Source organism: Fistularia commersonii, chromosome 3 (assembly GCF_037954325.1).
Source record: "Fistularia commersonii isolate RoL2024-O1a breed Wild chromosome 3, RoL_Fcom_v1.0, whole genome shotgun sequence".
Classification (NCBI taxonomy): domain Eukaryota; kingdom Metazoa; phylum Chordata; class Actinopteri; order Syngnathiformes; family Fistulariidae; genus Fistularia; species Fistularia commersonii.
The window spans coordinates 22,583,582-22,689,866 of record NC_141286.1 but is presented as its reverse complement, the minus strand read 5'-3'; the positions used below and the strand labels follow the sequence as shown (position 1 = coordinate 22,689,866).

The window sequence follows — 106,285 nt, the reverse complement described above, 5'->3', positions numbered from 1 at the left end:
TCAATAATGACAAAAATCTTTCTCATAAGAATTATATATATATATATATATATATATACACACATATATATATATACACACACACACATATATATATATATATATACATATATATATATGAAATAAATTTTCTTGAACCTGAAAATTCACTCAGAATCCAACATCCATATAAGCAACTCTCGAAGCACTATATTCACCTTGATCAGAAGTTGTAGTAATAAATTTGGTCCACTAAGTGTCAGCATTGGCACACGTTGAAAACTACACTGCACAATTGCCTGAAAGTCAGCAGGGGATTCTACTGGAAGGAAGTCGTCTGTAATTAGAAGCCGTAACGCCTCTCTGCCGACTGATTTTACAGTGCAACAGTCTTATAATGAGGCATAATACATGAGTCCACAGTTCAACCTAACTGTAAGATTTTTCAAAAATCCGATTATTTTCTTTGCAAGCCTTGCAAATAAAGGGATCAGGTAATTGCCCCATTCCCCTGTGTTCAGGATGCCACTTTGATTGACTGGTGCTGAGCAGCTGGGAGAACAACAAGAAATGAAGAACCGATTGGCCCTGATATGTCTGATGGTTTCCAGTTAAATTCAAGATTCCCCCTCAAAAAAAAACCTGCATTGTCATTAAAATGTTAAATTGTTATGTTAAATTTTGTCATTAAACCAAAATGAAAATGTTTTCACCCTCATCCCTATTCGCGTTCTTGACACCATTGTTATTCACCAGACACACAAACAGAGTTTATTGTGACAGAAAACTGGGTTACATTCCTTTGCATCCCAACACTACCATGCGTCTGGCCCACCCCCACCACTTCACATAAAGCTCTAATTTTATACTCACTACTACAGCAGGGAAATTCAGTCGAAAACCAATATGACTTGTTTAGCCCCCGCTAAGAGCAGAAACTGCACCACAGTGTGGCTGAAGAGGGATCTGGACTCAGGATGATGGTCAAGCTGTTGAAAGTCAACAGATGCAGGGAAAAACCACAGTTTGAATATAGTTTTAAGTACATCTACTTTGGTTTTTGTTTGACATTTTTCGGTGCATGTTTATATACATCGCCATCACATATAGATTATTTCAACACTTGTTTTTCTCCATCTGTCTGAAACTGGGTCAGTGAAATGTGAGGGGAAAAGTTATGCTGTGTCATGAAAACGTTCAACACACTCGTGTCAAACCCCAGGCCCGTGGACCGAATCCAACCTCGTGCCTCTTTTCATGCAGACCCCCGGAGACGGCAAAGAATACAACTTCTTCCAAAACAATTAAATGGGATGCCCCTGAATGCATCCCCATTACATTTATATTTTACACATAAAAGTTAATTAACAGGTTCCTCCAATTCTGCTTTCAGAGCTTGTTAATTATTTATGACCCCCCCCAAAAAACAATACTCAACAAGATTAACAAAGTATTATATTAACCGGTGGCAGTCTGAGAGAATAGAAAAGGTAAACTTGATGCAGCCTGGTGTTAAATCCTGTCTGACATCCCGATTCCAGCAGGAATCCCATCCCTCAGAGGAACAAAAACACATCATCTAGTCAGTTGTTTTTTGGTTTCAATTATTTTTCAAATGTTACTTTCTGCCTTATACAGGGCACTAACTACAGTTGGTTAAAAAGACGTGCAACTTATTGTAAATCTACTTATTTTCCTTTTATTATCTAATTTCCATGGATACAGAGATAGACTGCTTCATCAACAGGGAAATCAATTTGTTGAGGCAGCCAGATACATTTACAGATTATAAGGGAAGCGATACCTTAAAAATGAAATATACAGAATGATATCAACACATGAATCATATATTACATATGTATATATCTATATATGTATATATATATATATATATAAAGAATAAGATGGATCTAAAAATAATGTACATACATTTCAAAATTCTGTGGAAATGATGCTGATGGAATTATTGAATTTAATGAATTCAGTGTCATGATGTTGGACCAAACAGAGAACATTTTTTGTCCCATGCTTTTCTAGATGGTTACATTTTGCTATATATATCCATTAGGGTGTGTCCCTCATTACTCATTGGAGCCGGTTTTTGAGGAGGGGACGATAGAAGGTTGCTTCAGAGTTAAAGAGCACAGAGAAGCAGTGGTTTCGGCGGGCAGGGATTTTACTCCTTCAAGCGTTTGTTTTTCACTTGCATCTGCTTTTAGAAACTCTGCTGTCAGAGAAAACGCAGATCCCCCGTCCCCCCACCCTGTTCCCCGAAGCCGCAAGCGAGTAACAGGCATGGCGCGAGAGCAGATGATGATGTTGTAGCAGGCGGCCTTCCTGTTTAAGTAAACAGTGATTCAGACGGGTGAGGAGGTAGAGGAGGAAGCTGTGGTCCGGGTCAGACAGGCAGCACCAAGCCTCTCCCAGCTCCACCAAAATAGGATACGTTCCTCAGCCCTCACAAATGATGCTTGATTCATGTTATTATTTCCTTGGGGTTTTATCGTTTGGTCAGTAAGGTACTTTTCATGCATGGGGGTGCAACATGAGGACTGATGGTTCTATAAACCGCTTCTCTTCATATGGGTGGTTTTTGCCCAAAAGTCGCTAATTTTCCTGTCTTTAACAGGCCTTACATAACCATACCGGGCAGAGTCTGGATAAATTGACAAGCAGAACCTTAGAAATGATTCACTATTCAGTATATGAGTCATATTATTTCATCTTTACTACAGATTGAAGGATCTTCAACTTACAAGACAATTTTAATCTGATCAAATTGGATGGGAAAAGCAATCAAATATTACGTTACAAGAGGCACTCAATCACCTATGGCAATTACCTTTATATGCTTTTATCAAAGTTATTTACTCAACGTTGTCATTTGTTACACCATTAAAGTGTTATTTCTCATTTTGTTCTTTTCAGGTAGATTAAAAGATTATATTAAAGGTGACCATTGAATGTAAAGAAAACTATCAGCTAATTAAATTTCTCAAGTTAAAAAATGTATAAGCCATTTTAATAAGTGGGTCTACATCCACATGTGAAATAAAACACTGACGCAAATTGCGCCACATTGTGTGTCTATCCAAATACCTCTCTCTTGTGCTGCAGCACTGGCTGTAAAATATTTAAAGCGTTACGTGTCAAATCCCATCAATAGTCTCGTTTGGTCTGCCTGGAGGTGCAATTTCTCCCAGCCCCAGGTCTGAGAAGTGTAAACACAGACATTGTGGGTGAACCACAGTAGGTGAGAGGATGTTTTCCAACAAGTCCTGAAGGCCCAGTATTAACCCTACCCATGCCAGGCTGGCATCTGAAAAACAACCCCATCCGTCAGAAAAAGTTGTTAATGCACAAAATTTTGGTCTCTTCGGTTTCTTGTCCATAATAGTAAAATATATAAACACAGAAAGTTGTGTGCTAAGAAGCAGACACACTTCAAGTGTAAGGAAAGGTTGAGCTGGTCAGATAAACGTGGCTTGTTGTTTTCTTTGGCCGGAAAAGAGAAGAAAACAAGAAGTAAGAAAGCGCACCGTGGACGTGCTGAAAAGATGCCAGCGAGACAAGGAAATAAGTTTTCAGACACGCAACCACAAAGGGGCAGTCATCTCTGCTGCCACTACGGTTGGTGGTTCCGTCCACGCATCTGACCTGTGCAGGGTGTAGATGTGATAATCTGAGCATAAAGTGCAAGCAGTCTAAGGAAGAACACATGGTGTTTATATCCTCCGTTTGGGTCAGCCGCAGCGGACTGTTGTTGTGTAGGGAGACGTAATTAAATTTATGCAGCAAAGGAAACACACACAGTGTTTCTAACTTATATAAAGATCCTATATTTCGCCCTTCACACTCAAAATAAATTGTTGTGGTTTAAGAAAACTGCAAGGTCTGTTGTCACACAGAGACATCACAAGTGCCAAGATGAATGGTGTCTGACGATGTCCGTCACTTCGATTCAAGCCGTCCTCGGAGATCTGGAGGACAATGTGTTCCAATGGGTCACCCGAAGCAAGATTGGACCCACTTTGTTCCCTTTGTATAGTTTAAAAGGTTAATGTTTCACTCAGCTTTTGAAGTCATAAAAAGAAAAGATATGTTTGTTCCAGTGCAGATATGAGAGACCGTTTTTCCCCTAAATTTCATCCTTTTTTTAATGTGATTTTAAAAAGAGAGGGCTATCACCACCAGTCAGCATTATATAAGTGCTAATCTCACACAGTCGAGTCTGGGCTGACAAGTCTCAGTGCTTGTTAAAAGTCACACTCATTTTAATATTAGCTGTCGGCCCAATGAGGAATTCAGCGATGTTTTCCAAATAATGTTGATCAGCTATGTTGAGCCTGAAACTAGTCAGTTAAACTTCTGAGACGAGGGAAGATGCGAAGACTCAGAATTCTCACCTACACTTCTATCACTGGTAAATCACCACTGATAGAAGTGGTGATGTATAAGTTGTCAGAATTAACCTCCATGTATTGCATAAGATAAAGAGCTTAAATAGTAAACAACAGGGATCAGGGCTTGTGACGCTCCTTAAAACCGGAGTAGGTTGCAGGGAATTCCCAGAGATACATAGGATTGTAATATGATCAGATTCTCTCTCCCCTTTTCTCTCACTCAGTCCATCTCTCTAGAACATAGTGTGTTGAAATGGACTAAACTGTTCTAAAGTTATCCAAAGGGTCTCCATAATTCAGTCTAACATTTACTGGCTTCAAAGTTATTTTACTCTGTATATTTGCAAACTTTTGGTTGATTGTGTTTGGTTGATACACACACACACACACACACACACACACACACACACACACACACACACACACACACACACACACACACACACACACTACTGGAGGGGGTGGGAATTTGGAATAGTACAGAATGTTACAATGTACTAGGAGCGGATCTGGGTGGAGTGAGTAGTGGGGATTTTAGGGGGGCTACTGACATTCTTTATTATAACCAAATGTCTGATGATATAAAATGCAAACAAAACAAAAACAAAAAACAACAACACTATAATAACAACAATAATAAAAATAATAATGATGATAGTAATAGTAACAACAACAACCATAATAATAATAATAATAATAATAATAATAATAATAATAATAATGCAAAGATGCTAATGCTCTCGACTCCATTTCCCAGAGTCTCCTCGATGCTAATGTGGGACTCGGTAATGTATAGCGTATTCATAAATACGTCGACTGGCGCTTTTTAATTTTTTATAAATCATTATTTATTAATTTTATCACGCTCATTCGTTTGCTTTCGTGCGTACAAATCGATTTATGTTCACTCACGCATAGAATAATACAATTTTAGTGGCGAAAAGAGGGTGAAATGGTGCTACTCACACAGGCGTTTTCGGGGCACCTCTGGGGGTCCTGCGGTCATCGGAGCGCGTGTGCTCGACATGAATAAAAATGTGATTTTTCCGATTTATGATCTTTACAAAAGAACCGAGTGAACATGATTCGAAGGAAAGAAATTATTTTTTTTGCCTTGTTCACCTCCTTGGGACTGTCATGACTGCAAATCGGACTCTCTTGTTCGGAAATCCTGTCATTTTTCACAATAGCTCAACATTACCCGGCACACGTGTAAGCTGTTGCAGCTTCAATGTAATTGCACCTCCCTCTGGATTTTTGCCTATTTTTATTATTATTTTTCAAATTTAAACTAACTACTGCTATACCACTCTGGCAGGACATACACATATTCTGCTCGCTGTACAATGAGGACTTTTTTTTCTTCAATATTATGTGGCATTTATTTTAATAATATCCTAGAAAACACAAAAAACAAGACTGGTCTTTTAATTTTGGTAACAGCATTTCATTAGTAAATAACAAATAGAACATTTGTAAGGATTATTTGTATGCCTGTGCTGTTGCAGAAACACTGATCCGGCTGTTACCACGAGACCTGTTGGAAATCCGAGAAACACACTGTGCCCTGCACAATGTATACAATGTATACTTTGTAACTCTAGCCTTGTATGTAGTATGTCAACATGAAGAGACAGTATTATTTCAATATGACACAATCAGCAAAAGGAAGAGTGACGACCGGATAACATCTGAGCAATTGATCGACACATCTACAGCAGGTCTTAAAAAATTGACTTTTACAGCCAAGAGAAAATATGTGTGGAATCAGTTTTTTTTTTCGGACAAGAATTTAGGTCAGATTACTTCCACGTCTATTTGACCTACTTCCATTCTGTAACATTACATAATAAGCCTGTCTTTCTGTTTAAGGGGGAAAGAACCCTGTGAAACCAATTTCATGGCCTTGGTTGTGCTTGGCAGAAAGAGGTTGTGCATGTTCCAGGCGTCTATTAAACTTTGATTTAGTTTGAATCAACACTGCCTTCTGCTTCACAACATGGAAGAAACATTTTGTCCTGACCTACACAACTGAATTAGATTTTATCCGAATCTTCATGAGCTGCTCTAAATTAAAATAATTTTAAGGCATGGCAAAAATGTTCAGTTAAGAGTTCTGAACATTATTAAATCAATCACTTAAAATGCAAGACATTGAGGCCATGCGATTTGTACTTATCACCGTGGTTGATGTGAAAGTAAGTGGCTTCATGTATTTGCAGACACTTAAGCTCAGCACAAATGATTGAAATAGATAGCAATGAGTACAGGGGCAGTAGTTCAGTAGGGATCTTGGTCACAAGGACTGTCAAATCCTAACAATAAAAAACGGGAACTGGTTTCCCTTTTTCAGCAGGTCGCTCCAAATTGTAACAGAAAGCATGTGGCTCCTCTGTATCAAACCCATTTTGACAGTGAACACTCAAAAGTACCATGAAGGTAATTAATTTCCTTTTATTCTGTCAAAAGCAGGTGGAGAAACCTTGTGACTTGTACTGAACTTCAAAGTATATTTTAAGTAAACAGGCCAAATATAGATAAGGTTAGTGCTCACTAACAGAGGTCAAAAGAAAGTAACCTTGTGACTATCAGCCACCAACTGCTGCTAGAATCCAAGGTGGCTGTTATTTGTGCCCTATTTCAACCACACTCTGAACAGAAGAACATGTTACCCGTGTGTCCATTTAATGAAGTATGTTGCCTTATGGTGAGAGAAGGATTAAAAAAAAAAAAATTCAGAGTTGGAGAGTTGGATGAGGATCATTTATTGACATAAGCAACCATCCTCTGAATAAATCCATCCACTCCATTTGGAGTGGAGGCTGTAACAAAGTAATAAATATGGTGGATATAAAATCATGCCAGCATTTGATGCCATTTAACATTTACAAGTGAAATTCATAGCAGTCAGGTGAATGAGCTGCCAGGCACAAACTTAGGGCAAGTGTCTTCTAGCAGGTTGAAAATTCCTTAAAGCTGATCAAATGACCTGCGAGAGAGAAGAATATTGTAACCAACAAGATTACAGATCACAAAGTCATAAGCTAGCCAGATTTTGTGTTTATACCTTTGTTAAAGAGTCTTCTGGATGTTATTCAGGATGTCACCGAAGACAACGTTGAATAGCTGCTCCTTTGTCTTGGTTCCATCTAGCTGCACTGTAATAAACAATATCTCAACTTTTAGTATTCAAGTAAACTGCGGGGGAACACAGAATATCAAATTAAGACACTTACAGACGTCAACACCTGATTCCTCCATGATGTTCTTGTGTTTCAAGTACATGGGCCAGACATGACCATCAAACAGACCAGGGGGGTCTGGCACAGTGTAGTTCCTTGAGCTGCAAGAGGAAAAACATTCCCATGAAAATAATGTAAGTTGACCAAGTGGCAGGAGCAACGTATCGGCATCGAGGCACTTACCACCTCCTCTTTTTGCATTCTTCATATGGGATGGACAAAAAGTACCGTTGGTTCAGCACGTCGATCAAAGGTCTGTACATAAAGTGATACCAAATTAATGTTTGATTCCATAGGGCAATTTGAATGGAATTTTCACAGGTAAAACAGTAACTGTGGACACTTACTGGTAGGTGTAAAGCAGAAAGCCCTCCACGATGAGGATGTGGGTCTTCTCCTGGTCGGGCTTTGAAAGAATCTCAGTATCCAGGGTGTTATTGACGCCATGAGATTTCTCAAACTTCACCGGATTCTCCAGCCATGCATAGATGGTACTCATCATGGCATCCATGTCCAGAGCAGTGATGACTGAAGACAAAAACAATGAGGAGGGGGGGAAAGGTAGAATGTGGACAACGTTGCAGGGAGCAAGTGAGAAACTTGTGGTATATTCCAGTAAAGCTGTGCAGCATGCAGAATACAAATTAATAAAACCAACAACACACTTCCATAAAAACCCAGGCTTACCATCGTACTGCTTAAAGCCATCTTCGACTTCAATCTGATCTTGGGGCTGAAACATACACGATAAGATGTACCCATGTACATACTAGTGCTACATGCTGCTTAAGACCACATGGTCCACGTCTAACTAGCAACAGAGGCAGCAAACCAACGCTCCGACGACTCTGACTGGCTACCCAGGTTTGTATGCCTTACTTAACTATTCCAGTCTCTGTGAAGCTCACCTTGAAGAAGTCATCTTGGTGGACAACACAACAGTTTGGCAGGTTCTTGATCAGTCGGTTGGTGAGGGTGGTTTTCCCTCCGTTGGTGACGCTGTGTGGACCCAAGCGACAAAAGGAAGTCAAGTGATTATTTAAGCCATATATTTAATTATTAGAAGTCACTTTAAAAGTTAAAGTAATCGATATAATCCCTTGCGGTGGGGTTTGTTATCTTAAAAAGTGTGAATTAGAAATGGACTGTAGTATGTTGTCAATTATTTACTTTTTTAACACGAGCTTAAGCATAGCTACGTTATTTACGGCTGTTGGAAAAGAGATGACGGTTATGAAATTCATCCTGAGATTACGTATTTTTTACTCTTTTTTTGTAAAGCAAAAATTGGGTTTTGAAAACCAATTTATTTCTCCTTTTTTACACACTTTATAAATTGTTTTTTATTTGGCCCATCGGCTAAATTAGCCGGCTAGCTGCGCCCCATTCATTCATTTAATCACTCACCCGCCGATGCCGATAATGTACTTCATGATTTCAGATGGCTGCTACCAAAAGTCGCGGGGAGCTGAGAACGTCGATAAACCGGAACGCAGTGATCAGACGGAAGAAAGTTCAAAAAGTGAAGGTTGCAAAAAAGGAAACGTCAACTACTTGACTCCTCCATGGCACTTGAGTGAGTGTGTAAACGAGGGGGAGGCGAGGTGTCGCTCGGACGTGGTCTTCCACCGAGAGAGGACTGGTCGTTCCGGGAGCTCGCTACACATACTGAACAACGGGACGTGATTGGATATTTAAACACTTCGCGCTGCGACGTAATCCCCCGAACAGCCAATCAGAAGCCAGTGTCGCCGCAGCACCGCCCGCGCATGCTCCCCCAGCATCGGCCTCACCACGCCTGTGTTTTTCTCGCTCGGCTGGAGGAAAGAAACTAGTCGCGGTTGCGGGGTTTGCGGCGGGGAAATCTAGACAGTAGACACCTACAGGTGCGGTTTGTTTTGTTTCGAATCACTCGATTCGATGTTACATTAATTTGGAGACTCTAACAAACGAATCGCACGGAAATTAAAGGCACTATCATGTCAATACTCTTCACCTGTTGGATCAACTGAGCTCAAATGGTGACATGTAAATAAACGAATGAAATTCTCATCGTCACTGAACGAACTTGAGATAATGGTGAAAATCCAGATTTCGTAAAAAGAAAAAAAAATGCTTTTAACTTGTACATTGACGTAATTCCAGGATGTCACCTTTTCTTCAATATTTTCATTTTTTTTTTTTACATTTTTATTTTATTTTATTATTTTATTTTATCAAAGTTACAGCATAAACATGACGAATACAGTAAAAATGTCGTCAAAAAATGCAATGTATATCAGAAATCTTTCACCTGTTGTGTCTTCCGAGCTCCAATGGTATTTCTGAACATTTATTGCATCTATAATGGACCGTGGAATATAAATAAACGAATTCAATTCTCACGGTCACTGAAGGAACTTGAGTTTTTGGTGAAATGCCGGATTTCTCAAAAAAGTAAAAAAATGTAATGGAGGTGGTCATTTGGAAAAGAATTATAGGATATAATGATTACTTGAATATTTTGATTTTTTTTGTTTGTTTGTTTGTTGTCTATCACTGTTTCTAGATAAACATGACAAATCCAGTAAGAAAATGTAGCAAACCTGCTATATTATATCAAATACCTTTGGGGTCTACTGAGGCAAAATTATTTTTTTAAATATTTATTGCATCTGTAACAGACCATGGAAGAGGTACATGTAAATGTAAATATACAAATTCAATACTCCGAACTCCTCAACTTGAGTTTATTCTAGAAAGCTCGAATTCTCAAAAAGGGAAAAAAACCAAGTAAGTGCTTTCAAATTGTACATTGATAACGTCATTTGAAAATAGATTTCTGGAAGTGGCTATTTCTCCATATTTTGAATTCAATTTTTTTACCCTATTTTTATTTTATCATATTCATGTTTTTTTTTCTTTTCTCTGACATAGACCTTTTCTGGACATTCAGTAATGCATTGGATGGGATACTGAATATTTAGTATATTGCCTGTTCCCAGTGTAAGTCATTCATGTGATTTCCCTCTTCCTGCTCGTCCACAAGGCTGAACATTTAGGAGGCAGTTTTGAAATTGGATCGATCAAAATGGGAAACTGAAAGTCCAGCTGTTGAATAAATGCTGTGTGAATGTTTGGTGAAAATCAGAAAATACAAGACCGGATGAGTTTTCTTAAAGGTGTAATTTGTGCAATTTAAAACACACATGTGCCAAACCAGTGGGTGAAAGCAGTTCTTGTCCATTTAATAAAAGATCTATTCACTTACAGATCACACCATTTTCACATGCTTTCAAATGCTCTTCTAACAATGTTGAAAAATACCAAGCTAAAAGAATTGGTAGTAGAATGAAGCTGTTAGCTTTTTGGGAAGATCGTTCCACATCCATCCAGAGAACAAATATATGAATAAAGTATTTGATTATCATACTGCACAATGATGTCAGAGAAGGATTTTTTGGGGGGTAATAATATTATGAAGTTGTTTGAATGTGTATTTGATGAGCCAAGCGTATGAGATCAGAATCAGAATTACTTGATTGATCCCTGAGGGGAAATTGTTAGCGTATTACATTACGATTATTTCTGGTTTATTACTGATAGACAGGACATCTATCCTAAGGTAATCGCATTAAATCGACAATGCGGAAAAGGCAAATCCTTTCATATCACTATCTGACGGATAAGAAATGGGCAGATTCTCCAAAACAGTGGCATGTTCCTCCGTGCAAAAACATCTGTTCTCCAATTACAACTTTATACTTCACACAGGCTGCGTGGGTGTGTTAGTCACCGGCCTTCATCTGACGTATCCTTGCTTTATTTTGAACTTTCCTTACCAACTCCATGACGTAGTTTGCTAAGGTTACACCAAAATCTCAAGGTTTTCACTCATCTTGGAAGAGAATTTGTCCCAGTGTGTAGTCAGACTTCTATTTGTAGCTTGACTCTGTTTTGACTTCTGTCTTTACTCCGGTCTGGTACCAGAGGCTTCGAAATTGAAACTGGAAATTATTTCCTGCAAAAAGCCTGTAATCGGAGCAGAATCAATCTTTCTTAATTTTTTATGTTGAAAATGATAAACCTCAAGTCCATGACGAGGCCAAAAAACAGTTAAAGAAATCTCTGTTTCTCATTTGACTTCCATGTGATTTATTGAAAAAAGCGTTAAAATGTAACTGATTATATCCCTAAAGCGCAGCACGGTGGTCTCATCATGTTTTTCATGCAATTAGTGGAATCGGAGAAAGATGACCTTTTTGAGAATCATTCTGTGTTTGTTCAGGAGCGTGAGTTGATGGTTGATTTTTTTTAACAATTGGGCTCTGCAGTCATAAAAACTGTGAATTAGATATAGAATCGAATCATCCCACAGTGAATCACTATGATATAAAAACATAAATAAAGAAAAGAAAACAAAATAAAAAACTATTTATGATCAGCATAAATATGTGGAAAAGTGGCAACTAACAGTGGACAACAATGCTTACAGCACCAATACCTATGGGTGTCTGGGTGGGAGATTGAAAGAAAGTCTTCTTTCACTTTTTAAACAGACTCAGTATCTTTTAATCTTTAATTTTGAACAAAAAATGTTTTTGCTTTTCTACATTTGAAGAATGGGAGCATAAGGACAATGTCAGATAATCATTTTGTAATTCCTGTATTCATGTATGATGATTCACTGGGTTCTTCCCATGTGGAGTTTGCAGGCAATCGGTGGCTGATTTGGTGCCAAATACAAAAATAGAATAACCAAAAAAAAAACTGAGGAGATCAAACTGGCACAGAATTTCAATATGAATAAAAACAATTTAAATTTAAGAATTATTTGCATTTGTCTTTTTGTATTTCTTCTGTCTCAGTATCACTGTCCTAAGAAGTTTTTTCCTCATCCAGTCTTCTTCCTGTTTGACAGTCACATCTGACCTCAGATTCTTGGCAATCACACCAACGTCATCCTTCACTTTCACAAATTGTATTTCCATGAATTTCTGATTTTCTGCGTGACTGCAGTTCGTGGAAAGTAACCTATTGCTAGCAGATTCATTTGTATTGTACAGCGTAAATACAAACTAAATTATTTACATTTATGTAACCAAGCAAGTATGCACTGCGCTTTATTTTCTGCTCTTATCATTAAGCTTCCTGTGAATAATTCATTACTTAAAACAATCATTTCAGCATCAAAGACAAAATAAGGTAAAATTATGAACAATAAAACGTATTACCATTGTAAAGCCATGCATCAATTTACAGGTTTGCACTTCTGTTTTTGTTCTTTTAATGGAGTTCAATGTGGTTGCAATTCTAACATCTTCAACCTCAACTTTCTCATGCTCCAAATGTGGTTTCAAATTCATCTTTCTAATGAATGGAAAATGATTTTATTTCCTTGGCACTGTCTCCATACAAGTCCACCCTGTTCATCGCAGCGGTAACATCGTTGACTTTCTTTGACACACGAGTTTCCTGAAATGTGATAAGAATGCGCTCCACTGTCTCAGCCTCGGTACGGCGATCACACATCTCAAATTTAAGAGTCTCAGGAAATTCCCTTTGTTTTTGTCCTTTTTCTGTGCATTTTCAGTACATGAATAAATATAATTATGCTAGCCAGTGAACAACAATTTCCACATTTAGGATCAATTCAAACTGGCTGTTGACCAGAACTCAAATCTGCAGCTTACCAGCAACTTCTCAGAAGAAATGAAAGGGCAGGACAAGAAGCTCATTGCTCACTTTGTTTAAATATATGTTTCCTATTCAAAAATAATGCAGACAATAAAGCAGATTTTACTCCAGGGTTGATTATGCCAGTCACATCTTTGTGCTCATTTGAATAAAAGTTCTAAATCCATGTCCATTTTAAGGTGTCTGTTTTAAATTACTTGTATGAATTGTTGTGCATATCAGGGATGATGTTCAATGATCCAGAAACTAATGCTGAACGTCAACTAATCTCTGGAATTTCTTCTCTAACCAGACAGTTAAGAATAAGAATAAGAATAAGAATAAGAATAAGAATAAGAATAAGAATAATAAGAAGAACAACTTTATTTATCCCGAAGGAAATTGTTGTGCCAGAGTTACAAGAAAAATATAACAATAAAGATATTCTATTAAGATCCAAATTTTATTAACATGGTTATTTTTTTGCCAAGCAGTAATTAAAACTGGGGTGTATGATTTACATCATGGATAAATGAATAGTTGTGTACATCTGACTGGAGACTGGGTCTAAATATTAATGGAATTATCATTATTGTCACGTTATTCTCACATTCAGGCTTGCAATGTGTAATTCACAGCCTCTTGTTGCTTGTGATTGAATGTACCTGTGGTGAAACAGTTTTGCTCTTTTCAATTTTCAGAGGGTATCAAATAGCCTGAGGAACAAAAATTCTGTTGTTACTTGTTGTCAAGCTATAAAAGTTAAGTCACAATTGTCACTTTACAAGGGAAACACTGCCACCTAGTGGCAATGCAAAGCAACAGTTCGATTTGACAAACTGCAGAAAAAACACACATTCGCCATATTGGCTCAATAATTTTTCATGTTTGTTTTCACAAGGTTCTACCTTTTTGTATTTATTTATTGATATATATTTTGAGTCCTGTTGTTTTTTTTATGTGAAAGTAATTATTCAGTGTTTATCATGTTTTTTCGGCAGTGCCGCAGAGCTGAGGGTAGCAGAGATGAAGATGTCGAGGTTCTCTTTGGCAGTGATGAGGGTGGGTAGGACTAGGATGGAGTCGATCAGAGAGACAGCACGTGTTAGATGTTTTGGAGATAAGGTCAGAGAAGCCAGACTGAGATGGTTTGGTCAGATATAGAGGATGATAATGAAGATATTGATAGAAGGATGCTGAGGCTGGAACTGGTAGAGAGGAGCCCTAAGGGGAGGGCAAAGTGCAAAAAGTATATTTATGGATGTAGCGAAAGAGAGAACATGAAGTGAGCTAATGTGAGAGAAAAGCCTACAGATAATATGGTTAAATAACTGTGGTGACCCCTGAAAGAAAAATAAGTAGTTTATGATGTGTTGCATTCATATCAGATTTCATAATGTAAAGACAACTCCCAAGATGTTCATTCATTCATTCATTCATTCATTATCTACCACTTATTCTGCATTTAGGGGTGTGTGGGACCGCAAGCGCTTGAACAAATATGCAATATTTTTGAAAGAGAATTCAAAGGTCTTTTTTTCCCAACTGCTGTTCAACTGTTTACCACCCAGCTCCACTCCCAATTGACTTTTGGGAGCATACATCTACTACTTATCCATACTTCTTCTTGTGTAGCTCGCACAAGAGTGTTTATATTGTAGCGAGTAACGAATGTTGGGGTTTATGTTGATGCTTGTTTTCTGTGTGATTGGAATTGGAGTGTGGAATTGAGCGGGAACAGTTTGTTATATTGCAGGCTCGTGTGGCGTGGCTGTGGTCAACAACAGCTATTGCTCATTTAACAGACATTTTCCCATCAACCGATTGTTTCCCTGACTAAAACGTCACACTATCCGATACTTTGTATGCTATTGTTTAACACCCTCTTCTACACTGTCCACCTTCTGCTGTGCGAACTGAAAATTTTCCATCGTAAGACAATTAAATATGCATTCTATTCTATTTCATTTTAACTATTGCCTCTTTCAGAGGTCTTTTTGCTACAAGTTTCACCAAGTTCAGAGGTCTTTTTGCTACAAGTTTCATCGAGTTTAGAATAGGTTTAACCGAGTACAGAATAGGGCAGAAAAAATGGTGTAACATGAATATTGTATGAGTTGAAGATGCTATAATATCGCTGGCGCTGAGAAAGTTGCAAGATAAGACATTTACTCCCTTGTGTTTTTACCTTAATCCCCCAGGGTGTAAAGGTTCCGGGCGGAACTTCCCCCGCTGGAAACGTCGGACACCATTAGACGTTACACCGCTCTCCCTGTGATCTGACCTTCAGCAAACCCAACGTCGGTTGTCCGGGTGTGTGAGTGTGCGGGGTCTATTTTAAACGTTTAAATGACAGCAGAGACCTGCGTTCCTTCTTGCGGGTTCACGGTTCCTCTTAAAAAGTGCTTGTAGCAAGCTCAGCTAGCAGGTCCACCCAAACCGGAAGTTCCGGAAACAGCGCGCCTGACGGAACCACGGTTTGTTTTGTGCAAGGCTACCTGTCACGCACGCCGGTGTTTGGCTAGCAATTCCCGCCACCGCACATGTCCTTTAACCCACATGGGCCGTCGGTTCACCCCCGCGTCGTGTCCCCGGAAGCCGTCATGACTTCCAGGAAAACCGGCATCGTCTGCGCGGCGCGGGGTTGCCACAACAACTGGTACAAGCGGAAGGGTCACCTGGAACAGGAGTGCTTCGACCACCGGCCGCGCACCAGAGCCGAGTGTGGCTGCGGGGCGCCGTACGATCTCCACCCTCCGCCGAAAAACAAGGAACACCTCAGACTGTGGCTGAAAGCCCTGAATTTGAAGAAGCCGCCGAAGAGACCCTATGTTTGCTCTTTCCACTTCGTCAACCGGGGACCCACGGAGGACCACCCATTGCCAGAGAAGTGGCTGGGATATGAAGTTCCAGCAAATAGTCACGACCAGGGTAAACGGAACCCCGTCTGGGAGGACGATTTTGCATACTTTAATGTTTATCTCATACTACAATGTGTTGTTAAAATAATCGATTTCTTTAAAAACGTAATTTATAACACGTGTTCTAACCTTCGAGCGCAGCCATCGTTTTACTAGCCCAAATGCATGTTGGGTTGATGACGTACATTGGGTGCGTGGCTTTAAGCTAGCGTTAGCACTCGCAATACAGTATACCGTCATAATGCCACATTGTGCTGCTCTTGGGTGCAATTTCCAGTCCAAGGGAAACAAAGGGAGTGATATAAGCATACACAGCTTTCCAAAGGACGAGAAAGGAAGACGGGAGTGGGAAAATGCTTGTGGACGAGCGCAGCTTCCAAAGGACCCGAGGTTATGCTCTCGCCACTTCTCTCAGGATGCATTTGATGCATTTAACCGACCTCAGCTGGTGAAGGAGCTAACGGGTGCTGCGGGTTTTAGACGGAGACTGAAGCCTAACGCCGTGCCTACGCTTTTCTTTCACGACCAAACAATATGCACGCGGAAAAAGAGTGGCGGCCGCCCGAAGAAACGCCGGACACTCGGTGACATCCTGCGAGGATGTGAACAACCCGCTCCTGCAGAAGTAGAATGCGGTGGCGAAAGACCGGGAACCAGCGCGATCACGGAGGAAGCGGTCGAATTATTCGGTCAGTCAGCACAGCAGACGCCTTCCCTCTCTTTGTTTGCATAGCAGCATAGTTGCAGGACCCGCAAAAGTGACTTTTGGCCGACCCTTTGCCTCCTCGCGTCTTTGTTCGGCTTCCTTCTTCAAGCTTATTTTGACTTTTGTCTTAAGCGTTGCATCATCTGGGTTCAAATTGGAGGTAGTAGCACAGATGACTTGGTTTTGCACCGCAAGGTAAAATTCCTTAGGCCGAGCCGAGTGCAGCCATGTGACGGCACTACCCAGGCCGCATTGCGACGTAAACAACAATGGCGGACAAAGTGTCCAAATTATAATAATAATAATAGTATTCGCCAGAAGCCAAGGATTTCTATGTCAGAAGAAAGCGTAAAAGTCCAAAAAGTCAATGATGTGTCATTTACATCTATGATCTGTTTATGCTCAATATTAAAACATCAATGACATAAATAGCAATACTGATTAGGTTATCTCCCATAACTTCCTTCTGCTGTGTCTTATCTAGGCTTTTATTGTCAGTGAAATGTTGCTGTTACATTTTTGCTTTTGTTGTAATGTGCACATATGCATACACTCTAGCAAGGCTTGCAGTCGGTGAATATTCGAGGATTTTGCTCAGGCATAGCACTTTATCAGAGTCATTGTGGGCAAATAGGAGGGAAAACCAATGGGGGTAATTCAAAATGCCATCCATTGTGTCAAATTACAGCACGTATTAGTGCATCACAAGTGTAAATACTGGACACATACACAAACAATTTTTTTTTTGCATTAAGCTATAGTAGGCTCACAAAGTTTGAATTGGTACAGCAAATGATGCCATGAAAGTTCCTCTGGCCAGTTTTCCATTCACATTACAATACGAAAAATGTAAAGGAAAAGAAAGGATAAAAGCATTCTTGTCAAAATCTCCTGGACTTGTTTTTTTTTTTTTTTCTCCGTAAGACTTTTCACCACTCATCCAAGAGGCTTTTTCACTTTGAATGGACTGTGGCGGGTTTCCCAGTATAAGCACAATGGTTTGGGTCTAAGTTGCAATTCCCCTCAGTCCATTCGAACTAAAGAACCTTCTCGGAGTAGAAATGCCTACAAGAGTCGAAAATCATGTCCAGTTGGCACAAGATTTTGACAATTAACCATGACCTGGGTGACTGAGGACCTTTTCAGAGATTTAAGAATATAAAAAAATATAAAGTAAAAGAAAGTGTAAACTTATCTAGGTGGTAAATAATGTGGTGTTTGTATTTGCACCTAAGAGAGATGTTGCATATCCCATCATCATTTTATTATCCCATTATCCCACTAGTATTTACAGTATTTATCGAGATTGTTGTTGAGTCCCAGAAGCTGTTTAGAAATCTTGAACTATGGTTCTTTAATGGTAAATTTGCTGGGTGTGATGAGTCTTTTATTATGTTGTGTTGGTACATTGTACGGATTGGGCACCTGTAGATGCCTTCAAGGGATGGCTGGTGTGTGTTGGGGATGTTCTGTGCTGTATTGATCACTCCGCAGTGCCTTCTACTCAGCCTTGGTGCAGCTCACAAACCAAAACAGGATGCCACGGCTGAGGACGCTTTCCACTGAGCATCTGTAGAAAAGTAGCAGCGCCCGAGAGAGGTTGACTTTCCCGAGTGACTTCAGGCGTAGCTGTGCCTTCTTTTACTATGGCAATCGAGATGTGGTCCATGAGAGGTCCTTGGACATGTAGGCTATGTGCTCAGGAAGCAAAATTCTTTACCCTGTCGACCTCCACTCCTTTTATACACAGAGGAACGGGTTCCAAGCTCCTCCTGGAGGCCACTATCAATTCTTTTGTTTTGTTTGAGTTCAATGCCTAGTTGTTTTTGGAGCACCAAACTGAGATTGTGCACTTCGTCCCAGTATGCCAACTCATCATCATCATCCTGGATCAGTCCCATAACTGTTGTATGATCTGCAAACTTAATTACCTTGTGTTGTATGTTGCTGTCAAAAGTGTACAGTGTGTACAGTGCTGTGTTTGCAGTGTTTAGACTCGAGAGTATGGAGACCCTAATCTTACAATCTGGTTGCGGTCTAGTCGGAGGTTCTTGATCCATCTGCTCATGCTCCCAGCAGTTCCTCATTTGAGTAGCTTGTCTGCTAGTCTGTTAGGGATAAATGTATTGAATGCACAGCTGGAGTCTAACGTCTTGGTAACCAGGGAGCCTTTTAATGAATCAAATGTTGCAGGTTAAAAGCTTCTTGTAATATATGTCTACAAGTCAATTTTTTTCTCTTGAAAATCTGTATAAATTTATTCGATTAACCAGGTTGCAGACCTAAAGGTAATGAAACAACAAAAAAAGTTCAGTATGAAAGTGCAGCGAACTAATATCTTATTTGATTGACCACTATTTTGTAGTGGTCAATCAAATAAACATACTGCATTATCATTACCAAGAGGCTTTGTCAGTTCGAATGATGAAACCTCTCAGATTGAGGTGAAACATGGTCAAGGGAGGAAATTCAATCTATGACTAAGATAAGAATAAGCAGTTTCAATATTGGCTGGATTATTTATTTGGTCTTATTTTTGGCAGATGGGGGTCACTGTGATGCTACCTCAATGATGGATCCAGGCCAGGGAGAAAGGATGGACAGCCATCACCTGCCAAAAGTAAGCAATGAAGTGATTCTTGAGGTCATTTTTAAGCCATTTTCAGGTGAAAATGTCTTCTTGTACTTTTGCTCGGTTTTCTTCTATTTAAAGACAGATTGAAACTAGAAATAGAGAGATACTGCTGGTTTCCAGTGACCTTGCTTTTGAAATGATACTGCCCATTTGGCAATAAAATCATTTGATTTTCGAAATGTACCATCTTGAGCATTTATTCACTCAAGTGAGGCTTTCAGTGGCAGGAGTAGTTTTTGACCATGGAGTAGCTTTGGATCATGTCTTCAAAATAAACCAAATATAAACTATAACGTTTAAAACTTCTGCACTAGGACATTTCTGGAAGAACTGACATGATCTCTCTGTTTGATATCACAGGACAACGCAGGCACCAAGGCTTGTTCTGACTCCGTCACAGGGGAGTCTTTCGGGAAGGCCTTGTCTGGCATGCGAAAGAGGAAAGCTGCAATGCAATCCCTGTATGCTTGGAAAAGCATGGTGAAGCCTGCAAGGAGGAGTATCAGCAGGGGACCTCCCAGGTACTAAAAGTAGCCCACTTTTGAGATTCTTTTTATGACTATTTCCATGTTCCATGTGACAATGTAAAATGTTAGGTAATTTCCAGACTATAAGCCGCTACTTTTTCCAAATGCGTTGTACACTGCAGCTTAAACCAGTTTCCCGACCACGGTGCCGCAGCATGAGTATGCCATCGGAGATCATCAGGTGTGCCGTGGAAACATGCCCACTTTCACCTGATTGATCCAAAAATTCTTTATTCAACGCAAATAATGTGTCTTCGTAAGTCCATGTGGCAGCATGCAGTGACAGGCAGAATAATTACATGCCTTTTCTACTGATGCAGGGTTTTTTGTAGCAGGGATGAGTTTTATGCATTAAAATGCTTCGATGGACCGGTTAGACGCGGAGGGGTTCAAATAATAAAAACTTTTGTCAGTTCATAGAATTTAATGTGAACACAACGATTACACTTTATATTAGAAAATTGCAATAATATCAATTCACCATGATGTAGAATCAGTGGGGGGAAAAAGGTGCTCAAGACAATACAGTGAAGGTGATTGTGTTTCCTCAGTTCCCGCAAGAACCTTGTATTCAACCAAACAGGGCCCATTTTTCACACAAAGTAAATTGAGACAACAGTTTCATTGTATTTAATTTAAAACTTTGACATATTTATTTGGTAATGTGACATGTGATTTTTCTAATGTAAAATATGTGCCATGGCTCGAAAAAGGTTGGGAAACACTGGCTTAAAGAATGATGCTACTAATTTATGGATTGTTTTGGGCTAAAGAGATTCACGCCGCCAAAGCATTTAGCCTCGTCACATCGGACCAATGAAATTACAGTGAAATTCTGTGGCCGTTCAGTTGCGACATTGAAGAGGACAACTTTCATGGTTTTAGTGCGCTGGAGGAAGACCAAGATAGTGATCAGCTGGGGTCGGACAAAGCAGGGATAGAAAGTGGATGGACTTTTCCTTGTGTTATTTATTATTCATCTCTTTATCAGCCGTGTTACAGGCACTGTTTGAAAAAAAAAAAAAAGCATTTCAAGAATGTATTTGTGGATGTTATCGGCATGTATTTAATTAAAAGTAAAAAAAAAGTTTCTGTGTAAATATCTCATGTTACAACGTGGACACTTGCGGCCTATATATGTGCACATATATTTATTTGTTTATGTTTAGCCGGTGCGCCTTATACTCGGGTATTCTAACTAGTCCGGAAAATACACAGCCTTTTGCTCAATTAGCAAGTTCTCTTCAAATGTAAAGTGAAAGGTCTAGATTTGGCAGATGTCTTCCCTGTTTTCTTATTTCTCTCTTTAGTTGTGATCTCTGCACCACGTGTTCCTGAATGTTTGCTCTTCCCTTTACCTCCAGTCTCTGGAAGCCGCCTCCGCACCCCGATCATGACTATTCTGAGCTCATCCTGCCTTTGGAGGAGAAACTCAAGCATTTCCGGAAGATGGTCAGTCAAAAAGACGAACTGATGGCCCAGATCAAGGCAGAGCGGTTCCTCATCGCAAGGTTCCAGGGGGATCACAGGAACATCATGTTTTACACAGGCTTTCCGGATTACTACACATTCATCGCGGGGTTTATGGCCCTGCAGCCTACCGCCGAAAGCATTGTCCGATGGAGCCAAGCCCAGCGGTTGAAGCAAGCTGACATGGAGGTGCTAAGGCAGGGTTTTAGTATTTCTAAGCTGGCCATCATTGACCAGTTTTTCCTTTTTCTTTGTCGAGTGAGGCAAGGTCTCCCTGAACAGGATCTCGCCATACACTTCAACGTATCCCAGTCCACCGTAAGCAGGATCTGCGCAACTTGGACAAGCTTCCTACATTTCATGTTAGGGTCATTTGCGATTTGGCCCTCGAGGGCCAACGTCTGGAAGGTTATGCCTTCGTTTTTCCGAGACACATACCCACACACCAGAGTCATCTTGGACTGCATGGAAATAAACGTGCAGAAGCCAAGCTCCAAAGTTGTCAACTCCGAAATGTTCCCTCACTACAAGGATGATACGACGCTGAAGAGCCTCATAGGCATCGCCCCATCAGGCGAGTTGATATTTGTCAGTCAGCTGTATGCGGGTTCACTATCTGAGAAGGAACTAACAAAGTCGTCAGGGATCCTCCCGTTGCTGGAGGGGGGCGACGAGGTCATGGCTGTGAAAGGTTTTCCCATCCAAGACCTTCTTTCCGGGATCGACGTCTCCCTTGTGATCCCTCCCAGTTTCAGCCCGAATGGGAATCGCCTCAGGGTGGAGGCGAAACATGTACACTCGATAACCAGACTCCGTGCTCACGTGGAGAGAGCCTTCAAGAGGATCAAGGAGTATCACATCTTCGACAGGGTCTTACCTGTGACGCTTTTTGGCTCTGTGAACCAACTGTGGACTGTTTGTGCTCTTTTGAGTAGTTTCAAAGGCCCCCTGCTCTAAATGTTAGGGTTGAGGAAGTATGCCTTATATACACTTCTATGAGATTGTAGGAACTCAAGAACAAAATAAACTCTTTTTCCACTCGTTGTAGTGTAAGCATGTTTATTGGGGGTTATCTCAAAAAGTTTTATGTTGATATACTACAAGATTCACGCAGGAATGTGTGCTCTTGATCTTTCTTGTACCTTGCAATTCCCTTTTTCATCAGTCAAATGTTTGATAGGTTAGTGTTCCAGTGTCTGTCGGCTCCCAAAATGCATTTTTTCAGCAGTGACATTTAGGAACACCTGGAAACTTTATGTGAACAGATGCCGACCGTCCTTTTGAAGCACTATCGGCTGCGGAAAAGGATGATAGAGTGTAACGTCTTGAAATAATTCAAATCGTGATGTCATATTGTGATTGAATTATGAATCTGTTCGTAATCAGCATCATACGTATTAATGAATTCAGGTGGTGGCTCTTGAAGTAAATTAATTACAAATTTCTGTTTTTCCTTGCATTAACCTTTTCCATGCTAGTTTTTTTTTTGATATCGAGGAAAAAAATTCTTACAAAGGTTTTTAAGATGACATAATACCTAATTGATCCAACAACAAAATCCCTTATACAACAAAGACTAGGAGAGACAATCATGAATGTAAAAATTAACATGTCATAGTCATTAGTCTTATCACTACAAAAAGATCTAAGTACGGTAAATTAGAGCCGACGGTATCAGTGAAGCGTATTCTTTACAGTCTGGACCACACCAAAGGTTGATATGCAGTTCATAAGTCCTCTAGTTTGTAGCAGTAGACTCCATACTGAAGCTGTGGGGGCGGGAAACCAAAGCTGCGGACTCCGGGCTCAGAAGAACCACAGTTCCTCCGCGGCCTCGTGATCGGGTACCGGACGCTTCCGTCGGCCAGCCAGCCGCCGTCACACCGGTCCAGCCCTGCCAGTTTCCAGGCAGCGAAGAGCTGTCCCACTTTAGCTATATGTGCTTTGTCCACGTTGCACGCCTTCTGAGCTTCAGTCAGGTTCATCATGCGAGGAGATTCCAAATAGTAAACTTTACCTTTGAATAAAACATTTGATTTAATGTTTTTTTTTTTTTTGGTTTTATTTTTTTGCAGATTAGTCCAAGTTCTTCAGATTTCCATGTTTCCTGACTCGGGATGGGCCATTTTCAAAACCACTTGGACTTGGATTACATTGGATGAGCAGTATGGATGTGTTTTTTTTTTCTAATTTTTTTTTTTTAACTAAAGCTAATTTATTTTACATAGAGTAAAAAAAATTTACAGCATGACGTTTTGAGCAAAAACCCGATGTTCTTCAGTTGCTTACCAAAATATGCAACATATATAGATAAAATATTTTGGTAAGCATCTGAAGAAAAGCAGATTTTAGCATGAAACATTATGCTATAATACATTTTCTTACTCTATGTAAAATAAATCATCTTTAATTTCTGAGCACTCTTGGTGTGTGGATTTTTCAAAGCTTTATCTACTCAATAGTTCTGATCCAGCCCCCATCCCTAACTGGGTAGCGGATGTGCGCATTTTTCTTTTTTCTCAAATTGTTTTTTTTTTTTTTTTTTTTTTATACATTATTTTATGTTCAAAAACTCAGAGCCCAACCAGAACAAATTTAATGTTTGGCATTACCTTTCCTGATAACAACCTGGCTTCCCCTTTTCAACCAAATCTAGAGCGGTGTGTCCATTTGGGGTTTCACAAAACATGTTGTTCAATTAAATTAAATTTTAATTAAATTAATCAACACCGCCTATCCTGCACTCAGAGTCACTGGAGCTCATCCCAGATGTCACTGGACAGGAACACATATAAAACACACAACCTGGTAGCAAACCAACGTTGCCATGGGGAAATTGTGCAAAGACCCATTTGGGATCAAACCTTGGTGGGAGATGGAAGCGCAAACCACGGCGCTCACTTGGTTGATTACTTATGCAGAGGAAATACGGGGAGTTTTAATATCAGCCAAAATTTCTGTCAGAGGCCATCTCAGTGTGATAAAAATAGCAGATGTTGCAGGCGCAAAACCAAAAATAAACAACACTGACCTGCTATTATTTACTAGCCTGCTGCTTTTCCTGCAAGAATCTACGAGTTTTCTCGTCCCGTAAATTTCAACCCCCCAAAGATCACATCACCTCACCTCGCAGTGAAGACGAGAAGCAGAAGACGTCATAGCGGTGAAGACGGAACCGGCGCCTGCCGTAGCTGCGTATCCCCGGGGCGAGGCCGTGGCCCCCGCAGGGCACCCTGGGCCGGGTGATGGGGTACTGGGCCGTCCCATCAGCCAGCCAGCCTGCATTGCACCAGTCCAGGCCCTCCTTCCAGGCGTTCAGGAGCTGACTGAAGGTGGCCAGCGTGGAGTCCTGCTCCTCGCAGGCCCGCTGGGCCTCCAGGAAGCTCAGGTAGTAACGTCCGTGTGGGTGCTGGTAGGGAAACACCACACCTGTGCGGATGAATTATAAGACTTGCAATTCTTTTTCCACTCAAGTGTTTTGACCAACATTTAAAAAGCACTATATCCTCACCCTCTTAAAATAATTGCCTAAATTGCTGAAATCAACTCCTTACTCAACGTATGATGCATTTTTTTTTTCTTTTTCTGAAATACTTAAAAAAATTACATGAACTATGTGACCTAATATAATGATTCCATTGCAAAACACTGTCTTCCATTGCAAATTTACAGTTACTCAAAATTAAGCATCTTGTCGATGCCCTTTGGTACATTTTGGGTTTCTCCTGCAATTTATCTTCAATAACAGCTTCCTGTATCATCCTTTCGATAACACAAGAGCCGGTCAGAAATCTGATTAAGAGAATAAACTTTAAAATCTTGAATTTAAAGAGAACAATGACGGAAAAGTTTCGCACCTCGCAACTCCAGATCGACCGCTACGCTCTTGTCCTCCAGTCCATCCACCACCTCACACACGTAGCAGCCTGTATCATTCAGCCGGAGGTCAGTCACCACCAGCGCCGCATCTCCTGGGAAGTCCTGCCTGAGCTGCACGCGGCCCCTGAACAACAGGCGACAAAAATCAACACACACGCTAAAAAGGCCGCTTCTTGTTATGAAATACATAAAGAATTCCTGTCGATTCTTTCTTTATTAACAACCTGAATTCTCTGAGTGTCCGAATGCGAGGCCCGATCGCCACCAGGACGTCGGTTTTAGGTCCCCCGGCGACGGGCAGCCGGGACCACTTGACCCGGACTTCCCTGGGAGCCTTCTGCTCCGGCTCGTACCAAAACCTGCACGGCAAGGTGGCGTCGGCCCCCGCCGACGCGAACACAGACGGCTGCGACGAGGCCACACGGAGCTTCACGGCGCTGGAATAAACTTCACGGGCCGGTCATATGTTGTTTATTGGTAAAAATGGGTGATCTTGAGGAGAAGAATGCACTTTAATGATTTAAAAGATACAATAATTACGTACTGTCTTTGTCGCCTTTCCCCTTGAGGAACTCTTGGTAGAAGAAGTGACCTCTTGGCACAGCCGAAATCCAGCTTGAGAGAAGCAACAGCAGGAACAGAGCGTGGAACCCGACCATCTTCCCAGCTGTGGAAAAAAAATAAATAGAATAGATAAACAAATTAATTCATTCACAAATTGTCTCTGAGAAAGTCAGAAATGTTATGACAGTATATCACCAGTAGGGGGCGCTGTGCTGGCGCGTATGAAAACGTCGCTTCGCCAACTGTCTGGGACTTTTGAAAATATATATTTCTGTGAACTGTCTCGAAAACATCACGTTTTATGAGTTGATATCACAAAACTATTAAAATTATATTCCAATTAACTGTTTTCCAAACTGCTTTGCGTAGTGCGCCTGTCTGAGTCGATTTGCGCACATCGTGGATCATTATGGCTTTTTTCGCTTGGTGTTCCTTCTTTTAAATTAAATTAAAAGCTGTTCAGAGAAAAACGCCTGACGCACAAAAATTGCATATCATACTCAAAATTGCTGAATAATCAGAGTTACCTGGTTTTCACTTACCGCAAACCAGTTTTGCTGTCGCTGGAAAAGACGCAGTGGGTTCTAGGAATAAAACACGACCTTTAAATTGGGTAAAGTAAAATTGTGCAATTTGGTGAATTATACTCGGGAATACGAAGAAGTGTCCGGACGAGCGCAGCGGTCCGTCTGCGGCTCCTGACGTAAATCCACCACATGCGGGTCCCAGCGACCAGTGAGTGACAGGAAAGCAGACGTCTGGCCACATCACGCAGCTGCCACCGCAAACACAGCATCCCTGTATATGAAAGGGAAGAAAAATGAAATAAATCACTTATTTTGGATGGGAGCAAATTGTGTACTAACACACAAAAAGATGACAAAGTGCTTGAGAACTGAATTTGTTACAAATTCAGAATTAAATCACGAAACGACATAAACATTAAACATTGGAAAAGCAAAACAAACATTATATATATATATATATATATATATATATATATATATATATATATATATATATATAAATAAACGTGGTAATAATGACATCAGTCTTCCATGCTGCTGTGACAATAAAGTCAATCCTATCCTATCCTATCCTATCCCATCCCATCCTATCCTATCCTATCCTATCCTATCCTATCCTATCCTATCCTATCCTATCCTTTCTCATCCTATCCTATCCTATCCTATCCTATCCTATCCTATCCTATCCTATCCTATCCTATCCTTTCCCATCCTATCCTATCCTATCCTATCCTATCCTATCCTATCCTATCCTATCCTATCCTATCCTATCCTATCAAGATGATGGAAATTATTATTCTGATGTATCTTTTTTTAAAGTGACATCTCTATAAGTAACTTTTCTTCATTAGACAAATTCATTTTACTCAGTATTTTGCTTCATATTTGCACTGCAGTTTCAGTTTGTTGTTGTGTTTCCATGATTCTAGTTAGCCAGACCACACCATGGTCTCTCATTGGATCCCCCTCCCCATGTCGTTCTGTGGAAAACACATGCAAAACACATATTTGGCAGAGATGCTCCGTCCTCCACCGTGTTCCTCTCAGGGAGATGAAAGCTGTTGCCGGGGGCCAAACATACCAGGACAGTGAGCCTTGCAGGGAGATGAGGGGTTATCAGGGTGTAATTATTCCTGTAAATGGCAAAGGAGAAGAAGTCCAACATCGGACACCCCTATGAGACGCAGAAATCAGGGAGTGACACTTGTGTGAAACACAGTCATTTTTGTTTTGGGGTGATCTAACGCTATTTTGGGCCGCTTTTGGCTGAGAAATGCACAAGGCAAGTCGGTGACTGAGCTCCCTGCCAACAGCCCCCCCTTCGATTTTTTTTGACGTTCCCCTCCCTTTGTGTCACAGATCCTCTGAATGTGGCCCCAGACAAGTCTGCACACGCAAAAGGACAAAGGGTCCGCCAGCTGACATGCACGCTGCAGGAAATCAAACAAACCCAATCGGGGACAGTGGAGCAAAAACAGCCGAAGAAGACTAAAAACATCCAGTTTTTCTTGTTTGAAAAGAATGCAACGAGATTTATTTATCTTTTTTTTTTATTAACGACTCTGTTTCAATACCGGCCGCTGACTTGAAAAAAAGGAGTGTCAAATTTTATTCTTCTACACAACTTGTTTTTTTTCTGTTGTTAAATTATTAAATTACAATGAAATTATGAAATAAAAAAGACAAGAAATATCTTACAGGAAAACACTAGAAATGGTTATCGTTCTGTAAACTCAACAGTTTGGCGGACCGTTAAATCTGCCGGTGTTCAGATGTGACTCTTTCACTTGATGTTTGTTTCATATTTTATGGGATATGTATCCCTGTGTGTGCTCACGGTTGTAACATCGGAGGCGGAAAACTCCAAACTCAAGCCCGAGTTTGGGGAAAGGCGACTGTTACTATTGTCAGGGTATCTAAAAAACCCACAAGAATATTGTACCACTGATTAGAAAAACCTGCATGAATCTTCTGGAAAAGAGGAAGCTAGTGGAATCAAAGCACGTGTATTCGGTGGAAAACCGTGTGTCGAGCATTTTTTTTTTTTTTTTGTTAAATGAACATTAAAAAAAGACATTTCAGTATTTAGAAAGTGCTACAAGTGTCTCAGTCCCAGCCGTTCAGCGCGACGGGGCTTCCGTCCAGAGACGCGTCTCCGAGAAGACTTCCGTCCGCGAGACGCCCTCGGCTGCCGTCCGACGGCGAGGAGCGTCTGGACGAGGACGGAGCTCTGGGACGTGATCGGAGATGACGTTTCTAGTCGTCGCAGCCCAGCAACTCCATGCGTAGAGTGATGCGCTCGTGCCACTCCCAGGGAACGACTCTGACGTATCGGGCGTAGAACCCGGGATCGAACAGATTCTTCATATGAGTGTTGTTGTCAACGTTGCCTTGGAAAATCTATGAGTGAAATGTATAAAAAGAAGATTGTTGATTTTTTTTTTTGTGTCAATCTCACAAGGAGTAATTCAAACAGAGATAACTTCACATAATTTGGATAACCCCCCCCAAAACCTCTCATTCAGAGCATTCACCGATAACTAAGGGTGTTCCACAGGGATTGATTCTAAGCCCCCTTGTATTTATACTTAATCCATTATTTGATTTCAACTTTTTTTTTTAACAAATACCATGCACGGACACACATTCACAAACGTGTTTTTTTTTTTTTTTATTCTCCAAAAAATATAATTCAAAAAAAGTTTTCCCCGTCTTGAGGATGACAGTGATGTGAATTTTCACACCATCATATAGTAACTTAACCATCTCATTATTTTGTTATCTATTATATCTATCCCCCTGAATATACATATATATTCATACATCTCTCTCATTCTGTATATGTCTTTATTCCTATGCCGAGACCACTTTTCTTTACTTTGGTTCTGCTGCCTGTTATAATATGTGGATGTATCTGTTCGCTCCAACAAGCTATTTTCCCTAGGGGGTGAATACAGTCTGTTTGTCTGTCTGTCTACCCTTTGTTTACTAGATCTCTAAGTGTCCCTGAAAAAAGTGACTAGTATAAACATACACAATGTGATTCATAATCAATATATCTGACCTTGTCGTTGCCCGTGTTCACGTCCTTCACCGTGCTCCATAACTCTCCGTCAATGCTGTAGGCAACTTTAAATGCAGATACAAACTGCACCACCCCAAAATCTTTGGCGCCTTGAGTGATGATGCCTGTGAGGCGTTTCGTCTTCTCCAGATCCACCTGATAAAAAGAGGGATAGTCTAAAGTATCAGCAAAGAGGTGATGCAGGATGTCTTACGATATTACGGGATTACGCTGACCTGGATCCACTCTGATCTGTTGTTATGGGCAGGGGACCACGCATTGGTCTTTCCTTGCTTATCCAGTCGGGCGAACTGAGGGTGCCACGTGAAGGTGTCGATGCCCCACGTGCGGAAGGAGCTGGAAGCCGAAAGCTGCCCGTCCGAGATCAGGCGAGACTTCATCCCCACCGGCTCCGAGCAGCCTGCCGTGTTTGCAAAAACTGTGAGTCGAGAGCAGACGACACAGCGGGAAGAGGGGAGGGAAAAGAAGAGGCGACAGGGAGAGAAACGGGAAAACACCAATGAGTGAAACCTCAAGAGAAGAACCAGAATCATCCGCCACCTGAAGACGATCAGAGCGATTCGGAAAAGCAAGACGAGGCCAAACACCAATATCTCAGAGTTCATGTGAGAGGACGCCGAAGTGACGGTCGAAGGATGCAAAGTACCAAGAGGTGCATAATCAGCGTTAAGACATGTAGCATGTTGCTAAATAGCAAGTAAAACCAGGACGTTAACGTTTCTAAAAAACATCATAGATCGTCGGTGTAAAATCCAGTGACCGTCTTCTTATTTCATTTACCGTTCAGTTCACATCCCACCAGCTCCATGCGCAGCGTGCACGCCCTGCGACAAATCACCGGGATGATGCGGATGTACTGGGCCACGATGGGAGGCTCGAAGAGATTCGTCTTTGTGCTGTCGTTATCCGCGTTCCCCACAAATACCTGTGGGGAGGTGATAAGAGGCGGGTCGGCCGGTTGGAGAAATCATGTTTTGTAAGGCACCCCGAAGGTGATCTAAGACGGTGGTACGTGTCCAGGTCTCACCTTGTCCCTCCTCTGCCCGTTCCCTCTGAACGTGGTGTAAACCTTGCCGTCGAAGCTGCTCGCCACCTTGAAGGCCTTGATGTACTCGGCGGTGCCCATACGGCTGGCACCTTGGGTTATGATCCCGGCCAGACGCATCGTCTTCTGCATGTTGATCTGGTATGGTTGACAAGCAGTTGTGTGCCATCAGCTTGACAGCTCATTTTGAACGGTTTGGATTCTGATTGAAAACGTTATAATCCGGTTCGTCCGACCTCGATCCAGGGGTTCTTGTCGTAAGCGGCCGATGTCCACGCGTTGACGATGCCCTGGTTGTTGAGCCGAGCCAACTCCGGACCCCAACGCTGAAGACCCAAGATGCCGTAGTGGACGGAAGAAGCTGAAATCTGGGATTCCACGATAGTTCCCCCCTCCATCCCCAGCAGAGCGGTGCAACCTGGGACGCGCAAGTTACACAAGTTACCAGCAGTTATTTTTGCATCGCGCTCTCCTGGATATTTAACCGAAAGACTTTGTAGTCTTTGACAAACCAGTTCATAACACCCTCGCCTGCTGACTTGGTGCATTTATTTGGGCGTGAGAAAAATAAAAGAAATACATACGTAGCTGGCACTGCTTCCCGACATACGGCGACGTGCACTCGCAGAAGTAGTCCCCGTCCAGATCCCTGCACGTCCCCCCGTTGTTGCATGGCTGGTTGGCGCAGTCATTCACGTCTACGAACAAGGGGGAGAATTTAGTTTCAAAAGTTTAAAATAATCCGTGCATCCCAAGAGCAACGGAGATGTTTTGCACACGTGCCCGAAAACTAGCGAGAAGGTAGAACAGAAAGGGGTTTCATAAGGGCTCACTATCCCCAAATATGTAGTCACATCATGGAGGAGACGGCGCCGACAAGGGGCAAATCAGATGGGGGTGAAAGGTCACGGCGGATGTTCGTCTCATGCAGCTCATGCATTCGCTCACTTTTTTTTTTTTTTTGCTGTGGACTGTTAAAAGCTGTGAAAGGTTGCTTTGCTGTTGCCATGGCAACAAAGCAAGTCCATGTAGTGGCGGCTAATCTCCACTAGGTGGCGTAATTATATCTGAAAAAGGCTGACGATAAAAGCACCATCCACAGTCAAGAACAAAAAGCACACAACTCTCAAAAGGGAACAACATAAGGAGCGTTCATCCGCACAACACGAGTATCCCAGAATACAATGCGTCAAAACAAATCGGATTTTAATTCAATGCAGCTCAAACTTCTCAAAAAGTCTTAGTGTTCAGTTACCATCGAGAGCATCCCAGTTGCAGGCTGTGCAAACAGGCTGTATTTCCAAAACCTGCAAAACTAAAAGTGAACTACGTGTGAGTGAATAACCAAAGGCAGAATATTCAGAAGATAATGTGACTTGTCAGGAAGGATCTTGCGAATGCAAAGATCAACAGATTCCGGTGCTTAATTTCTCATGATCACGTTTCAGTAGGTGAGACAAAGAGGATAACGGTGCTACGAACGCAGAGGCAGCGATTACTTGTTGGGCAAGAGGTTGACATTTGAGTCTTTACTCACAATAGCCGGAGAACTTAGACGATAATCGGCAAACAAACATTGGAGACCCAGCCTGAAATGGATAAATGCGCCGGAACACTACAAATGCACAGAGAGGTTCGCCTCGGGAGGCTTTCCATAATGGAGTCTTTCTGCCGGAAATTCTTCAAATGCGGTCGATGCTCTGTGAGATTTTTACTTGAACCCGGAAAACCGTGACGTTTTGCAAAAACCTGACCGTGACCGGAACCGACCTAAAAATCATTTGAAATAGAAATGGGTCAAAAAAAAACACAAGACATGCAATAAAACTTAGACTCCAAGCAGGAGTCTGTCTGCCATGTTAGCAGTATGCTTTTTTAAAAACCTTCTCAAACTCCAGGCAATTATGCTAACAAGGCTTCAACGCAACTAACCAGATCATATGTTATTCCAGAATATAAATAACTGGCTTATCTGGCTCTGCGGTGACAAAAAAGGGTACGTCGACCTGTCATAACCTGACGCCCGCATTAGTCTTATTTGAATCTTTTCTCAAACCTTCTATCAAATATGATTATTAGGCGATTCAGCTAAAAATCGAATATCTGCTAGCCTGTCCTCTCCTCACCAGTGTCGATAAACGCAACCAGATGTCACGTTTCAAGCGGAGCGACGGGTTGACGTAGGGCCAAACGCCACCGTGTATTTACTTCTTGTTCCAGTTAACACTAAGAGGATTAGTCAGAACTTAGAAACAAACCTGTAGCCGTCACAACACATGGCCGACGGGTTGAAAAAAACAGAGAAACAAGCGATTGAAATAGCCTGGCGGGTTGGGACTATAAATAAACTGTAAGGTGATTTTTTTTTTTTTTTAATGGCACGCTGTAATTATGTCATTTTAAAGGTCTAAACTGCAGCACTTTTTTTCTGCACTTTTCTTCCCCTGGGGGTTGAAGTATAATTATCCAATGCCTGGTTAATTTTGCATATAGCGACAATACTGGTTAATTTCTATTAACAGACAAAAGAGACACGATGTTCAAGCCTGCACCTCCGCAGCAGTCCATCAAGCGAGGTCTGACTCAAACCAGACTAGAAAATGTTTAGGAGGAGACTCCACACACACTACAATTGGTGGTCAGGGTGTGTGCTTTGGGAGGGTGGTGACATCACACGCGGCAAATAGCTTTAGCAGCAGCGTGAGAGTCTTTTCGGGGCTCTGTTTTCTCGAATTTGTAATGCCGCTTTATTTCGGTCAGCAGTCTGACACGCGGGATTTATACGTGTTTGAATTCCGCATCGACTGAGAGGCTTTGTTCGTCCTGCCCTTCGGGGCAAGCGATCTCGGTATTTCGGTCATTGTTTCACCGACGAGCTGTGCAACGTTTCAAAGCCTACTTAGTCATATTAAGAGGATGTGATAGACTTAATTTTCATTTCTGTAAAGCTCAGCTGTGTGAAAAGGGACAGACAGAGCCGGACCTGTGAGCAAGGCATCTGCATGCTAAGAGACTTGGTCTTTTTACTAATTAACCAAAGAGAATGACCACAGAAGCCGCTGAATGAGCCTCTTTCATGAGCCTCCCGGGCTGCCTACAGATCCCCTCTTCTGCTGATGCTCTGGGATAGAAAAAAAAAATAACCTTGTCGCTGCTTAAGGAGAAGCCCAAACCTTTCTTTTCGACTATTTACATGACATTATTGCATGTTAAAACATTTTGATGGTGGTCTTTAAGGGACGGTTCATGTTGAAGCCTCTGAAAGCTTCCTGAATACAGTTGTGATTTGGTCAAAAACAACAACAAAAAAAGACATCGGGTCTGTCGATTCATTCATTTATCATCTATCTTGCTTATCCTGCACTCAGGATTTGCAGGGGGAGCGTGATTTTAACTTTTTTAATGCAGTTTCATTTTTGCGTTGTTTTTTTTTCCTCTTGCTACAACAAGAAATTTGAAATGAATTCTTTTTTGGCTGTTTTCACTTGGATTTACTCTGGGGAAATTGCAGATAGAGCCATAAGAAATAAATGCAACTGAATGTATTTATTTTGTCTCTGTATAATTTATTTGATTGTTGTTTTATAGGCAATAACTAATAGGCTTTGCTAGTTCCAGGTTCAATTAGGTAATTTCAGTGTTTTCACTCAATGTCACCACCACCATCGACTTGTACCTTTTTTTACTTTTTTTACTTTAGCCCACTGTGTATTCTGTGTTTTCTAATTCTAATTCTGCCTTTCTTTTATTATTTATTACTGTTTTATATTCTGTAACTCTGGCACTGCAATTTCCTTCGGGATTAATAAAGTTGTTCTTATTCTTATTCTTATTCTTATTCTTATTCTAATCCCCCGATTAAGGGTCTTAAATGAAACTCCTGCATGGTTTTTGGACTGCAGGAGGGAACCAGAGAACCCAGAGGAAACCCACACAGACACGGGAAGAATATCCACACAGAAAGGTCAGAATCGAACCAGGGACCTTCTTGCCGAGCCACCAGAGCTATTACTGATTCCCTGCTGATTCTTTTGATATTTTCCAGCTGAGATGAGCCTTTGACACTGATTTTCATTTTTTATTGTGTATTTTGAGACTTTTTTTTTAAATTTTGTGACAACCAGCTTGTCGATTTCTGGTGACTTTACGATTTTTTTTTCTTCTGATAATCAGGTGAATTTTTCCAGTCGTCATGCCAAGCCTGTACACAGTCCACAGTGAAGGAACTTACTAATCTGGCAGTGCGCTCCCTCAAAGCCCTGTCCGCACTTGCAGACGTACTCGTTGAAAACGTCTCCCCGTCGAGTCGGAGCGATGACCTCGCAAGACCCGTCGTTCTTACAAGGGTTGGGGCTGCACGGTCCTGGAAAGAAATATAAACAGGCCTGTCAAAATAATGTGTTTTTCCACGTAACTTTGTATTTTCGCGTTTCCCCTCTTGAGCTACCTGTCTCTGTCAGGTTGCAGGTGTCTCCGGTGAAACCGTCGGCGCAGATGCAGATGTAGGCCTCGTCTCCCACGCCCGTCACGCACGTCCCCCCGTTATGGCAGACATTCACCTCGCAGTAGTCCCCTGAGAAAACAAGGTTTTATGGAAGTGATGAAATTGCCCTGAGAATGAGCGATAGCAGACCTCCCGCAGCTTCGGCTGGATAAGGAGCTGAGTCACACACGCTGGGTGGATCAAGCCAGGGAAGAGGCAGGATGCCGAGCCATGAGTCAAAAATCACAAACGCTTCCAAGGGGACGTTTCGATGACTCACATGAGGTTTTTTTTTTTTTCGGATTCACAAAATCTGCTTTCTAGGTCATTTTCTTCATGAGTTAGAAAAAAAAGTGGATGGTATGAATTGAACACTGCAAAAATACACAGATATTTCAATCATGCAGGATTATAAAAAAGTGATTTTGTGGTTCATTTTGTAATAAGATATAAGATAAGATTTTCTTTATTGATCCCAATAGGGAAAATTACAGTATCAATAAATGTGGGTATAGAGAGAGACATAGGACATCCACAAATAAATAGACAGCAGAGTAAACAACAACAAGAATAAAAATCAAGAAAAAAACAAGGATAAGAACATAAATGACAAAAATAAATAGGATGCGAATGGAGGTTTTCCCATACTTTTTACATAACTTTTTTTAACCCCTAATTAAAACCAATTGCTAACTTGCTAATATTCAATACCGTTCTTTGAGACACTTTATGTTAGAGGTCACTGATGAACAATTTGCTCAATGACTTTACCGGTGATCTTGAAAACACCCAAGTGAAGAGAAAAACTTTAATTTTTATCTTTCATAATCTTTACTGCTTATCCTGCTTTCAGGGTCACGGGGAGCCGGTTGCTAGGCGATCACAAGGCCACATGAAGAGATATAAAATCATCCGCTCTCTCGTTCACATATCCGGGTGATATCGGGTCAACAATGGACCTGCAAACTGCATGCTACGGAAAGGCCTCTTGTGGGACAACAACCAGAGACAAGCGGCAAGGAAAATTGTGATTCGCGATTTATATGTGGAAAAAAGGAAATGAAAGTGGGACGATATCTAATGCGCGTCCCTGATGTGGATGGTGGAACTCATAAAAGTTTTTGAACAGGACGGATCGGTCGGTTGTCGAGTGTCGTCACTTTCGCAAGTGACAAATAGCAAGAGGGCAAATCCGACCGCTGAGGTTTTAAAAACAAATCACAGGGAGAATTTCACACCTCAAGCAACATAGATGTTGATTTTACAGTCAGTGGTGATAGTGTTGTGTTGCAAGGATGCAGTTTGAAGAAAAGGTTAAAGCGGTTTAAATTGACTTTACCAGGACGGCTTATAGTTTCTGGAATGTCACATGGGATGAAATTGCAGGGCAATTTGTAAACGAACGTCTGACAGCTGACAACAGTTAAGTGTGCATGGACGGGATTAAGAGATTGCGGGATTAGCCAGGTGGAACAGAAGCAGCCAGCTCATTCAGGAATGAGCAGTTACACAACATGACAGCACATCGTGTTTACAGACACGCAGCCCACCTGACTGACAGGTGGGATGCGTGACTGCAGACAAATCCACAGGGTGGCGGTTTAAGAAGTGTTCAGATCCAACACTTGCTTCATTTAGTACTTGGCTGGGCTTTTCCAGATTGAAGTCAGGTAAGAGAGACAGCTTGCTGCTGTTGACTCCAGACAGAAGCACATATGGTGTTATTTTCCTCCCCATCTGTATCCTCTCTTTACCTTGGACAGGTGTCCACTAGGACATAGTTTGGCGTGTGTTAAACACAAACTAAACATGAACGGATATGAACACGCTTCTTTTTTTTCAAGAGGGGCCTAAAACACATTTGCGAGTGTAAGAAAAACCAAAAAGAACTGGCGGCTGATGCAAATTAATGTCCTTTTTCTTCAAACCCAACCCTTAAAATATAATCATTGTGTACAAAATAACTCTTGTAATAACAGAGTCCTGCATGTAATAACAGACTATTCCTCTGATAACGCAACCGGGAGAATCTGGGAACTTGAAATCCGTGTGGAGTTTGAAGACATTGTCCCTTTTCTCAATCATTCAAGAGGCTCTGACTCACTAAAAAAACAAAACTGGCGTGAGTCAGAAGGAACAGTGACCCAATGAAATGCTCCCAGGGAGGAAAATGGGGAGAAAAAAAAAGGAGCATGGAAAATAACACTGGGATGTCGACTGTGCCACAGACACACTTCTTTTTTTGTTCAATGAATGTCCATTGAAAGTAGAATAAGAATGGAAGAGACACTACAAACCTGCATAAACAAAACATTATGCAGCAGGAGGGCCTCTGATACACACAATAAACGCTTAATGCAACTTTAAACTGGGTTAGAAAGAAAAAAACAAGCAAACTCACCTCTGACTGAAAGCAGGCACAGCAGAACGGTGAATGCCGATAAACCCGCTGTTATTACATTTCCAGAACGTGTCATGTTTATTTACTCTTAACTTCGTTCCTCGGGTTTGATCGGAGCGACGGGCGCAACTGCCGAGATCTCGAAAATGCTGCGTTTAAGTGCTGTCGGAAATCTCAGCACTCTGTGTGCGTCGCCAATACGCGGCGACAAAAGCGAGAGAGACGGAGCTTTGACGTTGTCGAGTGGGCGGAGAACACGGGTGGAAGCAGACAAATGAAAAATGCACGAAAATGTAAAGTCTGATGGATGTCATCCTTCTATTTTGTGTTTTATTGTGTCTCTTTGTTAACTTTGCAGGGTGTAATTTGCCTCCTTCCACCCCCCCCTCTGGTAAACACACACATACACGCACACACTCACACACACACACACACACACACATCGTGCTTGCTTTTGCTTTTTATTGCTTCCAACCCTCAAGTATATTGCCAGCAAAAACAACCATAGCTTAAACGCCGGTTATATGACGAAAGAATAAATATAAGATCGGGGATTAATTCTGTATATAAGATGTAAAAGATCAGCATTCGAGGAAATGATAGACTGTGTATTCCCAGCAAACCAAATTATTCTGTTTATTCAATTTACTCATTACCGTTTAATTTTAAAATGGCATTTTATGAGGAGTATTTTGAAGGCATAATTTCTCCCATGGGCGGTGCCACGGACATATAGAAGATTTTATATCCATCATTATGGTCTCAAGTTGAAATGTGTATGGAAATACAGACTGGATTTTAGTGTGTTAGAAGATGTTGGACTTCTGCTGAACCCCATGAAATTAGGTTTTAGCATCTGGTTTTAGCTTAGCCTTCATTCAGTGAAGTTTCCAAGAGTGCATCAAATGCACCTTTCAGCACCATGGACTGTGGGCCGCTCCTGGCCAACACTTTCACATGTAAAGTGTTTTTTTCTTTTTCTTTTTTCAAACTAAATACTGGGCCAGTGTATCAACTGTTAGTTTTGCATTCATTTGCTTCCCTCACAGAGAACAATTTGAATTGCAAATGAATGAAATCTTCAGGTGCAGAGGGACGGGTCATGCCGAGAGCATGGGAAGGAGCCCTGGCACGGTGTCATGGATTCACTACGAAAGGGAACAAACATTTATGTTTCAGGTGTTTTTATTGTGAGTATTTTTACCCTTCAAAGCAGGATAATATATGAAAATATAGGAAAATGCTTGCAGATGCAGTTTGGCCTTAAGTGGTTTTGAATACACAAACACAGTTACCCCATGCAATTGAACCCCACGTCATAAGAAACTATTCTTCTTCTTCTCCTCCTCTTGGCTTTTCCCTTCTGGGGTCGCCACAGCGATCAACTTACTCCATCTGGCCCTATTCTCTGTATCCTCTTCTCTCACACCAACGTCCTTCGAATCTTCTCTCACTATGTCCATAAATCTTCTCTTTGGTCTTCCTCGAGACCTCCTGCCTGGCAGCTCCAGTTCCAGCATCCGTCTACCAATATATTCACTATCCCTCCTCTGTACATGACCCATCCATCCATGACCCATCCATCTCTGACCTTCTCTCCAAAACATCTAACATGTTCTGTTCCTCTGATAGACTTATTCCTGATCCTATCCATCCGGATCACTCCCAAAGAGAACCTCGACATAGTGATCTCTGTGACCTCTTGCTCTGCCTCCTGTCTTTTGGTCATTGTAACAGTTTCTAGTCCATACAGCATCGCTGGTCTCACCACTGTCTTGTCCACCTTTCCTTTTATTCTGGCTGATAGTCTTCTATCACATAGTACCCCTGACACTTTTCTCCACCCATTCCAACCTGCTTGGACTCGTCTCTTCACCTCTTTTCCACACTCTCTGTTGCTCTGGACTGTTGACCCCAGGTACCTGAAATCCTCCAACTTCCTGATCTCCACTCCCTGCAGCCTCACTGTTCCACCCGAGTTCCTCTCATTCACATACATATACACACTGTCTTCCCGCGACTAACTTTCATTCCTCTCCTTTCCATCGCATACCTCCACCACTCTAGATTTTCCTCAACCTGTTCTCCGCTCTCGCCACAGATTACAACGTCATCTGCAATGTCACGTGATGACAAACTACTAATTTCACAAAATTGTTGTTACACTGATCAATGCCAAGAAGAGAAGCAGCAGCCAGAATAGGGAACCTGATCCAGAACAACCAGATCCTGATATCGCAGGTAACTACAACCAAACTAATAACTAAACTAATAACCATAAAAGGCTGGATTCTTTCAGTGAAATGAACAAGATCCACTTTGTTCAGTCACGTCAGCCTCACTTCTTACAACATCATTATGATTCCTGTCTGAGCAGTCATCTGGGTATCTGCAGCGCTGCTAACAACAATGACAAAAACAAAACAATTACAGACAAGAACAAAAAAGCTGTCATCGAACAAGGAGACGCCCAAGGATTTTGAGAAAAAAAAAACTAAATAAGAAAAATAAATCCTAAAATGGAGGAGTACTCAAGGGAAATGAACTTGGTGCAATGAATGGAGTACTGAAAATAAAAAAAGGGTTAAATAAAAGGAAAATACTAAAATGCACAAGGTAGATGATCATCTGTATCATTATTAATAACAATGACAGAGATTAACACATCATCACAAATAAAATCCCAAATATACAGATAAATTTCACCTATACAAGTACTAGTCTAATATCTACTATTAATACATTTTCACAAAGCGTGTCTTTTCTCTTTCATTTGTTAAATAGATCATTTGTAAGTATTTTTTAGACTTTTGTTTATTGCTGGGTTTGAAACTACTTTTGAACTTTTCATTTTTTTTTTTTAAAGAGAGAATGTGTTAAACTCTGTCGCCATCATGTGGACATTTTTTTCGACACTATAACTGATGCGCTGCTGTGGCAGGAATTTCCTCTATGGGGATCAATAATGTTTATCTTATCTTAAATAATAATTTTGAGGATGCATAGCATGCATGCCTCTCTAGCGATTGTGTCGTATATTGTTATAAACATTCACTGATAAATATGCATGAAACACAGTGAGAATACTTATGAGTGCTGATAAAGCACACAAGTATTCAGATCCATTCAGTGATGAATTATGCACTAACACACTTGAGCTCATGTTCCTCAGTTATTGTCTTTTGTGCTTTCTATTATACCCAGAGAAGATGTGTAAGTCATATCCAGACTGCTTGTAAGGAGGCTCACAAAATGAAATAACACACACTCATTTAAAAAAAAAACATTAATTTTAACAGACTCAGGGATTCAGATTCAGGCGAATGTGATCACAGAGATCAAGTCTGGATTGTTGCAATGTGGTGTTTGGTGATTACCACGCTTCCAGTGTCTGCCATTTTCTCACTTCACACATAATGGAAAAATAAACAATGTTTTTAAATTCAGCAATAATATGCGTTATCCACACAGGCATGATGAATGCACATTTGCAGAAGTTATGGGGGGGAAATGAAGTTTCATCCTGCTTTAAGCTAAACATCGACAGCTCACTTAAAGGAAAGTTCAGTTGGACATTTGAGCCAATGAACAGACATGACATTGTAGAAAAGTTACGGCAAAATAATACTATGGTGAGCAACACGTTATTTTATAATTTCCATGTTCCACATTTTTACTTATATTCCTTTATTCGACACTGGGCTCACAATTTGCATAAAAACAAAATTAATTCAGTCAGTTTAGGGTATCTTAATTTGTTTTAATTTATCATTCTGTTTGAAGATTTAAAATACACAGTGAATTTTGACTTTAATTTGGAAAAAAAATAAAATAAATTAAGTAACGTACAAATGAATTGTGTTTTAATTGCTCCTTCACTGGAGGAAACGGGGGCATACGTCATTAATAGTTTCGACCAATCACTGCGCTGATATGCTAATTTCAGATTCTTATCGGAAGTGGCGTCGGAGCTGTCAGTGCTGCCGCAGCTAGTCTGGCTAGCCCAGTCTGTGAATGAGAGGGCGTCACACACACATCCTCGCATACACATCCTCACAAACACACACACACACAGCCAGCCATGGTTTAGTGGAACACAAAACAAATAAATGAAACGCCGCGGGGATATACACAAGACCCGGCCGCTTTGCAGCATCACGGAGTAGGTTTCCTGTTCTAGCCAGCGGTAAGTCAAGAGTGTATTGGTTGTGATGCCGTTTGTGTAAAGTGGTCCTCATCCCGCTAACGTTACATTACATTGTTAAGTCTGTTTATTTTATGTAACGTCGCTTTATGCTAGGCTAAACCGAACCGAACGGGTGTTGGCGGACGCATCGAACGAGGCAGTTTATCGTCCGCGTTTGCCCGCCGTGGGAAGTTAGGACTCCCAAATATTCGTTATCGTCCGAAAGGCGCGGCGGGTATCCCTTATCCGGGGCAGGGCTAGCAAAGTTGCGCCGAGGGCATAGCCGGCCTGCTGACCAAAACATGACACTTCTCCGCGGGTTATCGTCCCTGTCGCCCTCCCCACCAACTAAAACCGTGCTATATTTTCCGCCCTTCCCAAAGCTAGCGTTTTACGAATTCCATGGTTGTACCCTTCTTTGCTGCCGCCGCCTCTCGTCTCGCTACGAGTCGTGACAAAAGAAGGAATAGCTAACACAAACACACCGGCGGAGGCAACTCTTCCTCCGCCGGTGATAAGACAGCTTTTCGCGGACATTAACCGGACATTCGCTCGGTGTAATTAAAGGGGATGAGATATCAGCCGTGTGAATGTGGGGGCGGCTAGCTACTTCCAAACCACTCCGGGTCATTCAGCCAGGAACCGCGTCCGTGCTGGGATGAGCTGTGTTTACATATGAGGTTTCTTTATTTTATTATTATCATTCTTATTGTTGAATTGTAAATGCTGCTCGACTTAGGTTTATTTTTCATCTGGTTGTTTATGCTAGCAGAGACACTCTGTTTCCTTGGCGATGCGCCTTAGAAGTCGGAGGTCGTCGACGTTTTAAACTTTAGGTCAGAGGGCAAAGCTTGGACCCCCCCCCCACTTAAAATAAGAATTTGATATATGTCTGTATACCTACGGGATTAATGTGTTTTTTTTCGTGATGCCAGGCACTCACTTGTATCGCTGTCTGAAATTTAGGACAATTATGTACATATTTCAAAGGCCCAAATGTTCCTATTCCCACATTGCTTTGCTAAAAAGGCACCTTTATCAGCAATATTAGCCTAATTTTTGTAAACCAGAAAGTGCAGTGGTCTTTGCTTCACAGCTGTCTTTTAAATGTCTGGTTTAAGCCTTGTGTATGATAAGCGCAACCACAGTTGGCTTTTCCGGTACGTATAGGCAAGAATCAGATGGCGATAAGACAGCAATCCACTTCATGCGAACTGAAAGGGGAAGTAATAAGTCATGCAGGGCTGGGGAGTTAAACACTGAGATGCACACAGTGACTTTCAGCATATATGTTGCAATGGGAAATTGTCAGTTTGCACAAAATAGATGTCAGGTAAGGCCAATGATGTCCGTTTTACAGTTCTAACCTCTGACAAAAGTCAGATGGAGCTAGCCTATTTGAGTTTGATAGGTGTTTTGGAAACCATTTGATCATTTTGCATTGTGCTCTAGGGAAGGAGTACGTCTCCTTCCAGTGCTTGATATTGGGACGTGGCTGGCAGAGGACAGACCCTGATGATGAGAATAATTGTTAATTGTGCGTCTGTGAATGGGGGACAAACTATCATTTGCTTTGTGAATTTTCTGTGCTTTTTTTTTTTTGTATCACAATTGCAGTCACAGTAGGGAAAAAAGGACAGTGGAGTGCCAGTATTTTTTTCTGTGTCAAGGAGGTGTTTAAGGTGGGGAAAAATAAATATTTTTTTCTTTTTTTTTCCAAAGGTTTGACCGGATCACTGTGAATTTTATTCAGATTTTTGGGCCGAGCGTATTTTGCTGAATAACCTACACAAATGTAAGTAACATCAATTGATTGTGATTCTTTTTATGTCCTGACTGGCCATTAACAGTATTTAATCTCTTGGACACGTTGGCCTCGACAGCGTATAGATACAATTTGATGCATTTGTGAAATCCTCTATAAGAATCATGTTTAGTTTTTAATTTTTTCTATTGGTGCTGTCACTGTCACGGCTCCGATATGGTGATTACATTGATCTGTATAAAAGGTTATCTCCAAATTCATTAACTACATTATCATGCGAGTGCATTGTAATTCATAATTTAATGTGGTGTAAGTACCTCTATCTCTGTGCAGTGAGGCTTTCTATTGCCTTTGCCTAAGGAGTAATGTAATTAAGGTGAGAGTGTTAAATTAACCAGCTGTGCTTTATCGGACTGATTTATCTCCTCTCTGTAGTCCCTCTGATCTGTTGCGCTTTGGGCACCAAGAGTAATAATCAGGTCAGTCAGACATCAAATCCTTCATTCTTCTGTTCCTCAGCTCACAGCTGAAATTATTTTACCACATTATTCGAAACGCCTTCACTCTATTAGGTTTTGACTAATTACAAGAGTGTGATTAATTTTATGCTGCTCGGTTAGTTTGTTAAAACAACGTGGTCTTTTGTTTTACTTTGCAGAGCAGTCATGAACCCCAACGAGCCAGACGTGAACACCATCTCTCCTGAGCTGCCGGCAATGTTTGACGGCATGAAATTGGCGGCTGTGGCAACAGTGCTCTACATCATTGTACGCTGTTTGAACCTCAAGAGCCCCACTGCACCCCCTGACCTAACCTACCAGGACACGCCCCTCAACCGATTCCTGCTTAAGTCCTGTCCTCAGCTGACCAAAGAGTGAGTTGCTTTCTCAGCTAAGTGTCAGTCATGGTGTTTCCATGGAAATATTGCTGCTGCCCAGCCATCTGGGGCTGTTGGGGAGGACAGTTTGTCTGGCGATGATCCCATCTGTCATCAGTGTTCCATAGTGGGCCACATGTCAGTCCCAGAGATTTTTGGCTGAATTCAAAGGCTGATCCTGCAACGAGACGGGTTTTGATCTCCGTATTGTAAGCAATGCACAGCAAGTACTTTTATACAATTAATCCCTATGACTGACTAATTTGGATTTTTGTAGAGTAAAAAGATAGCTCAGGTTTCTATTCTAGTGGTCAATATAAAGGAGGTTGGATTAAGAGCAAAAATACAACTTGTTTTTATAGATCTCTGAGATTTGCATCAGTATGACTATACAAATGTTCTCAGAAGGCTGCTTTGTTTAACAAATCAGTTTATTGAGAATTATTTGAATTGATCATACAACAAAACCTAAAATCACCTGTTTTCTTCCATTGCCAATGGTTAGTAGGAACAGCCAGGTAACTAATGTGTTGTGTGAACTCCGTAGTCAGCAGGCTCAATCCGCTACTGTCATTTGCTGAGCTGCAGAATTATACTCTGAAGTTGATGCATTAGCTTCCCCATGTCACGCGACTGACTAACTTAACTGACAGCTTTATGTATCAGGGACAGGAGTAATTTAATGTGATGTCAAAACACTGCAACACCGGAGTTCACCAAGCCACTAGCCGCACCTACCCTCCATGAGCTGTCGCTGAGCTGAGCTATAAACAATCAAAGCCCTCATGACAGATGAAATCTATGATGAAACCCTTTCTAAATCCCCCAAACCATTGTGTTTTTTTTTGTCTCCTACAGAGTTACTATTATGAGCGCTAAATTTTGAATTTCTTAAAATGGCTTGATCATAAATGATGCAGCTAGCTACTGTAAGTTCGGGTCACTTGTATGGAGGTGTACCCTGTGTCGGCCAATCCAAATTAGACACTAGGGTTTAGGTGTCATGGCTGTAGCACGAAAAATTGCAAATCATCCTTTAAACCATTGTAAACAGTTAGTGTCACTCTCCTTTTCTTATGGCTGGCTGGAGTTTTAATTTCCCCAGAGGAATCCTCAGCTCTGTTTTGTGACTCTTCAAGCCTTGATCGCAAGTGTGTGCTTATGTAACCAGCTGTTACCCAGACCTTTGCCTTTGCAGCTGCAGTGTGAGAGAAATATTTAGATTCTTGTGTGTTATCATGCAGAATGGGTTTGTCGATGTTTATGGTGAATCTTTGTCAGTTGAGAAATCACGTTTTAGAGCCCTCAATCGTTCCCCGTGGTGTTGTATGACAGAGATCAATGGCACAGTGGGAAACACTGGTGTGCTTTTGAGGTCAATAGGACATAAAGAATTCTTGTTTTGGGACACAGAGGCTAAGAGAGGGGACACAAAACCAAACCGAACCTTAGGAAAGAACGGCACAATGCAAATATGTTTGGTTTAAAATCAGAGAAATAACCCCTGCTCTTTGAATTATGTGCTGTAGCAGTAACCGAAGAAAGAAACAGCTATGTTCTCTTCAGTAAACATGTTTAAAAAAAAAAAAAAAAAAAAGGAAGACGCAGCTTAATGTTTTATGTTGCATGAGCCTGCTGTGCCAGGGAGGCAGTAGGCTGTGACCTCCAGACCAAGGTGTGTACCATCCCAACATGTTTGGCGGTACACACCCATCTGAATGTAATTGTACAAGTAGCTTGAAGTGCACCTTGATATCGGCATGGCTGTTTGATGATTTTCATGTAGTGTTTATTAGTGTTATTATTTGAAGAACGTTAAATACCACATTGCATTTGAAACACACATACAATAAGACACGTGGAAAAAAAAAAAAAAGCAGCATGGAATCTACCTCAAACATACTGTAAAACAGTGTACAACTGGACTCTGTGATCATGTTGTGGGTAGAAGTCAACGGAGAGAGCAAAGCTACATGAGCTGGAGAGATTAATTCAAGTCTGCATTTGTTGATACTGTATCTCATAGCTATTAGATGTGAGGGTTGCCAGGTAGCTTGCCATTATATTATCTAAGTTTGAACGCGTTCCATAAAATAAATTCAACTTGTTCGACTCACTTTTAAAGAAGTGATGTAGTTATCTTAACTATTATATACCCTAACCTTTGCCTCTTCAAGTTTTTGAACACGTTGTTCTGTTTTTCAGAGGGGGGAGGTTACATAACATGCTATCAAAATTGAAAATGGTGGGAAAAGTCAAGTTTACTGCTGGAAAAAGGATTAGCTAATTGTTTTGCAACATTTATGATATTAAAGACTTGGCAAGAACAAGGAACAGACAAGACAAAGGATCCATTTCTTGATGCAGATGCTCAAGTTGTGTGCTGACATTTCAATAATAAAGATACACAGTGAAATATCACATGAGATTAAACTAAATAAATATTAATATATATCCCTCACCTCATCATGCAAAATCATGCCATCATGAAATAATCCCTTTGGCGAATGACAAATGCATCTGAATAAGTGTTTTTCTTGCAGCCTCCCATCACCATGAACACACTATTTTTCCAATCGAAATGTTTAGTATTTTCTCAGCCAGCTCACATCAAAACCTTCTGGCTCTACTTGTAAACTTTGATCTGGATTTCTGCTTCATCAAATCACAATGACACATCTGTTTCCTGTTTCTGTTATCTAATATTAACAATGTCTTGAATACACACACACAATTTTAGGAGATGACATCACCCCTAAATGCACAATGTGTATCTGCCTCCCTACTATATTCAAAGACTTGTCTTGACTATTTAAGTCCTGTTATATATAGAGACTCAGTTGTTTGCAGGTTAAGGCAAGGTTTTAATGAGTTGGAGGACAATTAAACTTTGGTTTGTTTGAATAATATAGATGAGTAAAAATGGATAATCTAAAGATCACTAAAATTAAAAAAAACATTCTTCCATTACTTGCCTTTCAATTTAAAACCGTTGAAAAATAATTAAAAATAAATGGTTAACTTCAATCGGAATTTAGAAGTCAACATATTACTAAGCTGTATTTCATCTGCTCCTTGTATTGTGAAATTTATCTGCCTCACGAGGCCCCCCAGCCCCCTTTATGCAGATGAGAATATCCGCTTCACGCACTATCAGATTAGACCTGCAGAGTACCTTCCAAAGAGGTGTAGTTAAGCTCTGCGCTCACCATACATGCTAAAGGTGATTATCAAATTGAAGTAGTCCCCTGCCTTGTGTACAACTGCTCTCTTATGTAAGGAGTGTATTTTCTAGGTGGAGTAATTGTTGCAGATGAGAAAACACGTGGCTGCAGTTGAAGGTCTTGGGTAACATTTGATGTAACCGAGCCCTTTGCTCCACACAGCAGCGTTTTTTCTGTTCTCTTCTTTGAACTGTACACAGCAGTCGTGTATCCCCTTACAGTCATGCCTAACTTTTTTTTTTTTTTTCATCTCATGACCTCCGAGATAGCACATTACTCATGTCATTGTCACTCACTCTGACAAGAGACTGAGACATAAAGAAGCACAAGAAAAGTGACTGATGCAGGTGCCCTTCAACAATTTTTAAACCTCGTGTGAAGCGTACAACATACGGTACACACTGTTCACTTTTGGTTATTTCCATGTAAAACAAGGAAGCGGAGGAGGAATTCATAAGCTGAATTTCCGACCCAAAAATAGCTGCAAGTGACTTCCCTGGAAGAAGTGAGAGCAAAGTATATTCATTGGTTAAGAAATGTTACTTCAACAATTCATTTCCCACAACTTTGAAAACAAATGAAAAAAATTTAAAAATCTATTCCATGTAATGTCATTTATTTCAGAGTATATGTACAAAACGGATTCAAAATTGGGGGAAAAAAATTTCACACTGTATTGCAGTTTAAATTGTTTTTAAAACCCCGTGGTCCAAAATTCCAGATTTACCATGCATATTTGGTGGATCCCATTTACCTGATGACCTGCCACGCCTGCACGATTAAAGGGGAAACACAGAAGCCCCTTAATCTGTCTTTATAAACAGCTTTTTACTTAACAAATTAAAGCTCTGTCTCTTCCCGAATCAGTCTCTCTCTACTACTTCAGCCAGATTCAGCCAGTTTCCAGATGTTAACACCTCACCTATCCCGTTCTTCTGGCTGTTAAGAGTGACATGTGAGATAGAACATGACTCGAGACTATGTTTGTACAGATTTAGTCTGGCCAGTTTCAGAGCCCAAGTCTCACACTACTTCTCTTTTTGCTTTGCTCTCATCTCGAAACAAATGCATGGTGTCTCAAATGCAGTATCTGAGATCACGCATTAATCTGACATTACTTTTATCGTCAAGAAAAGGTTCCCATCTACTTCCTAGCTAGTTGTTTCATGTGTGACTATTCCTCTTAATAAGTTGATTGAAAATAAGTGAATGTGCCAATAAATTGTTCTTACTATGTGGAGTATCGATCGGTAAAGACGTGTGTGGCAAGGTGTGGGACGAAGCCAAAATCCAAGCTTCAAACAGAAATTTCGCAAAATTCTCATCCATCATAACAGGGCAGGATTGTGAAATATATTTTTACGATGCCGTTCCCCTGTTTGTCTTTCAAAATGTTCTGGAAAGGGTGAGCCGGTTCTTACAACAATGAAGGATGGTAAAAAAAACAGAAATTGCAATACTTGTAGCATTTTGTCTCTAGGTGGAAGATGGTGAGTCATAATAATGCACACCTTAGGTCACAATACACACCCACAGTGAACTCCGGTGGAGGAGTCTCTGGAATGCAAGAACATGCTTTAAATAACCCAGGAAAAAAAATCGTAGCGTGTTGATGTTAAACACTGTGGGCTCATTGCATAATATTGTCAAGTACTGCAAGGAAAATTGGACTTTGTCTGCAAACTATGTACCTGAACGTTTCTCTGTCAAGATTCACAAACACACCTGTATATCATCTTGATAAAATCACACTGATGTCATAGCTGGACTCTTGTTCTTTGCGCAATCAATGTAAATACGTCTGCTTTTCAGAACTGAAATCAAAAGCAAAGTTGTGTTGATTCCCCAGGTACGTTCCGCCCCTGCTGTGGGGCAAGAGCGGCCACCTGCAGACGGCACTATACGGGAAACTCGGCCGGGTCAACTCGCCGCACCCCAGCGGAATCCGAAAGTACTTACCGATGCAGGATGGGGCCACAGCGACCTTTGACCTCTTCGAACCTCTGAGGGACCATCGGACAGGAGGTGAGATCTTTGATCGGAATCCGCTTGATCTTTACTGGTTTATGTTGCTTTTTGCTTCCAGCCATCCCGATAAATGCTTTTTAGATAAAAACAAGTGGCTCTGTGACTCCACATCAAACGTGCTTACTGGATAGATTGTGTTGCTGGATGTAAACTACTGTCAGGCGGTTTCTTTATTGTACTTGCACTGCTGTTAACTTGAGCCGAGTCTTTTAACATGACCCCTGTCTGTGTCCTTCAACCCCGGAGGCACGCTGGTTGTTGCGCCTCTCGGGGTTTCTCATAGCACCGGTAGATTTCGTAGGGCTTTACTTCTCAGACGTGCAAATGAGGTTTACTCTGGACGGAACAATATTTAAATGAAATATTCTCAGTGCAGTCTGTGGATGGCAGAGTTAAAAGTTAATTACTTTCTTGAATTAAATGATTCAGCTTGCCCCTGACCTTAGCATCCCTAATCTGATTTTCAGGCCTCTCACTGAGATTAGGACAGGGAAAAATACTGAACATCGTCTGTGATTCTTTTTTCATTTAGAAAATTGTGCGGCATGATTGTATTATTTATGTGCAAACAAACACTGCAAAAAAAAAGCCATGTCATAATTGGCAGCTCTAAAAATTGCAGCAAAATTGACTAAAAGTGAGCAGGATAGTGGATCAGTGAAAAAATAATTGAAATCATTGTCATTGTAATTAAATTACTTGTGCTTGTGCAGAGGACAAATAGTTTGTGTGTTGTTCTTGTAGCTTTCTATATAAATTGGTATCTGAAAAGTAAATAGCATATTTCCCTGAGTTGGTGTCCTGTACTGATAAAGTTGTGTAGGTCTTTTTGTGAATCAAATGATTCCCATTTTGAAATATTAACCTCGTCCACCCGCCCGTTTGCCCAGATGAGGTCACCATGGTCATCTGCCCTGGTATTGGTAACCACAGCGAGAAGCACTACATCAGGACCTTCGTTGATCACGCTCAGAAGGACGGCTACCGCTGTGCCGTGCTGAACCACCTGGGAGCTCTCCCCAACATCGAGCTGACCTCACCGCGCATGTTCACTTACGGTGAGCGTGAGATTTACTCGCGAGGATTTGTTCTGCGTCCTCAGTGCTGAATCACCAAATTATCTGCAGAGGCAGCTGTAGCCTGAGGCAGTTCTTTACAGCACTGGACACATTTGATACATTGGTCCACAGCAAATTTGGAAGAACGGTATCCTTTACTGACACCTTTAAACTTCATTATCTACTCTGATTTAGTAAAATAGACCTCAGTATTTTAATTTCCTCTCATATCTGAAAATCTTAACTCAGCTTTATATGTCATTTTAAAAGGTATTATGAGGGGAGGGGGGAAGCAATTTCCTGAATTAAAGGCACCTTGAGCAGGAGCTGCTGAGCGGAGACAAATGCTCTGTCCTACAGTTCCCGTTTATCGATTGATAACTCCGTTTACAGGGTGCACATGGGAGTTTGCCGCCATGGTCGGGTACATCAAGCGGATGTATCCTCAGACGCAGCTCATCGTGGTGGGCTTCAGCCTGGGCGGGAACATCGTCTGTAAGTTCCTGGGCGAGAACATGTCGAACCAGGAGAGAGTGCTTTGTTGCGTCAGCGTCTGCCAGGGCTACAGCGCTCTCAGGTGGGTCAACCAATCGTCTCATCAGCACTCCTCTTTCTGTAGAAAAACCATTTATTGTACCCGTCCCCAAGGTACAAACACATGCTGATTTGTGCTTGAATAATGTCAAGGCACTTCAGGAGAGTCCCTTAACTCATTGACTGAAAAAAAAACAACTTTAATGATAATTCTTTGTTGAAACCATTTCTTAATGCACAAGCAGTCCATAATAAAACGTGCAGGTTAAACCTGGCCCATAAATAAACATTGGACAGGCAGTCAGCCATGGACAAGCTGATGGGAATGTTTTCGAACCGCGTGTGTTCGGGGGCGTTCGTTGCCAACTGGGCTCTCAACCTGTTGGACTGAATCCCATCATCTGGGTTTTAAATGCTGCCTGACTCTCCTGGCAAAATGGCAGATGGGGTGCAGCGTCAAATTGAATTAATTTTGCTTTCAAAATAAAGCCTAAAGTGGTCCGTCCATCATTGTGCCAAGGAAGCTGAGGCCGTGCCTCTTTTCCAATAATAATGTGAGATTATTGCCTTATATTGTTTATACATTTGATGGAGTTGAATGGTACTGAGATGCCAAATCCATTTTAGAGATCAAAAAAGTTCATGACTGTGACATAATCATTCAGTGTTGATGGTTGAAAACAGCATCTCCGTTTCAGAAAAATCTTCACTGTTTTTTTTTTTTCTTAACCTCTAAAAACATTTGATAGTTTTGATTAGTACTGATTTGTTGATTATAATATAGAAATTGAAAACCATTAGTATGTACTGGTAAGTCTTGACAGGATCTCTCAGGGCCATTTTGGATACATTACTCTAAGAGGTTAGAAGCATGAGGAAGGATATAAAGTGGCTTTGTTGAATTAACTTCTCTCTTAATGGCATATTAATGCCCAACACTATTTTTGGCCTCCATCAGTGTGACTTTGTGGAGTGTATTACACAGGACAGCCATTGTGTTTTGGAATGTAGAAAAGATGCACAAAGCAAACTTCGTCTGTGGTTGTCTTTATCCTCAGGGCCCAGGAAACATTCCTGCAGTGGGATCAGTTCAGACGCTTCTATAACTTTCTCATGGCTGACAACATGAAGAAAATTATCTTTTCCCACAGGTATGGCTCTCCGCCCTGCACCTCAACCAGATGTACATTGTCAAATATTATCAAAATACCTGTGGCATAAAGTCAGCAGCTCAACAGGGAGAGGCACCAAATGTATTTTCAGGGCTCCGTTGCTTTCACAGGAAAATAATGTGCCGTACATTTTCTCCTAAATTTTGAAGTACTTGTACTCAAGTATTTTTCAATAGATATGCGTTCACACTCCTCTACATTTCAGAGGAAAAATGCTCCCCCCTCCTTTTTTTTTTCCCAGCTTTTCATTCTAGTCACCTGTAAGTGTGAGACTCCACGGCGTCAGTCATATAGCAGCAAGGGTGTTAGAGACAGCTTAATTTGGCTTTTTACGGAAAGTAGCAGGTCCTTTGGTTCACATTTCAAGGGACCCCACCTTTTTATTTCACCTACATGGTTGAAACCCAAAGAACATTTATGAACTCTGGTACCGGTGAACAACTGTTCATACTGAAATTTCTGTCGTTGTACTCTGGCTGGGTGAGTAATGCTTGTACCTGTTCTCTGCGTGGCGCAGGGACAGTCTGTTTGCAGGTTACCCAGGTAAAGTGATTGACACGGACCTCAGTCGGCTTTACACAGCAACGTCCCTCATGCAGATCGACGATAACATCATGAGGTATTTCCGCAAACACAGAATTCAAGCTAGCTGTTAAAAAATCATAACCCTCAGATTCTTCAGCGTTGTGCAATGTAGGCGTGTTCTTTAGCTAGTGAAAATTGAATGGATGATGAATTAATGGCTATTTTGTTGCTTCAACAGAAAATTCCATGGCCACAGCTCTCTGAAAGAATACTATGAGAAGGAGAGCTGTGTACATTACATTCACAACGTAAGAACTTTTCTTGCAATTGAATCCACACAATTTTACATCAGGTCATTAGTGTGTGTGTGTGTGTGTGTGTGTGTGTGTGTGTGTGTGTGTGTGTGTGTGTGTGTGTGTGTGTGTGTGTGTGTGTGTGCGTGTGTGCGTGTGTGCGTGCGTGCGTGCGTGCGTGCGTGCGTGCGTGCGTGCGTGCGTGCGTGCGTGCGTGCGTGCGTGCGTGCGTGCGTGCGTGCGTGCGTGCGTGCGTGCGTGCGTGCGTGCGACTGATGTAGTGTAACTGTTTGTCTTGCAGGTAAACGTACCGCTGCTGCTCGTGAACTCTGCAGATGACCCTCTGGTCCATGACTCCCTGCTCAACATCCCGCGTACGCTTGCAGGTAATTTAATGGCATGTGTCCCGGCGACAGCTGTGGGTGAGAGTGCAGTGGCTGGAAGCACAAGGCCTCACTCCAGTCCTATCAGTGGAAACTCAGAATGTTTGGAAGCAGCTAGCTGGTCGCTTTGACCAGTGCATATTTTGAAAAAAATGTTTGGTGTATAGAATGAGCTGCGTTTTCTCTAACTATATGAAATGATCCCAGTGTTCACAAATATTGTAGTAAAACCAGAAGAGAAGATAGAGAATGTGCTGTAGTGAGAGTCAGCGTGGATGAAAGTTGGGGTGGAAAGACCAGTCAAAGACAGAGTGCTTAGAAGCTTTCAAAACTGACTAATGAATAAACAAACACTGGTCATGAGAAGTATTTTAATCGGGCCAACGACTTGTTTGAAGATTTCAGACTCTGTGGGAGCTCATGTCTGTGTTTAGCCTGGCCCGTTGCCCGGTGCAAACACATGATGTTCTTTGAAATCAGCAACAAAATGCCTTGCAAGATTGACGGGCAGCACCTGTAATGACTTTTAAATGAGGTGCTAAGAGCAATTTTTGGTGGATAGATCCACATGAAGCCTGCTGAAGGCAACTTTGCTCACTCACCCACACAACTAGGCGAGACCTTTGCTCTTTCTAAAGGGTGTTTGAGTGCTTGATGCCTCGCAGTCTCAAAGATTCTAACAGTGAAAGGAGTGTGCAGTCAGAGCAAACCTTTAAACTACTTTGGAAAAGGAAAATCCCTCGTGAGGGTGGACGAGTGCTGCCTGGAAGACACTCTTGCCTTCGGTGCGCAACGCTTACTGAAGGAGGATCAGCTGCCACTTTAGCCTGAAGGGTGATACACTGACTCACTGCCACATTTGGAATTGAGACAGTGGTACTGTAGTTAGCTCAGACATGAAAACCAGTCTCACCCAGTGAACTTTATTTAGCATTGACGACCTGCTACAAAAAAACATTTCCCGAGCATGTTGTGTTCCCTTCTGTCACTCGGCGCCTGGTGAAATGGTGACTCAGGATGTGGAGGAGAACTCCGACGTCCCAGGGCAGCAGCTGTCGTGAACTGTGCGCAGCAGCGAAAACCCCCGGGCATCTTAGTCATTAGTCAAGTGTATCAGGCGCTCCCATTAACCCAGATAAGAGCAGGCGAATAGATTCAGGCCAATCCTTTACATGCCACCCCTCTGTCCAGTGGTTTACAGCTGCTGCAATCTGCACCGGTTGCTATAGTAATATAAAAAAAAAAAATAGATTAATGATTTATCTGCATAGCAACCCTCTGCGTTTCTGCAGAATTAGAGAAAAAAAAAACCTTTTGTGTTAAGGGTTTTTTCCTGCATGCTTTTGGCGATGTAGCAACCGAGCAAACAAAAGCTCAAATCGTGGCAACTGTCAGCTGCCACTGTTCGACTCAGCAACCACTGCTGTTTATGGCACTCGCTTCCCACTCGACCAGGCTGTTAGAAAGCCATCCCATCATTTGATTTAGCATTATAATATACAGTTTACGTAACACCGTTTAACCAGACGAACTCCGCCCGAATAAAACCATAAAACAAAATCACGACTGCCCATATTTACAGATTTTGGAGTGTGTGACCGTGTCAAGAGTACAAAGGCCTCATTGCCCTGCCACGTTGTCTTTTAGCAAAGAAGTCAAACGTCATCTTTGCCCTGACGCTCCACGGAGGCCACCTGGGGTTCTTCAAGGGGGCAGTCCTGTTCCCGCAGCCGCTCACCTGGATGGACCAAGTGATCGTGGGCTACGCCAATGCCATCTGCCAGTGGGAGAAGCAGAAACCTCCGTGCCAAAGTGGCAATCTGAGTGAGAACTCCTGCGCAGAGGAAAAAGATAAAAACCTCTGATCTCTCTCCCCCCTCCCTCCCTACCTTCACCGTAACAGAACACAAACCTGAACCAAACCCTCAAACTGCTCCCTCCCTCTCTCTCTCTGACCTGTCCTTGGGTGCTGTTCATTGCTACAGACATCCCGGTCCTCCACACGTCCCACACTCGCCATGCCTTCAGCACAGTTTGCCCCATTTGTAACCCGGAACGCCTTTCAGGACGGGAAGTCACAAACAAATGGCTGCCTTTCAGCTCCTCTCTGTTGCAAGGACTTCGAATTCTGCGCGGGAACACTTCGTCTTCTCTCTCTCTCTCTCTCTCTCAACATTTGCCCTTGGCTGACCTAGGTGCCGACCAAAAAAAAAAAAATGTACTCGGACGAAGTGCGTTTAGTGTCGTAGCCCCGAAGTGAGATCACCACTTCCAAGCAGTCTGGTAAAAGTCCACGAATCCCACACAAGTAAAGGACTGAACTGCAGCCGGTGCCCATGTATTGCACCTGTACCGAGCTCACTGCTTACCAATGCCAAGGCCAGATAGTTTAGTCTGCTGTCTTAAACCACACAGCGTCTCTGTCCTCTGTGTGCGTGCGTGTGCGTGTGTGTGTGTGCGTGCGTGTGTGTGTCCTTGAGCATCAGTTGCCGTGATTTACTTCTTGTCAGGCGGCCTTTTCATGTTTTGGTATGAATATGTTTGCGGAAGACAGTTGGCGTTAGGGATCACAGTTTAAAAAAAAAAAAAAAATGAAAAAAAAAAAAAAAAATCACATTCCAGTTCATAACACCCTCCTGGCACTTGATAAGTTACCCAGAGAGCAGACTTCATCTCGACCAGGGTTCTAGCCCAAAACGGGATCCATGCACATTCCCTCGACTGCATTCTATCCTTTTTCATGCAGTGCACTTTATGCCCTACTCGCTCTAATCTTTATTTCTTGTTTCCTCATTAGCCCGAGGGTAAACGTGGAGGTTTATAGCTGTTATTGTTCTCTTGGAAAAGTGAAGGGAGCAAGAGTGATAAAAATGCTCCCTCTCGTTGTGTGTCGGTTTCTGTGAGCCCTCTCATTCTCCCGGCTGCCTTTGACCAGCTGCAGGTCCCACCTCCACCCCCCCGGAGCTGTCGCGAGTGCACAGGCGCCTCAGCTCAGCTCTGGAAAGCCCTGTTTTTGTGCAGAAACTCTTAGCACTCCTGCGTTTTGTCGCAAGTGGTCCTGTGGGTTTAGACTCCGATATACAGAGTTTGCCGACAGGTGAGGTGCGTTTAAAGGGAAAGCACCTAAGCAGACTTTTTTTCTTTTGGTCAGCTGTGAGGTGCACTGAGTAGGAGGGCTAAGTGTACCATTGCTAAACCAAATGTTTCTTTCTGTTGAATGTTTGTCAATGATACTGTTGATTGTCAGTGTTTTGCTTGATGAAAAATGCTGCACATATGAGAGAAGTGTCGGGATTTAAAAAAAAAAAAAAATCCTTTCAGCAACTACATAGAAAGATGCCCCTCCCCTTTTTATTCTATGTGTGTTCGGAAGAGCAATTTGGATAACTGCAACACATTGCTGAAATGTACTGCAATCTGAGTTGACAACAACATTTTTGTGACCCTAATTTGATAGAGAATCAAGCAAGACTCAGCAAAAGGTTAAGAAATTTATCCAGTTCAGTCCATAAACTGCAAGTGAACACTGGCAAGGTGTGTGTGTGTGTGTGTGTGTGTGTGTGTGTGTGTGTGTGTGTGTGTGTGTGTGTGTGTGTGTGTGTGTGTGTGTGTGTGTGTGTGTGTGTGTGTGTGTGTGTGTGTGTGTGTGTGTGTGTGTGTGTGTGTGTGTGTGTGTGTGTGTGTCAGCAGCTTGTCTTCAAATCCGCACGGACTCCAGTCATTTCACCATCAGGCGTAACATGATACCTGCAAAATACTTGCCAGTCACCAGTTTTTTCAAAAGAATAATTTAGTCAAGTCCTCAATTTTGGCCGTGTCGGAGATAGGACGAGGGTGAAATGCAGGTTCGGCTGATCGTGACATTCATTATGAGAATGTCCTACCATTCTGGTTCTTAGTCTGCTAATAAATACATTGAGACTCTGCACGCCTGGCCCCACTGGGAAAATCCCTCTCGTGCACCAGACAAGAACAGACAGTAGAAAGGGCTGATGGCAGAGCTGCTGAATTGTAAAGTACCTTTTGACAAAGGAAGGGAATTTAATATGGACTCTTTGCATCACGGCGGACAGGAAATCCTCTTGAGTTGTGTCTGGCATGTTTTGTTTCTGCTCCACTGCCTGAGAAGGAAGGACTTGCCCCGGCACGCCCGCTCCCTTCGCCTCGGGTTTTTTCAGATCGTAAATCACTGTTGCCATCTACTGTCGGGGAAGCCAAACTGCCGTTGCCACCCGGAGGCCTCTCTTTCATCCGCAGTGACATCACACGCTTGACGGTTTCTATTTGACCTGCGGTGGGGGTCGACGATGGTTTCCACGGTTTCCCACGCCACAAGAGCCATTTGTGTTCTATAGAGTCTTGCCTCATCCAACGCTGCACACAGATGCAGTTTTGGGTGTATTTTTTCTAATCTTTTTTTTTTTTTTTTTTTTTTTACTTTAATTCTGTATTGATCTGTGACTCCTCTTGTTGACCGCTTGTACAATTACGTCAGAGCGTGAGAATTAATGGAAACGGCCAATATTGTGTCATATCGTCACCTCTGATCGACCAAACCAAAATTTCTTCACTTTAACGAGACGGTAACGAGATAGTTATATAGAGATGGTATATTTGAGGGACAGGGGATGAAAATAAAGGCAATAACCAAGCACGAGGGAATCCCAATGAAAAGGTAATCAGAAATGATATGATGGTACTGTAGACTGACCACGTAATATGCATTGTTTATTGGGGAGTTGGTATCTGGAACTTTGTTTTATTTGATATGCATATATATATATATATATATTTGAAGAACTGTGTTTGTGAGAATGTGGCCCTCCGTATTTCTCCTTACCCCCTGACTCGGAGCATCCCGTCGTGGGCTCCTGATGAGGTGATGGGGGGGGGTATCCATGCCTAAATACAAGATAAAGGGTGAAACCTAACAAATATTTTACAGCTTTAATTTTGTGTTTACAACTATTAGATGCTGAATGTTGGATTAAGTAATTGGAAAAGAGAAAGGGCACATATTCTCATACAGTATGAACACTGGGTGTTTTTGTTTTTTTTATAAAGAAATCAGTGGTGTGTGTGTGTGTGTGTGTGTGTGTGTGTGTGTGTGTGTGATCCAGTTGTGTGAGGAGACCTGGTTATTGTACTCCAAAATAAATTATTTTCTCCCAAGAAGAACCCCTGTCTTTATTTGTGTATTTAAATCAGGATTAGGTCTACAATCAGCCCTGAAAGGCAAATAGGAGATTTTGAAGGCTTAATTTTCCCCAAAATAACCGCTGATAGAATCATTTGGATAAAAGAGAGGAAAGATAAGGGATTTTAATTGCAGTTGTCATTTTGGCCAGAGGGGTACGCCCATACCATGCTGAACAGGTACCATTAATGAACCAATCAAGTTTACCATTACATAGCAAATATTCATGATTAACCAGAAGCCACTTCTCTGTGAGATCTTGCTTCCTTCAGGTGTCGTCATCCTACGCAGTACCTTGATATGGAGGAGGGAAATCGACAGACGCTATTTTCACCTTGAAGGCTGCAAGTTGGACCCCCAGGCGTTGGACCGTGAGGAAAAGTAAAAAAAAACAACTTAAACCACAGTCAAAAAACATGGTGTTCAATGTTTATTTCATTTGAAAATATGACTTGCAAAAAAAAAAAAAAGAATCACAAGGTTAATGGTTCCTGTGTGTTCTTCAGGGTATTTGTGTTGGTTGTCGAGTTGCAGCTGGTTTTCGATGGCGCTCCGAGAGGGGAGGAACCGGCGCTAAAATATTCAAGCGCACAACGCAGGGCTCGGAGGAGATTTGGAGGCACAGGTTCTGTTGTTAATTTCAATCTAAGGCAGATGAAGAAATAAAAACAAATTGTCCAACGTTATTTACGTTGTCTGCTAAAATATACCAACTTGAACAGTAGCGACAAAACCGTCACAACTAAACATCCATTTTTCTCCTGTTTATGCCACTGTCATTACTCACTTCCAAAAAAAAAAAACTTCTGCTCCTAACTCTACACACTTAGGACTGGATTATCATAAAAAAAAATCAGCCTAATTTTAAAAAAGACCAGAAGGTCTGGTCTGATTCATAAAGGAGCGTCTCCTGTGATTGGACACAAAGCGATTATGTCCTCTTTTTCAGCTCGAGTTTTCACAGAGCCGTATCCTCGGAACCGAAAAGCTTGTTGGCGATGGACCGGCAGTCGGCCACAGAGCCCTTCCCGTCGAAATCCGCCGGCAGGATGTCCTCGTCAAACTCCCTGAGGTAGTTTTCCAGCTCGTCACCGTGGACGAAAACCTGAGGGAGGACAACGCAACTTCAAAACAAAACAGCGGTGAAAGTAAACCACCGGGCTTTAGACAAAATGGCAGGTCATACCCTCTCCAGCAGCTTGCTCTTCATAAAGGGCTTCACCACGTTGTAGGTGGTGGTGAAGTACCAGGGCTGGTGAGTCACGTGGACGGCCTTGAAACGTGCAGGGAAGGAATCCTTTGGAAGAAAAAAAAAAAAAGAAGTTAGTTTGAGAAAAATCCCTCGCTGCTGCTGCGTCCGTTCGGATCCAGGCGTCGTCTCACCTGCAGCATGTCCACCATCTTCTTCAGCTCGGCCGGCTTGATCCCCGACGCGTGCTGCATGGTGAAGCCCTTGAAATTCTCGATGAGGACGAAGCCGTTGATCTGGGTTTCCTCGTTTTCCAGCAGCTTCTCCAGGATCACACAGTACGCCCTCAGGATCTAACACAAACAAATCCTCGTGTTCTGAAGATGTCTGATAAGCTTATTGGACAATACTAGATACCTTCGGTTTATACCCACTGTGTATATCTAATTGCGGAGAAGTTAAAGTCTAACTTTAACTTAAAGGAGTGGAACTTTAACTAGAAGGCCTGCGGGGCCGAAAATAAATGAAATGTGCAGAAAATCAAATTGAGAATCGTGATACTGACTCGAGGATGTTTTCCCCCGACAAAATCAGAGATCAGGAAATACTGGTTGGATGAAACCTGGATTAAAATGCTTTTTGTAGACTCAGAAGTGGCCAGAGCCGCTGTGCGAGGCCGGTACCTCGTCGAAAGTGATCTCCTCCAGGTCCCAGTTCTCGATGTTGAAGAGCAGGACCACGCGGCCGTACTTGTCCCTGCTGGGCAGGACCACGGGGTAGCCTGCCTCGATGGTGCTGCGGACCGCCTCCGGGGTCAAGTTCTCGAACAGCTCTGGGTACTCCCTCCGGAAACGCACATAACCTGCAAGGCCAGACGGAGGGGTGAGTTTCCCCTCGTCCCCCCCCCGTCCCTAATGACCACGGAACATCTCAGTGTGTTTGTGTGTAAGACAATGACACCACTGTCGACACTGCCGCTCCACGCCTGATCGTTCCGAGGCGCCAATTATCCCCGGAGACAGTGCAAGCCGAGCCAGTGCGCACTTGTGCGAGCACGTCGTCTCTGGGCGCGTGCATGAGCACGGCGTTTAAAAGCGGCAATTAACCTCACCGAGCAAGTTCACATCGCTCTCGCCCTTTGTTGCAAACCAGTGCATGAACGTGCATGTGTGTGTGCATGTGTGTGTGTGTGTAGTGCCTCGAACCAGAGTTTCTCACATCACTTTCATGCTGGGAGAGAAAAGTCACTTTTGGAGAGTCAAAGTTGAAGGTTAGAGGAGAAGAACAGGAAATAGCAGGTCAAAGGTCAAGGATAAGCTTGCAGGTTACGCAACAGTAACGGGGGGTCAGGGTAATAGAAATGAGCAGGGAGTAATAGAAATGAGTAGGGACGTACACATGCAGAATAATAATCTTTTTTTTTTTCTCTTTCCACGCCAAACTCCGCAAGTGCTGGCGCCGCCAAGGTTCCCAGCTCAACACCGCGAGTTCACAAGTAAAGTAAACTCGCTGTCCCAGTTGGAGACAAAGGAGTCTTTGTCGCGGTTGGTGCTGGTGGTGGGGGGATGAAACGGCGAAGCATCCCTAAGCCCCCAATTAATGAACACACGGCTCCCTGTCTCGGTGATGAGCGGGATTCATGCGAAGCGGCAAAACAAAAGAGGGCCTCTCAGCGGCCATCGTCGAAGTGATCGGCCAATATCTGGATTGTACGGAGCGGCCACATTTATGTGTTTTACATGCTTCTGTTTTCCCGGTAAAACAAACGAATAGCGGGGTAATCTTTTGATTTACCCTTCATGAGTTCGTGCGCCCTGACCACGTCGAACTTGCGGGCTCGGAGGAAACGCAGCAGCAGCCCGTCGGGTTTGTCGCCGAAGCGCTCCTGCACCAGCTTGACCAGCTCGTCCCCCTCGGCCGCCTGCTCCTTCATCGTGAAGCGCAGCTCCTTCAGAGAAGACGCCCGCCTCTCCTCCGTCTCGTTCAGCTCGTCCTTGGCCTGAGGAGAAACCTCACGTCAGCCCGTCATTCGCCCCGCTCGTCGCGCGCTCCTCCCGCTCACCTTCTGCACCGTGTGGCCGGGGATCTTGTTGCAGGGCCCGAACACCGGCCCGTGGTCCTTCACCGTCAGATGCTCCAGCTTGGCCCTCATGGCCTGCTCCTCCTCGGACACCATGCGGAAAGATCCGGTCTGCAGCGAGGAGGAGGGTGAAAAGTATGTTGACGTAAAGCCGCTCGAAAACCGTAGGAAATAAATTCCCTCACACGGGTCCATATGTGATAAACTGTAAGTCACATGGTAAGGCATGTTATAACCACTATATGAGTACAAACAATACCATTTATCACAAAGCTAAATAAACCTGCATTTTTTTTTTTAATTCCACAATAAAATAGCAATATGTTGTCAGTTTATTATGGAAAATAATGTAATATAGTGATCAGTTGGACAGGAGGTAGAGGGGATACATTATATTGGTATTCATATTTCTACATAAGAATAAGATAACTTGTTTTGTCTCTTTCGCATATTTACAGTACTTATAAATCTACAGGATGGACCAAATCTACCGGCAGGTTGACGGCACGGAGGATCAACCCTCCCCTGTTCCCCCACCGCCAGCCGGCCGATGCTCTTTGACTCCCTGGGCTATCGACCAATCACACGGAGGCAAATGGCGTGAAGAGAGCGGCGGAAAGAGGGGACTTACAGCGGCCATGGTCACTGCCAAAATGAAGAAGTCGGTGTGTTTCTCTGGGGGGGAGCGGAGAGTCTGCGGCCCCTGCGGAGGAAAGGTCACGCAAACACTCACTGGCAACACCTTTATAAAATATGTATAAATATGAAATTGGTATTGATATATCTTTTCGCACACCAAACTCAAAACACATCTCTAAGTGCCTCTGAACAATCTGTCACATCTCAACTTCTCTAACTTTCAAAATTCTGTTAATTCTGCCCAGGGTCAAATATCGGAGCGCTGGATTAAGATAAGCGCAGAGGCCCGGCGCTCGATCTCCACGGCGATGGAGGGGAAGCGGTCTTACCTTCAGCAGACGAGATGAGAGACGAGTAGAAAGTGGCGATGGAGGGAGGAAAAAAAAAAACAAGAGAGGATGGAGGGGAGGGGGAGGAGTTTAGAGAGGATGTCACTCAAAGCGGGATTAAAATGACACAGTGGATTACAACCATGGGCTAATCTGCGCCGTGCAAACCCGACCGGTGACTGGAGGGCAGGGGATCCTGCGTGTGCAGGTGACAGCGTCGTCAAGGCAACGGGGAAACAGACAGAAAGTGGGGGGGGGGGGGGGACTTGTTTTTTACGTTGAAAATCCGACAAGCCCCCTGAGATCCGACCTGAAAGTACAACAACGCGTTTTCAGCATAGATCAGCATAGATGAGGATTCAATAAAAAAAAAAAAAAAGTTTTTTTTTTTCATTTTATGCGGATCCAGGAGGACAAAGGGGAAGGAGGGGGACGCCCAAACCCCAAGGGCCGAACAGTAAAACCCGGAGATTTACTTTTAATTTTCCGATTCATCCCAGGGCCCTTCATGCCGCGCATTCCTCGCCCCGCATTCCTCAAAGCGACCCTTGTTTGGGGCGTCCAGATTATAGATTATTTCATCCATGATTGAACAACTTCAGATGGCCGGCAAATGAAAGAAAGCGCCCGGGATCTTCTGATCAGGTTTCATTTAACCCCCTCTTTATAGATCACACTATTAGATATTTTTGTGATTTTTTTTTTTTTTTTCTACTTATTTATTTATGATCTAATTTTTTTTTTTTTTTTTTTTTTTTTTTAATTGCCCCAGCGGGAGATGATCCTCATCCATTCCACTTCATGTGGCATCTTCAGACGGCGTTGCCACTTTATCCTCTCTCTCTTTTTTTTTTTTTTTTTTTGTGCAGAAAGTAAAGGTGTAAAAGCACTGAAGGGTCGATGTGTCTCTTCCTCCTCTGCGTTTTTTCTGATGTTTTTTAACACAGTTACTATGGAGACAAGTCAGCATCCGCAGATACAGCGACCGCACTGTCGGGAGCTCGGTGATGAGGGCTGATGAAGAGGGGCCTCTCGGCCTCCGCCTGGACCGGACCCCGCTTTTGTCCCGCCGTCGGCGCCTCTCATTAGCGGGGGGCTCGGGAATGAACCTGCCGTCGCCTCGCGGGGACAAACAGGTCAACGACGTCCCGTGGGTATGAATGGGCGGGGGTGGGATCGGGGGGTCCCTTGCTTTCAGCGTGGGGGTCTTAGAGGTTGTGTCACCGCGTGGATACGTAATTTATCGAAAACAATTTGTTGTTGTGTGGATTTCGGCTGTTCTGCTCTTTTATATGAATGAAATATTCATGTAACATGTGAGCTGAGAGTGGGAGTGGTGCAGAGGAGCCTACACACACACACACACACACACGCACACACTCAAAAACGTGCCTCTGGTGTGTGTGTGTTTGTGTTTGAACGACACAAGAAATTATACTTTTCTTTTATATTTCTAACATATATCACGTGTGTTTAGCGTCATCCTTGAGCAGAGTGGAGTCAGGCTCCGTAGAAAGGGGCCTCTTGATGTAAATTTTAATAAGAATACTCCTCTAATTATCACATATCTGATGTATAACATTTTGCTCTTTTGGTAATTGCTGTCCAGATTTAATTACATTTTTTTGACAGTTTTTTTTTTTTTGTATAATTCTGATGAAATACTGGTTTGCAACTCGTGTTGCTTTGATTTCAGGAAGCCTTTACGATGGTTTTAATTTTCACTACATCGATCACCTGATTCATACTTCCATCTAGTGGTGAAGTTAGAGCATTAAAATCCCCCTCGAGGCTCGAGGAATAATTCTTTTCCTTTCGTCTTTTCCCTTCAGGGGTCGCCACAGCAAATCAACCTCCTCCATCGAACCCTATTCTCTGTATCCTTCTCTCTCATACCAAATACCTTCATATCTCTCACCAGATCCTTAAATCTTCTCTTTGATCTTCGTCTTGACCTCCAATTCCTGCATTTGTCTACCAATATGTTCACTATCCCTCCTCTGTACATGACCCAACCATCTCAATCTGGCTTCTCTGATCTCCTTTCCAGAACCTCTAACATGTGCTGTCGCTCTGATGGACTCATTCCTAATCCTATCCATCCTGGTCACTCCCAAAGAGAACCTCAACATCTTCATCTCTGTGACCTCCAGCTCATCCTCCTGTCCTTTCATCAGTGTAAAAAATACAGCATCGCTGGTCTCACCACTGTCTTGTACACCTTTCCTTTCATTGTGGCTGATGGTCTTCTATCTCTTCGCACCCCTGTCACTTTTCTCCACCCCTTCCAACCTGATTGAACCCGTTTTTTTACCTCTTCCACACTCTCCCCTGCTCTGGACTGTTGACCCTAAGTACTTGATATCCTCCAACTTCTTGATCTCCACTCATCTGTCAGCCTGTCCATCACCACCGCAAACAAGAAAGGGCTCAGAGCTGATCCCTGATGGCATCCCACCTCCACCTTGAACTTCTCTGTTACCCCTCTAGCACACTGCACCACTGTGTCACAGCTAGCATACATGTCCTGCACCAGTCTAACATACCCTGTCGTATGCTTTTTCTAAGTCAGTTATCAAGGAAAACTAACATACAACAAATTTATGATAAGGAATTCATGTTTTTTGCTCAGAACATCGGATTCATCTGCAGGCTGAGGAGGGGGCGTCTGTCCACATTCATAAACTGCAGCTACAGAGTAGAAATTCTCATGATGGAACCGAACCAGGATCAACATCACCCAAAGGAACTGGATCAAATGGAAGCTCACAGGGCGTTGTCAAGACAACCAGTCACTCATGTGATCTCTTGGAAGTAGCATTGTCAGCTACTGGCTAGCTTATTCATTCATTCATCATCTATAGCTCTTATCCTGGTGGGTGACCAATCCCAAATGACAGGAGGCGGAGTTCCACCCGTACCCTAACCTGTCAATCAAAGGCCACCGTGGAGCCATAAAACCACTTCCTCTCAATGGAGAGCCAGGCTTGTGAGATGATGATTCACACAAGTTGATATAGAGCAAAAGAGTGTATTCATATTTTTTTTTTGTTATTCTTCCATTGATTTCTGTTTTTGCTGATGTCGTCTTTTTGTTGTTGTCACGCATCGTGGCTAAATCTCAAGAGTACCGAAAAAGGAAGTGAGAGATTCTGGTTGCCGTGACTTCAGCAACTATAAAGCTGAATTTCTTCACAGTATCTTTGCTATATCATTTTTTTTCCTCCACTCAACGGGAATCATTGTACTATTAACAGGGGTTTGAAGATTAAAATTATGGATTAAAGCTCTGTACAACTATCATCGTAGTTGCACAGGCTGGTAGTATTTGATAAAAAGCTGGGTGTTGCCTTGGTTACATAAAACAGCAATAACGGTTATGTCCTTTGACAGATAATCAGTAGTTCTTTATTGAATAAAAAGTGCAAACAATATAAAAATAAATCCCACATCTTTTCAGTTGATGGACATTTCATTTTTCTGTCTCTCTTTAATCTTAAAACCTTAGGCATTATTTGATTGAAAAAGTTAGAAATGAAGGTTTGTGCAACTTGCATGGAGCAGTAAAATTAATAATTAGAAGGAAAAAAAACTAACAGTAAAAATAAAATAAAAATCCCCCCTGAATTCCTAAAACCACATTAAAAAGTACCAAACTGAATTTTTGAAATTAAATACATTCAGAGGAGCATAGAGGTTATTAAAGGACTTTTAAAAGGGTATTGAGAAATAAAGTCTAGTCACATGTGATGCATACAGAGGAGGGGGAGGCACAAAAGCTTCTTTTTTATCCCCCAAACTTCCCCTTTAGCATTCTGACAAAATGCAAATGTAAACATAAAACCTCTATTCACTAATAACCGCACCAGTTATAATACACACAGACACACACACATATACAATGTATACAGTGAGGCCGGGGTACTGTCTTTGATAAGTTTGTCTTTGGGTCAAAGGTCAGAAAGGCTGTTTTTGTGCACGTGTTCAAAACCAGGCTGGAGATAAACAAGGCCCTTTTACTTTGTCTCATGAAGCTTAAGATAAAAATCCCTAATGAATAAATTATATTGACGATAAAATCTGATTCCTCATCGACGTCTCCCTCGAAAATACACGTTAAAAGTGACCCGTGTCGTAACTAAACTCCCATGTTTGAATCAAACTTCATCTTTCAAGAGAGGACTTTTTTTTCGTTTTTACCCTCCGAGGTTGGAAATTCTGTCGGCCCCGGAGCCCCTCAGCCCAGAAAGGTGACGCCGGCCATGACGGCGAAGCCCAGCAAGATGAAGAGCACCTTGAGGAGCTGTTTCCCGGGAGAGTTGAGCTCGTGCGGCAGGATCTCCAGGAAGGTGATGTAGATGAACGTCCCCGCCGCCAGGCCCTCCAGCACCGACTGGATCAGGGCCCCGGACGCCATCTGCGCTTCGATCACGCCGATGCCGATGGCGATGCCCAGGGGGGACATGGTGGCGAAGACCCCGATGTAGGCGGCCACCCACAGCGGTCGTACGGCGCTCTGCACCAGCTTCACCGACAGGCTGAACACGATGATGCTCTTGTGGACGAGGATGGCGATGCAGATCTCGAGTACCTGGAGAAACGACAGGAGGGGATAACGGGAAGTGCGTACACATATAAATACGAATAGACTCAATTTGCTCGTTACAGAAATTTAATTTTACCATTGAAATGAATTAAAATGTTATTAATCTGTTCCACCCGCTGGTTTTGTTATATATTTAAATATGAAAAAAAGCACTTTATGGATAAAAATCTTTAAATAAGATTAAAAATACATGTTAAAAGTGAATGTCGAGAAATGAAATGGTTTTATTAGGTGTATTTAGCTTGAAGATTGTACGAAAATGTTGATGGCTCTCCCGCCTAATTAAAATGCGACACACTTAATGCTACAATGTGATGCTGAATGTAACTAGCACGCTTTGCTACGCTTTGGCGCTAAACTTCATTTAACCACAGAGTGATCGAACCCTCCCCGACTGGCTTTGAGTGACTTTTCCGATGCTTGTAAAACGTCTCCCGCCTTTTCACAGATGACGCTCTCCATCATGGTATCTCCCCGACAACAACTTCTCCTTCTCTTCACGGACGAGTCTACGTGTGTTTTCACCATTTCCTCTGGGCTACCTCACAGATGGCGGTTTGCCGGGTCAAACTCAGATCAGATCTCGGCTCGTACCGCGAAGAAAACAAAAAAAAAAATAGGTATCCACTGAGCGACGGCTCGTATCTCGGAGCACTCGTAAATGGAGTTTTCTGTGTTTCTGCGATCCGCATGTGGAGAGCTGAGTGCAGAAGGGAGGCCCCGGGGCTGAGCGAGCGCCCCTCCAGATGCCGAGGCTGCTTTGTGATGGTCTTGTGACCAGACGACCACTCGTGACTGCCGGATTCCTCTCCATTAAGGCGCCTTGAGGTCCTGAACCGGAACCCCCCCCACGTTCTTTCACCTTCAACCGCAATTCCATATGTTACCCCCTCTCACCTTTGAGTCGGTGTTCTGCAGGCCGATGGCGAGACCCTCGAACACGGAGTGGAGCGACAGCGAGAGGAAAAGCATGAAGGAGCGGAACGGGGAGTGGGCCTGAAAGTCGATGTGGACGTGGTGGCCGCTGCTCTCCAGGTCCGAGCCGGAGACGGCGCCGGCGTCGTGGCCGTTCCTGCTCTCCGGTATGAGGGGTTCCCTCTCGTGGTGGACGTGTCCTTCCTCCCTGCAGTTCAGGACCAATCTCTCCAAGATGAGGACGATGAAGAAACCGGCAGCCATGATGAACTCGGGGAGCGGGAAGCCGCTCTGCGAGGGACAAAAACCGCAGGATCGATCGATCGTTTTCGAGCTTATTCTTTTTAGACGATGACCAAACTCGCCGGGATCTGACACACCTCCACCTTCCGGGCATCCAGCTCAGCCTGGATGTCCGACAGGTAATCTGGAATGATGTCGAGGAGGCACGCCGCCAGGAAAACCCCGCCGGCGAAGCAGCTGATCAGGCTCAGAACGGTGCGGTGGGATTCTGTGGAGACGGGAACGTCAATGAGTCGGAACCTACAAACAACCGTGATCCAACATCGGACCAAAACCTCATTGGGGGAAAAAAAAAAAATCAAGATTTGGCCAGTTGAAGCCCGGCTTCTTCACTGTCTGACGTCCCCAGTGAAGAATCGTGATTCTCCACTCAAATTATTAAAAAAATAAATAAAACAGCCAAATTTACCACCAGAGTCCGGCTCGCCCGGATGAGGAACACGGATCATGTGACACGCGTGATGTCCTCCAAGGTGTGCTGTGACTCATCAGTGACCTTCGAGCATCCGAAACAGAAGTGATACTTTCACTTCCCTCCGCAGGAAATGTAAAACTTAGCGTCCTTGCAGGTTTGTTTTGAATACAAGCCCAGCACACGGAAGACCAGGTTTCAACTTTATCAGGGAAATCCACTGAGAGCATTTATTTATGATAGTGATCACATTACAATTACAAAAGGATGAGTAAGCCCTACTTTCCTGTTCACACAAGCACACTGAAAACTAAGAGTTTTTTTTTTTAATTTTTTTTTCACTTTGTTTGTTTTGTTGAAACTATCATAATGAAGCTTTTAAAATACCATTGTGATCAGTGACCAGTACACTACTAGTTATCACTTTATCAGCGGTTTGTAATCTCACCGGGGGGGCAACACACCTTAATGGTTCCGAAGTCGCGGTTGATAAAATCACTCTGTGTGTGCGTGTGTGTGTGTGTGTGTGTGTGTGTGTGCGTGTGTGTGTCTACAAAACACGTGACACTACTTGGGAACTCCTCAACTCCGCACCAAACTCCACTCAGAATCATGTCCTTTTGTGTCATTGAAAAAGTCATTAAGCAAAAATAATAATCCTAAAACAATGATAAATAAAAGGAAAAAAATAAATATAAATATAGATGGAAGAACTTCCGCATACCTGTCCCGTTGGAGCGGCGGAACCATCTGACCCGGGCGGGGATGAATCCGAAAAACAGGGTCAGGAGCAGCAAACCGAGCAGAGCCACCACTTTAACCTGGAGCAGGTAATCCATCGTGTTCGGCCCAGAAGCTCAGACACACTGCAGGGGATCCCGATCCGGCTGCGGGACCATCCGCTCAGCTGCGGAGCACCGGATCCGATCGACGGGACGATAAGAATAACAGTTTTGTCGCTACCATGGTTTTATCAACAGAATGGTGGTCCTGCCTACGGTGGCCGGCGAGGCTCAAAAACGCATTTCTCTTCCCGTTTGCTTCACCAAGGACGTAGCCGCCTCTTAAAATAATTGACCATCTATCCCTTTATTCATTTACATATTTATTTATCTATTTATAATTTTTTCTATTTATAATTTTTTCCATTTATCCTTTATCCATTTGTCCATCTAACCATTTATCTATTTATCCATTTATTTATTTATCCATGTATCTATTTATCTATTTATCTTTTTATCCATTTACCTATTTATCCATGCATCTATTTCTCTATCTATTTATTTATCCATTTATCTATTTATCCATTTTTCTATTTATCCATATATCAATTTATCTATATGTCTATTTATCCATTTATCATTTTATCTATGTATCCATTTATCCATTTATCTATTAATCCATATATCTAATTATCCATTTATCCATTTATCTATTTATCTATTTATCTTTTTAATCATGTATCCATTTATCTTTCTATCCATGTATCTATTTATCTGTTATTCTATTTGTCTATTTATCCATTTATCTATTTATCTATTTTTCTATTTATCTATTTATCAATTTTTCTATTTTTCTATTTAACCATAAATCTATTTATCCAAATTTACTATTTATCTATTTTTTTATTTATCTATTTATCAATTTTTCTATCTATCCATTTATTCATGTGTCCATGTATCCATGTATCCATGTATCCATTTATCAATTTATCTATTTATGTATTTATCCATATATATATCCATATATATAAAACACAAAAAATAGCCATATGTTAAAGAAGTTGATTTAGGTAAAAAAAAAAAGGATTACATGACTGCTCAAAATGACAGTTTTGAATGTTATGGTATGTAAGATGCCACTCCGGCGGAAACTAATATTTTAGATATCTTCAATTGATTTTACCTGGGTTGCGTGAGGAGGTGCAACACACAGAGCCTGTACTTGTTATGGCACCTGGTGAGATGGAAGAGGAACTGGGTCTGGAGTCCCACAGTGTCCAGAACCTCCAAAACACCACAAGCACTTCCTCAAAGTAGACCGTCAGAACATCGCCGGGTATTGCGGCCTACTGCCGACACAGAGTCAGAGTAGTGCCAGTTTGACGGAGATGTGTATACAGCCCTTGAAGCGATGGCTCAGGGTGAGGTGGCCAGGAGGCTCCAGGCCACGAGCACCCTCACAATTAGCATTGCATCGGAGAGGTTTGGCGTCAAGGAGCAGCACACACAAGCACCCACAGGACCAAATGCAAGTGTACAATACGACCAATTGTTTCATATATATATATATATATATATATATATATATATATATATATATATATATATATGTATTACAGTTCAACAGTTCATTTACAAGTGCCCTACTTTTTCTCTTTCCATATTCAAACAGCTGCATAGAATTGAAAATGAATTAAAAACTATCAATATGATGAGAGAAAATTCAGTTTAGGTTAACTGCACCACAGTCTTTGATATCTTTCTTTATATGTTAATTCGCACATGTACACATGCGTACACTCACACCTTGCCAAAGAAATGGTAAATTTCTAGTCCGCAGACTCCACCACAAACACCTTGAAACCACCCCCAATGACACATCAGACCCCTGTTTGCAGATTTCTCAGCCTTCAAGGCCCTGCAACCCTGCATACTGGCTGAGAAACTCATCACCCATTTCCCTTGTGGCCATCTAGTCATCCGGTAGATCCCCAGCTTTCTCACCAATAGGTTGCAGAGGGTGTCCGTTAATAACAACTTTTCTTCTCGGTAACCTTCCTCACCTCCAGCTCCATATAGTTCCGTGTTATTGCAATATATTAACACTGGATATGGGTCATTTCAAAGAAGGAATTATTTCCCATAGTCCAGTGTGAGCCTCTGTTAATTGCCCTTAAATATTTTCTGACATTTTATGGATAATGCACTGCATTGTGCTTTTGTAGACCGAGAAATAAAACAGGTACCGAGAGAGGAACTCCGGTATTGTATGAGGAAGTCTGGAGTGGCAGAGAAGTATGTTAGACTGGTGCATGTGTAAGGTGGAGATGGGACTTCATCAGGGATCAGCTCTGAGCCCCTTTTTGTTTGCGGTGGTGACGGGCAAGGCTGACAGATGAGGTTACACAGGAAACTTGGATTCATGCAGGGGAATTTTAATGCTGAATAAGAAAAAAGAAAGGAAAAGAAGAAGACGCACGCATATTTTTAAAGGATTTAAAACAGGCAACTGAGGCTCTATTTACGATTTTAAAAAAAATCAAACACCTGTGTCATCTAGTCTTCATACAGTAATTTTTTTAATGGTGTGTTATTACTCCATACGACCAGCAGATGGCGCGCTTCCCCAGCTGTCTGGCGCTGACTGCCGTGTTGATGACGTATTATTCATGCGCCGGAAGTGTCAACCCCAGAATCCAAATGCTGATGTGTAAGAAGAAAACTACCGTCGGCGCCCGCTCGAATTTATTCATTTTTTCTCGCATTAAGGCGGCAGCGGGGACGAGCGGAAGTGATTCGAGGTTGATGTCCAAGAAGAGCCAGGAGAAGCGACCCAAAGCCCCGACTACGAGAAGGAATGGCGGTGAGAGACCGACACATGGTGCTGTCAACGCTAGCCTTAGTTTTACCAATAGTCCTAACAAACGCACACATGTACCGGTTTTACGTCACATCACTGGAATCAATATTATTGCAAAAACAAAAAGTTGTTAGCAAAAGCGTTTGTTGTCCAGGTCCAGTGGCGTGCAGAGGTCTGGTGACTCAAATGTTAGGCCTAATATGCTGAGTATTATTATGGGAAAATGTTTTTGAATCCATAAACGCAGATGGAACATGAAAGAAACGTTTTATTCGACATTAACAGAAGTCTGAATTTTAAAGTTCCCCAAATGATAATTCCTGTCAAAAACATCTAAACAACTTCACTTTTATTAATTTTCAATGCGTATTAAAGGCCAGGTAGGTCAGTGACTTAGAAGACTCGATATGTGATTAATTTCTGTCTGGAGGTTCTCAATCATCCACGTCATGGTGAATTTTTGTCGAAATCTTCTTGTCTTGGCAACTGGACTTGAATTTCTTCACTTGAACATGTTTCGCCCCTCATCTGAGAGGCTTCTTCCAGCATTAATCTGTTTATAACACATGAAAATGTAGATATTTCATTAAACAGTACCACAAACCTGTAAAAAATGGAGTTGCACCAGTTCTTTAGCTATTCAATATGCCAAATCTAGATGCTTACACACAAAAAAAAACGCTGAATAAAAGATTAGGTATGAGGAAATGCAGGAATGAACAGTCCTCTCCTTGTTGATTTTGATGGTACATCATGTGCATGTGTGGGGGGGGGTGGCACATTTTATTCTCGACATAGAAAGATTATAACAAGGAGTAAAGGGCTTACAACTGCCTCTGCGGTGCCTTAAGCCACCAAAATGTATGTATCACTGCTGAAATTTTACAGTGACCATCTTATTTCCTCTTCTGATTGAGTACCCCCCCCCCCCCCCCCCCCCAATCCATTGGATGCCTCTTCTGCATGCAGTTTTCAAGATCCCAAGTTAGTCTTAAATATTTCAAGGTGAAAGTTACAATTTGGGACCCTTAAACAAACCTTGGTTTCTGGTAACACCAGCTATATTTTCAGTGCAACATTTTTAGTGCGAAAAAAGAAAAAAAAAAAATTGTTACAAGGCAAGGTACCGCTATTGACCCCTGCTCTTTCGGTGCTGATGGAAAGTATCTGATTACACTTTCCCCAAGAACTGCACTGTAGCACCGTTTTAAGGCAGTGGCAAAATACTTCAATATATCCTGTTTCATCCTGCATCAGTGCTCTACTTACATGTGTTTCACTGGAAAATATTTACCGTAGTTTTCTGGATTTTAGGTTGTGTCGGGTAGCATCTATGTACTTTGCATATTACACAAATAGCATGCAAGTATATGTTTACTTTGAGTAGTACTTTTAGAATCGGTTTCAACCCAAAGGAAAACCCACGCCGGCACGAGTAGAACATGGACCTCAAATCCCAGTCCAACAACCCAACAAAAATAAAACAAGTTTGGAAAAGGGATAGACTTAAAAACTTAAAACAGAAAGTATTTATGTTGTCAAAAGTGGATGAAGAAAGGTCATCGCATCACTTTTTGAACAGTTCTTCGGTGCAAATGCTGTTTTCATCGTCTTGGGGTTCTCATGATGACAGGAGAGTCAGGGCTCTATCTGATCACAATGCATGTCAAAAAGGAAAAAAGGCTTATAAATCCAAAGGTTTCATTTATTCTGTGATTCACACAAAAATAATCTTGACCCGGTTTCTTCTCTCTGCTCTTGAAATCGAAAAGTCAAAAGCCGTTTCACGTTATGAAGTGATCCGTAGAGTCAACCATACAAACATCGCCGGGGTCAAATTCCCGTTGTAGAGTCTGCCAGCGTGCGCTGAGGCCGTAAAATGACGGTGGAAATTTGAGTTGTTTTCTTGGTCCTCGCAGCCCAAAGGTAAAGTCGGCACGAAGGGGAAAAAGCAGATCTACGAAGAGAACAAGGAAACTCTGAGGTTCTACACCCGAGTCATCCTGGGAGCCAACGTAAGGACCTCACCTCCGCATCGATCGCGTCAATCGGAGCACGCGAGCCACAATCTCCTGAGCCGAGGCTGGTGCACGTGCCCTGGAGACGACTGATTTTCCCCCTGTGCCCGTAGCCTTGTTCCAGTTATTACCCCAAATTCATGTTTTGACTGTTTCGCTGAAGAAGTTTCTAAAAAAAAAAATAACACGATGGCTTCAAATCCACAGGTGATTTACGCTGCTGTCAATCTCTGTATTTTCTACAGTTCGTCAACATTTTGGACATGGGTGAGTGGATTCAATCCAGACTACTCTTTGGATTCATGTGGGTTCAGGACAAAATATTCGACTCGCTCCCCTTTTTTTTTTTTTCCTTTTTTCTTTTTTTTTTTCTTCCTCCCGCAGCTGCTACTGGCGTTTGCGCTGGCCGTGTACGTCGGGAGCTACCGCTCCATGTCGGCCATGGCCAAACCCGTGTTTGCAGAGGACGGGACTCTCCTCGACGGAGGAATTGACCTGAACATGGAGCAAGGCATGGCAGAGTAAGTCGCCAACCCCCGGTTCAGCTCAAGTTTTAGGATCACAAACGCGATTTGTCTATCGAGCAGACATGTCGCCATGGTAACAAGCGCTCGTATCTATATTTGGGAGCGATATGAGCAAAGTGTACTTGATACCGAGGGGGCCCTTTCATTCTTCAGTCATCACAAAGTCTGCGCCTTCCCCTCCTGGCGTTTGCAGCTTCCGTGCCGGCCGGTGTTAGAGACCATCTTTTGTGTTATCACTCCAGCGGCCACATGCTGGAGTGTAATGTCTAGATGTTGGCGATCAACTCCTGAGGTGACGCGCAGCTCGTCCCACCTTCCCTGGGCAGCTCCTGGACGAGCCTTTCCCCATTTTAGGTGATTTCAGTTTAGTTGGGCAGGATATCGCCGATAAGCGCTGGATGCGTTGATCAACCGTCCAACTCCGCACGAACTGGATCAACCCTGTCCTTAACTCTCGTCAGCTGCCACGTTGGAGATTTTTGGAGTCCACGTTTTGGCTCAAAATATTCAGATCAGTCAGATCGATATAAGATGCCAGTGCCGGAGACTCGGAGCACCCTCCTTTTAGCCAAACGATACAAATACACATCTTATCAACGTCGGTGTCGCTAATCAAACCAACCAAAACTGCCGGCCTTCTTCTTTTTCTTCATACAAATATTTTCAAGTCAAGCTTTTCTGTATAAAAGCAGGTTTCTCTCTCTCTCTTTCTTTAAAACGGGACGCGAAAGAACAGTTTTGCCTCAGTGGAAACGTTTTTGTCGTTATACGGAGCCCGGAGTTGGAAATGGGTATCAGACTCCCGGCGGGGGAAGTGGGGGGTTGATTCGGTTTCACGGTGAAACTGTAGAGTTTGAGAATGAAACGCGGAGACGGCCAAGAGGAAGGGAACGCCGAGTCCCAAGTTCTCCCCGACATCTCGTTTTCACACCGCTGTTGTCCGCACTGCGGGGTCCATCAACCCTCCCACGAAAAAGGCTGTGCAGATGAACTCGACAAATCACTCCACTCTACGTGTCTTTTTAAGATGACGATCATCGATTTACAAGCTAATGTTGAATACTTTAAACCCCGCATATACATATGGCTACCACAAACTTATTTTAATTCAAGGCCAACATAAATAAGCTCCAGCTTCACCAGAATCCAACCCGCTCATGTTCCGGTTCTGCTAAAATATGTCGTTTTTTTTTTTGTTTTGTTTTTTTTTCCCCCTCCTCAATAGAAATGTTTATTCTTCCCTCCCTTTTTCACCTCCAGGCACCTGAAAGATGTCGTCCTGCTCACGGCCATCGTGCAAGTCCTCAGTGCCATCTCCTCCTACTTCTGGTATCTTTGGCTGCTGGTAAGACAACTCCCATGGAACGTACTCCGCCCCCCCGCTTCGTCCCGACGAGCACTTACCGTCACTGTGTGTGTGTGTGTGTGTGTGTGTGTGTGTGTCAGGCGCCGGCCCGTGCCCTCTACCTGCTGTGGGTGAACTTCCTGGGCCCGTGGTTCACGGCGGAGAGCCCGTCGGCGCCAGAGGAGGTGAACGAGAAGAAGCAGAGGAGACAGGAGCGCAGGCAGATGAAAAGATTCTGAGGCGGCGGCAGACGAGCAGTATTTTTATACACAGAATCTAATATACGGATGACGTGGAACTGGCATAAGTTATTCAAGAGGAAACTTTGTTATTAAATCGAACTCAGCGCGGATCTGATCATGTGGAATCTTGTCTCTCCTGCTTGTTCTCCCCTGTAATCTTAATTTATGAAACGGCCTCATTCTTTTTATTTTTAATGTTCCAATTTACGCGCCCCACGCCGTGACGTCGCGTCCATCCCTCGGTCGGCGACGTCCCGCCGCCCCCTGCTGGCCGACGCCAGGCCCGTCCGGTCCTTTCTTTCTTTTTTTTTTTTTTTTTTATGTTGTTCAATTATTTCTCTTTCGTGCTGGGACTGAGTCGCTTGCGTTCACCCTCGGCGAAGCTTTTATTTTTCCAAGTCTTACAAAATCAACTGGAAGCCTCGTTTTGCAATAAAATAGCGTTCCACCAAAACCCGCCGTCAATCATCTTTCACACGCAGCCTGACGAGTCCGCATCGTTCTGGTGCTTCTGGTCCCGTCCGAAAGAACAGTTTATACATTTTTGATTTTAATCACAGTAATTAAGGCTTTTTTTTTTTTCTTGAGGTTTTTCCCTCGATGAAGACCAGGGTCCCAGCAGAGAATACTACGCCATTTGTTCGGTAGTTGGAATAACAGAAGTTCGGGGAGCGCAGCACCGGGTCAGGAGAAATGTCAAAACCTCGAAACAACCACAAATTGGACAGCGCTGGCATTTTCAGTGGAAACCCATTGTGTAGAATTTGGCAGCCGGGAATTACCCCAACGTCATGTATCTTTCTGAATTTTTACATAAACTTTTTTTTTTTCTCAGACAGGGGTGGGGGGCTGTTAAAATAAAGCAAAATACCAGATTTAGAGTCACAGAGTTCAGGCATCAGGGTCGATCCCGAAGTGTAAAGTTAGGCCTCAATTTAAGTCTAAGCATCCTCAGTTTTAAGTTTCCCTGTAACCGCATCTCTATCATACATATATATATATATATATAGTCACCCTCCTGACAGGCCTTTAGTCCGTCTATTGATAAAACGAGAATCTAGTTTCAGTGTTTCTCAGCCGGGGTCAACGATTACAAACCCTTCAATGGGAAGTTCTAATTTCCTGCCCAGAACTCGAAGCACAGTCAGTTGGCCTTGAATGCATCACGGTGCGCTGCGCCAATGAGGACACTTAAAACAAAAAATCCAGAGGAAATACAATGGAATAGTTTATTTTCTACTCCCCCTCCCCCCACCATAGAAAGTTTATTGCTTATTTATACGAGTGCCTGTGAAAACGCATTCAGCGTTCTTTTCTATCCGAAACAGACAATAACGCCGTATTTCATCCTTTGTGATCCCGAAGTCCAGCTTTTATTTGACTGCTTCCTGAAAAAAAAACTTGATTAAACATGACATTTACAATTGTTTTTCAACGTTGCCGTTTTGGTCAAGGGGAAACCTCGTCATTTAAAAAGGGGAAAAAGGCGCGGTTTTAATTGGATGACGACGTGCCTTGATTATGACATCACTTGAACAGAAGCTTGTGAATTATCTTTTTTTTTTTTTTTTTTTAAATTCATGCCGGTTTCAATAAATAAGGGAATGGCCTGGAGCCCTTAGCGCCGGAGCCCCTCCTTCGGTATTCAGCGTAAATCCTGTTCTGTTGTAAATAAGCTTAATTGTTTGTGACATTATATTCCTAAGGAACTTTTGAGGCCTTAATCCCATGATAATAACAATAACAACAATAATAAGAAGACTAATGTGAAGTAAGATGCCGGACAAAAAAATTGGTTTTATCCAAACATGCAAGAAAAGGAATAGACAGCTCTTTTTTTTAATAAAATCCAGCTTATATTTTCAACACGTGCACTTCATTTGCAGACATTTCGTCGTTTTCATGCTGGTGGTCGGCCGGCGACCACCTCACCTCGCCCGTTGCTTAACATAAACGGCTTGAGGAATCAAACCTCGGTGAAACGATCTTATCCGACACCTACGCCGAGTCAGATTTTCAATTTCGACATTCCCTGCTCCGGGACCTTTTTTTTTTTTTTTTTTTTCCTAAAAAATCACTGACTCCGCAAGTCTTTTTAAATGTTTTTTTCTTCAAGAAAATGAGTGCTTCTGCCACGGCGTCCTGCCCTCCTTCGCTCCTCGGCTCCAGCCCTGTGGTCCTCTCCTGTCTCTATTATAGGCCTGTAAACAAAGTGACCAAAATTAGAGCAGCACGGCATCCAGTTGTCAGGGCCTATCCCAGATGTGGGCTTTGAGAGTGACCATGTTTCGGTGTAATTTAGCACGAGTGGGTGCGGGGGCGGGGGGTGGCACTCGACTGGCACGTCACCCCCATCGAAACTCTCGTCCACACGCACCGCTTTCTGTGCAGGAGCTGGCATTTTACATGTTTTTATTTCAATCGGCCGTCAAATCACTCACCGGGGCTCATGTTGCGACAGAAAAAGGCTTTTCCAATGCGCGTCTCTTCGGTTAAGACTAGGCGGCCCGAAATGACAAAGATCCGTCGTGTAATGTTGGGTGGTGCCGGAGAGCCCCCGTTCTGTCAGCTTTGTCAAAATGGAAGAGAGCAAGAGAGAGATAGCATGCCATAAAAATGGTTAAAAAAGGGAGCTGAAGCTCTGCTGCGGATGTGGGAATGATAGAAGAAGTTAACAAAAACCATGTATTAATGCTGGGCTTGTATTTAAAGATTTTCACGGTCGTAACTGGAAATCAGAAGGACATTTTGGGAGTTTTTACTGGAGTCGCGGCGCATTCTCGTCATCGCGATTGTTAAATATAAGGTGGTGATCTGAGCTGGTTTAGATCGAACATGTTTTATATCATCGCAAGTTTTTCGGTCTTTACGGTGACGTAACACGGTCAACAACCAATAGATGAGCTTTTGCAAAACCGGAATAAGGAAACCCGGTAGACGAACAATCACCAGAGCAGTATTGGCGGTAGAGATGGGATTTGTCGGCGGTAAGGCTGAACCCGAACGGCGACAAAGTACGTCCAGATCGATATGAAGCGTCGAGAAAGAGGAGCGGATGATGGAGAACAGTCCAGCTTGGACGATGTCGACTCTCCGACGTATCACAATTGAGCGGCGAAGGAAAAGCGATGGGAATAAATAGCCGAGGCTTTGCAAATACCCTCAAAAACATGGCGCGGTGGAGAAAAAGATTGCTGAAAGAATCTAATTGTGGTCTAGTGACCCTGTAAGATTGACAGAAACGTCAGTTTCAATAACTAGGCTGCGACTAACAACCCGTCTTTCGATGTGAACGGTTGCGAGATGATAGTTTTTCTCAAGTTTGTTCAAAGTCGTCTGATATTCGAGTAGGATAACAGGGAGGAACGAGCAGCCGGGAGATGATAAGCAGGCAGAAAGCGCCGCCTTTTGTCTCGCCGGGTCTCCGGCAGAAGATGGCCCTTGGGTTTTGGATTCCTCTCAGACCAAGAGGAGTCAGACAAAACAGGAAATTGGGGGGCATTTGGGCACCCAGTCTAGCTTTTGACCCTTTAACTCCGGCGCCCTTTCATCTTTGAAGCCGGGAGAGAGAATCACAAGCGATTACAAGCGACGTGGAGTGTGTTCCCCCCTCAGCGTCCAGCCCCCGCTGTGTAAACAGAACCAGAGCCCAGGGTGTGTTGGCTCGTTGGACTCGGCGTCCGCGAGGCTTTGACCCCGCGAGAACTCAGACCGTCTCGAACGCCGCTCGCAGGGAGGGAGCGCCCGGCATTCGTCTGCACTATGAAGCAAAACAAAAGCGTTTATTTTCTTTCTCCCTTCTGATTAATTCCAAATCCTCCTTTTTTTTTTTTTTTTTCGGTTGTTGTGACTCACAGCCGAGACATGCGCGGCAGCTTCTTTAGATTTGATTGTGTTTACAACTCGCAGTAAAAAGGAAGCTGTAAAGAAGTCCTGCTGGATTTGACTCGGGTCTGCGTGTGTGTGTGTGTGTGTGTGTGTCCTCAAAGGTTGTCGCGCCCCCGTCCTGTGTCTCGGCCCGTCTCCCGCCAGGCCGGTCATCTGTTCCTGTTCGTCACGGGGGAGCAAACAGGAGGCAGATACGATCGCAGATCTCATCTGTCAATGCGCCACGGACGTTAGCGGATAAGTGTTGTTGTATCAAAACATTTCTTAGCGTCCGACGACCCTCGCCCATCGTCCCGCCCTCGCGCAGGACCGTACGGAGGGACCGTATCCGATGATGGATTAGATATCCGCACATAAACGCCGCGCTGACACGGTGTGAGTGCCCGGACATAAATTAGAAATATGGCGACCCCCTCCCACCCCTTCAAACCCCGCTGTCTCGTTATCATGTTATCATTGCTTTAGCTTTTGCTATCACTGCAATTAAGAGGCCGAATCTTTTGGTTCAAGGCCGAAACCGCAATCAGGAGTCCCGACTCCCACGTCTCTGGGAGTCGAATGCTGTTTTAAAGGAGCCAAAACAAATCTCAAATTTGTCTGACTGTATCCAGTTTTTTTTTTTTTTTTTTTGGCGAATAAGACTCATGAATTTTTACATAAGATTTTATTGACATGTTTCAGAGAGATTAATGGCGCCCCCCCTTTTTTTTTTTTTTTTTTGTTGCTGTTTCGCGTGGGAACGCGACAGAAATGCAACAAATGAATGAAATGTCGTCCAAATATGTAACACGAGGCCAGTAAATAAGAAAAACGGTATGATTGAGTGCAGCGTGCCAGAGCAATATCATGTCAGCCAGGAAGTATTTGGCAGCCGGTTTTGTAAACAGGGTCAATACAAGGCTCGATATGAAATGAAAGCTTGTTCCTGGAGCTCAAGCATTAGGGCAGGAATGACCCACTGACCTCTGGATTTCAACCTGCACTCACTCAAGTGCATCAAGTCTCAAACATCCTGAGGATCTCCTAGTTTGTTTTGTTCACCGGTTCTCAGCTGTCGTCCGCCAAATCCCCCTTGACAAGGTCGTGACCCCGAAGGCATGGAAGTTGCGTTTTTGTACATTGAAATTGCTGCGAGTGTAACAAACCGCCGCCTCATGATGAAAAACCTCACTGTTCGCGTTGGTAGAAATCTGCCAAATGTTTGCCTTGATTCAGAAAAAAAAACATTAGGGGCTTAATTTGTGGACTCGTGTAATTGAGGTATTTCAAGGACAAACTAACAAATCAGCAAATACAAAATTCCCCGGCTTGTGATGAATGTCGTGCTCTGGAGCTAAACCACTCATAAATAATTCACATCCGGGTTGGTTTTTACATCCTCACACACTCAGACGGTGTAATGACCTCAAAACACAGGCTCAGAACTCAGCCGAACACATCTGAGTTGTACATATTTGTATATTCGTTGCAAAAATCTGACCGTGGTCATATCCGGGCCGAGTGTGCGGTGTCTGTTTTTGAAAATAGATGAACACCCGTCTAATTGACTGAGCGGATTTTGTGCTAGAAAGACATGGTCATCTTATTTGGGCCTTGTTAAATACAGAAGATGGTCGCGGTTGGTACGATATACAACAGGGGTATTAATGGGAATCAGTACAGCGCTGGGCTGTAATCTGATTACATTTGTCCACGCAGTAATATAATACTTTTTCAAATCCAACCATGAAATGATATTTTTCGATCAAACGGCCCGGTAGCACGTTGACGGTGGGAGGGGTGAGGGGGCTTTGCATGTTCTCTGCAAAATCCAAAAACATGCAGTAGCTTCATTGGAGACCTTAAACTGAACTTTCTCTGCCACCAAACTGCTCAGACTGTTCAGTTGCATTCATTTATTTTTTTTGCATATTTGTACATTCTGATATCTACTGTCGTTTCCGGACTGTAAGACGCTACTTTTACAACGATGGGGCTCAAAAATTGTTTTTTTTCGGGCTAACGAGCTTCACGCCGCTAAAACATTTAGCCTCGTCACATCGGGCCAACGACATTACCGTGGAATTCTTCTGAGCCCGTTCAAATCCGACACTGAAAAAGACGACTTTAACAGTTTTAGTGCGCAGGAGGAAGACCAAGATAGCGATGAGCTGGAGTAGGACAAAGCGGGAATAGAAAATGGATGAAATTTTCCTTGGGCTATTCAATATTTATCTTTTTCATCAGCTGTGTTATAGGCACTGTTTGGAAAAAAAAACAAACAAAAAAAAAAAAACAGTTTTTCCTGGTATGTATTTAATTTAATTTTTTTTTTTAAAGTTCCTGTATAAATATCCCATGTTACAACATGGACACCTGCGGCTTATAGACAAGTGTAGCCTACAGATGTACACATTTTTTCATTGAGTTTTATTTTTATATTCAAGTGCGCTCAATAGTCCGGTATAACTACGGTATATATCTATTTGCCTGTAAATGCATATTTCTCTTTGCACATACAACTCACTGCTGCTATTTAACTTGCACTGCAATATGTCTGCGCTGCCACCAAACTGCTCTTATCTGTTATTTATACTTTACTGTCATTTATATCTGGAAACTGTAAGCCGATGCCTAAGCAAACCAAATTTCGCTCTGTCTATACCTGCTCGCTACAGAATGACAATAAAGTCTAATTCTAATAATGGATAAATGACTTCATTAACTTTGTCAGTAATGTTTTGTTTCTTTGGCTCGTCAAAATAGAATCTGCATTTTGCATTTTTTTTATTTCAATTTTTTTTTACCAAAAACAAAAACGAGCCAGAAAACAAACAAACAAACCCCGCAAAACAAGACTGTTTCTATCACAATATTCTTATTTTCGGAGACAGTCCTGTAGATACACAAATAGACGGATGGCGTTTTGGACATTTTGCGAGGTTTATTTGTTTTCTGTCTCTTTTTTGTTTTTGGAAAAAAATATGAAAAAGCAATATTTAAAAGTTTTTTTAATTACATTATAGAAGATAAAGGACTTTATCGCAATGCTCTAATTTTCTGAGTCAGTCCTGTAGATACACAACTAGACAGGTGGCGTTTCGGACGTTTTGCAAGGTTTGTTTGTTTGTTTTCTGGCTCTTTTTTGTTTTTGATAAAAAAAATATAAAAAATAAATAAATGCAAAATGCAGATTCTTTTTACAAAAAGATGCTTTTTTTCAAAAACCAAAATGTCATACATTCTGGATTCATAACAAATCAACTGAAATATTGCAAGCCTTTTATTACTTTAATATTTCTGATTATGGCTTACATCTCACGAAAACCAAAAAATCCTTTCTCAAAATATTAGAATATCATGAGAAAGTAATTACGTTTTTTTAATTGCATTACAGAAGATAAAGGACTTTATCGCAATATTCTAATTTTCTGAGACAGTCCTGTAGATACACAAATAGACGGATGGCGTTTCAGACGTTTTCCGGGGTTTGTTTGTTTGTTTTCTGGCTCTTTTTTGTTTTCGGTAAAAAAATAAAATAAATTAAAAAATAAATGCAAAAGGCAGATTCTTTTTACAAAAAGATGCTTTTTTTCAAAAACCAAAATGTCATACATTCTGGATTCATAACAAATCAACTGAAATATTGCAAGCCTTTTATTATTTTGATATATCTGATTATGGCTTACATCTCAAGAAAACTCAAACATCCTATCTCAAAATATTAGAATATCATGAAAAAGTAATTTTTTGTTTTTTTCAATTGCATTACAGAAGATAAAGGACTTTATCACAATTTCCTACTTTTCTGAGACAGTCCTGTATCAGACTTGGAGCCCCTCAGCAGTCCACTTTCAAACATTTCACAGGGCCGCTGACCTCAGCACGGGCGACTGATCTTGCGATAACCGCCGAGAGAGGCCACATCAATCCTTAACCGTTCATTATTTTGTTTGCTTGTTTGTTCTTCCTTTTAAAATGAATCAATAAAAGCCGCTCCATGACTGACCACAGCCATTAGTTGGGGCAGTGGCGCCACTGTCCGCATGACTCCCGACTAATCCGGGATCAGTGAGGGACCCTCCATCACACTGGGTTCCCTTCCTCTTCCTTTGTTTTCATCCTGTTTCCTTCCTCGTTTTCTTAGACACTTTTCCCCCCAGTGGAAGTCTAAACAAAATACAATACTGTGAAAGTAAACAAATATCATGTCCTAGAGCCTCGGCGCTGAACGGGAGCGGGTCTTGGGATCCCACGCGACATTTTAATGTCTGCCACGATACAAACCCGCAGCCAAAATACGGGTCCGGCTCAACGGGCGAGACGCACGTCGTCTGTGATTTAGCAGCAGGCGAGGTCACCGGGAACGTTCGCTTGACCCAGAAAGAAATACATGTTATATTTATTAGTTTACCGGTGAAAAAAAAATATGCACACATGCAATTGAGTGCTGGAAACATCTGTATCAGGTTTGCACAGTCCAGGTTTGCTCCACCGGCTGTATTTATGTTGCAGCCTTTTACATCAGATCGTGAATCCTGACCCTTAAAAATGTCAAAACAGTTGTTTGTAAAACCAAAGTATACTGCTGAATGCAATATCGCTCCCCAGAAGGAACTGTGTTTTCTGGCAACAATGGTATTTGTTGACGGAGAAGGATACAGCGCGTTATCTCTGTTTTTCTTCCTTTATGATTATAAAAAGCAAAAAAAAAAAAAAAGGAACGCAACAAATCATATAACACACATCCACTGACGATTGCATGAAATATAGTATAACATTTATTTTAATAAGCAGCAGCATCAATCAAACGGAGCACTTGGTTGGCTAAACATTAATGACACGCTTTTTTTTTTTTTTTTTTTTTTTTTTGCGAACGCAGCTCATGTTTCTAGACTCACGCTGTCCTTTTCCATCCTTTCAAACTCATCCACGCCCGCCTCGTGCGACGGGACGTATAATGGGCGTCCAGATTAATGGTTAATTTCCAGGAAACCCCTGCGTTCTGTCATAAAGTGCTTTCCATTTATTAGTGACCGTTTTCCAAAGTGAAGGGGGGGGGGCGGGAGAAGAAGAGTGATTAATGAGCTAACTAGTGCGGCCGGCAGCTCGTCCAACCCCGGCGGTGAGCGTGAGAGTCCCACAAAGGGAGAGGAAGAAAAATAAATATGTGGCCCCTGAAAGAAAAAAAAAAAAAAGTGTTTGGAAATTCATTGAAGGGGTAGTTGAGTGCAGTTTCAAAGGGCTGGTGGAGCATTAGAGCTGAACTTTGAGAGAGAGAAAGGGCAAAGCGGGGCTGGATTACGCCCTCCCTGGTGCCAGAAGTCCAGCAGACAAGGATGGGTGTGTGCTGAACTGGGACCCGCTAACAAGGAAAAGCAGCGCAAATACGTCTGCGACTTTTTTTTTTGCTCTCTTGAGGTCACGAGGAAGCGTCGAGAAGACACAAAGTGTCGATGCATTGCTGGGGCAAGCTGGGAAAAATTTAGATTCTTGAAATAAAACCACACGCGTACGTTCATTTGACGTTATTCCGACGTTACATCAGTTATATACAAGGAGTGCATTGCGCGATTAGCCGTACAATCTGAAATGTGCGCAATCATTTGCAAGAATTAATCAGCTAATGTAGAATAAAACCCATATTTACATAAACCCGCTCTCAATCGCATGCATGCACATAAATTCTGCAACCATTTGTCCGCAAATATGCGTAAATAGACGACCGTAAGCTGACATCATCAACATGGGGTGAATGCGTGAACAAAAAAATCAATATATTATGATATATCCAATAAAAATAGAACAATTGCTGGGGAAGTCAAGCTATATGACGAGAGTCAAACTCATTGTCTTCCTTCAAAAATAACCTCAAGACCCACCTCTTCCAAACCACCTACAACACCTACAGCTCTTCCCATTAACAATGTTTATGTTCTATGTTTTTCTGTCGTCAACTTGTAAAGCGTCTTTGTGTACCGTGAAAAGCGCTATACAAATCGTATGTATTATTATTATTATTATTATTATGTCCGATTTGAAAAAGATTTAGAAAAGCGACATTCAGCTGTATTTTAAGGCTTTCGATTCAAATTGGCGCCCTTGCCGGTACGACGCGCCTCATATATGCCTGGGAATATTCCAGATAAATGCGTGACAAAGGATGAAAATATGAGTTTTGTGCCAGATATCTCTTATTTTTGTTTTTTTAATTCATTTTAGTCCATGGTGCGAGATCTCATTACTTGCACGCCAGGACAGTGACGTGACCACCTGCGCGCTTCCGGGATGTGACTGGTTTTTGTGCACGGCCGATTGTTCACCTTGAAGTTTATATTTGAATTCCTGCACGCATATTTTACGTCTATAAAATATATGAGAGAACATTATTGCTACTTCGTTGTCAGAGGCCGCCCTGTGGCGGTCCTGCTTTTCTTCCTGTATTTCCAGATTGAAAGAATTTTTCTCCACATCAGCAGGCCTCCTCTTGCAACCACACACACACACACACGATTTGCCCTACTAACTAGCTAACTGACTATAAAAAGAAACCCAATTTGTGAATATGGTGATGTCATTTTTCTTTTTTTTTTAGCCTGCACTACAGACAGAGTAGCCTGATTAGCGCTCACTTGGAGCCGTGCGTCTGGTATGTATTTACTTTTCCTACTGTTTCGGTGTCCGCCGGCTTCTGAGGAAAATCTCTCGTTCCTCAGCTGTGACAGACAAACTGCTTTTGGCACTTTTTGCCTCCAGGGGTGTTTGGTGTGGTGAAGAGTATATTTGAACAGACAATGTTTGGTATATTGAACATTTGAAGTGCCTCATCTAACTCAGGTGTTACCTGTCTGTTTATCCATCTTGGCCAAGTTTGTGAAGTACGTCGGGGCTTACGGTCGAGTCAGTTTGCCGTCTGGTCGAGATGAACGTCGGTCGTTCGTAACCGCCTTTGCGTGTTTTATCAAATCCGTTGTTCTCGGCTGGTAAACGCGTGCATTCAAAGCGTTCCTTAAGTAATTAGCGCCCAAAACAGGGGAAAACAGCTGCTCCCGCTCTGTCACGGGATAAAACTCGAAATTCCCGCCAGCAGCCGTGTGGTTTAAACTTGGAAATATATGATATTCAATGAGTTTTGGATATTCTTGAGCCGGCTGACCTTTTTCTGAACACGCTCAGTTAATTGTTAACCCTGATGCCTGTCTTTATGAGAAACTAAGATAACCCACTGCTGATGCAAGACATTATTTTAATCTTTATGGACTGGTTTTCTGGCAACTTAAGGGCAGAATCGAAGCCGCTGGCGTGTGTCGAATAGCAAAATAACAGGAAATGTGTGTTGTTGTTTTTTTAGTTTACGCGCAGGTCCCGCTTTTTTGAGCTAATCGCAGGCGACATGTCTTTTTCGGCGGGACCGACCTTTTAAACGGACTCTTTGCTTGACGTCAGATACAGACGGCAAAATAAGGAAACGACCTCAGAGCTGGTGTTTACCGATTTAAAGAAATACCGCGTTTTCTCCCCGGTAACTGCATCTCAATTTGAGTTTTAAGCCTACGGATGCCGATAACAAGGACTCTTGTGGGTTTATCTCGTGAAAGTTCGCGCTGTTTTCACGTGGGAGAAAGCGCCGCCTACGAAACCCTTCGCTATCTCGACCATCTGTATGTCTGTTTGCCATTTGTTGCCGTGCGGCGTAAAATGTTTTTTTTTTTAGAGCATTTTCTCTAAAAACAAGAAACGGCAGAGCTGGGAGGAAAACAACGCTTTGAGAACGGCGAAAGTTAATCTCCCAAGAGCCCGACGAAGCCGATCGGAGTCTGATTTTAATTCTCCGTAGGCTCGTCCCGGTCGGAGAATGATGAAGACGTAGCGGATCCTACCATTGTTATTCTCAAAAATACATGACTGTGTTCAATCATGAGAGCGCTATTGATCTCCTGATCTAGTGCTAAGAAGTAATGGGAGTATTTTCCAAAACGTCCAACTATTCTTCTCAGGACCGGCTCCAAAACAGATAAATATTATAGCTGGCTGATCTTGCAAACTCTTGGCAGGAGTTTCACCGCAGTGAATCTTGTGGACCTCAGATTAAGAGGGCCGCCTGGCGAGGGTCCAAGGGTCTGGCGAGACATTATCTCCAGCACCCCTGCGTGTTTTCATAAGGGGGCCTCCTAGTCTTTCCAGTCGTGGCCTGTAAGTGGCTGGGAGTGGGCTGTTTGTGCGTCCGTGAATGTTTATGTATGTGCGTCAGTGTGTGAGTGCTTGGTGAGTTGCCGCCTTGGTGGGGCAACACACTGTCTGCCATGTCTCTGGTCTTGAGGAGAGCCATTAGGGGAGTGATGAAGCTGATGACATGCTGTTCCTGGGACAGGCCGGCTGGCCCCAGACTCCCCCTCTGCCGCCGGAGCTCCGGGAGCCCACAGGTCTGCCACCGGACAGACACAGAGACGCGAGGACGGCGTTTATTTTGGGAGGCGGTTTGGTGCCGGACACTCTGTCTACTCTCCCGCCAACCTCTATACCCCCCCCCCCTCCTCCTCCTCCTTCCCACACTGAAAAACACACACACACACACACACACACACCTTATCAACGAGACGCACGCAACCGCCATGTTTTTATTTGGCAACTGGAATGACACAGATTCTGTTTAAGGCCGAGTTCACCCGACTTAACAAAAACACGCAGATGGTTTCACAGGAGAAACAACATGAAGGGATTTGATAAATGTTCCTGTGAGCGATTATAGACGTTTAACTTTCGTGTCCCGTCAATCCAAAAGCGGTCAAATGTTTTTTTGTTCTTCGTCCGAAAGAGATCAGATTAGTGAGCAGACAAGTGTTTTGGCGATCCGGTGCCGTCATCCGTTAAATTCCGCGAGCGGTTTGATAAGACTTAACTTTTTGCTGCCAGTGGCTTTCGGCAGTCACACTGCAGGAAATGAATGTTCATGTTTATTGCTTCCTGTTGTATTTATTTGATATACTCCTTTCACAATCTAGTTGCCTAAGCGAAAGCAATGAGTTTATGTGACCCACCCTTGGAACCCACATGTGAGTCCATTGGGTTTCAGCAGAATATTTGGTGCCGCTCTGCAACGCCGGATCGATCCGGCCGACTTCGACGAGGTCCTGCGGCCCCGTCGAGCGACCGCATTACATTTACGGCGCTCGCTAAGCAGAATTGTGCCTCTTTGTCCCCCCCCCCGCGCGGCCCGTCCGTGTCGGCACCGCGCGCCGTAGCTCCATTTCTGCGCTATAAAATTTGAGCTGAGCAGGCATGAAAATCCCACCGGCCGGTCGTGCTGCTTTTTCAGGTACCCGAAAGCGATTGAAACGAGAACGAAAAGCACTTAAGCGCGGACGAAAATCCGCTCCTAACACCCGTGTTGCCTTAGACCGTGAACACTGCCGGATTTGCATCTCAATTATCCTCGGAGCCTTTGGTTGCGTAACAGTCGAAGAAGAACTTCCATGACCCCGTGCTACTTCACGGCGCCATCCACCTATGTCTGTAACTCCCGGCCGGCATGAAAAAAGTCTGAATCTCTGGAGGCCTTTTTAAATACAAAGTAAAAACCCGCCTTTTCTCCGTTATCACCGGTTATTTATTGGAGTAATATCTTTTAATATCGTAACAGCGGTTTGGAATCAGCCAGTGTTTTGTAACCCCAGGTATTAGGGTCTATATCTGTCCTGCATGCAAGTATAATACAGTATATTGTTTTTATCCTCCACTCACACATGTCTCCTCAGCTGCTTCTCTTCTCTCTCTGGCTCCCTGTGGTCTGACTTCTCCCTGGTCTCCGCGGCTTGAAGGAAGTCGTGTGGCTCCGCTCAACACTGCGCCTCATTCCTTTTTTTTTTTTTCTTCCTCAACATGATTTCAAATCTGCATCAAAACATACATTTGGGGGTCGATGCGATGTCTACACGGGATGTCTGTTGCACATTTGTGTGTCCGGAACTCTGAGGATCCTCCTTGTGTATCCTGCATTATTTTATTCTTTTTCTTTATGTTTTTTTTTTTTTTTTTTTTTGGCAGCATAGCATAGCATAGCTTGTGGTAAAAAAAACTATCAAAACTTTACTGGGCTTTTTTTTTTTTTTTTTTTTTAGAATATTGTGCAAAAAAAAAAAAAAAAGAAAATAGGCGAGTCATTTTAATTTAATCTCATGTCATCTGAATAATGGTCTGATTGTCGGGTTAGTTTCTTCCACTGCACAATCTGGGGGCGCAGTAAACATATTACACTTGACGTGCAGTTTTTATATTGTGCACTTTGGAACGTGCATTTGTGTATGAATGCCTGCCGGACACACCAGCGAGACAGGATGTGATACTAAGGGAATATTGTTCAGCAGTAAGAGTCTTTTGTTCTCCCCCCTCACCCCCCACCGCTATGAATGTCCTTGCGACAAGCTTTATTTTTTTTAAGTTGTTGACTTATGTGTCAATGGATCAGTCTTCTATACTAGAACACGCGGTTCTGTAATCGACCCCCCGCGTCTCTCGGCAAAGACGTCTTTCCCCGATATGAAGAACTGAACGCGGAGTTAAGCGAACAGGTCGGAATGAGCATCTCTGTCGATAACGCTAATAAAATGCAGACGAGACGTTGCAACCAATATCGTCTCAGCACAAGCGTCATCTGCTACAGCTAAAAAAAACAAACGCGATGATTACGCATCACAAGTTTGGCATCAGCAGTTAAGATCTGCACCGCGTACTGAGCACGTTAAAGACATTAAAATACCTATTACCGTGGTGATTGTGGAAAAGCGATATATCAAAACATAGCTGAGGGGCGAAAGTTGTGATCTGTTGGTTTTTCCAAAGTGTTATTGCCTCGCCGGCCGTCAACCCGCTTTATGGATCGTCCCACGAACAATTCACGAAGGCAGAGATTTCGAACTTGACGCTAACGTTTGAACTCATTGATCTGCGATTTGGGAAAAACTAAGACTCTTGGAGTTCCAGAATTTCTCTTGGAAACTCAAAGTGGATTCTGTCACAACTGGTTCTTCGGTTATACAAGGGAGGCTTGTGCCCGCGCCCGATTTCTGATCAGATATCATTTATCTTACATTCGAAGACGCCCGAAAGGGCCGCTTGAACCGAACCGCAACGTCATGATGAACGACCAATGCAATGATAAACTAAATGGTGTTTTATAGTCATCACACATATTTCATTTTTTCTGGTTTAAGTTTCTCAGTAGGCGCTGCCTGCTTCCTCTGAGTCAGAAGTTTGTCTGGTGATGTATCAGGGGGGGGCGGGGGGGGGGGAAATCTGCATATCCCATTTCCCGTGGCTTTGCGTCTCTCGGGTGTTGGGTCCCTTCCCTCTCCGCATCCCCGCGTGCGATTGAGTTACACAGGGAGGGGGGAGCGTTTGGAACAGGTGCCCGGTGAACCCCGCTGCTCTCCTCCACTCCTTCTTCATTGACTTTCTCCTCATTGCAACATGACTCTTGCTTCTTGAGCCGGCGCTGTCATCTCTGGCATACTGCGGCGAGGGTCCTGCGGGGCGCGGCGTACATAGCCGGACACACTGACACGGGGTGAACTTGCACGAAATGAGGTGCGAGGTGCGACAGGGGACACCGCTGATCCCGCAGCGATAACTTACACTGAAAACCGGGGCCGCCGAGTTGTGAAAATGCCAGTATCGGGTAGAGCGGGGAGGCGGTCACGTCGGAACAGAGGTGCACGGTGGAAAGGCTGGCGCGAAGCCACGCGGGAATACACCGCCATCTAACCGGCTCGGAACATGTCGATACGGCGTCGGATCCGGTGAAAAATGGAGCGTGTTGGACTTAATGTAGTTGAGGCTGCTACATTTTTAGCCGCACAGGCTCAGAATTGTCTGTAACCTCCATTCACACACACGCACACACACTTCAGACTAGCATCTCTTTAGCGCTGTGTTGTAAAGTTGCATTTTATACAAGCTGCTTAATTTAATTGTATTGGTGCAAAAGCTATTGTTGCGTTTTAGTCAAGGAAATACCCCGGTGACGGTTTAACATCAACAGAAACCCCAATATTTGTGACTCGCTATGATATGTAAACAAGTACATAAAGTGGGTATTACAGATATAATTTGCAGATATTTTTTTTTGGTTTGTTTTCTTAAAAAGAAATCCAGGTTTTACCTGATTCACTTAGAGGCGATTTCCAATTTCCCAAGGGACTCCTCATGAATACTGCGTAGCTCGAAGTCACATTTTGAAATCAAGTAATGTAAAGCAGGAGGGCAAATATGGGATTGTCAAAGTCAATAAAAGATCTTGTTTAACTTAAGTAATTTTAACTACGGTCAGTGTCTGCTTTGAAACTTCCATCAGTTTATTTTTAGTAGAATGTTTAGCTTTTCTATAGTCACTGTGTTAAATAATTTCTTTTTATTTAAATTACTCCTGCCATGTTTTTAGCCCCGAGAGGGATCTCTCACCCGGTTGTTATTTTGCAGTTCTACGTTATATAATCGAGCGGGCTTGAGTTTGTGTTTCAGATCATTTAACTTTGGCCTTGAAATACTTTGGATGTTGATTAAACTGATGTTTACTCCAACTTGCAGACCAACTGTCTTGTTTCATTAGTTTTCATTGGTAGGCGATGGATTCAGTATTTAGTTTCCTCACAGCGTGTAAGATGTTCTCATGATCCAGCGCGGTTTTGCGTTCATGATGTCACTTAGCTTGTAAAGTAGATTTATTTATTTGTATGTTCAAAAGCCACTCCTTGGCCTTCCAGCTTGTTCCCACACAGCTCCCTTGGTTTCCCAACAATAACAAACCTGTAATGGCATCACGCATTAGGACCACTTCAAAATACTAATTCTGCAGCGCTGACCTGTAAATATGGATGTTTTAAATATATTAAAATGAGGGGAAAAAAAATGAATCATATTGATAAATACGAACTTCTTGTGCTGTACTTTTTTATACAACTGGCTGTGATTTATTCTTCATTAGATTGGGGGTTTACCCTGACTTGTTGGTTGAACAAACACACACACATGCACGCACTCATACACACGGGAAATATTGTGGCAACAGAGTCATGCGTAAAGTTGCGTTAATAACAAAACTGTACATTTTTTCGAGGGAAAAAGGGCGTTGGAAGGAAATCGACGGATCACGAATGTGCACAATTCAGCGCTTCCAGTCGACTCGGGCGAAGCAGATTGAAATCGCCGATTTAGAATCGTCCAATAGATCCAATTGAAGATTCGTGTTACAAACAGATGCCTGATGTGATGTTTGAGGGTTGGAGACTAAAAACATTGGAATGAAGGTTGCAACTAAGTGAAAAATAGGAATCGACAGCTTTGGACACAAACGGCCTTTCACATTATTACATTAAATTAAATCACAACTGGCTAAAAGATAAAAGTATATGCAACTGTAGGGTTTCCTGCAGCTGGAAGTCACGGATGACATGAAGCAGGACTTTGTGAAATAACTTTTTTTTTTTTCCTTCCCCCACCAAGCTGCTGTTTTAAGCAGATCGATTTACATTCACAAGTCACACATTCATCCCGGCTACTTATCATTCAGCATCTCAGTCGCTTTCACTTGGGTCACCGCGTTGCGGAACATTTCCAGGATGTTGCGTCTTTAAGAGTTAAGAAACTTGAAACCGTGTTTGCGCAACAATCAGTGCGGCTCCCAGCCGCCAAAGTGTCTAGACTGGCACATGATGGCGGGAATCATCCAGAGCTTTTCCTCTGGGGCCCCGAGAGAGAGAGAGAGAGAGAGAGAGAGAGAGAGAGAGAGAGAGAGAGAGAGAGAGAGAGAGAGAGAGAGAGAGAGAGAGAGAGAGAGAGAGGAAGAGAGAGGGGGGTGTCAAGGTAGCTGTAATTACACAGGAAATAAAGACGATTTGAACACCAAAATAAAAGCTTTCTTTAAAAAAAAAAAAACTTCTTCCCATTCAGTTTGCCCGCATTTTTATTTTAATTATCCAAAGGATAAAAGTAGATCTGAGCTAAAGAGGCTGATGTCAACATGTCTGACACCAATAGTTTCTTTTTTTTACACATCTGATGCCAAAGTTGAAAAAGCCACAACTCTCTCTTAATTTACCTCTTCTCGCCATATGAGATAATATAGTAAGGTTTAATTTGTTGTTTTAAGTATATCGAAATTAGACTGTGTAATAGTTGGGGCTTGTTTTATTGAAATCGATGATATTCCACCCAAAGGGTCTGTGCTGCAAGTGATCTTCGTGGAAATATTGTACACATCAGTTGATCTAGCTGTGTGCGCCCATTCAAGTCCAACTGAATTTCAAATTTTGCCAAATATTGAAATATTGAACACTTGATACTCTCTTTAATTACGCTAAAACAATTTGATGCAGAAATTCAGACCGGGCATCAACAGCAAAAATTTTTTTTTATATATATATATTATTTTGAAAATAACCGGAAACGCTTAGCTTTATCACAACGTCTAGCTTTACTCCAACGTGTGCTCCGGATCGTTTTGCATGTGTGTATGCATGCGTGTGTGTGTTTGTGTGCGTGTGTGTGTGTATGTGTGTGTGTGTGTCCGCAGAGGACTTCCAGGGGAGTGGAGAGTGGAGCGATTCCAGCTCTCTTTAAAACAACTTCTCTGACAGGAAGCCGACCTGGCGTCTGGCTCCGGAGTCTCCCCGACCATCTGCGGCCGATCGCGGGACGGAGGACCGAGGACAGAGGACCCCGTCCGGGACACTGACAGGACTCTGAGGATCTATTTGAAGGGACCTGTGGAGGAAGAAGAAGAAGAGGAGGAGGAGGAAGAAGAAGAAGAGGAGGGGGTGGTGGAAGATCTGCTGGAGATTGTCTGAGGATCGAGAGGTTGGAGGTGGAGGAGCTGCTGCTGCTGCTGCTGCTGCTGCTGGATCTACGCGCTCCGATGCACATGTCGCTGCGCGGCTGACGCGGAGTGAGTGGACCCGCTATGGTCCGGGGACGTGGATGTTCACACGCGTGGGGAGCCGACGGCTGAAACAAAACAAAAAAAAGAAGAAGAAGCGGGAGGTGGGGAGGAACAGAGAGAGAGAGAAAGAGAAAGAGAGAGAAAAGTCGTGGCTTGATTTGAGTCTCGGCGACAGCGTCGAACCGTGACTGCGCTCCGCGCCGCCGCCGCCGCCTCCGCTTCCCCGGTGATGTCGGTCGCGGCCCGCGGGTTGCGGGGTTGAAGATCCCCCTCCCCGCCCCCCCACCTCTAAATGCTGCGGGGCGGCCGGGACGCGGTGACCACCGGTTGCGCGTTTGGCGCGCACCGTGCAAGACCCGCGGGTTCCGCGCGGCGGCGGCTCTCCTAAATCCATGCGGCGTCTGCCGGGACGCGGACGGGACCGACGCGACGCATCCGAGGCGGCCTAGGTCTGCCGTATGTTCAAGTCCAAACGCTCGGGTCTTGTGCGGCGACTCTGGAGAAGCCGTCTGGCGAGCGACAGCGATGGAAGCCGGCGGGGTGACGGGGCCCGGCCGGGTCCTTGCGGCGGCAGGAACCCTACGAAGGCGCACCGGAGCGAGCAGCGCCCGCTGACGCACTCGGATCCGGGAGCGGGAGCGGGAGCCGCGGGGGGCGCGGAGAGGGGCGACGAGGAGCGGCCGGACGATGACCGGGATGCCATGTGCGCCCCGGAGCAACGGGGCTCCAGGCGCGGACCGGAGTGCGACGGCCGCACGGTGACGTGTTGCCTGTTCGGGGAGTGGGACCTCAGACCGCGGGGGCCCTACTGGGCCCCGAGGAAAGGCGCGGCCGGGGGCTGCGCACCCTGCCGGTGCGCGCCGCGACACCCGGCGCCGGAGGACGACGCCGGCGCGGCCCACGCCTTCCTCAAGCGGCTGACGGAGCGCTGCTTGGACGCCCTGGTGAAGGCGGTGGAGGCCAAGGGCGGGATGCCGAGCGAGTGCGTGATGGTGCCGAGCACGGAGCTGCGGCTCGGCGCACGCCACGTCCCGCCGCAGTATCTGCTGTGCAAGATGTACCGCTGGAGCGACCTGCCGGCGGCGGCGCGTCTCAAAGCGCTGAGCCACTGCCAGAGCTTCGGCGGGGAGGACGCCGCCAAAGTCTGCTGCAACCCCTACCACTTCAGCCGGCTGTGCGGGCCAGGTGAGGACACCCCGTGCACGCACAGGTGGATCACGCATGCACCGTCCCCCAACTCCAATTTGCGCATTTCGAAAACACACACACACACACACACACACACACACACACGCCTCTTTGAAATGGCAAATAAAACACCGTTTAAAGTTCGCAGCTCCGGTTTCCGTGTTGTTGTGTTTGGGCCGTCAAGCAGACGATCTAAGGGTGGGAGTGGGAGTGGGAGTGGGAATGTGGAGGAGGGGGTGGGGGTCGTGTTTTATTGCAGCATCACCTCCAGCATCTGCACCTTTCTTTGTTTTTTCTTAATTTTACAACAAAGTTTCTGCAAAGTCCCCCCCCCCCCTTGCCCTTCCCCGCACAGGCCGAGGTTGCTCTCAAGTTGCACACAGCCACTTTTTTTCTCCTCTCTCTCTCTCTCTCTCTTTCTCTACGTCTCTCTCTCTCTGACAAGGAGGTCCTCCTCTTGTTATTTAGGTGAAGGAGTGCCGATAATATACAGTTTGCATAGCGCTGGCGCCAGACTGACTCGCTGGGTATCTGACTGACTGAGGACTCTGGCAATTACTGGCTCGGCTCTTAAAGGGGCCGCGGCCTCAAACGCTCCTCTAGCACCACTTTCCTTATTTACAGCGCTGTTGCAGTCAGAGGTCGCCCTGCGTGCATGTGCGTGCACGCAGGCCTCAGTGAATCTTGACCATCAAACCGGGCAAACTGATCCGATAAGACCCCTTCTTACAGATTAATCGGCGGTTCGGTATTCGCGCGATCGTCTCATTTCCCGACATTTACGGAGAAACTCCCTTGTTTGAGTTGCAAATAAATAAGAGCTTAACATCTTTGTGTGTGTGTGTGTGTGTGTGTGTGTGTGTGTCTGCAGAATCACCTCCTCCTCCGTACTCCGTGTCCCGTTCAGATGAACACAAGCCACTGGGTGAGTTTGAAACCGTAGGCCTTTACTTGCCTCCGAGTTCAATTCCGGGTTAATTCGGGTTAACGAAACATCCCGGGTCCGATGTGATCTCTTATTCTTATCAGCGGCCAAAAAACCTAAAGATAATCCGCTAATGATAGAATCACAACATCCGGAAGCGGACGGCGATGCATTTTTCAGATGATCGACAAAGCGTTTCGAAGAATTTCCGTATTTTGTCTCACTTCTCGTATGTGTTTGTTTTCTTGTTTGTTTGTTTGTTTGTTTGCGCCCCACATTTTCCAGACTCTACTCTGTCTTACACTGAAACCATGCTCCCCCTCTTCTCCAATCCACCTCACATGACGCCAAGAGACTACACAGGTGAGTAACTTGCTTTATTTATCATGGTGTTGCGGCGAGCCAGCTGTTTGTTTCATCTGGTAATGATGTATAAAGTTTATCCCTCCTGCTTCAAAAAAAAAAACAAAAAAAAAAACCAGAAGTAAACCTCTCTTGCAATTAAGCTTCAAGGCTTTTTGAGTAGGGGCGGGGAGGGTTAGTGTGTTTACACACTCGACAGACCCGTGCGTGACAACACACTCGGCCTCGCCGAACATTCAAGGGTGAGTTAGAATTGGTGACGCCCGTCGTCGGGGTAACCCCGAAATCCCCGGTAGCGTAAGGCTTCTATCGTCGGAGGGGTATCGAGGGTTTTCTGTCGCCCCCTTTTCACCCCCGTCTTTCTCTACGCGCTTTCTCTCCAGCAAAATATTTCCCCGGGATGAAGCTGCAATAAGATCCCCATGCATACACCCAATCCCCTTTGCCTCCCCCGCCCCCCCTTTCCCTCTTTCTTCCCTCAAATCCCTCCATTCCTCTCGGCAATTGAGCGCTGGAAAGAGGCTCGTATTTTGGGGGGGCGGAGGGATCCGTTCTGATGAGGCTGAGGTGTAGAGTTTTGTGTTTGTGTGTGTGTGTGTGTGTGTGGAAAAGGGGGTTGGTGGAGTGGCAGAGGGTCGCGCTTGGACAGGAAACAGCCCCCTCTAGATGATGAAACCGGAGCTTTATTTGTTTAAGTGCCGGGGGTCGGGCGGGAGAAGCCCCGCGTAGCGTCGGAAGAAACCCGCAGACCTACTCGATCAAACCTCCGTCGCGGGCGGCGTTGAAAGGTGAACGGGCGTTTATGAAGCGGGCGCCGAGCAGAGTCACGGCATCCGCGTGCTGAAACGTCGGAGATATCGAACGTTGGCTAGTTCGCTAATGAACCGACGTACGGGTGTTTCCAGATGGGAAGACCGTCCGGAAACACCGATTTGGACCATCTTTCTAGAGTATACGACCCCGAAACTGTCGGCTCCCGCCGGAGTCGTCCAGGAACTCGTCGTTTGCGAACACGACGGAAAGCAGCGGCCGAGGGCAACGATATGCAGATTAGAATTCGATGTTTCTCGCTTCTTCGTCGCCCCGGTGAGCCGGCCGACGGATTTCCTGGTTGATTCCAGCGCCCGAAGCTTGCCCACGTTCAGATTTCGACTTTTTTTTTTTTTTCTTCACTACTTATCGTCGGCTCTTTCACCTCCGGCGCGATGTTTTCATTGCTCCCGATCGGCGGTGAACCCATTAAAATACTGGAGGCTCATTAACCGCATTTTCACCGCCGTGCCGAGCCAGGTGTTTGTTTCTGATGGATGGGAAATGGATGCAACTTTCACGGGAATTGGCCCATCTTTTTACTTTTTTTTTTTTTTGGAATAACTCCCGGCCTCCTCCATGGCGAGAATCAAATGTTGTGGAAAAAAATAAGGCTGATATCAAACTATGCCCTCGCCTGAGTGCGGTTTATGGAAATTTTTTACCTCCGAGCTTTTTACAAACAGTGGAAGACTTCGGACAAGTATTTATTTATAGCTATTTACAATACGCACGGAGTCTGAACATTCTTAAAAAAATCCACAGCACGAGTGTTTAATCGCAGAATCTAAACAGTGTTTTGGAAAATACTGCCGTTTTCAAGGGAGGGGTCAAGTTTGACGTTGGCCCTCATTGTTTTCAAGATGAGTAAGTGGGGTGAGATGGGCACGGAGGGATGGACGAGTTTTTTTACAAGACGCGTCTCGTGTTTGTGTGAGACTTGATGTGTGTGGTCTAAGCCCCCCCCCCCCCCCCTCCCTCCCTCCCCCTCCACGCCCCCAACCCCCCCAAACCGAGGACTGGAGCCCGGAGCCGGAGCTCAGGCCAAAAGCGCGAGTCGGAACGAGACTTGGCGAAACAGAAGTAATGAAGAAATCGCCATGTGGCTTTTCCCATGGGCTCCCGCCCATGAACCCCACGGGGAGGGTTCCAGGTTGCGGTCGAGCGGCGGGCGGCAGGCAGGGGGCGCCGTCGCGGATGGGGGTTTCTAGCCGGCGAGCCCACGCCGGCGGCGAGAGAAAGAAGTGGGCGAATTCGTGTGTTGCGCAGGGGTTGTTTTCTGCACAACAAATACTATAATTGAACCCGCGCTCCGGAGCGCCGGCATCTTTTGGTTTTGCTTTTTAAAGCAGCCACGCAGCCGGGATTCAAACCAGCAGGGTGGAGTCCGTGCATACCTTTACCCCGGCCTCCTTTATCATTCAATCAGTTAGCGTTCTCTTGAAACCACAGCAAATAGCCCTGCTTTGTAAAAGGAAATGTCTACTGGAAGTTTAGAAGGCTTACGTCTACTTGGGGTTTTCTTGGTGTGCACTTCTATGTGTGTGTGTGTGTGTGTGTGTGTGTGTGTGTGTGTGTGTGTGTGTGTATGTGTTTGTCCCAACAGAACCCCTATGTGAGCACACTGAGACGATCTTATCACTGAGTCAGGACAGACATTCCTCCCTGCCTCTCCCTGTCACACACACACACGCACACACACACACACACACACACACACACACACACACACACACACACACACACCACACAAACACACACACAAACTCACGCACAGTGCTCATTTGCCTCAAACTAATTCATAACCACGTGTTATTATTTCACTGAAAATTGTCCCCTGGATGTTTTGTTATGGTTTTTTTTCCTTTTTTTTAAATGTTGAAGTAATTAACAAATATTTGAATGTCGGCTTTGCCTCCGTGTTTTTAAAGGAATCAACTTCAGAACTTTGGACTTCATCAAATGTTGATACAAGAATTTACTTTAATCCCCTCGCTAGAGCTAATCTGTGACGACACAGTTATACTTTACAAACAGATTTCACTCAGAAATCATTAAAGCCTTTCATTTGTTCTCCATGTTATATAACAATCTTTTACATATCCGTTATATACCTTGGTAAGTCCAAAAGCTCCATTCTGTAGTTTATATTTGTTTAACTTGAGAAAGGTTTGATTGCGTCCATATCGGATTCTGCTTCTCAGTCGTCGCTTCTTCCGTGCCTTAAGGGGTCGTCTTCGCCCCGATGTTCGGTTTCACACGAGGAATCAGGACGGTGAACGCGTCGCGTTTGGCGGAAGCATCCGGCGGGTTGCGGACGTGTGACGGTGACCGGCCGGGACGCCGATCTACCGCCCAATGCGCAAATTTCCAGGTCGAGCTGGCCTTTCAAGTTTCAAGTTTGCTCCGCAACGACCCGCCGGCCGGAGGACTCCCCCTTCTGAATTTGTTCATAGAATTTCTCGTGAGCATCACGCAGCTATCTATCGCGTCCGGGACCTCGTCGAAGGTCGACGATATCCGTATTCGGGAACCCCCGATCTGTTTTCCTACAGGACATTGATTAAAACTTAAACTTTAATCACAATAATCGGCATCGGGTTCTCAGATTCTCCTCATTTTTCAACAAAGTTTAAGAGGAAAAAGTTGGCTGAACAAGCCTCGAAAACAACAGCGGATTTAAAAGCGTCCAAAGCGCCCTGAAGTAAGACAAAAATACCCCCCACCTTACCCACCAACGCCACCCCTCCTCACCGTCACTAATCATATTTTGGTGGCTTATTTGCCTAAGCAGAGCAAGGTATCAGCCAAACATCCTGTCTCAAAGCCCCGTCTGCACTCGCTGCAGCATTAACCCCATGAATCGGGCCTTTGACTGATGGGGCACAGCCCAGGAATGTTGGGAAATTGGAAAGGTGAGGGGGAGTAGGGTCTCAGAGTGAAAGAGCTTTGGGGGAGTGAGAAGGGAGGGGGGGGGCGAAGGGGGTTGTGGGGGTCTGGCTTTTGAGAGTGACATCTGATACATGTTTGAACATATCGCTGTTAATAGTCGAGACGCACAGAGCGGGGAAGACATTCTTGGAAGTTTGGAGGGCAGCTTTAAGAGAGTTGCTCCGTCGCCGCGGATCATAAAGTGCTTCAGGTCAACACAGTCGGACAGGGTTTGTAAATAATCCGAGGAGGGTTCTAAGTCCTCGAGTGCAGATCAGACGAAGGGCCGCCGAGCGTTACCCGAAACGGAAACCCCGTTTCTGAGATATGTATCGATAGCGTGTCGGGATCACGAGATGCGGTGGGAGGAGGGAAAAAAAAATGTTTAAAGAGAAAAAGAAATCCGTCGGGGACGACGAGTAGAAACGGGTGAATCGGTCTGGGTCTGGACGGGTCCTCTAAGTGACCTGAACACCCGGCCTGTTTACTGGCACGCGTACAACACTTGGTCTTATGCCTGACTGAGGCACATTAGACTATGGAATTCAACATCAAGTGCTGGCCCATTAACCGTTCGCCATTTCCTCAAATATTTTCCATCGTGTGTGTTTTTTCACCAACGGCTGGGCTCGGAAACCGAGGACGCGTGGAGACGTCCGTGTTGTTTAGGTCACAGGGGTCAATTGATGTATAAATGCCAGAAAAACAAGGTGTTTTTAAGCTAGCTTTTATTCAAGCGATGGCCGAGGGTTAGTTATTTCCCGGTTCGGTCAAAAACAAAAGGCAAAGAGGAGGTAGGTACAAGCCGTATGCCTCCAAAGCGCAAAACACTCGGTCAGATTTACCTATTTACACACACGGATAGCAGCAGAGCGGCCGCGCAACGCGCTAACTAGGCTAACTTGGGGTTCGCCGTGTAAATTGTTGCGTAAAGTCTTTCAAGATGAGAGAAAAGATATTATTTTTGCGTTGATTTTACGGGTTTCTCCTTTTGGTTCATTGCTATTTGGCACGGTGGAACTGTTTATGGGTTTAAAAGGGATTTTCATGGCCATCACATCCATACTTTGTTTCTAAAACGATGTTTTTCCTGCTGTTAAAGGGTTTATTGGTTAGGATCTAATTAGTTCATCGATGTTTTCATTTAGCACGGCTACTCTTGACTCCCGGTTGCTTGACTAGGAAAAACAGAGGAACCCACAGCCGTCGCGACTCCCTCCCGCCTGGAGCTGAATATTAGTCACCCTGGCTTTGCGCTCATGTGTTCATAGCGTAAAGTCCAACGAGACGTCCTATCGGAGAGGAGATGCTAAACCTGTTCAAAGGCAGGCAGCCGAAAGCCAGGAAGATTCTTGTCGCCGACTGCGTCCACATGACACCGACAAACAGTTGACATGTTGGCTGACCACCTTGCCCCGAAGGCTAATAGTCACAAGAGTTGTTTGGGGCAAAAACAGATCTTCTTTGTCGGGCGAGACGATCTGTCTAGCTGGTTGGGTTGCCGTGTTTTTTTGTTTGTTTGGCTTCCTGCAAACCGTGATGTTTGATAATAGCGCGGATGGTCACTTGTATGCTCCACTTGTCTGCTCAAAAAAAAAAATCGGTTTAATTTCCCCAGCTAATTTTTGTGAATTCTCCCTCTCGGGCTGTAATTGAGTTTAAGCGTCTTGACCTTTCGGCGCTCATATATTTAGAAGGTTTGCTCATCATGACCAAGAATTATTATGGTGGAAAGAGTCTTTTAATGTGTTACGTCCCAAATATGCTCCTTCTCTGTATCTCCTCATCTATTTTGTCTCCTCTTCAGTCAACTGTTGCACTCCTTTGTCAGTGTTAATTTCTTGTCTTGGTTGTTTGTTGTACTCACTCTTCTCTCTTTTTTCCTCCTGTCCCTTCTCTCTCTCTCTCTCTCTCTCTCTCTGTCTATCCCTCTCTCTCTCCCGGTCCATGTTTTCAGACCATCACAATTTAAAATAAGGTTTAAATTACAGGACTGGCTGTGGCTTTCCGTTGTTCCCTCAGAGTTTTTGCCAACTCGCAATTTGGCTTTTAATGGAATCCTGCCATGCTGCTGAACCTAAAGATTCTTTGCAGATGTGGACGGACCGACTGCAAAATGTAGGACACTGTCGCCTGCGAATGCAGCGCCGGGGAGGCTCAGACTTTATTTGTTTATCCGCACAAAACGATAGTCACCATATTTTCAGAAGCCTGTAGCCCTCTGGTTTTTGTTTGTTTGTTTCTATGTGTGTGTGTGTGTGTGTGTGTGTGTGTGTACAACATTCCCTGCCGGCCACCAACATGGTTAGATGTCGACGATTGGTCGATTGTTGGTTACGACAGGACGACCAATCGGGTGTAAAAAAGATCTGGTTGACTGGATATGAATTAGATAGCGCTCGAGATCGGTCGACGTTTGTCGCACGATAGGAGTGAAAACTCCGAATCGGCTTTTTCGGCCGGTATGTGCGGTCGCTGAACGCGGCATATTTATTCAGGCTCCGTATGGAAATGAGCCACGGCGAGTTAACAAGAGCGCTTTGGAAAGTGTATCTAATGGAAATCGGTGACAGCCCACCGTAGAGATGAGCCCTCCAGCTTCCCGGTGGCCAAAAAAAAAAAAATGGCATCACTAAAATCCTGTCTTGGAACAGGGATTGTGTCAAACCACTAAAATCCGATATTGGCCAATCAGCTCACACCCAAGCTGAGGTGTGTGTGTGTGTGTGTGTGTGTGTATTTCCCCCTATAAAATCCCTTCATTGTTGCTGTTTTTTTGCCTCCACATTGACAAAGTCTGATGATTTATCATCATGATATGGATGTACATAGAACACATATTCAGTTTGAAAACAGAACAATGTGCAAATTCTGCTTGGTAGACGAAAAAATAAAGAAAAAATAAACCCCGATATGACGGCGACACAACACTACGGGGCATTCAATTGTTCATTTTCGCCAATGTTGCTCGATCGACACCTTTGTATGTAAATGAGCAGTCAATTATGATACGGAGGCACGCTTTGGAAATAAATCGGTTTCGGTTTCCCTTCCTCATGACGACCTCCGCAACTGCGAATCATTTGAAATATAAAAGACAGAATTTGATTATCTGCCGGAGGGGGAAGAAAAAAAGGTTTAACGCGTGGAAAGAAATGGGACACGCTCGGAAAAGATCCGGCAGTCGCGGCGTTTCCGTCCTCGACACGCCTCTTGTGTGAATCAGAATATCCGCGTCGGTGGTAGTCCAAATTCGCTTAATTCCCTCACGCCCCCCCCCCCCCTACGTAATTAGGTTTTAGTAAGAATTTCTCCCCCATAATGGAACAAATGGGTCTCTTCCACCAATCAATGAGTGTAATTATGTCGTGCGGAGTGAAGGCCGTCTCGTCGGACCACGTGAACCTCAATGAGACACTTGTCAACTTGACCTCTGTGACTGGCGGAGCGGGGGAGGAAGTGTTGAGGAAGAGGGCCTGTCCAGGAATGTGTCGGGAGGGGAGGCCTGTCAGCCACCAAGCTCTCGCTCTCTCTCTCTCCCTCTCTTTCTCTTTCTCTTTTCCCGCTTATATTGTCTCTCTAAAAGGCATTTGCATCGACAGATACGAGCCGAAACGCCCGACGGTCTGATAGCGTGGCTAAGTGGTCTCGTAAGGGGGGGGGGGGTTTGAATTTAAAAATTAAAATTGAAAAAAGTGCCGTATGATTATTTGCTTTGTTTCTGTTTAGCTTATTTTTTTTAAATCAGGCAGGCACATGGAACAGAAATTTATTAATCCCGAAGGAAATTCTTTTGCCGGAAGGCTCCGACATTACATCCATTCACTTGAAACATTATATTGATTTTATTGTTGTCAGGTTTCCTTCTTGCAGAAAGGGCAGGAGTTATATACACTGCTCTAAAAAAAAAATAAAGGGAATACTAAAATAACACATCCCAGATCTGAATGAATTAAATATTCTGATGAAATACTTTGGTCTTTTCATAGTTGAATGTCCTGACAACAAAATCCGAAAAAAAAACTGTCAATGGAAATCATATGTATTAACCCATGGAGGTGTGGATTTGGAGTCACACCCCAAAATAAAGTGGAAAAACACACTTACAGGCTGATCCGACGTTGATGTAATGTCCTTAAACAAGTCAAAATCTATCAATGTTGCTCCCTAAGTGGACACTTTGATTTCACACAAGTGTGATTGACTTGGAATTACATCGTGCTGTTTTAGCGTTCCCTTTATTTTTTTGCACAGTATAGTTTGATGGCCTCAGGTAAGAAAGACCTTCTGTGGGATTCTTAGGTGCTCCTCAGCTGTC

The 106,285-nt window shown here is 43.4% G+C and overlaps 9 protein-coding genes and 1 long non-coding RNA gene across 17 annotated transcripts in view; 5 read left to right on the top strand and 5 right to left on the bottom strand.

The window, feature by feature from the left end:
- Positions 1-7,131: 7,131 nt before the first annotated feature.
- mibp2 (muscle-specific beta 1 integrin binding protein 2) lies at positions 7,132-9,262 on the bottom strand. The gene is made up of 8 exons (XM_086144196.1): positions 9,032-9,262; positions 8,533-8,623; positions 8,312-8,357; positions 7,972-8,152; positions 7,808-7,879; positions 7,619-7,725; positions 7,450-7,540; positions 7,132-7,371 (listed from the first exon to the last, which is right to left on the bottom strand). The coding sequence occupies exons 1-7, from the start codon at positions 9,055-9,057 to the stop codon at positions 7,455-7,457; spliced, it is 609 nt and encodes a 202-aa protein (XP_086000322.1). The 5' UTR covers positions 9,058-9,262; the 3' UTR covers positions 7,132-7,371; positions 7,450-7,454.
- Positions 9,263-15,585: 6,323 nt separating this feature from the next.
- Positions 15,586-22,578, top strand: LOC147235868 (uncharacterized). Of its 3 annotated transcripts, XM_086144193.1 has the most exons (5): positions 16,092-16,210; positions 16,751-16,889; positions 19,450-19,526; positions 19,902-20,062; positions 21,433-22,578. In XM_086144193.1, exons 1-5 carry the CDS (start codon positions 16,109-16,111, stop codon positions 22,493-22,495), a joined length of 1,542 nt encoding a protein of 513 aa, XP_086000319.1. In that variant the 5' UTR covers positions 16,092-16,108; the 3' UTR covers positions 22,496-22,578. The 3 variants fall into 3 exon arrangements, with proteins under 3 accessions (XP_086000318.1, XP_086000317.1, XP_086000319.1); XM_086144192.1 differs by lacking the exon at positions 16,751-16,889 and having other exon boundaries at positions 15,586-16,210; XM_086144191.1 differs by having other exon boundaries at positions 16,081-16,889.
- Positions 22,579-22,678: 100 nt separating this feature from the next.
- On the bottom strand, positions 22,679-26,636 carry LOC147235867 (hyaluronan and proteoglycan link protein 3-like). The gene is made up of 6 exons (XM_086144194.1): positions 26,524-26,636; positions 25,962-26,084; positions 25,642-25,864; positions 25,396-25,541; positions 24,665-24,967; positions 22,679-23,555 (listed from the first exon to the last, which is right to left on the bottom strand). The coding sequence occupies exons 2-6, from the start codon at positions 26,074-26,076 to the stop codon at positions 23,266-23,268; spliced, it is 1,077 nt and encodes a 358-aa protein (XP_086000320.1). The 5' UTR covers positions 26,077-26,084; positions 26,524-26,636; the 3' UTR covers positions 22,679-23,265.
- Positions 26,637-28,040: 1,404 nt separating this feature from the next.
- On the bottom strand, positions 28,041-37,711 carry LOC147235866 (lactadherin-like). 4 transcript variants are annotated; one of them, XM_086144203.1, is made up of 11 exons: positions 37,523-37,711; positions 35,086-35,211; positions 34,870-35,001; positions 31,894-31,953; positions 31,223-31,336; positions 30,875-31,056; positions 30,621-30,776; positions 30,374-30,518; positions 29,809-29,993; positions 29,573-29,728; positions 28,041-28,908 (listed from the first exon to the last, which is right to left on the bottom strand). In XM_086144203.1, the coding sequence occupies exons 1-11, from the start codon at positions 37,596-37,598 to the stop codon at positions 28,765-28,767; spliced, it is 1,476 nt and encodes a 491-aa protein (XP_086000329.1). In that variant the 5' UTR covers positions 37,599-37,711; the 3' UTR covers positions 28,041-28,764. The 4 variants fall into 4 exon arrangements, with proteins under 4 accessions (XP_086000329.1, XP_086000328.1, XP_086000331.1 ...); XM_086144202.1 differs by having other exon boundaries at positions 29,809-30,011; positions 37,523-37,708; XM_086144205.1 differs by lacking the exon at positions 31,894-31,953 and having other exon boundaries at positions 37,523-37,708.
- Positions 37,712-41,512: 3,801 nt separating this feature from the next.
- LOC147235865 (monoacylglycerol lipase ABHD2) lies at positions 41,513-55,453 on the top strand. The gene is made up of 12 exons (XM_086144199.1): positions 41,513-41,708; positions 43,431-43,503; positions 43,909-43,952; positions 44,132-44,347; positions 49,424-49,599; positions 50,493-50,660; positions 51,054-51,237; positions 52,253-52,345; positions 52,884-52,985; positions 53,130-53,199; positions 53,486-53,570; positions 55,215-55,453. Exons 4-12 carry the CDS (start codon positions 44,139-44,141, stop codon positions 55,430-55,432), a joined length of 1,305 nt encoding a protein of 434 aa, XP_086000325.1. The 5' UTR covers positions 41,513-41,708; positions 43,431-43,503; positions 43,909-43,952; positions 44,132-44,138; the 3' UTR covers positions 55,433-55,453.
- Positions 55,454-59,181: 3,728 nt separating this feature from the next.
- LOC147235864 (retinaldehyde-binding protein 1-like) lies at positions 59,182-63,111 on the bottom strand. 2 transcript variants are annotated; one of them, XM_086144200.1, is made up of 8 exons: positions 63,002-63,111; positions 62,665-62,736; positions 62,016-62,144; positions 61,748-61,952; positions 60,637-60,815; positions 60,148-60,306; positions 59,951-60,061; positions 59,182-59,869 (listed from the first exon to the last, which is right to left on the bottom strand). In XM_086144200.1, exons 2-8 carry the CDS (start codon positions 62,671-62,673, stop codon positions 59,723-59,725), a joined length of 939 nt encoding a protein of 312 aa, XP_086000326.1. In that variant the 5' UTR covers positions 62,674-62,736; positions 63,002-63,111; the 3' UTR covers positions 59,182-59,722. The 2 variants fall into 2 exon arrangements, with proteins under 2 accessions (XP_086000326.1, XP_086000327.1); XM_086144201.1 differs by lacking the exon at positions 63,002-63,111 and adding an exon at positions 62,891-62,959.
- A 257-nt stretch (positions 63,112-63,368) lies between these two features.
- LOC147235863 (uncharacterized) lies at positions 63,369-66,288 on the top strand. Of its 2 annotated transcripts, XR_015105943.1 has the most exons (3): positions 63,369-64,137; positions 64,834-65,179; positions 65,634-66,288. It is a non-coding gene; the product is annotated as an uncharacterized LOC147235863 (long non-coding RNA). The 2 variants fall into 2 exon arrangements; XR_015105942.1 differs by lacking the exon at positions 65,634-66,288 and having other exon boundaries at positions 64,834-65,479.
- Positions 66,289-66,383: 95 nt separating this feature from the next.
- On the bottom strand, positions 66,384-70,238 carry slc39a1 (solute carrier family 39 member 1). The gene is made up of 4 exons (XM_086144190.1): positions 69,962-70,238; positions 68,903-69,033; positions 68,505-68,813; positions 66,384-67,592 (listed from the first exon to the last, which is right to left on the bottom strand). Exons 1-4 carry the CDS (start codon positions 70,074-70,076, stop codon positions 67,239-67,241), a joined length of 909 nt encoding a protein of 302 aa, XP_086000316.1. The 5' UTR covers positions 70,077-70,238; the 3' UTR covers positions 66,384-67,238.
- Positions 70,239-72,651: 2,413 nt separating this feature from the next.
- On the top strand, positions 72,652-77,405 carry tmem208 (transmembrane protein 208). Its single transcript, XM_086144198.1, has 6 exons — positions 72,652-72,822; positions 74,739-74,834; positions 75,045-75,104; positions 75,222-75,358; positions 76,625-76,709; positions 76,811-77,405. The coding sequence occupies exons 1-6, from the start codon at positions 72,817-72,819 to the stop codon at positions 76,946-76,948; spliced, it is 522 nt and encodes a 173-aa protein (XP_086000324.1). The 5' UTR covers positions 72,652-72,816; the 3' UTR covers positions 76,949-77,405.
- Positions 77,406-95,331: 17,926 nt separating this feature from the next.
- Positions 95,332-106,285, top strand: part of LOC147235860 (SMAD family member 6-like) — a 17,472-nt gene continuing 6,518 nt past the window's right edge. Inside the window, exons 1-3 of the mRNA XM_086144197.1 lie at positions 95,332-96,935; positions 97,810-97,863; positions 98,149-98,226. Of these exons, the coding sequence (XP_086000323.1) occupies positions 96,209-96,935; positions 97,810-97,863; positions 98,149-98,226 (859 nt within the window). The 5' untranslated portion in view covers positions 95,332-96,208. The remainder of the gene's footprint in view (positions 96,936-97,809; positions 97,864-98,148; positions 98,227-106,285) is intronic.

Excerpts from the sequence above, each read along its gene's own strand:
- mibp2 (XM_086144196.1), bottom strand. The coding sequence starts at position 9,057 with ATGAAGTACATTATCGGCATCGGCGG. Across the intron at positions 8,624-9,031 it reads TACATTATCGGCATCGGCGG|CGTCACCAACGGAGGGAAAA; the intron begins GTGAGTGATTAA and ends GGGTCCACACAG. Across the intron at positions 7,880-7,971 it reads TTTCTGCTTTACACCTACCA|ACCTTTGATCGACGTGCTGA; the intron begins GTAAGTGTCCAC and ends CTTTATGTACAG.
- LOC147235868 (XM_086144191.1), top strand. The coding sequence starts at position 16,442 with ATGCCACATTGTGCTGCTCTTGGGTGCAATTTCCAGTCCAAGGGAAAC. Across the intron at positions 16,890-19,449 it reads GGAAGCGGTCGAATTATTCG|ATGGGGGTCACTGTGATGCT; the intron begins GTCAGTCAGCAC and ends TATTTTTGGCAG. Across the intron at positions 19,527-19,901 it reads ACAGCCATCACCTGCCAAAA|GACAACGCAGGCACCAAGGC; the intron begins GTAAGCAATGAA and ends TTGATATCACAG.
- LOC147235867 (XM_086144194.1), bottom strand. The coding sequence starts at position 26,076 with ATGGTCGGGTTCCACGCTCTGTTCCTGCTGTTGCTTCTCTCAAGCTGG. Across the intron at positions 25,865-25,961 it reads GGGGAAAGGCGACAAAGACA|TTTATTCCAGCGCCGTGAAG; the intron begins GTACGTAATTAT and ends CGGCCCGTGAAG. Across the intron at positions 23,556-24,664 it reads CTTCTCGTCTTCACTGCGAG|GTAAAGTTTACTATTTGGAA; the intron begins GTGAGGTGATGT and ends TTTTATTCAAAG.
- LOC147235866 (XM_086144202.1), bottom strand. The coding sequence starts at position 37,598 with ATGACACGTTCTGGAAATGTAATAACAGCGGGTTTATCGGCATTCACC. Across the intron at positions 30,777-30,874 it reads ACAAGAACCCCTGGATCGAG|ATCAACATGCAGAAGACGAT; the intron begins GTCGGACGAACC and ends CAACCATACCAG. Across the intron at positions 29,729-29,808 it reads ACAGATCAGAGTGGATCCAG|GTGGATCTGGAGAAGACGAA; the intron begins GTCAGCGTAATC and ends TCTTTTTATCAG.
- LOC147235865 (XM_086144199.1), top strand. The coding sequence starts at position 44,139 with ATGAACCCCAACGAGCCAGACGTGAACACCATCTCTCCTGAGCTGCCG. Across the intron at positions 52,986-53,129 it reads ATCGACGATAACATCATGAG|AAAATTCCATGGCCACAGCT; the intron begins GTATTTCCGCAA and ends TTGCTTCAACAG. Across the intron at positions 53,200-53,485 it reads GTGTACATTACATTCACAAC|GTAAACGTACCGCTGCTGCT; the intron begins GTAAGAACTTTT and ends TTTGTCTTGCAG.
- LOC147235864 (XM_086144200.1), bottom strand. Across the intron at positions 61,953-62,015 it reads CCGGCCACACGGTGCAGAAG|GCCAAGGACGAGCTGAACGA; the intron begins GTGAGCGGGAGG and ends GTTTCTCCTCAG. Across the intron at positions 60,307-60,636 it reads AGGAGATCACTTTCGACGAG|ATCCTGAGGGCGTACTGTGT; the intron begins GTACCGGCCTCG and ends TGTTTGTGTTAG.
- slc39a1 (XM_086144190.1), bottom strand. The coding sequence starts at position 70,076 with ATGGATTACCTGCTCCAGGTTAAAGTGGTGGCTCTGCTCGGTTTGCTG. Across the intron at positions 69,034-69,961 it reads CCGCCGCTCCAACGGGACAG|AATCCCACCGCACCGTTCTG; the intron begins GTATGCGGAAGT and ends CCGTCTCCACAG. Across the intron at positions 67,593-68,504 it reads TGCAGAACACCGACTCAAAG|GTACTCGAGATCTGCATCGC; the intron begins GTGAGAGGGGGT and ends TCGTTTCTCCAG.
- tmem208 (XM_086144198.1), top strand. Across the intron at positions 74,835-75,044 it reads GAGTCATCCTGGGAGCCAAC|GTGATTTACGCTGCTGTCAA; the intron begins GTAAGGACCTCA and ends TCAAATCCACAG. Across the intron at positions 76,710-76,810 it reads TCTGGTATCTTTGGCTGCTG|GCGCCGGCCCGTGCCCTCTA; the intron begins GTAAGACAACTC and ends TGTGTGTGTCAG.